The sequence below is a fragment of the Callorhinus ursinus genome, unplaced genomic scaffold (genome assembly GCF_003265705.2).
Source record: "Callorhinus ursinus isolate GAN/ISIS: 27379988/994484 unplaced genomic scaffold, GSC_fseal_2.0 scaffold1, whole genome shotgun sequence".
Taxonomy (NCBI): Eukaryota; Metazoa; Chordata; class Mammalia; order Carnivora; family Otariidae; genus Callorhinus; species Callorhinus ursinus.
Window position 1 is genome coordinate 52,405,675 of NW_027397063.1, and position 144,179 is coordinate 52,549,853.

A 144,179-nucleotide genomic window follows, 5' to 3' on the forward strand; every position below is an offset into this window, starting at 1 on the left:
AATCCTCTCCGATTCATACTAAGGGACACACCAATTTAACAAATGAAAAGAGTTTGGGGGTATTGAACCAAATCTTCTGTCTTTAGTCCCCAATTGCTGATGCCTTGCCTCTACCCACTGCCTCTCAACCAAAACACGATTTTATTTTATTTTTTTAAAAGATTTTATTTATATATTTGCCAGAGAGAGAGAGAGAGAGCGAGAGTGCACGCACAAGCAGGGGGAGCAACAGGCAGAGGGAGAAGCAGGTTCCCCGCTGAACAGGGAGACCCATGTGGGGCTCGATCCCAGGACTCTGGGATCATGACCTGAGCCAAAGGCAGACTCTTAGCCAATGGAGCCAGGCCCAAACTGGCCACTTCTACTACTGACACCTCAAGGTTTCTTTCATTATCATCATTGTTACACGCGCTCCTGATCATCCACTATATGGTACTTGGGATATTTTCCCCAGGTGATCTAGTTAGCATTGATTCAACCTGAAACTCATTTTCCTCCTATTTTCACAGATCCTGTTTTGTACTGCAGGACAATTTCTTTGTATCTTTTTATTTTGTGTGTTAGAGAAGCCTACTGAATTGTGTGCTTAAAGGTTTTGGCCCTAGCTTTGTCCTGACAGCTTTTCAGTTATAATCTGGACCAGTTTTGAAACTGGTTGTGGTAGTAATTCTCCTTTATTGGGTGATTCCATTGAAGAAATCTCATTTGATAGCAAACATTATTCTAACATACACTATGTTTAGAACTTCCTTTTAAAAATCACTTATAGGCGTGCCTGGGTGGCTCATTCATTAAGCATCTCCCTTTGGTTCAGGTCATGACCCCAGGGTCCTGGAATCAAGTCCCGCATGGGGCTCCCTGCTCAGCGGGGAGTCTGCTTCTCCCTTTCCCTCTGTCTGCTACTCCCCCTGCTTGTGCACTCTCTCTCTCTCTGTCAAATAAATAAATAAAATCTTTAAAACAATTTTAAAAAATAAAAATCACTTATATATTTGTTAATTCCAGTTTTATTTTTATCTTTCTCTTCCAAATAGGTCTTTCGAGTCTATAAAAATCCTATTAAGGATTTCCGTTATGATTCTACCTCTTATTCTCCTTTGGGGCTGTTTCTGACCCTCATAGATCCTGACCCTTGCCAATTGGTCTAGAGTTGATATGCCTTTCTTAAATACTTCTCTTTGGCTCCCTGGACTTAGGAACCTATCTTCTTAGTCCTATGGTACCCTTCTCTTTATCCTCTTTCTGCTTCCTCCTAATCATCCTGTTCTTGAACTTCCCAAAACTTCGTTATGCTGAATTCTTTCTGAAAAATAGTCATATAACATGCAGATTAGTAGCGTCTAAGCAGACTTTTTTTCCCCCTAGTCTTCTGGAAGCCAAATTTCAAATTTGTGACCTTATTCCCTTTGCCATAGCTGGACAATCAATCCAAGCTTAACCACTTATCTTTGTTCTTTTGGGAATTTGAACTGAGGGATACAAGAATTGGAGCATCATCTTTATTTGGCTATGGGAACAATTCAACAGAGAGCAAATATTTGATGAATTAGGAGAGAAAAGAGGACTTGCTAGGTCAATGTCCTTGAGTAGACAAGAATGAATAGAATCCGGTCCACAAAAAAGGAGAAATTAGCTTTGTATAAGTGTATGGACCTGCCATCCATTGTAACAGGAAGGGAAGTGGTGTATGTAGGAACAGATGCTGGTAGATGGATGTATGTGATAGTGTGATGGGAATCTTTGGATATTTCTCTGTTGATTCAACTTTTTAAGGAAAATGGGAAATTAAGTAATCAGCTGAAGGTAAGAATGGGTAATGTTGAAAGTTAGAGAAGAAAAAATTGGAATAGTTGTACATGCATTGGGAGAGGGAAGTGAATCATACAGTTTGACTGCCTACCAGTAATAGGGATTCACTTGGGATTCAAGATCATAAATTTCAAGTGAGTGAGGTTGTGTATTTTTCTCCAATTAAGTTCAAGGGCACAGGTGCAGTTTGGAGTAGGCAAAGAGTTAGAATCCAGCATGGAATTTAACTAAGCATGTACAAGGAAGCAAAAAAGTAAGATTAAGGGAGTGATTTTAGTGACTGACTACAGAATTTAACTGGGTAAGGAGAAGAGTAAAGATATCAAGGGAGCAAGAAACAATAGCGGGGTGGTAGGATCAAAGTTCAGAGATACCCCTAGAGAGGAAGCATAGTGCAGATTGGGATACTAGAGAGAATGAGGCAGAAATTAAAAAATTATAGAGCATAAGAGGCAAGGAGATAAGATTATAGAGGGTCTGCTGTTATTGGTAATGAAAGATAATGTAGGAGTAAGTGACTGAGGTTGGGGAAGAACAAGATGTTCTTGAAAGGAGTTAAAAAAAACTGAGAGGTGAGGGTATTGGAAGGATCATCTAGTGTGTATAGAAATCATAAAAAGAATAAAGGCAATCAGAGAGAATTACAATGAGTCAAAAGTGCAAATCATTGAGAAATGAAGGGAAATGGATTAGGTGTTGGTAAGGGGGATATAACCTAGTGTCATGCAATTCAAAGTTGGTGGGGTTTCAGGGAGAAGAAAGAAAGAATGGTCTATAAGTGGCATTGGGGAACAGCTACTCAGACTTGGCTCAGTGGTACCAGCTTTGTGGGAGAACTCCAGAATGTAGCAGACAAAGCAGAATCTTCAAGAATGAGGAAGGTTTACATCAGAGGAAAAAGGGAAGGGGACATTCACAGAACAGGTTTATGGTAAGGGGACTTCTGTTAACAATAACCATCAATTCCAGAAGACCTGTGAAGGGATTTTAGAAGTTGGAGGAGTGGTGTAGTGATTAATTTTGTGTCAATTTGGAGGGTGTTTTGGATGAGATTTACATTTATGTTAGTGAACTTTAAGTAGATTGCCCTCCATGATATGGGTGGGCCTCATCCAATCAGCTGATGGCCTGAATAAAACAAAAAGACTGACTTTCTCCAACAAGTGGGAATTATCTGGCAGACTGCCTTCAGTGTTCATTTGCCCTATTGGCACTTTTGGGTCTCTCGTCTGGGGGCCTACACGGCAGATTATGGATTTCCCAGCCTCCATAATTGCATGAGCCACTTCCTTAAAATAAATTTCTTTATGTATGTATATCTCCTAGTAGTTTTGTTTTTCTGAAGAAACCTGACTAATACGCATGGGGAGTCAGGGGGAAAGGGGACTAAGTAGGGTATGTACAGAGTCTAATATGGATTAGTGTTCAAGAGATGAGGAATGACCTGGATGTCTGGAAATTTCCTGTTCTCACAGACATAAAAAGACATGAAAGTCCTGCTAAGATTAATCCCAGGGGTGACAAGGCTCTCTGTGTGTGGAGTAGGGAAGAAAACATTTCTAGGGTCCACTCTTCCCCTGTGATGATGGGATTAGAAGACCTATAGGTGTCATGAGTTTGGTCTCAATTCACATTTCTCTTGACTCTAGATGCTGGGATGGAAGGCTTAGTAAAGTTTTGATTGTAGACCTACTGTTTAGATTCACTTTTGATCCCTTTTGGTAGAAAGATTATTTTTCTCTGAGTGCACATGGCCAATCGTGAACACTGTTGATAGACTGAAGGAGTACTGTGGAAGGTGAGTGCAATATCAAGAGCGTGAGACTCTCCTCCCCCTTTAATGATGTAGGGAAAAGTGCCAGGGAAGACTTGGTCTCAGACCTGGTGCACAGCTTCTGTTCCAAGGTCCCAGAGGAGAATATGGTAGGCAAGATATTTGCCCTCAGAGAGCTTACATTTTAGTGGAGGGAAATTGGAAATAAATAAGCATACCAAATTTTAACATTTTCAGATAATATTAAAAGCAATGAAGTAAATAAAATAGGTTGATTTGCTAGTCAAAGAATAGTCAAGAAAAGACTCTTTGAAGATCCAATATTTGATCTTTCTCTTTGCAGAGAAGTGTAAATGTTAAGTAGAAGAAAAATGTAATGAAGTTGAGAATTTTATTCACTGGATATTTCTTGTAAAATATCACCCAGAGAAACTAAATGTATCAAAGGTACTAGTTGCCTTTCTTGTCAGGAAGCAAGGGAGAAGTGTGTCCTCCAGATTCTCTAGGCTGGCTTGGTACAGGTCAGGGTGGAAGGCCCAGGGGGCGACTTCCCAAAGGGAGCTGGGGCAGCAGGGAGCAGGGAACAAAGAAAGAGGGTAAAAAAAGGAGCGTAGAGAGAGGCAGTTGGACCGGAGTAAGAGGGAGTGATGTAGAGGCTGCTGTGAGTTTGCAGATGTGGAGAAAGAAAAATATAACTAAATGGAATATTTGAGAATGGTGTCTGTGTTAGATGGCATAATGCTAGGATGACTATCTATCTAGGTTTGCTTGAGTTAGTCTTGGTTTAGGTCTGTTGACCCAGCATGATTTTTTTATTTTTTATTTATTTAATTTAATTGAATTTTATTATGTTATGTGAGCACTGGGTGTTATATGAAAACAATGACTTGTGGATCACTACATCAAAAACTAATGATGTATTGTATGGTGACTGACCCAGCATGATTTTTAAGAGAAATTTCTCTCTTTCAAAAGCATCCCAGTTTGGAGAGTAGTTTACATGAAACCCCTTTACTGGGCCCTATATGAAAACCCACAACAAAAATCTACATCATTTTTCAAGATTTGTAGAGTTAGATTTATGTTTCCTTTGAATACCACTCCACATAAGGCTGGACTATTTGGTACCCTGATTCATATGTGGATTATAAAAGCATTTACTGTGACATTTTAAAATTGGAATTTGTCAATCTTATATGATTTTTATAGAAATAGGTTATGATCTTCCTGCAATGGAGTAAAGGTGAAACAGGTCTAGAAATAAGTAAATGCATTTTTATACCAAACTGAAAGTTGGATATTTAGGGAAAGCTATTACTTTTGCTTTTATCTCAGTCTGGGATATTATGTTAGAAAGAATTGAAGCTCACTCAAACTAGCTTAGGCAAAAGGAGAGAATGTACTGGATTTCCTTATATGTCCCCATATCCTAACAAGGGCAGGATGTGCAACCAGGATTTTCCATGGATATGTAGCAAGAACTATAAACTCTTAGGGACCAAAAAAGGTATTTTTTCTCTCTCTTTCTCTCTCTCATTCTCCTTTCTTTCTCTTTCTTTTTCTTTCTAGGGACTCAGTCTCTCACTTCTATTGCACTCCTCTGTTCCCTGCAGACTGGCTCTTCTCATAATTTATAGTCACTGTTCTAAAATGGGGCTCTCAGTCTGAGTAACAATATACTCCCAATCCAGCTCCTAGAGTTAATTGACCCAATCTCTCTGTTTCCATATTGTAAATTATTTCAGGAGCTTGTCTGATGGCCCCATCTTAGCCCTGGCATTGCCTTGCTGTCTATTAATGTAGAACCATTATTTGGAGGGAAGTAGAAATCATATTGTCAGTAGGGCTGAAACCTCTGGCACTAAATGTGGGCCACATTTCTAGGAAAAAAAAAGAGCGTAGGGTTAGGGAGCAAATCCAACTCCTGGTATACTTATTCACTTTAAGCAGCATGGATTTAGCATTTACTATGTGCATACTGTTGTGCTAGTCAGTGTGTGGGGGTGTCTGTGTGTGTCTTATTTACGTGATGTGTGTATGCTATGTTTGTGTGTTTCTGTGTGTATCAGAAAGTGAAGGTTCTAGGGTCAGTGAAGCCTGTCAAGATGAATAAGATATATTTATCGTTTATTAGAAGGAGGGAAAATGGAAACAGCTAATGTGTATCAAATGCCTTCTATGAGTCAGTGGGCTTTGCTAGACACTTCACATACATTATATCACAATCTCACAAAACCCTATGGACATTATATTCATATCCATTTTTATATGTAACTTGCCTAAACTCACGTTCAAGCATAAATCTGAACTCAGGTAAGCTTGTTTCTAAAAACTAGGAATGGGGGGGCGGAGCAAGATGGCGGAGGAGTAGGAGACCTGGGTTTTGTCTGGTCTCAGGAATTCAGTTGAATAGGGATCAAACCATTCTGAACACCTACGAACTCAGCAGGAGATCGAAGAGAAGAATAGCAACAGAGAAGCGACCACTTACTGTAAGGTAGAAGGTGCGGAGAAGTGAATTCAAGGTGACATTCGGGAGGAGAGATGGCGGGGGGAGGGGCCTCCGTTGGCCGCTTCTGGCAAGTGATAGAGCCTCGGAGCACAAAATCGGAACTTTTAGATGTCGGCTCCGCTGAGGGACGTCACTCCAGTGGCTAAGCGGGAGGTGGAACCCTCGCAGGACAGTGTGGTCTCAGGACCCTCGGGGTCACAGAAAGACCGGGGGTGCCTGAGTGCGGCAGAGCTCCCAGGTATCAGAGCGGGGAAGCCGGCTGCAGAGACAGAGCCGAGGCGCGGGGTCTCAGCTTGGGGTGGCCATAAACTGTGATCCGCGGCCCAGTCAGGCCACTGCTCCTCCAGCAGGGACCCAACAAGCGGCAGAGCCGGGGAGACTCCCCTTCCTTCCCTGGGAGGAGTGGCGCGGGAGTGCACCACAGGGATCTGCTGGGTTGGAGACTCCACGCGGGGTCGGGTGTCAGAGATAGAAATGCTCGGTCACAGCCCAGGGGAGCACCGAGTGCGGCCGAGACCAGGGAGACGGGAGTGACTGCTTTTCTCTGGGGGCGCATGGAGGAGCGGGGCCCCAAGTTCTCAGCTCCTCCGGGTGGAGATTGGGAGGCCACCATTTTCACTCTGGTCCTCCAAAGCTGTACGGAGAGCTTGGAGGGAACAAAAGCTCCTGAGAGCAAACCCGAGCAGATTGCTTAGCCCGGACTGACAAGGGCGGGGCAATTACGCCTCCGGCAAAGACATTTGGGAACCATGGCAACAGGACCCTCCCCCAGAAGATCCACACGAACAGCCAGCAAGCCAAGATCAAGTTTACCGATCAAGGAGAACGGGAGAACTCCAGTGCTAGGGGAATACTGCACATAGAATTCATGGCTTTTTTACCATGATTCATTAGTTTTTCAAAGTTGATTTTTTTTAACTGTTTTTTTCTTTTTTTGAATTTTTCTTTTTCCCTTTTTCAACCAACATCTTATCAATCCCTTTTTTTTTTAAAAATTATTTTTCATTTTTTAGAGTCATATTTTATCCCTTCATAGTAGTTACCCTTATTTTTGGCATATATATATAAGTTGTTCTCTCTTTAAAATTTTGAGATACAGTTTCTTCTAACAGATCAAAATATACTCTAAATCACTAGTGTATGGCATTGTCCTAGTCTCCTGCCTGATCACATTCTCTCCCTTCTCTTTTTTTCTTTTCTTCTTTGTTTTTTAATTTTCTTTCTTTTTTCAAACAACTTCTTATCTTATCAATTCCTTTTATAAACTCTTTTATAATTTTCATCTTTACAGTCATCTTCCATCCCTTCATTGTATCAGCCCTTATTTTGTACATATATAAGTCTTTCTTCCTTTAAAATATTAAGAGGCACTTTCTTCTAACAGACCAAAATACGCCCCAAATCTAGTGTGTGGCATTGATCTATACACTAGTCTGATCATATTTTTTGTTTTGTTTTGTTCTGTTTTTGTTTATATCTTTTTCTTTCTTTTTCCTCTTTCTTTTTTCTTTCTTTCCCTTTCTTTTCCCCTGGTTTCAGGTCTTTTCTGATTTGTATAGAGTATATTTGCTGGGGACGTTGTTAACATGTTAGCATTTTGTTCTCTCATTCATCTATTCTCCTCTGGACAAAATGACAAGACGAAAAAAATCACCTCAGCAAAAAGAACAAGAGATAGTACCGTCAGCCAGGGACCTACTCAATACGGACATTAGTATGATGTCGGACCTAGAGTTCAGAATCATGACTTTAAAGATATTAGCTGGGCTTGAAAAAAGCATGGAAGTTATTAGAGAAACCCTTTCTGGAGAAATAAAAGAACTAAAATCTAACCAAGTCGAAATCAAAAAGGCTATTAATGAGGTGCAATCAAAAACGGGGGCACTAACTGCTAGGATAAATGAGGCAGAAGAGAGAATCAGCGATATAGAAGACCAAATGATGGAAAATAAAGAGGCTGAGAAAAAGAGAGAGAAACAACTACAGGATCACGAGGGCAGAATTCAAGAGATAAGTGATACAATAAGACGAAACAACATTAGAATAATTGGGATCCCAGAAGAAGAAGAAAGAGAGAGGGGGACAGAAGGTATATTGGAGCAAATTATAGCAGTGAAGTTCCCTAATGTGGGGAAGGAAACAGGCATCAAAATCCAGGAGGCACAGAGAACCCCTCTCAAAATCAATAAAAATAGGTCAACACCCCGACTTCTAATAGTAAAACTTACGAGTCTCAGAGACAAAGAGAAAATCTTGAAAGCAGATCGGGAGAAGATATATGTAACCTACAATGGTAGAAACATTAGATTGGCAACAGACCTATCCACAGAGACCTGGCAGGCCAGAAAGGACTGGAATGATATCTTCAGAGCACTAAACGAGAAAAATATGCAGCCAAGAATACTATATCCAGCTAGGCTGTCATTGAAAATAGAAGGAGAGATAAAAACTTCAAGGACAAACAAAACCTAAAGGAATTTGCAAACACGAAACCAGCCCTACAAGAAATATTGAAAGGGGTCCTCTAAGCAAAGAGAGAGCCTAAAAGCAGCATAGATCAGAAAGGAACACAGACAATATACAGTAACAGTCATCTTACAGGCAATACAATGGCACTAAATTCATATCTTTCAATAGTTACCCTGAATGTAAGTGGGCTAAATGCCCCAATCAAAAGACACAGGCTATCAGATTGGATTAAAAAACAAGACTCATCAATATGCTGTCTGCAAGAGACTCATTTTAGACCCAAAGACACCCCCAGATTGAAAGTGAGGGGGTGGAAAACCATTTACCATGTTAATGGACACCAAAAGAAAGCTGGGGTGGCAATCCTTATATCAGACAAATTAGATTTTAAAACAAAGACTGTAATAAGAGATGAAGAAGGACACTATATCCTACTTAAAGGGTCTATCCAACAAGAAGATCTAACAATTGTAAATATCTATGCCCCTAACATGGGAGCAGCCAATTATATAAGGCAATTAATAACAAAAGCAAAGAAACACATTGACAACAATACAATAATAGTGGGGGACTTTAACACCCCCCTCACTGAAATGGACAGATCATCTAAGCAAAAGATCAACAAGGAAATAAAGACTTGAAATGACACACTGGACCAAATGGACTTCACAGACATATTCAGAACATTCCATCCCAAAGCAACAGAATACACATCCTTCTCTAGTGCCCATGGAACATTCTCCAGAATTGATCACATCCTAGGTCACAAATCGGGTCTCAACCGGTACCAAAAGATTGGGATTATTCCCTGCATATTTTCAGACCACAATGCTTTGAAACTAGAACTCAATCACAAGAGGAAAGTCGGAAAAAACTCAAATACATGGAGGCTAAAGAGCATCCTACTAAAGAATGAATAGGTCAACCAGGAAATTAAAGAAGAATTAAAAAAATTCATGGACACCAATGAAAATGAAAACACAACTGTTCAAAATTTTTGGGATGCAGCAAAGGCAGTCCTAAGAGGAAAGTATATAGCAATACAAGCCTTTCTCAAGAAACAAGAAAGGTCTCAAAAACACAACCTAACCCTACACCTAAAGGAGCTGGAGAACGAACAGCAAATAAAGCCTAAACTCAGCAGGAGAAGAGAAATAGTAAAGATCAGAGCAGAAATCAATGAAATAGAAACCAAAAGAAGAGTAGAACAGATCAACGAAACTAGGAGCTGGTTCATTTAAAGAAAGAATTAATAAGATTGATAAACCCCTGGCCAGACTTATCAAAAAGAAAAGAGAAATGACCCAAATCAACAAAATCATGAACGAAAGAGGAGAGATCACAACCAACACCAAAGAAATACTAACAATTATAAGAACATATTATGAGCAACTCTATGCCAGCAAATTAGATAACCTGGAAGAAATGGGTGCATTCCTAGAGATGTATCAACTACCAAAATTGAACCAGGACGAAATAGAAAACCCGAACAGACCTATAACCACTAAGGAAATTGAAGCAGTCATCAACAATCTCCCAACAAACAAAAGCCCAGGGCCAGATGGCTTCCCAGGGGAATTCTACCAAACATTTCAAGAAGAATTAATGCCTATTCTTCTGAAACTGTTCCAAAAAATAGAAATGGAAGGAAAACTTCCAAACTCATTTTATGAGGCCACCATTACCTTGATCTCAAAACCAGACAAAGACCCCATCAAAAAGGAGAATTACAGACCAATATCCTTGATGAACATGGATGCAAAAATTCTCACCAAAATACTAGCCAATAGGATCCAACAGTACAGTAAAAGGATTATTCACCACGACCAAGTGGGATTTATCCCTGGGCTGCAAGGTTGGTTCAACATCCACAAATCAATCAATGTGATACAACATATTAACAAAAGAAAGAACAAGAATCATATGATCCTCTCAGTAGATGCAGAAAAAGCATTTGACAAAGTACTGCATCCTCTCTTGATCAAAACTCTTCAGAGTATAGGGATAGAGGGTACATACCTCAATATCATAAAAGCCATCTATGAAAAACCTACAGCGAATATCATTCTCAATGGGGAAAAGCTAAGAGCTTTTCCCCTAAGGTCAGGAATGAGGCAAGGATGTCCACTCTCACCACTGCTATTCAACATAGTATTAGAAGTCCTAGCCACAGCAATCAGACAACAAAAAGAAATCAAAGGCATCCAAATCGGCAAAGAGGAAGTCAAACTCTCACTCTTTGCAGATGATATGATACTTTATGTGGAAAACCCAAAAGACTCCACCCCAAAACTGCTAGAACTCATACAGGAATTCAGTAAAGTAGCAGGCTATAAAATCAATGCACAGAAATCAGTGGCATTCCTATACACCAACAACAAGACAGAAGAGAGACAAATCAAGAAGTGGATCCCATTTACAATTGCACCCAAAACCATAAGATACCTGGGAATAAATTTAACCAAAGAGGCAAAGGATCTGTACTCAGAAAACTATAAAATACTCACGAAGGAAATTGAAGAAGACACAAAGAAATGGGAAAATGTTCCATTCTCATGGATTGGAAGAACAAACACTGTGAAGATGTCAATGCTACCTAGAGCAATCTACACATTCAATGCAATCCCCATCAAAATACCATCCACTTTTTTCAAAGAAATGGAACAATAATCCTAAAATTTGTATGGAACCAGAAAAGACCCTGAATAGCCAGAGGAATATTGAAAAAGAAAAGCAAAGCTGGTGTCATCACAATTCCGGATTTCCAGCTCTATTACAAAGCTGTCATCATCAAGGCAGTATGGTACTGGCACAAAAACAGACACATAGATCAATGGAACAGAATAGAGAGCCCAGAAATGGACCCTCAACTCTATGGTCAACTAATCTTTGACAAAGCAGGAAAGAATGTCCAATGGAAAAAAGACAGTCTCTTCAACAAATGGTGTTGGAAAAATTGGACAGCCACATGCAGAAGAATGAAACTGGACCATTTCCTTACACCACACACAAAAATAGACTCCAGATGGTTGAACGACCTAAATGTGAGACAGGAGTCCATCAAAATCCTAAAGGAGAACACAGGTAGCAACCTCTTCGACCTCAGCAGCAGCAACTTCTTCCTAGAAACATCACCAAAGGCAAGGGAAGCAAGGGCAAAAATGAACTATTGAGACTTCATCAAGATAAAAAGCTTTTGCACAGCAAAAGAAACAGTCCACGAAACCAAAAGACAACTGACAGAATGGGAGAAAATATTTGCAAATGACATATCAGATAAAGGGCTAGTATTCAAAATCTATAAAGAACTTATCAAACTCAACACCCAAAGAACAAATAATCCAATCAAGAAATGGGCAGAAGAGATGAACAGACATTTTTCCAAAGAAGACATCCAAATGTCCAACAGACACATGAAAAAGTGCTCAACATCGCTCGGCATCAGGGAAATCCAAATCAAAACCTCAATGAGATACCACCTCACACCAGTCAGAATGGCTAAAATTAACAAGTCAGGAAATGGCAGATGTTGGCGGGGATGCGGAGAAAGGGGAACCCTCCTACATTTTTGGTGGGAATGCAAACTGGTGCAACCACTCTGGAAAACAGTATGGAGGTTCCTCAAACAGTTGAAAATAGAGCCACCCTACGACCCAGCAATTGCACTACTGGGCATTTACCCCAAAGATACAAATGTAGGGATCCAAAGGGGTACGTGCACCCCAATGTCTATAGCAGCAATGTCCACAATAGCCAAACTGTGGAAAGAGCCAAGATGTCCATCAACAGATGAATGGATAAAAAAGAGGTGGTATATATACACAATGGAATATTATGCAGCCATCAAAAGGAATGAGATCTTGCCATTTGCAACGACGTTGGTGGAACTGGAGGGTGTTATGCTAAGTGAAATAAGTCAATCAGAGAAAGACATATATCATATGATCTCAGTGATATGAGGAATTCTTAATCTCAGGAAACAAACTGAGGGTTGCTGGAGTGTTGGGGGATGGGAGGGATGGGGTGGCTGGGTGATAGACATTGGGGAAGGTATGTGCTATGGTGAGCACTGTGAATTGTGCAAGACTGTTGAATCATAGATCTGTACTTCTGAAACAAATAATGCAATATATGTTAAGAAAAAAAAAAAGAAGATAGCAGAAGGGGAAGAATGAAGGGGAGTAAGTCAGAGGGGGAGTCGAACCATGAGAGACAATGGACTCTGAAAAACAAACTGAGGGTTCTAGAGGGGAGGCGGTTGGGGGGATGGGTTAGCCTGGTGATGGGTATTAAAGAGGGCACATTCTGCGTGGAACCCTGGGTGTTATGCACAAACAATGAATCATGGAACACTACATCAAAAACTAATGATGTAATGTATGGTGATTAACATAACAATAAAAAAGATGAAAAAAAAGACAAAAAAATAAAAACTAGGAATAGTCTGCAATGGAAGGCCAACTATGTGCTAAATGATCTGATAATGAGAGAAAGTATTATGGGAACATGGAGGAAAGCAGATATAATAAAGGGAAAATGAGTTTATTAAATGCCAGGCACTGTCTTAAGGCACTAATATGTTTTAACTCATTTAATCCTCATAGCCAATCAATAAAGTAAATACTATTATTACTTTTGTTTTAAGGGTGAGAAAATCAAGACATTAAAGTATAACTTGCCCAAAGTCATACAACTAATACATGGTAAACCAGGATTTAGGTCCAGGCAGACTGGCTTTAGGGGATGTGCTTTTTTAAAAAAACCTTTTCATTTATAAATAATTTTAGACTTACAGAAAAGATGCAAAAATAGTACAAAGAGTCCCCATATTCACCTCACTTGGCTTACTCTGATGTTAACGTCTTGCATAACCACAGTCCCCTTAGGAGAAACCAGGACATGAGTGTTGGTGCAATATTATTAACTGACCTACAGACATTATTAGAATTTCTCCAGTTTTAACCCAATGTCCTTTTTCTGGTCCAGGATTGAGTCTAGGATCACATATTGCATTTAGTTTTTGTGTTTCGTTAGTCTCCCCCAGTTTGTGACAGATCCTCATTCTTTTCTTTCATTAACTTGACACTTTTGAAGAGCATTGGTCAGTCGTTTTGTAAAAGGCCTCTCGATTTTGGCCTGGCTGATGTTTTCTCACAATTAGATGGAAGTTATGCATTTTGGACATGAATATCATGTAAGTGATGGTGTGTCCTTCTCAGAGCCTCATTTCAGGGAGTACATGATGCCAATATATCTTATTACTTGTGAACACTTGCATTTTGAACACTTAATTAAGGTGGTGTCTGCTAAATTTCTCTATCATAAAATTACTATTTTTTTTTCCTTCACAATTAATTAGTATCCTCGGACATATACTTTGAGACTGTACAAATATCCTGTTTCTTCTCAACAAAGGATCTGCTCTTAACTACCATTCTATATTTTTCCTAAGCAGAATAATCTTACTGGGGAATCAAGGACATGTTCATAGAAAAAAAGGCATTTCATTTGAATCAAAAGCTAGATTTTAATAGGCAGGAATGAAGGGGAAGAATGTTCCCAGTTGAAGGAACAGAATCAGCAAAGCCTCAGAAGATGGGGTATGCATGATGCATTCCGTGAGACTGTGTGTGGAGAAAGTGAGAAATGAGTCTTAAAAGATATAGGGGCATAGATCACCCAAGCCCTGAATTCTCTGCTCAAGGGCTTGGACCTTTGCCCACATGGCTCATATTCCTCATTTCCAACAAACTGCCATGGAGGGAGGGATTGTCATACTTCTTAGAGTCTGTATTTCTATCCCTAAAAGGACTCTTAGGTAGACTCTAATGTCCCTCTCCCTCAGGAAGCTTTACAATTCTGTGCATTGGTAACATATAGATTCTTTCCATGCCCTGTACATAGAAGACTCCGTTCACAGTTTAGTGGTTTTAAAAAATCTATCCCATGAGGCCACTTTCTCTTTTCCTCTTGTGAAATCATACTCATAATCTGAATTTCCTCCACTGAAGAAGATGCAGGAACTTACTAGCCAAACTCTCCCTCCCCCCACCCCATTGGCCCAGATCGAAAATAGGGGAAGAGAAGGAAGGGGGTTGGTATATCGGGGAAAATTATGGGCTTAAATTTGGACATAGCTACATTGAAAGGATAACAGGGTTTGTTCTTTAATCAGATGCAAAATATAGGATTAGTCAGGATCCACCACTTTACTGTACGGTCTGCCCTGGGTAGGTGGAACAGCTTCCTTTCCTTGTACCATGAACTGAAGATAGTTGTAGACAGAAAAAGGAAAAAATCAGAGGGGAAAATTGGCAAAGCATAGAAGAATTTTAGCAAATTAATAGGAAATATAAAAAGCATTGGTTCTGCCATGAATTTACAGAGCCTTCAGAAGGGTCACCTTGATCCTTCCCTTAGAAAAACAAAAGGGTACTCACATTAGCAGTTAGCAAGGCTTCCTAAATTCACTCAATTGTATCATCAAACATAGCTTTGTAGCAGACCATATTGATAAAGATAATTTTACACTGTCTTCTTTTTATTACTGAAGGCCACTACGCTTTTTAAGGGAGTCCCAGACCAAGGTTAAAATTGCAGATCAATGAGACACCAACTATGATGGATTGTCACTGGTTTCTTGATGTTCTCCATAAGCTTATTCTGTAATGACTCTCTGTGTACTGGATGGTGCATTTGATAGCTCCCTGATGTAGAAATATAAAATTTTGAAACGTAGCGCACTCAGGGGACTTGTTACCTTAGAATGCTCATCTCATATTAAGAATTATTTAACAGTTTGTGTGATGTTAACCATTCTAATTTTTTTCAAGTGCATTGTCATAAATAATATCACAGGTTTTGCTTTCTGGGTTATCGGTATTGGGAATATTTTATTTTATATATGCATTACTCCAAAAAAGATTTAAGATGGCTTCATGGATACATGCCATACATCAAGATAACATAAATTAGAAGCAAATGAGAAAGAAAAAAGTGAAGCAGTGGGTCAAGACATAAATTAGAATCAGAAATGAAACTAATGCAAAAATAGATTCCTATTCCAAGCTTTCCAGCATCAATTTATATAAATTGTAAGACTATAAGCTCTTAGCAAGTTTTTTCTCAGCAAGAAACAGGTTTACTTCCTAAACTATAAAGACATTTTTCCTGAGGGTTTTTGTGAAAAAGATACACAATCATGAACAAATTCCTCAACAACATTCTTATGTTTGAAGTAAAGCATATCATAGGGCTGCTTCTTGTTTTTTTTTTTGTTTGTCTGTTTGTTATTTTATTTTATTTTTTTAAATTTTTTTATTGTTATGTTAATCACCATATATTACATCATTTGTTTTTGATGTAGTGTTCCATGATTCATTGTTTGTTCATAACACCCAGTGCTCCATGCAGAATGTGCCCTCTTTAATACCCATCACCAGGCTACCCCATCCCCCTACCCTCCTCCCCTCTAGAAACCTCAGTTTGTTTTTCAGAGTCCATCATCTCTCCTGGTTCATCTCCCCCTCTGACTTACTCCCCTTCATTCTTCCTCTCCTGCTATCTTCTTCTTTTTCTTTTTTTTTTTTCTCAAAATATGTTGCGTTATTTGTTTCAGAAGTACAGATCTGTGATTCAACAGTCTTACACAATTCACAGCGCTCACCGTAGCACATATCTTCCCCAATGTCTATCACCCAGCCACCCCATCCCTCCCACCCCCGACCACTCCAGCAACCCTCAGTTTGTTCCTGAGATTAAGAATTCCTCATATCAGTGAGATCATATGATACATGTCTTTCTCTGATTGACTTGTTTCACTCAGCATAACACCCTCCAGTTCCATCCACGTCGTTGCAAATGGCAAGATCTCATTCCTTTTGATGGCTGCATAATATTCCATTGTGTATATATACCACATCTTCTTTATCCATTCATCTGTCGATGGACATCTTGGCTCTTTCCACAGTTTGGCTATTGTGGACATTGCTGCTATAAACATTGGGGTGCACGTACCCCTTCGGGTCCCTACATTTGTATCTTTGGGGTAAATACCCAGTAGTGCAATTGCTGGATCGAATGGTAGCTCTAATTTCAACTGTTTGAGGAACCTCCATACTGTTTTCCAGAGGGGTTGCACCAGCTTGCATTCCCACCAACAGTGTAGGAGGGTTCCATAGGGCTGCTTCTTGAAGAGCCCCTCAAAAAAAGACTGGTGGCATCACACACTAGACATAATTCAGAAAACCCTATCCCATGGGGCTTGGATAGGGTTTGGCAATACAAAATTCATCTAGTTAGCAGCTCTCTGCTAGCTTGACTGAATCCAGAGGCAGATTTTTATAGTATCTGGAGAAATGGATGTATTGCGACCTATCAGGCTTCACTCCCTCTCTGAGCTAAGCTTATGACAGATACTGTGTAGAAGTCATGCTTTAGTGGGGGATATTGTTCATTGGAGGGAACAGAGAACCACATATATCGGTACAAGGAAAAGATGTACAGAGAGGACTCCCATAATTTAAACACGAGAAATAAAGAATAGCTGGGCTTTGGGGGAAATGTGTCCGGGAACTGCAAAGAGGCAAAAGCAGCTGATTTATCTGTCTCTCTCTGGACTCACTCTGGCATCTCTATACCTCTGTCACTTTGTGTCTGCTATTTTCTTCCCACTAGGGAGGCTTTGCCACCATGACATCCACTTTAGCCCTCAGGACTAACAACTTAGCACCACAGATAATAAACATTATTCACTTGAATTGCCCAAACCTGAATTATCAGGAAAGGAACCTGACCCAGCTTTTCTTTTTGACCTACCATAGGCAGCTACCTGTCCAGCGTTGGAGAAAGAATCAAAAGTGTCCTGGGGGGGGGGGCGCACCTGGGTGGCTCAGTTAGTTGAATGCCCAACTCTTGGTTTCGGCAGGGGTCACAATCTCAGGGTCATGAAATCGGGCCTGCCTGTGTCAGGCTCCGTAATCAGGAGGGAGAATGCTTGAGAGATTCTCTCTCTCCCTCTCCCTCTCCTTCTGCCCCTCCCCTGCTCATGCTCTCTGTCTCTCTCTTTCTAAAATAAATAAATAAATGAAATCTTTTTTTAAAAAACAGTGTCCTTTGGTCCAAAGAATATGGCTAAAGTTGTGGGGACACTTGATACAAATCTTAGGTGGAATACTTTAGCATAAGAGCTCTAAGTGAGGGGAAGTTCCAAATGTGACCAGATCAGGGATGTCTTCTTGACAGGGCATCTTGGTCCAAACTAATTCAGAATAGCCTCTTGGGGGTAAGAAGAGAGACTTATCTACTGGCACCTTCCATCTTCTGTCTGTCCTTGGTCAAAATTAGCCTCATAGAGTATTAATGACTCCACACTTCCAGTGCATGCTACCCAGGTGCTTAGCGGCTGCTAGAGGCCAGACCCCATACTCTGTAGCTTCAGGTTAAGTCCAAAGCAGTGGGAGAAGCCACAGTCCTAATTGATATAGACTTCATCATAACTTAGTCCTTAGCCCATTTTTCCAAACTTGGAATCCCTTTTCATTGTCTAGTTATATAAAGAGGAAGTGCCTTATATCCAAAGGGAATTTATGTGCCGTCTTTGCTTATCTTGCCTTTTTGCAGGACTTCCCCCCGCCCCAGCCCCCATTAACTGGGGTGGGTAATAGGGGTGGGGATGGGGTGAAAGGGCACATATCCACTGTTCCTTTCTCATCCTTCCTCCTAGTCATACCAAAATCCAAGATAATTTACTTGTTTGATTGCATATTTTGTAACATTTGGGATTAACATTTTTATCCGTTAAAATATTTGAAAAATAAATAGGTCTGTTCATTTAATCAGTGGTCTCTAGAGTAAGCCATGATCCAATAGAGGGCAAAAAGAAAATATTAGATTTCTATTTATATGTTTTTATTTCACCCTCTAAAAATATTTATTATTTGTGTATGGTTTTAATTATATGTAACACATTCATACAGAAATGCAGGTACATACTTTATAAATAAATATACACATCTGAGGGCACATGCTCAAATGATTTTTTTCAAGATTGGGTACATGATCTAAAGTTTGGAGCCCACTGGTATTGAAGTCTTAATGAATGGGCATTATAGTTTTTATATCTATATAGATGAGCAGTTCCCATTTTGGGTCTGTGGCCAATTCTGACTAACTTCCTCATGAGGACCTGGTTCCCTAAACGCATTACATTATTCAGCATGTTATGCTTTCAAACCACTCACTCGTTATTTTATTATTTATTTAGTATGAAACCTAGGAGACAGATTGGATTATGGTATTTTATTTATGTGTTTAATTTTGAATCAGCAAGTTTGAAACAGCAGGTCTGTGATCACCACAGGGTGAGCATCAGCTTATATCAGCTTATATCAGCTTAGAGTTCTCTGGGATCCTTGTCGAAACAGTAAAGTTTGAACCAGGGAACCAGAAATGCGAGCATCTGTTCCTTGGGACTGCTCCGTTAGAAAAATGTATCACATGCCCTGTAGCATATAGGTCCTCCATGTGTACTGCAATTTCTAATATGTAGTTGGTCAGTGATTGTTGAACTGGATGGGGCTGGAGATCAAGGATGACTCTTCCCGTGGTTAGTGAGGGGCTAGAAGGTAGAGAACGATGGGTCTGGGAAGGGAAGGGCACTGATATTTAAGTGAGCACTCTCTGTATTTGCTACTTATGCCAGACAGATAGGAATAAGCAGTTTTTCTTCATGCCTTATTTTTCTTTGTAACTCCTGAAGCTGCTTTTCTATTTATCCTGTAGGACCTTGCTGAATCCCCCTATGTCTTAATTTCTGCCCAAAGGCCTGGACTATGTGGCTCTATCCAAAGTGGCCTATCATCTCCCCTGGAGTCCATGTTAGAATCACCCACAGCACTTTCCTCCTTCCTGATCATGATCCCATTGAATTTCCATGGCCCCCCAATTGGGAAAGTTGATAAGTATCTAAAAGGAGACTATTGGGTTCTATAGAGCTATAATTTATTTTTTTAATACTCAAAATACTCTGCTTTCTCTTACATAATACAGAGACCTTTATGCTACATTCATATAGAGATTCCTGTGTACATGTAGTGGCTTTGTGCTATGCCTACTTGGCTGAGCTGGAGCCATATTCCAAGAATTCCCTTTGTTTCCTGGCTAGGGCTGGTCACCAGAGAGACATATATGAGATTTGGAAAGCAGAAGAGAAGCACCAGCCATCTTTACGCTTTGAAGTTGGGTATGGAACCAAATGTGGCTGCAACTTACTCAGGTTGTTGCTGATCTGCTGGCTCACCTCGCTGGCCTAGGGCTCCACCAGCTCCTGCCAGCTTCTCTGAAGCTCAATATGTGGGCAGCTCTGGGGTGAACCGATCAGCTTATCCTGTAAGTCACTCCCATGGAGGCCATAAGAAAGAGGCAAGGGTCCCAGTTTGTTCTTGTTCTACCCATTTCACAACCTCTACCCATTTCATCATCCCTTCTTGACTACTGGCCCTGCTGACTCAGGCCCAAGAGCACATGCAGAGGCAGTGGCCTTATGTAGACTGCTTAACCCATTCCCATAATTGCATATATGGGAGAAATAACAATCACTCCTAAAATAACTTCCTGATTCTGTATTATTCACAGTGGCTCTGCTTCTCCGATAAAACCGTAACATAAATATGCAATGCAGTATGGCCTAGCTAGGGTTTCTATACAGTATAGAAGAATATTAATTTTTTTCACTACGATTTTGATTTCTATATCCGATCACATCTCTTTTAGTTCCATGGTTAGGCCTAATATTTTCTATGGATCAAAATAATTATAAAAAGGGAGTTTCAGTTACTTTTTAGTATTTCTCAGATTATTACTATGTCTGATTACAAAGGAGCAAAATATTTATTTTATAATTAAGTGCACATACATTAATTTTGTTGTATGTTTTATTTGCTTTCATCATCAGATTCTGTAATACATGCATGCATGTATGAGATGCATGCAGAGATGGTATGCCTTGTATCAATGTTCTCCTAGATTTTAAAAAAATCATAGAGACAATCTTTGTGGTAGTCCGACACTTGAAGTATTATCCCATTGCCCATTTCACTCAATAAGCTTCCATTCAACAGTATCTATCGAATACCTACATATGTCTGGATCTATGAATTTCTATGAGGGATTCAAAAGAAATATAAGGCATGATTCCTGTTCTTATGAAATTTATAATCTATTACTTTTCTTTTTATGCATGTTCAATTTTTAAATAATTTTAAGCTTCCAGAAAATTTCAGTTTAGTATAGAGATATTTTTTTTTCCCCTGAGCCATTTGAGAATAAGTTACCAACACAATGCTTCATCATCTCTGAGTGCTTTATTATGTACTGTATTCCCCCCCAAAAAAATCACAGCAATTATCAAAATCAGGAATTCACATTGATAATTTACTCCTATTCTGTTTCCCGACTTCTATCATTTCACCAATTATCCCAATAATGGTTTTTATAGCAAAAAGATTTAGTTCAGGACATGAGTTGCATTTAGTGATCATGTCCCTTCAAGTTTCCTTCAATCTGGAATAGTTCATTACAGAAGTAATGCTGTGCTTTCCTCTCTGCATCCTATCAGGTGCCCATGATTTTGATTTGCGCCATTTCTTACAATGTTCACTTTGATCCCTTGATTAAAATAGTGTCTCCCAGACTTCTCCACTGCATATTCCTCTGTTCCCTCTGTATCTAATGGGTATTCACAGTGTGTGTGTGTGTGTGTGTGTGTGTGTGTGTGTGTGTGTGTGTGTGTTAGGGGTGGGATGAGGATTATTCTGAAACTATGTAAATATCGCTTTCTTCATTAACCATTCATTCATTTGTATCAGTATGGACTTAACTGTTTTATTCAACAAGTGGTATTCTATTGCTATTATGATTTAGCTTAATGTTCAAATTATCCCAGATTTGGCCAGTGAAAGCCCTTTTAAGTTGGCTAAGAGACAGGTGTCTCTCTCATTCTCTGAGCTTTCTCTTTTTTCTTTTTTTACTTTTTGGCACAATAAAATGTTCCAGGTTTATTTATACTTTCTTTTTTCCAGCCCTGGAATCAGCCATTTGTCCAAGGATGTTGGTTCCTTTTTTTTAGAGGAAATAAAACAAGTTAGGTATTTAGAAAACAAGGTCTGGGAACTAAGTGAGCTCATTACTTGTGGGTTGTTGCTGCTCTTAGTGGATAGTGCTGGGTTATGTATGTGTGCACACATATGTATGTGCATATATTGATATCTACATATACCCACTATTATCTATCATCTTTATTTGCATCTGTATTGAAAATTAACAGTTCACACCAATACCTCTGATTTTATCCCAACACTATAGAGTTTATTCTATTTTCAATATTTCTACCTCCCTTCTCTGATAATGAGAAACTTAGCTTCCATTTTCTTTAATATGTGTATTTATTTGATCAATTCCCCTCCGTGTTACCACCTTCTCACTGTTGCTACCACAGCATTACACTAAGCTTCAGGGCCCTGATTTGCATGGACCCCTATGAATGCTGTGCTTTGCTGGGGCTTCTAGCATGTCCTTGATGAGGACAATGGTCATAAACAGGACAATTCTGCATGTAAGCATTTTTGGTAAATTGCCTGGAGAAATATCATAAGAAAACTACCTGCATCTCCAAGACTCCAGTATTTGTTAGGATTTTTTTCTCATTTTAAATAAATATTTACTTTTAGCAGTTAGTTCTTTAATAAAAATTTTATATTCTTTTTCTTAGGCAAAGTCCCCCAAGTTGAATAAAGTTTAAGCATCTCAAATTCTGAACTTGCCTGTCTATACTATATAGTTTATGTGCTCTGTCTGATCTAATGTCATAGTTAACTTTTAAGGTAAGCATTGTGATTGATAAATGAAGACACCGAACCTCTGACAACCTGGGTCATTTGCTCAAAGTTACGCAGTTTGGAATTTGAAGCCACTTTTTCTAATGTCAAGCCCACCACGCTTTCCAATATGTCATACTCCCTCATGGAATATAACCTTGATGTAATCGTGGCTTGGTGTTGAAGAGCTACTTCTTTGGAAGTGGATAGTTTTTAAAGCTCTTAAAATGTGAGTAGGCAAAATGTCTTTGATTTTTCTCTACTAGGGCTGGCTCGTTTAGGTCCAGAGGCAGAATGTACCTACAAACTATACAGATTAGTGTAGACACTGGAGCAGGAGTTGACAAACTATAGCCTACAAGTCAAATCTGGTCCTCCACATGTCGTGTTTTTTTTTTTCTGCCTGTTTTTGTACAGTCCGAAAACCAAGTTAAGAATGGTATTTACATTTTTTAATTGTTGAAAAAAATTTAAAGAATAATACTTTGTGACAAGTAGAAATTACAAAAATTTCACCTTCTGGTGTTCATAAAGTTTTATTTGGACACAGATACACTCATTTATTTATGTATCATTTTATACAATAACACAGAGTTGAGTGGGTGCAACAGAGACTATATGGCCAACAAAGCTGAAAACAGATTTACTGTTTGGCCCTTTCCAGAAAAAATTTGCTGATCCCTGAACTGGAGTCACACACATACTTGCGTTTGAGACTTGGCTCCACCATTTGCTAGTTGTATAATTATGAGTATTTATCTAAGTCTTACTTTCCTCAGATATAGAGTGTAGATAACAATGGTGTCCACTTCTTAGCTTGAGAAATTCTCTATAAATGTGTTACAAATACCAAAAAAAAAATTGCATTTCTTTATCTAAGGCAAAGTGAATGATGGTCTAGCTCCCACATATCAGGATTGGCAGGTAAACTTACCTCAGTCACGATAAGGTGTGGGGTGGGGGGGGTCCCTTCCACCTCCCTTGGGATCATGCAAGAACCCCAAGGACTCAGGAGCATCCCTAAAGAAGTTCTTGTAGGTGATCCCTGTTTGTCCCAAGGCAGGAAGTTTGCTGGTGTTCCCCTTTCAGTGCTATCACAAGAGGCCACGGGATCTTCACCATAGCTCCCATTCCTGGGGCTCCAGATATCACAACACCCTTTTCTCTCAAGGTTTGGCCACCCCCCACCTGAGGGCACTGTGTGTAAGCAGAGACCAGGTCTGTTGGTGACACTCTTATTCAGGCTATTCTTGCCAGGCTCCTGAATTCAACTCTTTGCTTAGATCAGCCAGTCCCTTCCTCTTCAACCCATGGAGAATCCTTCTCTGGTAGTTACTCCTCCATCTCCACAAGCCCCTAGTACCCAGGAATCCCAGGCTCAGGTGCCTCCCAGGGGCATACAGTAGAAAGAGCTGAGAGTAAGACAATAAAGTGAAGTGGGTACTGGGGCAAACTCCTCCCTTCTAAGGGTAGGAACAGCTCCTCAGCTCCTACGGATGGTTGCCTTTTAGGTCCAGTGTCTCCAGATGTTCTGCTTGTTCAAGGGAAGTTATATGTCTGAACAGTTACAAGACAATTCCCATAAAAAAGACATTGTGGGGGAAAACAATCTGGAGGCTGAATCCTGTCTAAAGGTAGCCAAATAATCCTACCTTTTCTAAAAATAAAGAAATGAATAAGGTTTCTTGCCCATCTGAATGTAGAGGGACCCCCAGACCTAGCTACTTTCTTGGAAAGGAAAAAATACCTCTCATGCTCTCAACCTGAAACCAAGGAAATAAGATACAGTTAATTTCTTAAGCAACGTTACTTTGGCATATTGCTATTAATTATAATTATTTTATTACTGATCATGTAAAAACAGTACATGCCTAGCATAGTTAGCACTCAATAAACGTTTATTATTACTATTTTATTAATATTATTACCCCTCTCCACCCTATTTCGGAATATGTTAGAGTGGAACCCTAGAGGGGTACCAGGACCCCGTGTGTGCGCGCACACGGTGTATAAATGTGTGTTGGGGCCTCAAGGGGACTGACCGATGACAAACACATTCGTAGAGCTCCGATTCCAGCTACGGAGAGGTTGCAGGTTGACAGGTCGCGTTACCGCCACCTGCCGCCCAGTGCGCCAAACTGGCACTGCTCACAGTCGCTCCCGCCGGAGAGGGCGGCTCTCCCGGCTCCCCGTTCTGGGCTGCAAATCAACCTTCTCCTCCCAACGCGCACACACTCTGCGGGCCGGCTGCACAGCTGCCGGTCCCCCAAGTGGCCAAACAACGTTGTCTTTTAGATTCCTCCTGACCTGGTGACAGGCTGACCGGTCCAACTCCCAGGGGAGAGGGAAGACGCTGAGCTCGAGCGGGTGCGGGGTCCGGTGCCGCACCGCGCTGTGCAGACCACGGGGGTGAAGACTGGGGACAGCGAGCAGGAGCGTCGGGAAGACGCACGGCTGCGGGGGACCCGGGGGGCTCGCCCAGCTTTGCCTCTTTTCCTTCCCTAATCAGAGGCGGCATGACTCACTCCTTTGTTTCTGGAAAAGATGTATCTGTACTAGCCCGAGGCGGAATTCACCCTCCCGCACTCATCAGGAATCGCTTGCTTATTCGCTGCGCGCCTCCGCGCCCGCCCGGGACGCGGGCAGAATCCTTACTCGGGCTGTCAGCCGCTGTGATGGGTGACACCCAACCAGCAACCTGGCGAGCCCGCCTTCCCAGCGCTTCGGGGTGCGCTTCGCAGGGGCGGGAGCCCGCCAACACTCACCTCTGCCCCCTCGCGGCGGGTGCGGGCATCGCAGCAGCTCCCACGCCACCGCCCACCCTCAGCCTTCGCGGCGTCACTTCTGGGTGTTTTTCAAACAGCATTTTTACAGCTTCATTCAACTGTTGGGGGTAGATGTGGTTCTCAGGTTAATTACTAATGAATGAGGGGTGTGTGTGTGTGTGTGTGTGTGTGTGTGTGCGCGCGCCTGTGCGTGTGCGCTGTGTGTGTGTGAGGGAGAGGGAGAGAGAGAAAGGGGGGAGAACAGCTATAAGAGCATGTTTGTGACAGGATAATGGAGAGGAGAGAAAGGAATAGGAAAAAATGAAGGAAATTAAGAAGCAAGAGAGGCAAAATGACAGTGATGAGGGAATAGAGTGACAGCAAAGGATGCAGAAAGAAGGCAGGGAGCAACAGTTTGATGGAAAATGGGAGGGGACTTATGCATGAAAGAGAAGGGAGGATTTGACATCCGTGAGAGGTAAAGTTTCATTTTGGTGAAGTGAACCTTGTGAACATTTCAGCATACCTCTCTCCTATTTTACATCCCATTTTGTTTGGCAGCTGCTAGAAATGAGTTTCCATTCTTCTGTCTTGTTTTAATATGCTCGTGTCTCCCACATCACTAGATCATTAGAGGCAGAAACAATTATGCCGCACATTCCGTGTGTCTGAAAGAACCCTGGGTGCGCGCGGGCTTATTCCCTCCCCGTCGCCCGGCGCCATCACCCGCATCTGCTTTCCTTATCTGATCCGGGTTTTACACGGTGTCTCTCTCCACTGACCTCTATGGGCTGACATGTCCTTTGGGAAACAGACCAGTAGCTGCTCAGAATCCAAATGTGTGTGACAGACACTCTCACAAAGGCTTCTGCTACCTACCTATCAACAAACAAACAAAGCAAAGCCCAGCGGCAACATAGAGCCTCAAAAGTGGGTTCTTTTGAATCACATTTGTAGCTTCCGACCTAATCGCTTTTATCTCTGGAAGAACAAAAGACGGAGATTTTGCAAGGTCTGTGCTAGCTATAGCTGGGTACAAGCGGTAAAAAGGTTGAAAGGGATTTTCCATATCTCAGTCTCAGTTACTATTTTGTCAACATTACCCAATCTTGTTCCAAATTTGAGGGAGGGGGGTCACATTTAGAAAGCCTGGACAAGATGATAAAAACTGTTTTGGCAGGAGATGAATCAATGCATATGGGCGTGGGCAGTAATGCCCAAACTCACTTATCACAACAAATGGTTTTATGAAAATGTTTTGGCCAATACAGTTTATTTTGCCATATGAGAAGTGGTTGCCTATCTGTATGATTGAATGGAGGGGATGGGCATCCGATGGGTCACTCAGAGGGAGCTTTCCGGAGAGTGGACATCCTCGGTGTTCGACCCTTATTCTGGCACCTGCCAGGAACATTCAAGGAATGCAGTTTGGAGAGATCATTTCTTATTGTGATTAACGGACTGTGATGCAGATAAGTAATAGGAAGAGAAAAAAGGTGTTGGTCCCTCAAAATGCAAAACCTTTCTGTAACATGGTTATTATCAAATAGGGAGAGTTACATTATTCTTGTCTCAGCGAGTTGTTGTGAGGTTAAAAAGATAATGGTTGTGTACATGCTTTGCCAAGTCCGAAGATGCTCCCCAGAGCCAGGGCGAAACAATGCTTGGGGGAAAAGCATGGCTGCCACCGTTTTTCCAAAACCAATTAACGCTAGATCTCCAAATCATTAAATAATTGTTTAATGCCCTAACAGTCAAACATTTACATTTTATTTCTTGTTTTCTTTTCACTCTTCCTTGATATCTCTTTCTGCTTGAATCTGTTTAGTATATTTTCTTATGATCCTCATCAGGGTTTAGCCAAAGAACCCATACTTTCATTGGGCTTTACCAAAGCTGTGGCAAGGTTAGTCTCCCATAGTGATCAGTGAGTTTCTCAGTTCCATGCTCGGGTTCTGTACTGCAAAGAGAGCTCATGGCAAAGAATTCAGATGAATCTGTGAATCTATACTACAGAGTGGGGTGGGAACCTCTCTAAATGTCTTTTCTGTTGGTAGAAATCAAGTGAAATGCATCCCTCTGGTGTGTGTGTATATATACATATATATAATCTAGTATTTTATACACAGTACCCTCCTCCCACACACAGACACACATCTAACTTTTGTTTTTTACCCCTATCTACACGATTAACTACTTTATGGGACTCAGTGGTTTGCCTTTAGATTTGGAGTGAGAGCAGAAATACATGTCCCTGCATAGTAACTTCAGCCTAAGGTTGAAAAGTAAAAACGTTTAGCAAAACTGCACATGGACCAATGAATTCGCTCTCTGTATTGGATTTCCGGGACTGCGTAAAACAGCACGTACTGATGGTTCATTTAATAGAAATTTATTTTCTCACAGTTCTGGAGGCTGGAGGTGCAAGATCAAGATGGGGGCAGGGTTGGTTTCTCCGGAGCGCTCTCTCTCTTTGTCTTGCAAATGACCACTAAATGGAATTCTGAGACCCGATTGCCAATGGGTGTGTGTGTGTGTGTGTGTGTGTGTGTGTGTGTGTAGGGGCCCCCCACACTAACAAGTAATTCTCCCACACCAGCTGGGTGTCCTACAATTCAATTCAGTTCCCACACCAGCTACCTGGAGATAGTATCAGATCCCACCGGTTAAAGGCACAGGTCCACACGACCGCCCCTCCCCTTCAGATGCCAATCACAAGCCCGGGTGTTGCACCTGCTTCTGAGCAAAAAGCTACAGATTGGAAGCTCTTCGGAGGAATCCCTGTCCTTGGGTTCAATTAATTTGCTAGAGCAGCTCACAGAACTCAGAGAAACATCTTACTTACAAGATCACCAGTTTATTATAAAAGGACATAACTCAGGAACAGCCCGAACGGAAGAGGTGCACAGGGCAAGGTGTGGTGGAAAGGACATAGAGCTTCCACATGCTCTCCGAGAACACAGACCTCCCTATGGTCACCAACCCAAAAGCTCTCTGAACCCAGTCCTTTAGGGTTTTTGTGGAGGCCTCATTACATAGGCATAATTGATTAAATCATTGGCTATCGGTGATCAATTCAACCTCCAGCCCCTCTCCCATGCCCAGAAATGGGGGGATGTGAATGAAAGTTCCAACCCTCTATTCATGGTTGATCCCCTCCTGGCAGCCAGCCCCCATCCTTAGGTGCTTCCCAAAAGTTACCTTATTCAAATAGACCCAGTTGTGGTGTAAAGGGACTTGTTATAAATAACAAGACACCCATTTCACCTTTATGGCCCTGAAGCCATTTTAGGAACTGAGGACAAGAAACCAAATGTCATGACAAAAGATGTGGCTATTTCTCATATCATTCAGTAAATTCCAACAGTTTTTGAGAGCTGTGAAACAAGAACCATGAATTTAGACCAAATATGTATAGATAAGAAATATATTTTAGTCATCTGAGTGAGCAAATACATATTTCTAATAAGTCACCGTATCACAGTGGCCTTCTCGCTGTGTCCTCACAGGGCCTTTTCTCTGTGCAAGAGCCTCCCTGGTGTCTCTTCCCCCTTCTTACAATGATGCCAGTCATATTGGATTAGGGCCCCACCTTTATGACTTCATTTAACCTTAATTATCTCTTTATAGGCTCCATCTCCAAATTCGGTCACATTCTAAGGTACTAGGGGCTTAGAGCTTCAAGTGTGAATTTTGAGCGAACACAATTCAGCCCATTACCCTTTCAGCATATTCACATGGGCTACTGAAGCTGACAACTGGGAGTCCTTTTTTGGGTTTCACAGAGAAAGAGGTCTGTGGTAGAAACCACCCTAACATTATTAGACCCACACAGCCCAGAGATGGGGTGCTGGGGTCCCACTATTCAACTCGCTGTGTGACTGGGACAGCGATCAGTTAATTTTCTGAGCCTCAGTCTCCTTATCTATGAAACATGGCCTGCTAGTTCTCCATCATTATTCATGCATGATGCTTTAAATCTTTAAAGTATTTTTATGGTGCATCTTCGGACTGGTAATTCTTTGTGCTAGAAGATAGTGCCGGGGTTAAGAGCAAGGCCTGTGGAAGTATATAGATCCGAATTTGGATTCCAGTCTGTTGATTTCCTTTGGGCCATCATTTAACTTTGGAAAAATTCAGTTTCTTCCTATGTAAAATAGGACTGATAATATTAGCGACCACCCAAATTCATGTGAAGCTTAACAAAAATAATACATAAAAATTTGAGGACATGAAAATAGTTTATCATCATCATCCATAGTTTATTTCTGTAAAGTCTTTCCCTTGCCCTTTTCCACAGGACCTTAACCTCCAAATGGAGCTCAGGCCTACTCCCGATTTGCGTTCCCTGCCGAATCTTTGTGATATTCTTTTGTGCTCACGACCATTTATTCTTCAGGAGGTTCTCTCTCCTCTTCCTCCTCTCCCCAAGCCAGTGGTGTGCACCTCCACACAACATTCACATATTCTCGTTGCCTCCTCTCCAGACAGCAAGCCCTCAACAGTCCCCCATAAACATCACAGCCATTTCTTTCCATGTGCAATGCTGATTTGCTGCCACAGTTTCACCTCACTTAACGCTCTTTCAAAATGTTCTTCTCAACCAGAAGCTTGAGTAAGCAGGTAGAGATAAGGATCAAAAAACAGCATTCACCTTTACTTGCAAGGCATCCCAGGTCCTAGCACAGAACCCGGCAAAGAGTAAGGACCCACAAATAACTGGGTAATGAACAAAGAAATGAATGGTGTGTTGACAAGGGTGTAGCCAAAACACTAAACCTGTTTTCAGTGACAGATCATAAATGGGGGAAATTCCAGGGGGGATAATGATGCAGGACAGCTGTGAGGAAACATTGCTATGGACGCAGGTGTGTGTGTGACATTCTGAGAGAACAGCAGAAATACCTTTCAGAGCAGGTGTGTGTGTGTGTGTGAGACATATTCTGAGAGAATATCAGAAATACCTTTCAGAATCAAATAGTTTAAAGGAGAAAGGAGGAATTAGGACACTGCATGTGGTAAAGAGTTCTGAAAAGTTGCCCCCTCCATTCATAAAAGGTGTTCACGACCCCATTTTTAGTGATCCCAATTTCACCTACACACAGCTGTAGGCATAGACCAAATGGCAGGACTCTAAAAGGGTTGTTAAAATACCTCATTTGCATCATGAAATGATTGACTTATAAATCTTTGTTAAACGTCCGTCTTCCTGGGGCGCCTGGCTTGCTCAGTCGGTACGTGTGCGATTCCTGATCTTGGGGTTGTGCGTTCAAGCCCCACATTGGATGTAGAGATTACTTAAAAATAAGATCTGAAAAACCCCTCAAAACAGGGCGCATGGGTGGCTCAGTCAGCCAAGCAGCCGACTCTTGATTTCGGCTCAGTCATGATCTCAGGGTCCTGGGATTGAGCCCTGCGTTGAGCTCCAAGTCGGGCTCCGCGCTTAGCGGGGAGCCTGCTGGGGGATTCTCTCTCTCCCTTTCCCTCTGCATCTCCCCCCACCTCTCTCTCTCTCTTTCTTGCTCTCTCTAAAATAGATAAATCAATCTTTAAAACAAAAGCAAAGTCTCTCTCCCCAGATAGACAAAGTCTGGAGGACAAGAGCTTGTCCTTGGGGAGCAGGTGAGTAATTAGGCATGGTGCCTGGCCCACACTAGTCTCTTAATGGAGACTTGTGAGTGAACAAGGGAATGAATGAATGCACAGTAATTGGCATCTGTGTATTCACACCTTCCCAGAGGTTTTTCCCACCACTCCTACTGGTCAACTTGTTAAACAGTGAGAAGTGACCTTTCGTTTGCAGCGCCACACCCCTCTATGTGAACCCTTTCAGGTGGACATGTCAGGCCGTGTAATCACTGTCAGGCCACGGAGGCAGCATTCTCTCTCTTTTCTTTTCATGTCTCCCATGCCGATCTTGGATTAGTTCCGTTGTTATTGGTGTGATAATATTTTAGGGTGTATTTATTTCGAAAACAATAAGGCATTTAGCAAATGTTATATATACAGGAGGTTTTAAGTGAGACAAAATGCAGCGATTAATGCTAATGAGGCTGCTGTTAGCTTATAATATTCTTGGTGTTATAATCATGCATCACTGAACATGGGCCTCAGTTTTTTCAACAGATGCCGATCTTAATGGCCACATTCTCTTCCCATGGATAAGTTAGCTTTAGTTAAATGTACCATTAAAAATAACCATTTAAAATGTTAATGACAACAGTGACTCTATCCACCAGGAATTTTTGTTTTAACCTCTGCTTTATTACTTCTTTATTTTCAAAGGGACTTTGGAAAGATGAAAACCTTCGTGCCTATTTAGGGTACTTTAAACAGAAGAGAGAGAGGGAGGGAGAAAGAAAAGCTCATTCCAATTAAGATCTGGTGTGACAATTCACTGTGGCCTGGGGCTGCAGGCCTGTGTCGTTAACACTAACCACTGGGAAACTAACTCTCCTGTGTTTTTATCTCTTGTTTCTTCTCAGTATTAATTTACAATGTGAATCAATGCAAAACAGTAATCTGAACAGTGACTACAAACATATTATACATAAATATTGCATAATTATATTATCAAAAAAGTGGAGAGACATAATACCAAGACTATATGGGTGTTATTTTCACAAGAAAAATGCAGGTGTATATTACTACATTTCATAAATATTAATTTAAAAGAGTTCATAAAAAAAGAAAAAAATTAGAATGTGAGGCAGAATTAGGTAATTGGGGTCCTTGCTAGTCCAACTACTTAATATCCAAATATCTTGTCATCCTGAAAGTACCATTACTTTATCACAAATTAGGATTAAAGAGGGAAAAACACCAGAATGTTGTTACTTAGGGATAAGGATATGATTCTTCTAGAACAAGAGAAAGTCTGAGCCAGGCTTTTTTCGCTGAAAGATGGAGTTTGTAAAACAAGGACTAATAGATGCAGAGGGAGAGCTGTGTATCTTCTCACGTTTTACCACTGGTCATGCATGCCCTGAGACAGATTCTCCAAGTCCTAGAACGTGGCTGCATGTTGAGTGAGTGTAGGGGCAGGGGAATGTGTGTGTCTTGGGAAAGCCCATGTGTATTTAATGGCCATGACTCAGGCCTTCTCCTGGCTCATTTCTTTCTTGGTCCGGCTACATAACTCTCCAGGCCAGGTGAAATCAGTTCAGGGCAGTGTATTGTAGCTGGTCTGGGCTGGTGAGAGGCGAAGCAGGGAAGGGTTGGCCAGACTTGGGGGCCATGTTTATGGGGAGCTTTTTCAAGTGCACACCCCAAATGTCCAGCAAGTGGGAAATGTCTCCATTCTGGAGGGGTTCTCAATCCTTTCCTTGGTGAATCCTCTTGGTTCTGGGAGGTTTTGTTTTGTTTTGTTTTGTTTTGTTTCAGAATTTGCTGAAATATTAACGTATCTGGGTGAATCGGTGCTACTTGAAAGCTATTGCATCTCATGACTGCTGGTATAGAGCCTGGGAATTTACGTATGAAGAATAAGGCAAAGGGCGCTTGCCTTCGGCTCAGGTCATGATCCCAGGGTCCTGGGATCGAGCCCCGCATCAGGCTCCCTGCTCCACGGGAAGCCTGTTTCTCCCTCTCTCACTCCCCCTGCTTGTGTTCCTGCTCTCCCTCTCTCTCTCTCTGTCAATTAAGTAAATAAATAAAACCTTAAAAAAAAAAAGAATAAGGAAAAAACTCAACAGTACAGGTTACGCTAATAATCTAGGAGCCAGGAAAGAATAAAAGGACAGAGAAGTATGTTCAGAGTCCAGGGATTTGGAGTCAAAATGTTAATGCAGTAGAGGTCTGTGGATGGAGCCTGTGGCTGCTGTAGTAAAAACCGTAATACAGGTCCTTTTTCATTGACAACTGCCTGGGAGCTTCTAGACTCTTCAGCTGGAGCTGCTTGGGACCATAACCACACCATTTCTCTTGACCTAACCAGTGTCCTTCCCCATCCCTGAGGTTTTGATCAGGGTCTGTAACCCTCCTAGAGTTAACAGGTAGAGACTAACGGGGGGGGCGGGTCAGGGGTTGTCACACAAAATAATCTTTATTTGCAGCAAATAAGGAGATCGTGGAGAATAACTTTCAAACAGTGGTTCCCTGAGCAGGGTTGAGCAGGTTCTTTTTATTTAGGGTTTAGGACAGATAGTCACAAAGGGGAGTTTTGTCACAGCCCATAAAGGCAGGCATAAAGTTGCGCGGGCATATTTAGAAAGCCTGCCTGTACAGGCATCCTATGTTATGTTAATGAAGCTTGTGCCCCTCCTAGGGCGGAGACTTTGACATTATAATGAAGCAGAGGCGACTGGGAATAGGAGCTCTGGGGCATGCTCCGAGAGCCCGGTATAAACTGGATAGGGTCTTGGGCTTATTATCTCCGGGTAAGGAATGCAGGGTTTTGCTTGTTCAGAGGCTGGAATTTCAGTTGACCTTGAGTCCAGGCTTCTGTAAAAACAGCTAATGGATTTGTGAGTAGGGTCTGAAAAGATACAATAGCTGATTAGGAGAGAAACAGTTCTCTGAAAAAAATAAGGTTTAAGTTTTCTGCTAGTTTTAACTTAATTAACCCTATGGGGCACGGTTTCGATCCTGCAAAAACAATTCAGGAATGTACGTTGGATCAGTCTTTACTTTTGAAACAGCACTGGGAGTTTTACCATTGATTTATTGTCTCTGGTATGGTTAGGCTATTTCCTGGCCTGATAGAGACTGTTAGTTTTTGCATTCCATTTGTTCCCTTGAATCCTCAACTACTGAGGTTTTTGCATTTGTAATTCTAACACTTACTCTGCTGGAAGTGTGCTTGGGCAAGAAGAGCTGGTAGGGCATAGATCACAAAAATAGCTGGGGGAGGGGCACCTGGGTGGCTCAGTCATTAAACGTCTGCCTTCGGCTCAGGTCATGATCTCAGGGTCGTGGGATCGAGTCCCACATCGGGCTCCCTCCTCGGCGGGAAGCCTGCTCTCCCTCTCCCACTCCCTCTGCTTGTGTTCCTTCTCTCTCTGTCTCTGTGAAATAAATAAAATCTTTTAAAAAAAAAATAGCTGGGGGACTAAAATGACTTGTGTCCTGAAAGTTGTCTTTGTTTTTCCGGGGACCCCTAACTTTTTCTGTTTTGAGGTCCACCTCTGGTGCCTGTGCCCACTGTCTTCTCCATGCAGACAGACCTGAGGTAGAAGTTCTTTGTACCAATAGATCTCGAATTTGATCTGGGAGGCCAGACAGGGGCAGGATGAGCAAGTAGAATGACACAAAGTAGAGATAACATGGCCAGTCCCAATTTCACATGACCTTATGTAGTAAAAATTGTCTTGTTTTAAAAGCACATGACAAGTTAGCCCGCACCTTTTCATTGAGAGTGGTTGGGTCTGTAAGAGGTGATTAAGTTAGAAGACCTCCCCTTCTCTGTTCTCAAACACAGTTCCCGGGGTTTTCTAAAGAGCCTCAACAGTTTGAGATTTGTGGGCCAGGAAGTAGCTTTGACTAATGAAAGTCTACGCCAGTGGGCCAGTCTAGGGAGTAGAAGAGAATGAACTTGGCGGGGAGAGTGGAGAAAGGGCCTTTTCCTCTTCACACCACATGGCAGTAAGTCTCCACTCTTGGGCTTACAGGCAGCCAAGTGTTCCATGTTTAACAATTTTGTGTGTGTGTGAGGGAGGGATCTGCCTTTTGTTCCACAGACTTGAATTTAGAAGTCTTCTGCCACTGTGGTGAGGTTACAGTGATTGGTAGAAAATAATTCCACATGAAGTACATTTGTTGGTTGCATTGAACACAACTCAATTCTATTTTGACAAAAGTTTGCTGAATTATTAGCCATTCACCGTGCTAGGTCTGAAAGGATCACAAAGGTGAAAAAGACATGGCCCTTTCATTAAGAGGTTAGATTCACAGACACCTTCTTCCCAGCTCTCAGTTGCTGCTTTGAACATACTTTTAAATACATGGGTATAAAGGGAGTAGAAAGTGGGATATACAACAAGGAATTTCTTCTGGGGCACTCAGAAGGCAAAGCCCAAGGTGGTGTTAACTTTCTAACCCTGTAGCTTTTGTGGCTAAAAGGAAAAAAAATCTCAAGCCACTTGGGGACAATGCTATTAGAGACTCCCAAGTGTTTTTTTGTTTTGTTTTGTTTTTTATATTAAGATTGGAAATGGGAGGTATATGGCTACCCTTTGCCCCAGGTTCTTGGGAGGTAACCTTTAGGTCCTTGGAATTTTCCAAGTAGTAGGAGTTTCTTTGTTATTCATGTTGGGCCCTTGGGTCACACCTGATAGTTCATGCTAATGAGGTAACTTCTGGTGGGCCCCTAGAGAGTTTATGACAAGATGATTCAGGATGGGGGCTGGCATGCCAGAAAGACCAACCAGGTGGTTAGAGTAGTGGGGCTTTGGGTCTTGTGGTAGTGACATCAGTCTGACCTGGAGAAGGAGTTCAGCTGTTCTGCCAATGATTCAATCAGTCATGCCTAAGTGACGAAACTCTAATAAAAACTCTGTGCACCAAAGATTGGGCATTATCACACATCAATGTGCTGGGAGAGTAGCGTGTCCTGACTCCATGGGATGAGGACAAAGGAACTTTCATGTTTGGGATTCTCTCAGACTTTGCCCTATGTGTCTCTCTTTAACTGTTCTGATTTGCATCTTTTTTGCTATAATAAAACTGTATCATAAGGATAACACTTTCCTGCGTTCTGTGACATTCTAGAAATTATTACCCTGAGAGGATAGTGGGAACCCTGAAACTGTGGCTCAGACACGAGTCACAAAATCAGGGACCTCAAGCCACCCTCATTTCTGACGCGAGGGCTATTTTGTTTGAGAACTATCTCTTTAACTTTGAGTTTGGTAAACTCATTGAAGAAAGGCATTTTCAGAATTTTATATAAAATTCAAACTTGGGAAGATTAGGGCCTTAAACGGTCTCTTTAAACCAGAGGGGACCAGGGGTTTGCTTCTGTCTGAGACCTTCTGCCGATTATTGGATTTGATCACGAGTGCTTACTTCCTCACCCTCTCCCTCAGCCACACTCTGATTCAGGATCAGTTCTCTTGTTTTTTCCTGACCTAAGTTGGCTACTAAGAGTCAAACTTCATACCCTCCCAGTCACTTCTCGTGTACAACGAACCAACCTCACCTCTTCAGATTGTGAATTGCTTATTTCTCATTTTCTTTTGCTATCTTCTGTCTGTCCTGTGCAATGCTATAGGAATTCTATAGAGATTCTGGACGCATTTTGTGAAGGTAATGGCTCTCAGTAAGAATAGACAACAAACTTTCTTTTTCACAAGTAGAAAAAAAAATAGGTGGCTTTAGAAAGTAATTTTGTTCCTTCTATTGCTATCAAGTAGGATCTTATTAAAACTAATCCTTAAAGATACCCCTACTATGGAGACTTTAATGAAAGAGTATACTCCCTAATGTTTTTTGGGGGATTATGTCCTAAGGTCTCACTCAAATCCAACAATCTGGAACTTCTTAATGCTTTACCTGTGGCTTCCCAATGGTAATTAATGCTCTTTCTTATGATCCCTTAAGGGAGAAAAAAACTTGCAGAGAACCTCTTTGCTTAGTTGAAGACAATTACTGTAAATGCCACATTCCCTTCTGTGATAGGAGAGATACTGATAGAGCCTGCAAGAGATTCTCTGGTATTCTGTCCACCCCTTCTTCACATTATTTTCATCATTGGCTTCGTTTCCTATCTTATTCATGAAAACCAACCTCCGAGAGGCAGTGCAGTCAACCACAAGATCACTGACTCAGGTCAATGAAGACATGTCTCCTTTTCACATTTATTTCATTTTGTTTTAAGATCACAGAAGAGCAGAGCATTCATACGTGTAAAGTAACAGAAGAGAGAAACAGAATTTAAATACATTTTAAAAGAAAAGAAAAAAAGCTTTTAATTTTAATTTTTTTTTTTAACACACATTGCGCTTTTTATTTTCCTTCACAGAGCTAGTATCCAGGGAAAAAAATCCATCCAATAAACTTTGAACAACAACAACAACAACAAAAAAAAAACAAATAAAAAATGGCCATGTGTTTGTATCATCAAGGAAAAGTTTTGTTTATGTCTACAGGGCTGAAAAAAAGGAATATATATATATATATTTATATGTATATAACACTGTTAATAAGGAGAATTCTAACCAAGAGCAGGATTTATACACCCTTCAGTAGAGCAGTGATAAGGAAGGGGTGAGGCAAGGTTGGGGGAAAGAAGGCGGAGGTTTTGTCCCATGCTTCTCTCCCCCTGCATCTTTTTCCCTTTAACCTTCCCTCAAACCCAGTGAACACTTAGGGAGCAGGACTTGGCCATAATCACCAGAATGAACCATTTACATTCTCTGGTGAAGAGCAAAGACTTAGGGAAGTGGGTCCAGAAAAGGCCACAGATATCTTAGAATTACTGCCACATTCCACGAAGCTCGTAGCTCCATGTTTTTTCTTCATTTGCAAGAAGCAGATGTTTACTCTGTGCCTGGCTTTACATAGAGAAGGCTTGTGCAGAGGAAAATGTAACTGTAGGAATAGATCCAGGAGCACCCCTCAAAGAGACACCTCTGAAATAACCACGAAAATGGGGAGTTGTCCTATGGGCAGGTCATTCTCCCACTTAAAGAGAGATTGGTAAGTGCTCAAAGCACATCCCGCATCCTTATCTACGTCAAGTGATACTAATGCTGGGAAGTTATGGATAATCCCTGCTCTACAGTACACAGGAGACTCAGATTGTTTCTGTTCTCTTAGGCAATGAATGAAAAGATAATTTGAGCCTCCAGGATAGTGTGGGGCTACACTTTGATAGGTTAAAACAAGTGGGCCTGTGCTCAATCCCTTCAGAACATGGCACAAGAAAGTAATTCCTCATTAACTGCCTGAGAAGCATCATTTCTGTGTCCCCTCTTCTCAGAGAACTGAACTTCCACATTTGATCTTGGCCTTCACAACAACTCTTACTGTATTCGACTCTGTCACCTCCTGAAATGTGTTTCTTTTTGTCCTATTTTTAACTTGTCTTCTTTAAATGATATCGACCTGTACTTTTTTGAAAATGAGGCTTGTTTTCTCTCTGTTCATTTGCTTGACTTCACAGCCTCTAAGTCAAGTTTAGGGAAACTCATGCCATGAGAAATTCCTTACAAAACAAAATGTATTGTCTTGCCTTTTTCTCACAGAACAGCCTTTTGAAACTGCCTGGGACCACAAGCCTACTGCCATCAGCTCAAGCAGAGTTTTCAAGGACACACATTTACTGAAATGAGGCCCTTGGCCCAGGATGAGGAAAACAAAAACGAAAACAAAAAAAACCCCTGATGTTTCCTTTCATATGCACAGCATGCATAATACTCAATCTGGCTACTTTCCTTTCTATGAAAAATTATTAGAATACAGTGCAATAGTTGGATTTTTTATTATAAGGAAACAACTCCAGCTATTTCAATGCCTTCAGTATCATCTGAATGTGTCCCTTCTCTACATTACTAAGAAGTTTTGATCAGAAGAGAATTTTAGAACCAGTCCAGGGACCCTGTATTCTAGACGTTTTGGCTTTTGAAATGGAGATGATGGAATGATGGTACCGAGAAACGAAGGTGGTACAGAGGCCAAACCGAAGGTGACAAACAGCTGCTTGGAATGACCAGCTGGCCACATGCTACATGAGTGTAAAATTCTTATTCAGAATCAGAGTTTAGAGCTGACAGAGGTCTTAGAGATGTGATCCAAATTCCTTACTTTCAGTATGAGAAAACCAGGTCTCAGGAAGGTTAAATGACTTGCTTAAGGTCACCTAGCTTGTTTGTGGCCAGACCCTAGCCAGAATCCAGTTCTCTTGACTTTCTGCTTCACCTTAAAGTTGCCATTTATCTTGGGTGGAGGAGTGTACTTTAATTAAGTGTAATGTCAATTTGACCTAAATTTCTTTCTGTAACAATCCATGCAGAAAGTTCATGTGATTCCCAAAGTCATCTCTTTGATGGCTCTTTGTGGCTGTTCAGATTGTAGAAAATACATATATGTCACTCTTTTAAACACATCAGACCTTTCAAAAAGACTCCAAGAGAAGGTGCCTGAGAGAGATAGTCCCAATTAAAGTAATTATGTCCTCATTTGCAATATTCAGGATAGATATGTAGAAATATAGGTCTATCAGATTAAGTAAAAGTAATCATTTCCTAAGGTAACTTGGCAAGATTTTTCTCAAGGATATAGCCTATTTCTTATATCCTACAATTTCTTAGAATCAAGATGAAAAGGAAGCTTTCCCAATGTCTTTGTCTGATGGAAAATAAAAACTGAGTAATATTTTGCTCACCAAGCTGTAGGTGACTTTCTTGGATCCATTTAAATAAGCCATCCTAGATGGTGGGTAAGAAGTAACAAGACACTGGGAGTTGACGCAACAGATACATGAGACCTTAAAACTCCTTCCTCCCTGTCTTCTCATTTCCCTTGCTCTGGGGTCAGGTGAGACGACTGTGGCAACAGTTGGAAGAAATTCCACTTAGGTCCCTCAGGAACAAAGAGGTGGCCTCTTTGTGACTTGAGCAGGATGTCACCTTTAATAGTTCCTGTGGTTCTGCTTTTGCTGAGGCAACCTTCTTGTTTGGGACATTAGTCATACTCCTTCCCATTCTGATCTGTGAAATGCTTTAGTTTTTATTTGATTTTTTTTTCTTTAAGATTCATAGAATTAGCTGAACCTGGGCACTGCATGAAAAATGAAGTTTACATAGTTTATATTATGTACATAAACTAGTGATTTACATTGATTTACACATGATTGGTGCCTAATTTATTAATCAGCACACAGTATGTAAATGCACTGAAAGGAAATCAAGATTTTAAAATAAGTTTTCCATAATATCCATAAACATTTGCACTGGTGTAAATGTTAAACCTAAACCTAACGTTAACACCAGCTTCCTTGCCAAGAGGAAAGTGATGTACATTGCTGGGTGAAAACAAATTCTCTCTTGAATTTCAGTTGGCCGCATTTGACAACACAGCTACATGCAAATGAAAATAGTTTACTTCTCTTCCACTAGTATGCACATAAATGTAAACTCCATTTTGCATTTAGTGAGATGTTTACAGATATTATGCCAAACATGATGGAAAATTTACATCAGTGGGGCAAATGTAGTCTTTGGAAGAGAAATATTTTAAGTACGGAAGAAAGAAGAAGGCTTCCTGAACTGAATTTGAGTTTCTTAATTTAGGGTCCAATCTCACCATTTTTGTGGTATGTTTAACATTTGTCTTCAAAATATTAATAGTTTTTATAGGTCAGATATAGCACTGCACTTATATTTCTATAAAAAACATGAGAGTTACCGGTAACCAAGACTAAATTCAGGCTAAAAAGTTAATGAAGATGAAGAGAAAAATAAGGCCATGGCTAATCCCATGGAACTTGGTCCACAAAAAATTCCTCTTAAACAAGTAATTACGAAGTGGAAAAAATGGGGCTCCGTATCTTTCTAAATGAAGCATAGCTCTTTTTTTTAACCAAATTCAGTATTTTTTCTTCCTTTTAACCATTATTCTAGATTTGTCTTATAATACATACAATATTGTAAATATAGCATCTGTAAAGATAAGATTAAAAAAAATACATACACATATATATTATTTTTCCACAAATAATTCAAGGCCTGCAAAAAGCAAAAGGAGAGATTCTGGGAGACAAGCCAATAGAAACAGTCAAACCACAACCAACCTGGGGATGGAAACTGTGACTCTGGAGTAGTTAAGAAGCTAACAACTTGGTAGGTAATAACTCAGAAATAATTTCATGCTGAGGAGTTTAGTTTTTGTGTGCAAAGGAGGTAAGTCCATTTTTGGAGGAGAAACAGATTTGTGTTTCTGTCTCCAAGAACATGAAAATCACGAGTACTTTTACAAGGTCTCTATGAATAGCCCCAGTTGACTGAATATGTAGTAAAAAAATGCCCATGGCAAGGGAGAAGTCTGTCTGACTTGGAAGAGAAGGCAAAGGTCAATAGGACAATTCTTCCCCAACAGAAAACACAATTTTTCCCTAAGCCTTAGTTCTTTCAGGGCAGAGGGATATTATGTCTCAAAACAAGTAAGATTGTTCCTCCAACAAGGCAACACCTTCTGATGAACAGTTAATTGCACAGAAGATATAATTCTGCAGTTGTAAAACCTAGGATAGTTCTCATTCTTCAGGAAGTGCCCTTGGTCAAGGTCATTTCTGCTTTTGTTAACTGAAGGTCGGTTCTAAGGATTTTGTTTTATGAGTGGTGGAGTTTCGTTTTGCATACAGAGGACATTAAATATATTAGCCATTCAGATTAATTGATGAATTTCACTCCTCTCAGGGTATTACTTCCAACCAGTTTGTTCTTTTCAGTGCAGGGTTTCAAGTTTTGATTACCAATGGACAAGATTCTTGAAGGGATTTATAGCAATATGATGAACTAAATTCCAAGAAGTCCCATGTTCAGACTCAATTTCTTGGTGTCAGTCCTCCGGCTGCTACCTTTTTCCTGACCTTTCTCCAAATTATGTTCTCCTCCATTCTTCACATTGCTTAGAGACATTCTCAAACCTAGGAGATTTCTGGGGCCAATGTTTGCTCTGAAACAGGAGCCAGGACAAATTTTTTTTTTTTTTTAATTCCCAGATCCTGCCAGAGATATATGCAAACACCACAATATTCAATATATGTTTAATTATGTTTAATATATGGTCCATTATATTAAAACTCAGGGAACAAATGGTGCTGACAAGGCAGACATTCCTTTCTGTGGAGAATCTCCTATAAAATCAAGACCTTGTCATTATGATAGGGTGGAGACAATACGAATGTAGGAGTATGATTAAAATATGTCACATGCCACAAGGATCTGTTCCTGAAACTGATACTAAACCAAATTAACTCCTCCTACTTTTCTTTTCTTATATATCTTTAAATTAGCATGCATTCCTCTAAAGCTTCCACCTAAGGATGTAACTGGCTCTTCAATATGTGGGGAATATTTATCATCAATGATGATAAACTTTTATTCCTGTACTAAGACCAAAATGTTAGAGAAACCCCGATTGTCAATAAACTGATGCTGGATAGGAATATGGCTCACCTTCCCTATATTTTAGTAGCTACTTTCTGGGATAAGAATTTCTGTACTATGCGAGGATCTGCCACAAATACTCTTATCCATCCCTAAGCCCAATTTGCCCTTCAGTTTCATGTCTAAACTGCAATCACAAAAGAAGGCTGGTAATAAGTTTTCTAAAACAAACAATAGAATCCCCTAGAACAGATTTAAAATGTTGCTTATCAAAGAGATCATTACCTTCAAAGACAAGGCTCATTGCAAAGAGACTGCAATTAATGAAATCTATCAGTAGAAATTTTAGGTCTGTCTTCTCTTCTTCCCTCCCTCCCTCCCTTCCTTCCTTCTTCCCTACCTTCCCTCTTTTCCACTTTTTCCCTCGCTTCTTCTCTTCCTTCCTTTTTCTATTTGCAGTTAGGAAATTTCCTGTTTTATATTCTGTGACACTATTTTTCAGGTTCCAAAACTAAAGGAGGTACCATATTTGGCTCTTCTGAAATACATTCAATTGTGACCTCAATAATAATCCTCTGTCTTTTCATAAACTGAGTTACTTCCAATGCCTCCTATAGTTCAAGTGAAAGCAATGGTTGGTTTCCTGACAAAGACATCTACAGACAGAGAGCCAGCTCTCTCTGCAAGACCTTTCCTAAGAAAATCCTGGTGTTGCGGTGATACCAAGCTTTGTTGGTGTGTGTACAACTTCGACCTAAATTATTACAAGTTTCCCAGTTCTTTTGATTAAGGAACTAACTCACATTTCAGATGACTCTTGTTGATGTAAACTTAGACATCATATCCCCCACAGTATCTTTTTCAGGAACCAGAAGCCAAAAGTGAGCAGGGAAGGTGGAATATATTCCAGCGGCCTGGCCTAGGATAATGATGGACTACTGCGAACAATGGTGCTGCAAACATTGCCAGTGGAGCAAAAAAGGAGATTGTGCAGGCCACCAAATAGAGTATTAGCTTACAACACCAGGACAAAAATCTGCAAAGGAGCACAAGGAATGGATTCCTTCTTGTTATGGTCAATGCTTTGTATAGAGCTCTGCCAACATCTCTACAAAACGAGTAGGGTCCTGCACATCTGGTCTACTTTTCCTGCTTTGCTCACTCTCACTATATTTTATCTGAAATAGGAAACAATCTCTGCTCAAGGGAATCCATGGGCCAAATGCAGTGTTACTTGAAGATCAGGGAAGGGGCACAACAGGGCTGCTTAGGATCTCCATGTGGCTCATCATCCTTTCATTGAGAGTTAACACTTGGAGACCTTCCTGGTTCTTGGGATTTACTCAACACATGCTACTCACTCCTGCAGCAGAGCAGGTCCAAGCCTGCAAAAAGCCAGGAAATACATGAATTCCTCAGACTCATGAAACAAGAGTGAAGTCAGAAACCTTCTCTCCTAGGTCACCTCATTGACGTCACTGATTCTTTCTACTGTTTGCTCACCCCATCAATAGTAGGCACTTTCATTTACAGTGATATTCTGAGTGACTCTCGACTGGGTTCTGATGATTGGACTAGGAGGAATATGAGGTTCTGCCCTTAGAAGGGGCACAGCTTGGTGTGGGTACACACTGATGTCATGCGACAGCCATGGGGGAGGTTGGGGGACTCTGCTCCATGCCTCCTTCCCCACCATGTCCCACAGCAACTTGTCACAGCCGCATCTCACAATTACAATGCGGGACAGTATCTACAGCACAATGAGTCTATGTACACATGGACCATTCCCTTGGCATGCTTTAGAGAGAGACACACACACGCTCACACACATGTACACCCACGTGAGAGCGAGAGACTTGAGCACGCACGCACAGTGGAGAAAATTAAAATGGCACTTCCTAGAGTTTGCGGCATGACTAGTGCTGGGGGGTGTGGTAGGGGGTGAGGAGAAGCAACAGCTATGGGGATGGGGGGTATAAAGGGAGTCTCTGGGATGGATGTGGGGGAGATAGAACACACTGGAGGGGGAGGAGATGGTCTTAAAAGTTGGAGAGATAGTGGAGGCAGGAAAGCCAGGTAAAGGCTCAACACAGGATTCCAGCGCGGATTCCACTGATAGTCTGAAATGGCTATGAGTCAGCTCAAATGAAGAACAAAATTAAAAGATGATGGAAATATAAACACCAAAGGCAAGACCTTATTTTTTCTTTCCCCACAGATGAAAAAGAATGAAGGAAGGATAAAGTGTGTATGTGGGGGTTAATATCCATCTGACACTTCTTCACTTGTCTTATTTTTACAACATCCGGGTGTCCTTAGCATGATGTAGTCTTTATATAGTATATATTTGCTTCGATATACACATATCCTTGTAGAACTTTTCCCACCCTGATTTATAGTTAAGTTTTTATTGATGGACTTTAAAATGGTTTTAAGTGTATTTTCTTCTTGGTTTTCTTATTTCCCCCTTCATTTATAAACACACAAAGTTGTAAAATAAACAGTCTCCCCCCATCTCGCTCTCTCTGTCTCTCTCTCTCTGTATCCTGTGTGACGCATTTTTGTGTGTTTTTTAAATTATTTTTAAATTTTTATTCTATTAACATTTGCTGAGAAGGCAGAGCAGAGATGCTGCCAGCAGCCACAGTGGTACGGCCAGACTGATGGATCCATTTATTCCTCTCACCGACCCAGGCCCTGCAATGCAAAAGAGAAAGAAAAGAGAATAGTTACATCCAGCCTCACTCTCTGTTATAGCTGACAGCTGACAGTATCAGAGGTAAGAATGGGCCAGGTACCAGCACTTCAAAGTCAGTGCGCTTATGTACAGCCCAAGAAGCACTCCCCATCTTTCCTAAGTCCTTCTCCTTGAGTTGTAAGTATCTCAAGGGGTATCAGTGGTCGAACACTTCAGAATATAAAATGCTCTTGGAGAAGGCTATCACTGATGTGTCTGCTGGTGCAGCGGGGTCCTCTTCACCCAGCCTCCTCTCCCACGCTCTGCTCTGCATAGCACTGTGATACCAGCCCTTGTTAAGATTCCAAGCATTGGTGAGGGTCCTTCAGCAGCCAGACACGGGCTCCTCTAGCTGATTCATCACAGTGTCTCCATCAATAAAACATGGGACCAGTCTGAAACTCTCATTTCTCAGGGGAAGTGGTAATTATTTATTTGTTAATGGGAAGGGGAATTGCTTCCAAGGAACACTTATGACTGAATGGCCCCTGAGCTGCAAGGTAGAAAATAAGTCAACTCCTTGTAGAGTCTTAAGAGGCAGGAGGGGATCATCTGGTCCCAACTCTTCATGTGACAACTTTAAAGATCAAAAGCAAAGGCAGCAGGAACAACAACAACGAGGACAACCAAACCCAGGGAGGTTAGGAGGCAGGTCCAGACCAGAAGCAGGACTGAGGCTGGAACTTGCCCGGAACTCCCCCGGGAGTGGCAGCCTCTATGTTTCCCACTGCCACCTTAGTTTTCCCAACACGGACACAATCTGGGGCGTGTGGGTGTGGATCTAAGAGGGAGATTGGAATGGAGAAGGAAGTGGAGAAGGCATATGTGTGTTGACAGAAAGGAGAGAATTGGGGCAGAAAGTGCAGGCCCCAAGAGCTTGTCTCCTATGCTTTGCTTGCTCCATTTTCTCCTTCTGTATAGTTCTGTTCATATAGATCCATTACAAGAAGAAAATGTTAGTATTTTTCACAACAAAGATTTTTAGATTTAAGACTGTATGCTTAGACAATGATGTTCGAAAGAGAAATCAATGTGACTAATTATGGGTCACTTTGCAGTTTGGAGGGCACATATGCTGATCAATGTGTGTCAACGAATGTGCATGTGAGTGTGTGTGCGTGTGTGTGTGCGAGTGTGTGTTTAAACCTATGATGGTTTGCATGTGCAATGGAAGCGTCCTCTGGTAGGCGAATGTTTCCAAAAGTGTCTACGAACATATCAGATCAGAGGTCAAATAACAGGGAAAATGTTGAATTCAAGAATGTCCTCCTAATCTGTGTTTTATATAAATAATGGCAACAACACCCAAATAAAATCGACACTTACACAGCACTTACTAGAAGGTACTGTCACAGATGCTTTATGCATGTAAGCATATAACCATCCTATGAGACGGGTATTATAATGAACCCTATTTTACACTGAGATAGTAAGAGGCAATGCATACATCTACACAGCTAGTATGCAGAGGAGCTGGGGTTTTGGCCCAGGTGGCTGGCTCCAGTCTTTGCCTGTCACCACTATGCAGTGAAGTTCCACGGTGAAGGAGTGAAACGTTCAGCAAATGAATTTTCGGTACGTTTAAAACAATAGCCAGAATGAACAAAACACGACATGGAGGCAACCATTTTCTTTGAAAACAATTTTCAATAGAATATGTTTTACTAGAATGTCTTCTTGAGAATATTAAAAATATTATTTACTCTAAAAATATGAATATATGCCAACTTTGAAATGGTAGAAAATGAGCTTTATTATCTGGAAAGCTACGGAGATACAGAGTAAACAATTTAAATATTCAATCAGTCAATTCTTTAAGTTTCTGAATGGCTATAGGATTTTATTAATAAAAGACACTTCCACTACCTTCGGGTTCATGCCTTTCATGAGGAATTTAGGTTCAAGAAGATCATGTATCCTGCATAAAGCACCTGATGGGAATTGTCGACTGAGCACTAGAATACAGGTGTTCAGAGTCTCAGCTCCATGCCTTTCAAAGCCCACCCTCCACACCCTTCACCACCATCCTTTTTGGCCTTTGTGACCTTTAAGTTCTCTCAGTGGCAACTCCCCAGGGCTTCTGGCCAGACGCTAATGCATTTCCCTATCATTTTAATTCCTCTATATGCTTTAAATGGCATTTACTTGGATTAGTGGGTCAGGACAGCTTCCAAAACAGAGAAAGACTACACACAAATTGAGGCCTCACAGGACCAAGCAAAAATGATTTTTGTTTTGCCCTAGGGATAGTGTGAAACAGAACGTTTTTAGAAAAAGTCTAATTTTGCCTATGTCCTTAACCTCCCTTTTAGTGCTGGGACAGGCTAGATTATCTTTCAGACATCCTGGAGTTGAGTGGTACCTGGGGAAGTCTAAAAAGCCTAGTCTTATCATTTTATTTGAAGGGCAGTAAGTATTTGAGAAAGCAAAAATTCCATCATTGAAAAATACAATATATACATATAGGAACCTAAATAAATATGTTCACATATAACATTCTTGCTAATGTATGTACACACATATATTCGCAGATAGAAAGAGAAGTATATATTATATGCATACTCATATATACAAATATGATATATGTACACACATATTATTGGCCTTTTAATAGATACAATTGAGAATTAACTGTTATTTTCACATGCTAGCCTATGATATGTGTCGGGAATCCCAGTATGACTCTGCTAATAATCTTAATTTTATCCTTAGTAGAATTATTATTATATATTTGAAATGCATTTCATGGATCTGTTAAGGATATCTTCACTTCTATCAATTATTATTTATTAAGTGCTCTCATATAGCTATTTGATGTGCTTATATGACTTGCTCTTTTCATAATTGGTTTTGAGAGTAAATAAATAGCTTGAAAAAAATGCAAGGGTAAATGAATGATAGTTGGAGCATCATCACAAGTGTGTATGCAATTATAGATATATATGACTGCATAGGAGACTACTTCAGTTAATGGCTATTTCAGGGAAGAATAATCAGCAAAATCATTAATTATGTTTTAGTTCATAGTTATGAAATTTCTGCTTATTTGTGGAAATGCAAATGATAAATCTTATTTCCCACACCAGATGGCCAGGCTCAGCAAGTGCTTTTATATACTGACAGATATAATGAAAGCAAGAGTCTGTAAACATAAATTAGCCTTAAGAATAGATGGGCAAATAGAACCACAATTCAAAAATTGCTACAAGTTTTTCATACAACAGACAAAAATCATATCTTGGCATTTAGCCACATTCTATATGTGTTTATGTGTGTGTGTGCACACTTATATGTGTGGTATCTAGTAAACATTCAAAAAATGGTAGCATCATCATCATTGCTATTAACTATAGAAGCTTGGATTACAGGAAGACATGAAATACCCCTGAATCAAAGGCATCAGCTTGTGAATTGGGTCAAGGCTTTTTAAAGTTTGACCCGAAGGGGCAAAATTCAGCTGTAGCAAGATTGAGAATCTTGACTCAACATACCAGGTCAAGGTTCTCAACCTCAGCACAGGATGATAAGTGAGACTCTGTATCAAGGTGAATGCTGGATTGCACTTTGCCACAATAATGCTTTTACAAGGGAATCTGTGATTAAGGACAAGGTTGATAAAGCATCCTGAAATTGTGGGATATGAGAATTTTCGGCAAGTCTCTACAAGAATTTGATGCAAGATGCGCAGCACAGACAATTGATTGTCTTTCAGTAAAATCTCAAAAGAAAGTACAACGTGATTTTCCAACACCTGCTTTAGAGAGCATGTACTTGGAGACACTTTGTGATTCATTCCAATCTAGCCAATGCATTTCTGTTGCTTCTCCTGAGTACTTAGGACTCATTCCTAGATTTAGGACTAGATTTATTCAAAATAATCATTCTTAAAACAAAACAAAACATTAATCACAGCTTCAGGGATCCTCAGGCATTCCTTTCAGCCACTAAGGAATCAAAGTCAATAATAATTTTTATTCCTGTACGTAGTTGAGCCATGCAAGAAAAGAAGAAAGACCAGTTAAGTTTAAGTTTTAATTCTTCTTAGAACTATTAAGGACGGGGCGCCTGGGTAGCTCAGTCGGTTAAGCGACTGCTTTCGGCTCAGGTCATGATCCTGGAGTCCCGGGATCGAGTCCCACATCAGGCTCCCTGCTCAGGAGGGAGTCTGCTTCTCCCTCTGACCCTCCCCCCTTTCATGTGCTCTCTCTGTCCATCTCTCATTCTCGCTCTCTCAAATAAATAAATAAATAAATCTTAAAAAAAAAAAACTATTAAGGACTGACCGAGTGACTGAAAATAAAACAAAAACTCGAATACAAAACAATTGTTAAGCAAAGGAGAAAAACAATCTTCTAAGATCTCTCTTAGATAATATCTAAATGTGCAGGCAAATGCCCTTCCCTGTCCTGGAAAGCCACGTTTAAAGGGAAGCCTGGTAAGATTGACTTTGGCGCCACCTGCTCTCTATGTTCAGCCAGTACAGCTTCCTCTGCAGGACGGAATTGGGGGTTAAAGCCTATATTCTCCAGGCTGGAGCATAGAAGAGGGGATAAATTGATGTTTAATTTGAGCCATGTCTTAGACTTCAATTTGGGTTCCTCCTACATAATTTTTTATGTATTATCTCTCCTCTGTATAAGGGGAGTCTTGAATAAGCTTAAAGTATTCTTACCGTAAAGTCCATCACATCTTCTCCAACAAAACAGCATCCAATATTTGGCATACAAAATTTTGAAATTGTAGGCCAATACTAAGAATTCCTTTGGTTGACACCAGGAATTTATCTTGGTGGTCTTTGAAATAAAACCCTATGCCCTATTTCTCCAACACCTAAGATATCATATGTTCCACCAACACTAGAAACTTAAAATTCACATGTAATTGATAATCATGGCATTGGGGAGAAAAGAAGGGCCGAAAGGGACACGAGTTTACACCTTCTTGCCCCAAATGATCTTGGTTCATGTATGTATTTCTGGTGGCTTCGTCTCTGCTGCCTTATGTGAAGACTTGCTAGAGCTGGCCATAAACAAGGTGCTGACCCTTTCCTGGGAGTAAGCAACGAAGTGTACATAGTCTCTGTGGATGCTGGTCACTGGTAGGGTCTAAGTCCCACAAGAATAGATTTTCAAAATTGAGAATGACCTGGGTTGTCTCATTCTCTTTGAGGCCCAGAGAAGAAAACATCTTCATACGAGACAATTACCAATCCAGGTGAGTGGCCATGAGGACTTAAGGAGGCTGCTGTCTGGCCATGCAGGTTCCTCCGTAGCTTTTGTCTGGGGACAGATACTGTTAAGGATTTATGTTGGACTTGTAAAGAGGGCACCTCAGAATTGGTCATTGTTTGCATCGTAGGTTTCAGTTCATGAAGTTTTCACCTGATTGCATTGCCTTTGTAGGGAGAGGTGGGTGATTACTGTGTCACGTGGCTGATGGAGGCATGTGGTGCTGTCCCTGGGAGACCCCAGCAGCTGGGTGTACTGCAGAAGGGGGAGGTTACAGGAAGACCTGTGAGAACACCGAGGCAGGGAGAATATTAACTGTTCAATGCTTCATTTTAGGAGATGCTACTCTATTTCCTTTAGCAATGTATCTATTTTAATAGCCAACAAGGGACAGTAAGTAGGCTCTCTGTCTCTTATGAGAGCCCAGTCACTGGGCAGGGAACATTGCCAAAAGTGCAGATCTGCAAGGGTTAACCATGGCCACCTAGGATATGGAAAGTGGGAGGGGGATAACTTGTTCAGTTCTAGAGATTTAAAAAAGAATAGCTGTCAAAAGTGATATAGGGGTCATGGGTTGGATCAGGGCTTTTTGTGACTGAGAAAGTTCACAATCTGGGAAACATAGTGGCAAATATGTTATGGAAATTATTATCACAAATTATTGAGATGAAATAAACTCAAGAGTATAAGACTCCAATATATGGCTAAGAAATCTTAATTTTAACATACAGTAGGTAATCAGAAATAAGAACCATACCTTTTTGCTTGAAGTGCACGGTGGTGCCAATTTCTAAAAAAAGAAACATTTAGCAAAACAAAAAAACAGATAAATTTTTTTTTTTATCAATTGAGAATAAGCACAAAGGTAATCTGGTACTCTCCACTGAAAGGGGAATGGGACAAAAGGTGGAAAGAACATTCTAATAGGAACACGTACTGGTAGAGATCGAAAGAAAGGCACATGGAAAGAGATTGTTTGTTGGAACAAATGTTGTTCAGTTGGAGGTGGCAAAAATAATTTCCAACTACAAATACTTGATGCTACATGTTATGTGTATAGACAAGTACAAGAACTCTGAGAATGGCATGTAGAAGTACTCTTGACTGCAATTTAATGGGATGATAGAAGGTGTCTGGCCTCTAACCCCCTCCTGCCATTTTGCCCCTGGTTTACTCCACTCAAGCCAGTTGACCTTGCTTTTCTCCTAACACACTAAATCCTTTCCAGCTTTACAAGTGGTGCACCTGTTGTTTTATGCGCTTGCAATGTTTCTTCCCCAGATCCCTGCATGGCCCACACAGTCATTTCATTCAGATTTCTACTGAAAGGACACCAACTCAGGAAGAACTTCTCCCATCACCTTATCAAAATGGTACCCTAGGTCACTTTCTATTCCTTTACCCTGTTTTATTAATGTTCTTAGCATTTATCACTAGTTGGTATCATTTTATAAATTTACTTATTTGCTTGGTTAAAGTTTATCTCCTCCATTAGAATAAATGTTCTGTGAGGGCAGCAATGAAGTCTGTCTTGTCAACCATTGTATTTCTGCGCCTAGATTAGAGTCTGACATGCAGTATGTGTTCAATAAATACTTGTTAAGTGTATAAATCTCAGGGTTGGAAGAGCTCATAGTGGTCAAACACATGAATTCCCTTTTGAGTAACTTTATCAACTAAACAACAATACTGTTAGATTTTTAGAAGTAAATGTGGAAAATTTCCATAGGCTACCACTTTGATCTTTAGGACCAACTGAATGGTAAGTTAGACATAGGAGCCCAAACCATGGCTGTGGGGTATGGATTGTCTTCTCTGTGATCAGGACATGACCTTGCACCCCCCAATAACACACTTTCACTAAGGAAGTAAAGTGACTGAACTTTGAAGCTAAAGAGAGCTCTTTGAATGGGACATCTGGTTTACCTCATTGTCTTGCTTGAAACTTGTTCATGCTTTCTTGCGTCTTCCAGGATATGGACCCAAATCCTTAGCATTGCATCCATGGCTCTCCTCCCTCATCTCTCCAGACTCATCATGTCTGCATCCCAGCCCACAAGCCTTCCTTCATTCTCCATGGGATCATGTTTTTTGTTGTTGTAGTTGTAGGGCCGATGGCCCAATGTTATCACTACTAGAAATCCCACTCATCCTTCAGAAGTCAGGGAAGTCTTCCTTAGTCTCCCTAGTAAAATTAAGTCCCTTTAATATAAGCTCTGCTCTCCTTCATGACACTCATCTCAGTTTTAATTTTAAATACCTTTGTCTGATGTTTGATTAATACTTGTCTTCGCTACTGGACTATGAGTTCCAGGGAAGCAGGGCTGTCTCTGCTCCTGTTCCCTCTTGTAGTATGGCCAATGCATGAAGGCACTCTGAATGCACAATGGGCCAGAGCAGATTTAGAATCACTGAAATATGAGAAAAATAAATGTAGGCCAAGCATCCTCTTAACAGAGCCTGAGACTGTTAAAACAAGAGAGAGCCTGAGTAGCTAACTTATGATCTGATTTAGCACAAAGGGTTCAGACCTTCAGAATCAGGTATGCAAAATTTCTGAGGTTCGGTGCAGTCTATTTCCTTCACAAATTTTCCATTTGTCTATCCAAAGGAGGTCACAGGAAGAAGCCCTCAAACAGCATGCCGTTTTCTGGTATTCTTATGATGGCTATAAGAAGGGCACAGTTTTTCTAGTGTCTGAAGTTTTGAAAATGTTTGGCTACAATTCAGCATTAGCAAAACTAGTGTAAGCCAGGCTGCTCCTAACGGCAAGCTGTATCTACACATAAGGACAGCCTGCCTAAACCGGTTAGATGAGGGACGGGGGATCCTAGTGTGAATGTTCTTTTGTATGATGACTGCTGGTGGGCCTCTACATGCACTTCTGAAGATGCTCAAAGCCACTGGCACCTGTCCTTCTGTCTTTGAAGAGTTAGTCTGTTCCTTGCACAATCTTCTGTGTGGAAGCCTGTATAGAAGGATGTAGTGAGAATTTTGTTCCTCTTCTAGCAGAAGCCAGAAACCAATGTCACTCTTACTCCAGAAGTGAAGCCAGATTCCATCAAGATAAAAAAAAAAAAATCACTGTTTTGTTTATAAAACAACTCTACCTATTGACTATCTTGATCATCAGACTACTGATGTTTCAATTGTATATTAAACACACTGCCACTTATTTTCTTTCATAATACCTACTCTGACTACTTTTCTTTGAAATAAATATGTTGCCTTAAAAATTGTTGAAAAGGCACTGTAGAGAACGTACTTAGAATAGTATGATCAGTTACCCGGGGTCACACAGAGTAAAGCTGAGACTGAAATTTAGGGCTCTCTCTTCTCCAACTAGAACCTTTCCACTATCCTACAATGCCCCTCTGGTGTTTTTATGAAAGCAAGGCTATGTAACTATAGCTTATATAACTCTAGGGTTCTCGCTGGGATATTTCAATGATTCAGTATCAACTGGGGACAGTTTGGCTCTGCTCTTGTGCAAAGGGCAACTTCCCTTCTTTCTTTGGTCAAACCTTTCAATTTATCATTCTTTGGAATTTATAAGGGTGCTACAAGGTCACGGAATGATTGTTTTTCACCCAAAGAGGCCTAGATCCCTAACGGGACCATCTTTATGTCAAGAATACTTGGTTTCCCCTGCTCCATCCCTGATCCACAGGCCTCATGGGAATAATTCCAAGGAAGTGTTCAGGAACCTGGGCAGGCAGGAAGACCAATGGTTCTGCTTAAGCTAGAAAGTATCACTCAACCTCTCTTTGCCTAAGTTTCATTATCTGTAAAATAAATTTAATCAATGTGCTCCTTATAAGTTTGTGCTACCGGTTAGAAAAACTAATTACCATACTGTACTCAGAATGCTGCTAGATACATAGTTAATGCTCAATGAATGAGAGTTAATGTTATCAGATTTGTGGTAAAATCCCCTTTGGAGAGGACTGTCAGTTTGGTGGAAAAGAGAAAAATATATCTTAACAAGTAAGCTATGGCAGTGTAGATCTAAAGAATAATAATAACAAAAAAAATTTACTGCAGCAATAAGGATGAACGAAACATCAAGAGATGTTAGCGCACTGAAGTGATAGGGAGGCAGACTGACCAGGCAGCATTTTGGTCGGGAGAAAACCAGCAATATGCCTGGGTTAACCAGTCAGTGACACAGGCCTGGATAAGAGTCTACATGTCTAAATATTTCTCTTAGGGAACAGAAACTCCCCTGCTAATTAATTAAAAAGAGTTCACTAAAAGAAGGATTTTAAAACATTGTCCAAATATTATACTCTATGAAGAAAATAGCACAAAAAATCAGAAAAAATATGCATTTGCTTGAAATAACTTTAAAAGCAAACTAGGTTACCAGTTAAATTTTAGGAAGCCCTCCCTATTGCAATAAAGAAACCGGTTTGTGATGATGATGATGATTATTTTTTTAATTCAGGTTATTTAACATACAGTGCAGCACTGGGGTTTCAGGAGCAGAACCAGTGATTCATCACCCACGTACAACACCCAGTGCTCATCCCAACAAGTGCGCTCCTTAATGTCCATCACCCCTCTAGCCTGTCCCCCTACCCCCTTCTCCGCTAGCAACCCTCAGTTTGTTCTCTACAGTTAAGAGTCTCTTAAGGTTTGCCTCCCTTCTCTGTTTTTATCTTATTTTATTTTTCCTTCCCTTCCCCTATGATCATCAGTTTTGTTTCTTAAATTCCACATATGAGTGAAATCATGATATTTGTCTTTCTCTGACTGACTTACTACGCTTAGCTTAATACCCTCTAGTTCCATCCACGTTGTTGAAAATGGCAAGATTTCATTCTTTTTGATTGAAACAATAATTAATGATCTCAAGACTTGGAATTCCATTTATCTTTAGGAAAGCAAAACAGGGTGCTTATTTTGTACTATTATTTCCTATTCATCCTCTTCTGTTGGAATAGAACATTCTGTTTTGAGAAGCAAAACCCTGAATGTTTTGAGCCTGGCATTTTGAAAGCTTGGTTGTGTGCTGCCATCTTGTGGTAATACAAAGATATGTTCCTATGTGCTCTCTAAAGAAATTGCCTTTGTCCACCAGGTGGCAATAGTGGGAAAAATAAAAACTTTTTTCAGTCAGAGCCAGCACGAAACGCTACATTTCCAGAAGGAGTCTTTCCTATTCTTACAGAAAAGAAAAAAAAAATTGTTGTCCTGAAGCAACTGAGAATTATTCTTCCTTTTGTAGTGCTAAGGTGATTCCAAATTCTTGAGTAAAACTGACTTGCCAAGGATATTATTTCTGTAGGGATTTCCTGGACACACTCATTAGAATACAGTTGAAACCTATGATTTTTATACCTCTTAGGTATAAAGGTACAAAAACTATACGCTTTAGCAAATACATTTAACAAGTAAGCATGGCAGTGCAAGTTCAAAGAATAAAAAGATAAATCTACTGTAGCAATACAATGAACAAAACTTTGTGGGTGAGTTTAGTACAGAGAAAGTTCTAGAATTCTCTAGAAGCATTATTGCCAAATGCTTAGACTTTAGTTCCTGCTGATGGGGTACAAGGAGGCAATGGGGGAAAGAACTTAGTACTAGAAAAGGCAAGTGTCATGACACATTTATTCAAACTGTCTTTGACTTTTAACTTTCAGATTCTTTATACCCATCCATGTTAGACAAACATGCAGCATCGGAAAGAGCTGATTCAGTCTCTCAGTTGGCATAGAGCATGTCTTCCTTGTTCACTAGTGTAGTCTCAGCTCACTATTTCTCTAGCATGAAGTAGGTGTCCAATAGATTTGCTGAATAAATGCCCATGCATAGATGAGTGGATGAAGGAATGAGCAAATGAAAGAGCAATTGAATCATTTCGTACCTCAAGATCTAGCCTAGCTAGGATTCTAGGTAGAGGAAGATTCTGTTCTTCTTTTGGAATCATCATGCCCTAGTGGAAAGGCAAAATTTTTGCTGGGAAATCAGGCAATTGGAGAGCCAAATGGGATGAGGAAGTCCTTTCATCAGTCCCCAAATTCGGTCAGATAGAAAATTTTCTGGGTGGTTGAGGTTTACTTAAGAATATCCTCTGGACTGGGGTCACCTGGGTGTCTCAGTTGGTTAAGTGTCTGACTCTTGATTTCAGCTCAGGTCATGATCTCAGGGTCGTGAGATTGAGGCCTAAGTTGGGTTCCGCACTGGGCGTAGGACCTGCTTAAGATTCTCTCCCTCTCCCTCTGCCCCTCATCCCCGTCTCTCCCTCTCTAAAAAAAGAAAAAAGAAAAAAAAGAAATAAGAAATAAAAAAGAGAATATCCTCTTGACTAATGAAAATTGAAACCTTAGAAGATAGAAACCCTAGCTTCTTTTATTGTTCAAAGACCAGAAGACCTTACCTCTCATCTTCCACGAGGTGGTGTGATTCATTCTCTCTGCCTCTCTCTCTGCCCAGAAATTGAAGTGAGTGATATGAAAGTGAGAGAGATGCGTCCCTGGAAACTCTACAGAGTTTACAGTTTGGAAAATCCCTTATTGCCCTAGGGAATGTTCAAGTCTGTGTTTCTGAACAATTTTGGCATTTTGTCTTCTTTGAGTTCTATCTGGTAGAGCCAAGATGAGGGTACAACAAATCCATAGAGAGAAGAATTGATTTTCAGTGCTTTGACTCTTGACTCTTAACCACTTACCTCGAACTCCCTGCTTCTAAGCACTCATTCCCCGCCCCAGGTAAGATGTACAGAGCTTTGGGGTCTATATCATTTGTGTATGGTTGTTCTAGTTCCATGTTTACTTGAACATGAATGGCTCACTTTATAATCTGCCACTGCCATCTGGACAAGGGAATATTCCCTCTTCCATTGTGTAGGGCACAATTCTTTGTATAAGGCTAGTCATCTGATGCACTTTAGGTTTTGAAAATGACTCAGATGACTTGCGACTTTTAAAAAATTAATTGTTGCTTTTTTTTTTTTTTTTTTTTTTGCCTTTTGGGAGATCTAGTAAGACTGTATGTTCAGAAGAGAGGGAAGGTCCACATTCAATGGGGATTTTACCCTCCAGTTGCCTGCAACAAGGAAGAGAAGCATGGGGTTAAAATCCTTAAAAAATTTAATAAAGGAAATGAAGAAGATTCGACGTGCTGCCTCTTCCTCTTTCATTGATTATGAAGACCTGAAGCATAACATTTATAAGATTCTTCGATGGGAATTTATGTTTTATGTGCTCTGACTTTTATTTTCTTTTGGTCACAGTTTTGAAAAACAAAACCCTTATTTTTATAGTGGCTTAAAAGCAGGACATTAATTAATTCAATTTTCAAAGCCACTTTCAAGCTTAGAAAGTTATTAATTTCTTTCTTGCAGGTTTCTCCACTCAGAGACTTTAGGCAACTTTTACTTACAAGTATTATTATTATTGTTTTTTTGACGTACAAAAAAGATATGGCTGTGATTTCTGTTTAAATTGTTAGAGTTTTGGGCGCCTAGGTGGCTCAGTCGGTTAAACGACTGCCTTCGGCTCAGGTCATGATCCTGGAGTCCTGGGATCGAGTCCTGCATCGGGTTCCCTGCTCAGCAGGGAGTCTGCTTCTCCCTCTGACCCTCTTCCCTCTTGTGCTCTCTATCTCTCATTCTCTCTCTCTCAAATAAATAAATAAAATCTTTAAAAAAATAAAAAAAATAAATTGTTAGAGTTTTTTTTTTTTTTATTTTCTCCTACTTACTGTATTCATGTTGTACAAACCCTAATGCCTAATACCTCTGGAGTAATGTTCTCTGAGAATCACAGTAACCATCCTGGGCGTAGTTCAGGGGGAAAAAGCCAAAAGAGAGAAATAGGTCTAAACCTTAACCTTAAGGCTATTCCTGTTTGTTTTGTGTTGTGTTTTTTTTTTCTATTATTGCTGTGTTTTTTGTTTGTTTGTTTTTAAAGTAACCTCTACACCCATCATGGGGCTTAAACTCACGTCCCTGAGATCAAGAGTCACATACTTTGCAGACAGAGCCAGTCAGGTACCCTGATTTCTATTTTCTTAGTTAATTTATAGGTGGACTAATATCCTAACTACTAAGAGAATATTTAAAACTGGCTGGGGGAGACTAAGAAGTCTTAGTATGTCATCAGTATTTGAGAAGGGATGTTGGCTTCCCTTAGCTAACTTTAGGTCATGAAAGGAATCTTACGCTTTACTTTCAAACACTTCTGAGGGTTTTTCCCCTTAAAAGTTGGCCTAAAATGGACTTCATGTGTTTGATGTTATTTAGGAGTGAGTTGGAGCCATGAAAGATTTAGCCAAATATTTGTCACTCTGGGCATATGGTGATAACTTCTAGTTGAAAGAAAGAATAAGCCCAAACAAGATTAATGCTGACATAATTTCTTACTGTATAATGTGAATAAAATATCTGAGACTCACAGGGACGCTTGGGTGGCTGAGTCAGTTAAGTGTCTGCCTTTGGTTCAGGTCCTGATCCCAGGAATGATCTGAGGGTCCTGGGATCAAGCCCCACATCGGGCTCCCTGCTCAGCTTCTCCCTCTGCCCCTCCCCCTACTTGTGCGCGCTTTCTCTCTCTCAAATAAATAAAGTCTTCTAAGAAAATATTTGAGACTCACTGTTTATTCTCATGAATTTATGGACCAATCCCCTGGAAACCAAGTGTTCTACAGTAAAAAGCATCAGGAAAAAAATGTTTTAAATGCTCATTTCATTAAAAAGAGACAAACTTATAAAAGGGGAGCTCTCACTGGAAATCCTGGAAGGGACACAAGGGAAACCTCTGGTAGGAAGAGTCAGGTTTGACTGGGATCTGGAAGAGCTGCAAGTGTGTCTGTCGCTGTGGAGAGAGCCCTAATCCGGGGCAGGAGGGCTACTCCGGGGCCTGCCTGGGCTGTGAGCTTGGGCAAGTCACAGACACATGCCCAGCCTCAGAAAGGGCAGAAAACAGAATGGCTTAGGTATTTTAACTTAACTCTTTTAAGCTCAGACCTTCAGATGAAACATTTGTTTATGTCATATTAATGATGTTATCTCTGAGGAGAGAGATTGTATCTGATCTTTATTTTCTTCTTTATAGTTTCACGTATTTTCAAGTTCTTCCATAATGAGAATGCATAACATTCATTATCAGAATAGAAAAGTATTTATAAAAACAAATCAATGCATTTTTAAAAACCCTAGGGAAAAGAAAATAATATTTGGCTTTGGGTTGACATCGTTACAAGGAGATTGAAATTTTTTTTTTTCTCACTCTTTTAGTTGGCTGGTATCATAGAGCAAAACCAAACAGAAGCAAAGATAGTAAGGCTGAGTTTCTATAGGGAACATAGTCTTAACCACATGAAATGACAATGCAATAAAAAATGTATTATAGGGGTTTATGAGGTCCTTCTGACTGTAGGCTTGATATAATTGCACTTTATGAGTGTGTGTGATGTAACTTTAGCCTCTATGGGCTCTGCTCAATGGTGAGATGGGTTGTTACAGAAAGTGGGGATTTGCTGAGCACTCCCACCATAACGAGAGGGCTTCATTAAGTCTCTTACAGCAAGGCAACTTCCTCAAATCCTATGGGCTTCTTATTTAGCCTGAGAAATTTAATTTTTAATAATCAATGAATTAAAATGTTAGAGAATGCCCAAGGGTCTAAGTTTAATAAAGGGGTTTCCCTGGGCCATTCTACCTAAAAATACATATAAGATTAGACAAACTCCAGAAGTAAATTTATTTGAATCAGCTGTCAGTCAGTAAGGTATTAGGGCCAGGCGTGCAGTTTCTGTCTTACGGAAGAAACAAAGTGCTTCTGCCCTTGTATCTAGAATGTGCCCTTTGCACCTGTGGGTACTGTCCTGGCCTTTTGCCCTTGTGGAATTAAAGACAAGTCTTCTCATTTAATAAAGAACTACGTCCCAGCCCCAAATCTACATAGCTGTTGGTGCAAAGCAGATTATATTTTCCATGTTTAAAAGCATACATTTTATGTATATTTTAAAGCCTTTTGTGCCTTCATTTATTTAACTTGCTAAAAAGGATTAAAAGCACAGGTGTGGGTAAGTCTCTAGAGATTTTCATCCTTTCTGGTTTTCTTCCTCTCTTTTCATTTCCCAGCCCTAAATTGTGAATTGCAGATCTGTTTTAGAATACATTTTAGTTTTAAATTCTAAGGTATTCAAGACTGTCTTTAATCCATGTAATGTGTGTTTTCATTTTGTATGTTTCAAAAAAAAAATTCAAGTACCATAAAACAAGGTAACTGGCCTGCAGAATTTGGATGCAGAGATAACAAATGAATTTGTGAGATTTCCTAGGGCTTCTAAGGCTCTTGAAAATTAGAAGATAATGGATTAAAAATGGTGGTATGCTCTGAGTTACCCTATGTCTATGGCACTAACCACCACAGTCCAGAACTTGGTAAAGGCGGTTCTGCTTTGGACCTTTCCCAAGTGACTTTATTACTCAGAATGCCAGGAAGCCTCAGTGATTCATACTCCTGCTGTGTCATTGACTCAAAATATAACATCACCACCAGGTTCTGGAGCAGCTCCTTGAAAATACTGATGGCTCCTTACAACTTGACCATTCCTACAACTAAAATTAAAATTTACCAGCCAACCTCCCTGTTGAGAGGCTGAACGTTTTCTCTAGATGTTCTGCCAGATAATAGGCACTCAGCATTTTTTCCAGAAAACTTATCCAGCATAGTGCTACCTACCACATGGTATGCAGGATCACTACATGTCTGCACAATGAAGCCAACAGATGCTTTCTTGTCCTAAGAGGGTAACAGAGGTGGGAATGCAGATTCTCTTACCTTTAACCCCACTGGTTTATTGCATGTCTTTTCTTTTTAAAAAACAAGGCAGATGCAAAATAGGAGAAATAAGAAACTATTTGGGAAAAGTTATATTTTTTCAAATTTTGAAAATTAATTAGGCTTAATATTGTTCAACTCTCTCTGAATTCTACACTTTGGTATGTGCTGGAATGTTTGCTCCTCTCTTTTCTCCTTTCCGCCTTCTAAACTTCCCTTTCACCTGGAAGCCTTCCCTGATCAGCCCAGGCTAGCAAAGGTGTCTGTATCCTGTGCTCCCCAAATACTACACAGGTACCCTAAACTTAGCAAACTTTTTTATGACTGCTTAACACATCATCCACTGCCCCATCTTGTCTGTAAGCTCTATTGGTGCCGAGGCTGTGTCTGCCTTGCTCTCCACAGGCATTCCCAAGACGACGCTCAGAGTCTGGCACAGAGAAGGTACGAGGATAGTTATTTTTTTTGAGTGAATGAATGGTGTGGTTAACATATTGTGCATTGTCAGGTAAGCTGGGCCAGAAATTACCTGCACTGCCCATCAAGAAGGAAGTCTCTTTCTTGTGTTCCTAATGGTTAGAAATCTCAAGAAAAAGAAAACGTGGACTCTAAGAGAAACTCTACAAAGCAAAAGCAGGTGGAGAGTACATGTAAATACAGAACAAGAAGTCACACTCTTAATTGAACCGATTTAGCACAGGAGGGTTGATTCTCTAAGGGAAAACCAACCGCCAACGAATGAGATTGCTCTTTTTCAGCATTGCAACAATGAGCAGCTTTCAGTGATGAACTTACCTGTGTTCTGGAACTCCAGGGAGGAAAATAGAACAAATCTCCCCGTTTACTTTCTAACTTACAATTCAACACACAAGATACCGTTTGATTTTTTCCTTCCATCCCTCCTTCCTTCCTTTTTCTTTTTTCCTCTTTCTCTTTCTTTCTTTCTTTCTTTCTTCCTCCCTCCCTCCCTTCCTCTCTTTCTCTTTCTTTACACAGTTGTTTCTGTTCTCCAAACATTCCCTGCTTCCAAGTCATAAAAACTCTACGTGTATAATCGAGAAAACATTTTAGAATGGCCAAGCAGCTTTCCAACATAGAACATGGCTGGGAATGCTTGGTGCTTTGTAGGCTAAGGAGGATGGGACAGTGCAGAGAATGGACAGTCAGCCAAGACACAGCTATTTCGTTTTTTTGTTCCTAACCCACACGATGCTACAGTTGCCCGCAAACAATGTCTCTTAGGCAGTTTAAAAAGTCATACTGAAACTGCAAGGTTTGCAAGGTGAGTGGTTAATTTAGAACCATTGTTACAAGTATGGGACAGTTAAGGTAGAATGGACTGACAGTTATAATTTATAGTAAAGATACTCTGTTAGTAGTAACGTCTAGGGGTTAAAACATACATATGTGTTACAGAGATGTGGGAAGCGTTTTCTTCTACAGTCAGCATAGTAATAAGCAAAACAGTGTAGTAAACTATGGCGATGCTTGGCTCCCCAGGGTCCAATTAGGAAGCATGATAAATGACTTGTGAAGTCTCTCCCCCCACTGATTTGTGGTGGGTATAAGCTGACAATTCTCAGTGGCTTCCTACTGAGTGGTCTGCCTACTCCCATCATACATCTGGGTACATATGAACACCTTAAAATGGAATTCCAAACTCATTATGTCATGCTGTGTTCTTACTTGGCAGGTGTGTTTCTTCGCAGCAGTATACAAGGGGAGATGTAAGGTGGGACCACTTAAGCTGATTTTTCCCCCCTGACGGAGGTGCTCGTTTAATTTAATACCTACAAATGACTTGTGATGATGAAAGACCACTGTGAGGATAGAGCGACTGTATAAGGGAAGTTGTTACTAAGGTTAATTTGTATCTTGCCTCTTCAGAAGTAGATGTGTCCTCCAGATAGATGGGATAATGGCTTTGCTTGCATGGCTCCTAACCAGTGTTTGGAAGTGAATGCTATTACTATCAAAACTTTTTCTTTGGTTTTATTTGAAGGATGTCAAAGAAAAAGTATACATGTAATGTGAGGTGAATATAGTATAAAATATAGAGAAAAAGAAAATCAAGAAGTACAGAGAGCAGGAATACAAATTTCAGGTAAAAAAGAAAGAGAGCCAAGGGGCAGACTAAAATTCAAGTTTATACTTTGGGGGGCTCTTCTAGGACATTAGTCAGGAGGTGACACTGTCAATGTTTGAATTCCTGGAAGAGTATGTATTCTTTCTTTTTGACTCTAAGTAGTGCCACTTTGTTCAAGGCCTCTTGCTCCATACAATGTCTCTGAACATAGAACAAAGCCCCTAAAGAAAGGACCTCCTTCCTGGCTACACCCAGCAAGGCTCCTCACAACACCATGCTTCCCTCCTGCTAAATGGCACACGGATACAAACACCAGGGCCAGCTCTGCTGGGGGTGCACTGGAGAGACCTGAGAGACCTGCATCAGCATTTTCTGTCCATTCCAGATCCTGGTCTTCTTACCCTTTGGGGCATCATGCCAACATTTTCTGCTGCAAATCTCACTGAGCTCTTCTTAGGCAGCTTTATTCCTTTTAATTAAAAAGACAAGACTGTCAATTACTTAAACTTAATCCCCAAATGTAATTGTTACTTTGAAAGATTTTTTCCCATAAAGCTCATAGAAGAGAAATATTTCCATCAAATTAAAATTTAGTGGGAGCTAGGATTTTCAAAAAAATATTCATCTTCAAATCCCTGCTGGCTCTCGAAATCTACATAGCACAGCAGAGCCTAAGTACAGGAAGATCACCAGGAAAGTCTGACTGGTGTAGGCAGAAACAGACTAGGAAAATAGGAAAAGGCATTAGAGAAGAGTCTCTGTACGAAAAATTCTCCTACCTTTAAATTGACGCTGTAGGATTTTTAGCCATTTAGCTTGAAGCTAAATGTAAATTCTGAGAGAGGTAACACTTCCAAGCAGCTGTTGGACATTTAAATAACAGTGTGAATACATTTCAGGTTTATTCTTCCTGGCAAATTTGAGCAAGGAGAGGACCAGAATTGTTTAGGGAACACAGCAGAAAGAAGAACACAGAGCTGAGAAGAGTAAGGCACAGAAACGGATTCAACAGCGAGAAGTGGGTCGGAATCACTGTGTTGGCAGGTGAAGTATGGATTCTAGGTGAAGTACTGGCACAGCTATCTCACTTGGTTCCCAGTCTCTGAAGAAAATCAGGAGGAAGTCAGCCTGTTGCTCCCACTAAGGGAATCAGAGATGGTCATCAGGTACTAATGTCAGCTCTTAATGATCTTCATGTGTACTGGTCTGGGCCCATGATTTTGCTGTAAATTTGTGTTAACACTACTTTCCAAGTACTATCAGTAAAAAAGCAAGGCCCTCTTTTTCCCCACCAGCTAGTGGGAAAAGAGAAATGTATTTGAAAACTAAAACCTTCCCTGGGATGTACTTTACGCTTTTGACCAGAAAAAAGGGCGGGTTCTGTAAAGTGATGACGTTGGATCGGTCTGACAGGTGGTAACGTGCATGATAAGCACTCACTGAAAGTATGAGTGTGTGTGCGCGCGCGCACGCCACACAATAGAGAACAGTGCAATGTGAAGCTTCTCTAAGTGTAATATGAGGATATTGGTGAAAAATAATAAACAATGTTTTTTATTTGGCCTTGGGATACTTCCGTAGTTAAACCTGTTAGCAGTGGGCATTTCAGACATTCCTAGAATCCGTAATACATCAAACTATAATGAAGCCACACTGAACTTGTAGCTAGCTAATACGCAGGCAATCTGATACAAGTGTGTCTTTAAATATCAGTACTTTTAAAAATTATAAGAAGTATGTGTATCTGAGCATGATTATTTTATATTCAATGTGCTTTCTTTCTAGGAACTTGAAGCTCTCTTTTGTATATTGTTTAAAAAACACTCTGAGCTTGTAGGCATGAAAAATATAATTTCTTTCCCATTTCACAGTTGGAAAAACTGAATTAAAGAGAACAATGCTAGTAATTATCCATGATTAACAGAGGTGTGTATGTAAATCAGCCTGGGTAAGTGTGTGAAATTAGATGTGCTGATGCCAGATAGCTCTGCTCATGTTTTTTAAAGATGAATGCTTTCATATAAATCTCTGTGTGAGTCGGGCATACGTCTCTGTGTTGAGTATATCTGGAAATAGACTTTGTAAGAGTGTATGGATATTAAGGTAAAAGTATTGTGTATTACAAGCATTATAATACACAAAATAAATTAGATGAGTGTTTAAAATTCATTAGACAGATACATATCTAATGAACGCAAATGCATACATAATCATTATTTATAATGCACTATAGATTTATGGATGTGCCTGGATGCCGCGAGGTGTAGATTGGAATTTGGGTGTACTTTGATCATTAAAAAGTGTGGGAGAAGGTGCATGTTAGTTTCTTAAGATTGTGGGGATTAATTGAGTTAATACATGCAAAAACCCTCAGAACTCTATTGGTACATGAGACGCCCACTGTCTATGTTAGCTATTGTTATTATTATCGTTATTATTATAGGAGATGGCACTGCTGTTATAATAAGGAGCTGAAAAGAGGTATTTTCTCACTGATACCTGGGATAACATCCTACAGAAAATAAATGAAGCTGTAGGGATTGTCTAGTTATCTTTATAGCACGCATTGATTTTTAGGATTTTTCTCCCAGTTTCCTTCCATCCCAGTGGAGTCTGGTCTGGGAGTGCCAGGTGGGGGCAGGTATATGGCCTCCTCCTACTGGAGATGGAATCTGGCTGTTCTGAAGCCAGGCCCACCCATAACAACACCAGGCTGCCTTTGGAAGGAAACGTGCCAGGTGGACCTCAGATTTCTGCACGCCTGATTTGTTTGTGGGTTGGGTTTTAATTTTTTTAACTTTAATTTTGGGGGGTTTGTTTTGTTTTCTGAGAAAGCTTTAGACAGCTGTATTAGTCATGCAAACCCAGCCATGTGCAATGTGTTTTATCAATGGAAAAACAGGAACTGAATGGCAAGCAGCTGTGAACAAACCCAGTGCAAAGCCTGAGCCTGGAAGATAATCTCAGCATTTCCCAAACCCACTCGCCACTCGAGGTTAGTGAATAGAAAGGCTGTTCACTTGGGATAAGTAATCAGATGGGAGGCAAGCAAGTGAGACACATTCCAGGGTTATTAATTTTTTTTTTAAAGTTGCAGTGGTGGAAGAAAGATGGGCTGATTGCATCCAGAGAGTCCCACACTCAAGGGGATTCCTCACCTGAGGGTGATAAAAACAACACAGTGGTAATTTGTCTTTGTCCCGTCTCTCCTGTTACTTCATTTTAAATCTCCGCCATGGTTTTGTCACCTCATTTTGAACCTGCGGTTCTTCTAAATGTGAAGGCATCTCTAGCGGCTTTCCCTCATGAAAGGCTATGCACAAGTGAGATTATGGGGAGGAGACAAGAGCAGTAGCATCACTTCCCAGGATTCAGAGGCCTCAGGAAATGATTTGAGCCAAACAAAGTGAGAAAAGTTCCCTCAGTCACTTAGAGCTGACTCTTTCTTCATTTTACAATTCAGTGGATTTTCTGCAGCGATGTCGTCAGAGGTAGTTATGCAAATATATGCAATTCAGGACTCATTTCAGAATAAATAAACCTAAATTAAAATTAATGGGGAAAAAACACCTATCAGAAACAGATCAAGGATGGAACCCTATTTTATTTATCTATGTATATCTTTTAAATTAAGAAGCAGGGAAGCACACTGATTTTTTTTTTTTTTTGGTCTTGTTTTTGGCCGAATAGGAAAGGACATTTGAAAATTTCTGATTGGCCACAGACAATACAAATTATCCTTTGGTGTAATTCCAGTATTATTATTATCACTGCAGAAAATCAAGCAATATGATGAAGGAAACCCAGGAGAAATACATTTGATTTATTGAGCCTTGTTTTTGTTTAATCACAGCTTGAAGGGGTTTAGGACTGTGTTCTTGCTGCGACTCTGATGTTTATCCTCCGTCAGCTTGATGAGCCATGTAGAGTGGGGCTGGGGGTGGGGAGACCCTCCAATGAAAGATATTAACAATGAAACAGCTGAAATTAAACATGCATTTCTGTTACTGGGAAGGGAAAGTTCTCTTTTTATGGTGGGTGGATGGAAAAGGACCTTTGCATCAACCAAGTGCTAATAGACACCTTAAGCACTTCAGGGTTGAGACGTAGGATTCTACCTAGATGATGACAATATACAGTATTTAATTAAATGAAGGTGTTTTGTGCTATAAATATGACCAGAGTGAGGTAGGCATACTTTTCATAGATATTTTGGTACTCCAGTGGCACTATGAAAAGAATTAAGGATCCTATATGTTAATTTTTGTTCACGGAAAACTGCATTTCACACGGGTTGCCATCTTGATTGAACAGAAGAGAAAAAAAAGGATTTGATCTCTAAAAATTAAAGTCCTTGTAAGAAACAGGGAACTTAAGAGGGCATTATCTTTCTCTACCAGCCTCACACATCAGCTATCCCAAGTCTCCATGAACAGCTTTTCAATTTCTACCAGCAGAAGCCCAAAGTATTAGTAGTGAGATATACTATATTCTCTAGAACTATTGGATCTAGAGAAGCTATCTACAGTCTATCTACAACGTCAAATCAAACTAGGGTCATTCTCCAATCAACAATTCAGTTTGTGGGAAAATATCGAGTTCAACAAAATCCAACATGCTCCATTCCTGGTCCAGATTGTTTTTCAATATCCAACAGCTGTCCTTTGTGAATCGTGACTGACTTCATTTTGTTCCATGTTATATATACATCATAAAGCATGATCAGATAAATATTTGAGTTTGTGGCTGTAGAACTGCTCTTACAAAGGCATAGTGACAACGTTCAAACCTCATCCTGGATGGAGCATAACCTCTTTGGTGAAAATGTTATCCATTGGGACAAAAGTGTATGTATGTGTTTGTCACATCAAGAAATTTGCAAGATGGCAACATGATAAAATGGTGTCAATCTCTGCAGCAACACTAGAAGATAAATGTCTTAAAATAACTGTGGCATGTCAGGAATTCAAAATGGGATATTTTCCATGAACACTAAGTTTCATGTCAAGCCTAAAAAACAGGCACATTTTAGTCTTATTTTTAGTAGCTGGGATAAGAAACATTTCATTAATGTTTTAGGGAACAATTTTATTCAACAGAGTTCTTCTAAAAATAGTTTGGACCCTTCTTAAAGTTTAAGAATAACTTTTTTATTAAGCTGTCTAGTTGATCCTTGAAACCTTGCAATCCTCATTGCAAATATAATTAAAATAAGTTTGCATATATGTGAATACATACATATGTAAAACATAACATTATTGACACTCTGAATATCCTCACCCAATTCTGACCTAATTTTTAGTTTGGAGGAGTGTTAATGATACATGATCTGTCTTCAAACTTATAAAACAGCAGCTTTCTACCTTTAATTCTGAGCACACTTCTTTTATAGTGTATACAATAATCTTGTTTAATTAGATTTATTTTTTTCCACACTAGGCCCCGCATGGCCTACTCTCCATTTTTTCTCAGGTCTTTGAGTGTTATTTGCAAATCACTTTTCTGGAATTTAATTTCAATGGTAGATTGGTTTCATTTCAGATTTTTTGTATTGTTTTAATTTTATTTGCCAATTTGTCTTTAAATAGCCTTAAGCTAGAAGGCTGGGGCTGCAACTTGCATCTAAATGTGATGTAGGAGGCGAAATTTAATTTGAGTGTGTGGAAAGATTTATGAAAAGGAATACAGAATGATTACCTTATTTTTTCATTTGTGTTTTCTAAAAGAGTTATGCTTAAAAGGAAAAGCCCTCAAATTGGCCAAGATTTTAAGAAAAATGAATGTCCTTGTAATCTGGTTGAGTTCAAACTTTGACAGCACTAGATAAATTCATTTTTACAATACCAAGGACTTCAGATTCAGATTGTGTAAGCCTCCAAACATGAGGGTGGTTAGAGGATTCGTGTTTTTATGAGCTGCAGAACATAACGGGCTGTGTTCCAAACGTGTGAATTCACGGTTACCTGTCATACATATTAATTGAAGAGAAAATTGCTTTCTGAGCTTGGCATCATCTTGCCAACAACTGACCAACTTGAGTCAGATGACAGATCTGTTACAGGCCTATCAACTGTTGTGGAGACAATTGATTGACTTTCTTCTGAAGGTTTAAAGAAAAAAAAAGGATTTCTATTGTATGTGAATTTTGTGACTATGTATTCCCCGTTGTATGTTTTGCACACTATAGATGATGGAGAATGACCCAGCAACAGAACTACAGTCATAAAAATCATACTGACCTTGAATGGGAATAGGGATTGTGGGTGAAACACGCTCTAAAGGGGAAAAATAGTAAACATCATGGAGAGTTTATATAGATCTATATCTCTTTCTATATATGTGTATATCCAAATAGATATATATATCTTACTCATGTTTAGCTACTCAGATAATTATAAAACAGATGAATTTCCATGCTTATAGGAATATATCTCCCGTGAAGCATTTGTCTGTTCTTCTTACCAACACTAAAGTATCAGAGAACTATTAGTAAAATTTTAAATCTAAAGCCTTTAAAAAAATTTAGCTAGAGTAGGAAACAACATCTTATTGTGGCAACCCTACAAAGAGGATCCTATCCTACACTGAAAAAACTCACTACCAAAATTACAGATTTTTTTGGAGGGCCGGGTTGAGGGTATTTAAATTAGTAGTGATCACATTCAGTCATGCGACTTCCTCTTGGTTCTGGTCTCTTTAACTCATGACAGATGGACCCATGATAGCTAAAGACTCCTTTCCTCTCCCTGAGCCCTACAGCTCATATCAGCTTTAGCCAAGTATGTGGAAAATTTATTTTGGGAAATACTAATTCAACTTTTCCCTCAGGTTTTTACTTCCATATTACTAATACAAGTGCAAGAGTAAGCCCAGGAAATAAGTAAATTGGCATGCTTTAATTCTTTTTTGTCTTTTAATACCACCCTCTTGGGATAATACAATCTCACCTGAAATTTGATCAACCAATCAAATGTACTTGATGATACATCCTGTTGAGTAAGAAGAAGCATTCTTTTGAACACTTGAGTTTTAGCTTATGTGTCCCTTATGGTCCTAACCCCAAGCTACTGGTCATAAATTGAATGTGCAGGCAGGGCTCAGGCTTTAAGGTATCCTCTATTTATCTTATCAAAACCCCAGGTTTAACTCTAAATCCTCCTCTGAGGCTCTTTCAGAGAGGCAGAATGGTCTATTAGGGATAGGATACATTACTTACTGCCTGGAAACCCTATAGTGCAATATAATTAACCCGCACTTTAGATTTCTCCTAGCTGTTTGGTTAAATAAGTACTAACGATAAATTGAAATAAACAAAAATCAAGTTCATATTCAAATTTAATCTGCCTGCCATCTCGTACCATAAATTTAGGAAGAGTAGATTTGCCCGGAATTTGGGCACTCAGTACATCTGTGATGCCAAGAAAACCCAGTCTCCTTGCAGAGTGAACTTTTCTCTAGCTTGGCTGAAAGTTGTAGCTTAAATGCCAAAGTTTCCTAAGTGCATTAAGAGGGAACAGGTCAATAATAGCGCAGTGAACAATTGTGTCTTAGTTACACAACTGTCAAGTAGAAAAATGGTTTAAACCTCCGCTGGTTATTTGGTATTAAGTTTCCTCCTTTGACAATAAATAGCTAAACTACTTTCAGCATTTATGTAGCAGTTGGAGACTACTATCCCATATGATACTCTATCTACTGTATTTTATTTTTATTATTACTATTATTATTCAGACTGTTTAAATGACTCAGCTTAATATTTTCTCATCACACTGTTCACAGCTGGGTAAATGCACTCTGCCCTCATTTCCAAAAGACCATTTATATTGCTAAAATCTTTTCAGCCGCCCTCCTCTCATCGCCTTTTCAACCGCTTCCCACCCTGTTCTCATCATCTTAGCCCTATCATGCCCCACCAGTTACTCTCATTTTCCTAATTCCACCTTACTGACTTATTCCTTAGATGCTTCCCCATCCCAGCTTTTATCCTTATTTCTCCACCATTACTCTGTGGCATTTTATAATTTATGCCAGGGTTTGTGGGCTCTTGTAAGAGTGTCAAGTGAAGTGATAGCGCTTAAAATGAAAAAGAAATTCTTCAACGTTTGAAATTCAAAAGTAGGGGGTACAGGAACTTCGCTGCCATGCACTTTGTCTTTTGGCTGCTAACATTTGGGGAAGTCAGCGGAGCTTAGCAGCTGATTGGAAGGTTTTAGGAACAGAGCCCTAAGATTGACCCCAGAAATATATGCTGTGGCTCTAGCAAGATCCTTTGATCATTGGTTCCTAATTTGCTAAATGGGTGAGTGTGTGTGTTATTGGTTGATTCTGCTGGGACACCATGAGATAAATGGGGCATTAACACTTAACAAGAAAAACCTCTGAATTAAAAGCACTCAAATGACAAAGGCTAGAGTTGATGATAAGGTGTATATATGGAGGTAATTTATTAACTCAGATATGATTTTCTTTTATTTTTCAATGGGTATGCCCATGTTCTTTAAACTTTCTGGAAGTCAGCATATTTCACACCTTTTCTTGAAACTAAATCGAGTCCCAATGCCCATCTATTTCTTATTGTAGCCACAGAGAGCCCTTGTAAAAAGTTTGCAGCCAGTCTTTCAAACTACATGTGGATAGTGTTCCAATAGCTGCTGACACTGTTTTATTCTGTGGCAACCAGAAGTAACTGGTTAAGAGGCTTTGCCAAGTCTTAACTAGTATCGTCAAGTGGTATATATTTAAACCCTGAGCTGCCAAGGTAATAACTTAAAATGGTTTCTAAACAAGTGGGGGAGGCCCTCATTTTAAGGGCTCTCTCCAGTTGCTGGGTTGCTTAGGTAATACATGAAATTTAATCAAGTATAGGTTTACAAGTTAATGATCTTTTAAAATTAAAAAGGAAATTTGAAAACCTCCTAAACACTGAGGTGGTATGGCTGAGTGTAGACTTCTTTGCATTTTTATTTTTTTGTACTTAATAGCTTCAAAATGCCTTACCAACCCACACATTTCTCTAAAGTAGAAGGTAATTGATTAGTAGGAGTTTCCTTTAACATGTGGGAATATTCGCCTCCTGAGGTCAAGCACTGATCACTAGGCTGGAATATTAGTTAGGAATCTCCACGTGCCAAAGATAAATCAACCATCTAACTAATCCAGTGGACCCATGTTGGTGGGGGTTAATGGAAATGGAAATGGGGGGGGTGGCAGACACAGTGTCTCAGGTGGGAAGGGATATAGCAATATTTAGTCATGGACAGACCTCACTAAGTGAAAAAATGAGAAAGAAATTATATGTCTCTTCACTTCCAAACTACAAACGATACATTTCCTAACATTTCTCCACATATACAAACCTAGGTAACATTGATCTATAGCCTAGATTCTGGAAACAGATTACCCAAATTTAAATCCCAGCAGCTTTATTTGGTTGCTCTAGTTACTTAACCTCTTTATCTAATGGAGAAGTAGGAGTCCCTACTAGGGTTGTCTTGACAATGAAATGAGATCATGTATGTTAAGTGTTCAGTGCATGTGCAGAGTACCTTGTAAGAGTTCACTTGATCAGAAGTGACCACCTTAAAATCATCACCCTATTATTCTTCCTCCTATCCATTGTTTTAAAAGTAACTCAACATAAGCATGGAAACAAGATAGGTTTCCGTTGTGGGTGCATTATAGTCATCAGTGTGGGAACACAGAATCTGTGATGTTCCATATGCTGAGGATGGACCTTCTCTTGGCATCAACAGAAATCTTCCTCCATGTGGTGCATATCTCCACAGCTGACAAAGACTAAGGAGCTGAATCTTTGCCTGTACACGCTGTACCACTGGATTAATGCATTCAGAAAAATTGCACAATGTAATGCTTTCCCCAGGATGGAGAAAAATATATAAACTTGGATATAATATAGCCTGAGGTAGTACAGATTCTTGACAAACAATGCTGGAATGTGTGGAGAAGGAGACAAATGAGAAAGGAGTGCTTCCATTGGCCTAGGAAAAATTACTATCAATACATGGCATTCTTGCACTTTCATTCAATTACTTTGACCCCTTTGAAGATCAGTATTTGAATAGAGACAGGAGAAGTATATGTATGTATGTGGTGGAAGACAAGATGAATCAGTGACCACAAACTGGCACTGTGTAAAAAGTCAGCACATGTCACTGAGGTGGATGCTGAAAATGTGCTGACACCCCAGTGAAGATGGATAATCGTGAACTCTTCAGGGGCTCTGGCTCTCCAGTTCTCCTTGCTTCCTCTTTCTGGCTTGCAGCAGCTCACCAGCTGCCTCATCTGCTCTGGACCAGCTGGGTCAGCACAGCACCCCGCTGCCTGCACAGTGCTCTCTGTCAGGGCTGCTGTAGCCACCCCTCCCAAGCATCTCTCCCCTGCTGACCCTGTTCTGTGGAAAAGTACCGCTACCTGCAGTGTCTTCCTTCTTCCCATTCAACCCATCTACTTTGAGTCCAAGTAATGGGCAATCTGTTCACATAGGCACTTCCTTTTTTCCCCCTTCTCTTCCCTTTCTCTTTCCCCACCTTCTCCCTCCCTCTTTCTCTTTTGCCTGTGTGAAATAGGGTTTCACAGAGCTGTATTCCCAAGGATTCAGCTATCATGGCTGTAACAAGGGACCTCCTAACCCTAAATGGTCACCATGGGGTGGGCGTGGTGGAAGCGGCCTTCCTGTTAGGTAAGAAGCACAGCTTCCCCCTTAAAGTGTGCATACTTGGGTCTTGGGTCTAAGGTCTAAAGAGGGCAGTAGTTCCCCTAATTTTCATCATGCTTCCTCTAATTTTCATCATCCCCTCATAAGGTGGGAAACCAGTTACAAACCCAATGCTGATGCACATGCTGCCAAATGCAGAGCTGGTGCCTGGGAAGGCTGTTCTGCAGAGGGCAGTGTGGGCCCACGGGGGAAATAGCACACCATTAATCATGGCGCTGTGCACTTCTCAAGGGTAAAATTGCAGGTGACCTCAGTGAAGTCACAATATGATGATGATACACTTGTCCAAGTTTGTGATTCTCCGCTTACAAACAGAAATTCTGTGAGATTCTTGGCACTTCTTACTTTTACTGGGTGGGTCCTTTAAATGGACTTTTATGAATAGGGCGATGGTATTTACAGGGCTTGAGATCACCCTTCCTCACCACCAGCACACTCACGGGATCTCCATTATCTCTGACCTAGCCCACCCTTGCTTTCTCCTCCTCAAGTATTCCACCCTTCCCTCCTCCTTCACCTTCCTCTCTCAGTCTATAGGTGTTATTTTAGTTATTATTTGAAGTATATTAGCACACTTCTTCTGGGTGGGAAAAGTGGAAAAGATACTTTTCATATGATCTCACTGATATGCAGAATTTGAGAAACAAGACAGAGGATCATAGGGGAAGGGAGGGAAAAATGAAACAAGATGAAACCAGAGAGGGAGACAAACCATAAGAGACTCTTAATCTCAGGAAACAAACTGAGGGTTGCTGGAGTGGTGGGGGGTGGGAGGGATGGGGTGGCTGGGTGATGGACACTGGGGAGGGTATGTGCTATGGTGAGCGCTGTGAATTGTGTAAGACTGATGAATCACAGACCTGTACCCCTGAAACAAATAATACATTATATGTTAATAAAAAAATTAAAAAAAGGAAAAGATACTTTAATGCAAATTATAGTTGCTCACTTTTTCTAACCCAACTGTCCCACTTTCTCTATAAAACCTCTTATTGTCCCTATAGAACCTCTTATTAAGTGCATGTTGTTCTACTTAAGCAGGTTACCTTAGATATGTCAGAATCTCAAATTTAGAGTTGAGGCTGTTGGCCCCCATTTATGGAATCCCTGATGTCAAGAATGAAACAAGTAACTACATTTCTTAATAAATACCTTCTCAAGTGTCGAGATATTGGTGTCTCTAGCTGAAGTAAAGAACACTGATGTTTGGTCTTTGGAGACAAGTAAACAGGGATATGAATTTTAAACTTCATATTAAAATTCATGTGAATTTTAAACTTCAAGCATTTGTATGACTGTATCCCATCAAACTGTTGTAGGTTGAAGTCAATGGGAGTTATGGGGGAGAAACTGAAGCCCAAATTTAGAATAGTTTGTGGTTGTTGTTTTTTTATAAGCAGAGTTGGATCTTGAACAGTTATAAAATGGCTTTAATACTTCATCTCAAGAGAACTCTCACTGAGATTGATTTTTCTCCTAAAAATATATATTTTTTTCTTGTAGGCTCATCTAAATTGGGTAAAGCAAGATGGAGACATCTCTCCTGGTCATAGTGTTTCTAGCTTTTCCAACTGAACATGTGCAGAAAAAAATTCCTAGTAGCTTGTTATTCCAAAATAATAAATAGTAAAGGTTTTGGACTTTCTCTTTTATTCCAAATGAACTTTCTGGCCCAGCATGTGCCTACTCTTTTGTTTGTTTGACTTATTCTGATAAACATTTTCCCATTCCAAACATTTTCCTATTCTAAATTCCATTTTCTTATTCTGAGTTTTATGATCAGTTGAACAGGACTGATCACTAGAAAACTGCATAAAAGTAAGAGATGATTGATGAAACGCTAAACTTGTTTTCCTATTCTAAATGTACCATTTTCTCCTAATTTCACCCGTCATACTTCTGTTTCTCAGGGGGCATTTGTATCTGTGCTCATAGCCTCAGGGCCAGCAAGGCAGGGGGTCAGATAGCTGACCTTAATGGCTGCTACAGAGCCAGGCTCTGAAGTGGGCTCTCACTACTAACACCAGGAAGCTAAAACACCTGAGTCCTCCTCAGTCTGCCTTAGGATCTTCTCTGGTCTTTGGAAATGCTCCTCTCTCCTACCATTTTATCACTTCCAAAAATATGTCAGATAAGTAATGTTTCCTGCTGTCATATGGAAACCCTTCTGCAACCATTTTTCCTTTAGATTTTAGATCATGTTTTAATCATTCACTCCACCATTGCTCTTGTGTTGTTAAAAATACACTTTCTTTTCCCAGCCTCTCCCTTCTCCCAGCATCTTATCCATCCTCATGGAATTTTTCTTCCTCAATCACTCTCACTAGGGCCATTTTTATATTGCCATTCATTTTCCAGGATCTTACATCACCTCTGTTCCTTGAGATTTCTATTCTTTGAATATTCTTACAGTTAAATCAACCAGGAAACAAAACAAAACAAAACAAAAAAACAAAAAACAAAAAAAAAGAAAAAAACAACCTAGCAACAACAAAAAGTGACAACAAGGTAGTTATCATAAGTAAACCAGGAAATCGAGAGAGAAGTTATTTCATTTGTAAATCCTGCCTTATGCATAAGGATGGAGGGCCTGTGTTTCTGTTTCAGTGACTACATTCTTATTTTTGTATAAGTTTACCTTTAATAGGTAAGGTAAATGATAAGGTAAGGGGGTGATTTTCAGGTTTCCCACTGGAGAACTAGTTGACTTAGTTCTCCCACATCAGGCCCTGCTTTGGCATACTTACTGAAAAGGACTAGGCTGGCATTGGTGACCCCCAGATTGTTGGCAGCCACGCAGGTATAGTTGCCATAGTGCTCTTCAGTGACGTTGGTCACTGTCAGGGAGGATTGGCCCTCCGTGCTCTTAATCTCAAGGCCATTAGCACTGTTTATCCTAAGAGTTCAAAAACAGAAGAGTGAAAAAAAAAAAAAACAATGATTAAGACTTGGTGCAGTGATCCCTTTTTCATCATGATATTGGAGGACATGGAAAGAAATGTAGTAGTTAGAGCTTGTGGGTCCTGCTCAATTCCTTGTTTTAATCATGCAACCCCATATCATCAGAATCAATGTCCACTGATAGAGAAGACTCAGGAATGGATGAGTTTCATTGGGCTTTGGGGTAAGAGCTACAGGCCCCAAAGCACTCGGTAAAGAGATTTAGAAAATGAAGAGTTTAATAGCGTAAACCCACATCATGACAGTGGAGCTTGGTTCTGTCCTCAGGACCACATAGTGGAGCAAAGGGGGCCTGGCACATTTGGCACATACCTGGTGTCATCCCGGTACCACTCAAAGTCAGGCGCAGGCACTGCCGAGGCCTCACATTTGAGTGAAGCTTTCCGCCCTGTGGTGGCTTCATTGCTCTTAGATTCTGTGATAGTGGGAGGATCTGTAGGAAAGACAGGCACACCATTGACATGAGGGTCAGAGGGTGCTGCAGAATTTCCATGCAAGAAGGACTCAGAAAAGACCATCTGATCGGAGAGCTGCACGAAAGAAATAGTCTTCAAGCCTCATTTACATGAATTTTGTGATCAGCTGAATGGCACTGATCACTAGAAAATGAAATAAAAATAAGAGATGATTAATGAAACTGTAGACTTGCTTTACTTAAATGGGACAATTAACAGGGTTTTATGGCAATGGAATCTAGGATTTCTTTTTCCCTTCTCCAATAGACCATCAGTTATTTCAACCATAGATTATAATATTTACATAGTTTTTTCTTTTTATAAATTAAATGGTGATACCAAAGGACTTGGGATTTTAAATGTCTAATTTGAACATTTTTCTTTTTCATCATCATCATTATCATCTCTGTTGTTATAGTTTGAGATGGTAGTAAGAAGTCTGGTGGAAGTGATAGAGGGTTAAAGTTCTCCCAACATAAGCTCAGCCTGATATCGTTGCGGGAATTCAGAAAAACAAACAAACAAACAAACTAGTGTTAGATATTTACCTTTTTTTCTAAGTGTTTCCTTGTTGCTATGACCCAAGTAAATTGTGCTTTTGTGTGTGAGTGTACAATTGAAGTGTACTCTGCCGCAGAGAAGCCTGCCTGGTGTGTCAGTTTTCTGCGCTCACTGGCAGTTGGACACTTGATATGTTCTGCTTAGAATTGGGCTTGCAAAACTGTAGTGGGTTTGAAATGAGCTCAGAAACACATCTAATGTTCTAATTTGCTATGATTCTTTCAAGCAATCCTACAGAGGGTGGAACAAGCGTTTACAGGCCCACATGACTAAGCTGGGATGGTAGACTCAAGCTCCTGGCTTGACGATGCTGTATTTGTACAGGTTATGGACCTTCAAGGGGAAAAGGACTTTTCTGCCCAAAGGTCATTTGCCAGAAAATGGTAGGTTGGCTCTGTGCACAAGTCAAAAATAGACCCAAACAATCTGTTTAGATTTTGTAGAGGAGGAAGTTTATTTAGGGAAATTAGCAAAGTAAACTCTAGTACACAAAATTTATTTAAATCTCTGCTCTTCAGCACTTGGTTCGGCTCACTCATTTTTGCTTTTTGTCTTCATATTCAAAACTATTTTCCAAGTTTCCTGCCTATAGAAGACTCTGACCTTCTTAGTTTAAAAGGATGCACAAAACCATGAGGTTAGTCTGCAGTTTTCTCCCCCATTTCATTTTCACATCAGCATGGACATCTTGAAATCACTGACAGAGAGAGGAGGAGTTAAAGCACATTTGGATAAGCATCACCAGCCCTTGTGTAGACAGATGTGCCAAAGCGGGTGGTGGAGGTGGGTGTTTTATTTTAGACTTATCTACTCATTTTTGTATAGACACAAAAAAGCAGCCAGGTGAGTGGAAAGAACCCTGGATTGGAAACTAGGAGTCCTGGAATTTAATTTCATTTTGGTTGTGTGGACCTCCCATCACACAATTTATCTTACTGAGCCTTGGTTTTATTACCTATAAAGTGAGGGAACCACACTTTAATGACCTCTAGTAACCCTACCAGCTTAAAAAAAAAAATTCTAGTCAAAACTGCCTATCTTTCACAAATGGGCAGATGGTATCATTATGACCCAAGTGTATGTTCATACCCATAACTCATTTAACCCTTAAATTACTAACTTTCAAAATTACAGCTTATTTATCTGTTCTATGAGTTAGGAGTCAGGATTAACAATCAGAAACAGGAAACCTACGGTCAGATTTTGACTCTTCTCTTAACCAGAACTATGGCCTGCCCAAGTGTCTGCACCAGTTTGAGCTTTTTCTTTCTCTTCTTTTAAAAGAAGGAGTTGGGGCGCTTGGGTGGCTCAGTCATTAAGCGTCTGCCTTCGGCTCAGGTCATGATCCCAGGGTCCTGGGATCAAGCCCCACATCAGGCTCCCTGCTCCGCGGGAAGCCTGTTTCTCCCTCTCCCACTCCCCCTGCTTATGTTCCCTCTCTTGCTGTCTCTCTGTCAATTAAATACATACATAAAATCTTAAAAAAAAAAAGGAGTTAACCTAAAATGATCACCAAGGTTCCACATAAAATTCTTTCATTTGGTGATTTGCTATGTGGATCATTAGAGCACATTAGTTCAAAGGATAATGGGATAATTGGTGGTAGTGGTGTTGGTGGGGGAGGTATTTGTATAGAGATGGGGCACTGAACAGAGGTTAAGAGTTTGGATTTAAAGTTTGTTAGACATGAGCTCAAATACAGACTCTATACTTCACTGTCCTTCCTCATTACAGAAGATAGTGCTTTGTCTAGAGTCATATTGCCTCACCCTCCTCATTTATAAAAAGCTGGAACCAGAGGCAGGGAGGTCCACTTTGAGAGTACTGAAGGAACCCGCTAGCCTGCACTAGGTTTGTGATAAAGAAAATGGAAGGGAAGGGACAGAATTGAAATTGAGAGATATGAAGGCTCAGAATTGACAAGAATAGATGTAAAGGATGAGGGAAAAGAGGAAGAGTGTCAGAGGTAACACTCAAGTTTCTGGGTTGGGCATCTAAGTGACGCCATCCTCTGCAAAAAGATACGTAAGAAGAGAAATAGATGACCATGAACAAATACTAGTTTCCCATCCTCACCTATTCACTGTAGTAGGTTCTGAAGCTGTCAGTGACTCCACAATTTGTAGCATGCTGGCCAGAGAGAGAATCTTGCTTGTGATTCTATTGACTTCTTTAATTTCTCAGTTTGTAAAATGAGTTTTAACCAGTGTTTGTGAATTTCTGGAGCCACATGGTTATGGGTGACAAACCCTTAATGATGACTACCTTATTGCTGAGCCAGCCCTAACCTGATCCAATTCCACACTTTCTATCACCTCCACCTCTCACACTCAGGGCTGCGGCACCTCAACATAATAATACCATGGTACATGGCTTCCAGCCCCTCCACCATGGGACCAGGAATGCAGGTCCCAGCTGTACAGTTTTGTGGGAGAGTTCTTCCTTACTCTGGATGTTTCCTTCTATGCGGTGGGAGCTTATTTAGTACACGTCCTTGCTCTGAGACCCACAAGGAAGGAATAATTTTGACTGAAAAGTCTGGAAAGAATAAATGAGGTTTCTTTGGCTCATCTTTTTCCTTGCTTCCTTTTTTGGGACCAACCTTCTGGCAGGGAATGAGGGTTTGCCTCTGTTTCTTCACACTAAAGTCTTACTCAGGCTCTCTCCTTCCTGCTCTTAGGTGAGTAGGCCTGCCCCATTCCAGGGCTGCCATGTTTGGAGAGATAAGTCCCCCACACTAAGTACTACCTCTATCCATCTTAATCTCTAATAATGGGGGCAGTTGGGCCTCTCATATATCTCCTTTACCTATTTCTCCATTTGTTTAGAACCTGAATAACTATGTAGTAAGTTATTTATTAGCTCCTCAGAGATGCCAGTATGGGAAAGGTGACAGCAAATTAAGGTTGAATACTTTTAGGTGCATTAATTTTGGGATAGGATGACACTGGTCAGTTACAAAGACCAAACACTTGCTTCTCTCCTTGAAAATCTAGGAAGTTTCTCCTACCAAGGTAAATTCACAGATAATGATAAATGTACAAAGAAGTCATTGTTCCTAATATTTCTCAGATGACACGATGGTGCAAGTCTGTTCACTCATGGCTTATTGGAATGAACATTTCAAAATTCATTTGTAACGAATTCTGTATAGGTGAGGCTAAGAAAAATTATTACAAATCACATTGCAGCATGCCTAGTAGAGTTAAAATAATAGATGTCCATGCTCAAAATATTGTTATAATAAAAATGTGGCTTAATAATAATGCTGCACAGAGTTCATTGTTATTCTTTATGTGACTTTGGAATAGCCTAAATTTTCAAAGGACTCTTCCAGTCTTTATTACTTCAAAACTCTGGGTTCTGAAAATATTAATAAGGACTTTCTTCATCTTATATCACCAATAACAAGAATTTTTCAAGTAGAATGAATAGGATAACAGTGACAGTGGTCTAGCAAACAAAGTATCATTCACTTAATCATCCTAATTTTTTTGAATAATAATATAAAAAGAACAAAATTCTTAATAAAGGTCTCAATTTGTGGGCATTTACCATGTGTCAGCACTCTACTAGGCTTTAGGTATTCTTTTCACCCAAATAATAGCTATCAGAGATAAGACTTATTAACCCTAGCTTATGAAAGAGAAGACAGATCTACAGAGGGTTAATAACTTGTCCAAATTCATATAGCCAACATTTGATGGAGTCTAGCTCTGAACCCATGTTTTGAAGCCCATGCTCTGAACTTCTCTGGGCTTCCATCTGAATGAGTTCCTTTAAAGAGAAATGAATTCCTAATAGGGAAAAATACCATTTAGGGGAACATGTTGGTAGCTTAAAAGGTAAATGTTCTATTTCTGCTATTAAAGGGTACCAAAATGGCACAGCATGCAGTGACCTAGGGGGTATAAACCTGCATTAGAAATCAGGAGTTGTGAGTTCAATTTCTGCCTGCGCCACTTAGATTATCATCTCCTATGGGTGACGTGTTGACTTCCTGGGGCCCCCCCACCTATAAATGGAGATGATGACCCCTGTGATCTGTCTCACAGGTTTGATGTAAAGATCAAATGAAATCATGTATATAAGAGCACATTTAACACCGGAGGTGATTACTTTTATTATTATTATTATTATTGTTATTTTACATTTACTATTTGTATTACTATTATTCACGTGGTGGTTTGGAAGGAAAGAGGGCTGTGGAGTTAGAACTCGGTTAGAATCCCAACTCTACCTACCACTCACAAGTTCTTTGATTTTATGGCCAACAATGCTTATATTCTCTAAGCTCTGTTTTTGTCCTCTCTGTAGACGGATGATTTGATTATCTTTCAGGGTTAGTGTGCAATGGTGGACCAGCGGAGGAGGGGCAGAGAATAGAGGCAATAAGAAAGGTACTATCTTTAGAGAATTTAAAGATAATAGAACTAACTTAATCTTTTTTTTTAAACACTATGTCCCAGAAATACTAAACTTAACATACTAAATAATGTCAGTGATAAAGTAAATATCTCCTTGCTCGGGCAGTTCAGGCCCAATACACCTCCCTCCTTGGTTAGCCACTGTCAATGTGATGACTACAGTGAATCATACAAAACCTCTAGCGGAGTCTTGGTACTCTAGGAATTCAGGAAATTATGGTTCTTGTTCACACTGCAAAGTTATGGTAGAAGATCGCAATACTCTGGATTCATACTGAATATCTCCTCTGAAGGTCCCATAATAGAGTCATAAGCATTAGGACATGTCTTTACTGAAACCATGCCAAATATAAGAATAAACTAAAGGTTGGCATGGAGAATGCGTAGCTGTAGCTATGAATATCCAGAGAAAGTAGCCACTCTGGTTCCATTATGAGCAGTCATTTTCTTGAAGTCTCATCATTAGGTGATTTTTGAATCAAAGCACTGAAGAGTTCAGTTAAAATGCATATATATTATCTGGAGACAGTGGATGTCTCCAGTCCCAGTTGTAGAATCTATGGTAAGTAACCTCTACCTCCTCTAGTAAATGGCTATCAAATGTAAGCATGAGCCTTAGAAATGCCAGCGTCCATGTCCCCCCCATCTGTGTTGAGTTAGTTCTGGACATCAACGTGGAGGCAGAGCTGAGTTCAAAGGGAGACGAATGGAGGAGAAAGAAGTTATAGCTTGGTAGTGTGAACCTAGTTGGAGACATCGTTGTGGGAAGGTGGAGGAATATTAGCTGGTTAATGGGATGGAGGGAAGCCTTGAGAGTTCGGGGCAGCTTTGGAGAAGTATTTCTACAGAAATAGGAAAAGAGTTCAGTTTAACGAGAATCCAGATAAACTTAACGGTCTGCATTTATTGAATGTTGACTATGCACTAGATATTATCCTCAGGATACGGGGCACTAGGATGAGGTAAACCCAAGTAGCTACTTTTAATACACTGTGAGAACCGAAATTGAGGGAATCTGTAAGGAAAGGACAGTTGTCCCTAGGGATGGTATCTGGAAGAAATGAGCAGCTGTACTGTAAGTAAGATACAAGAAACCAGAAGTCCTGTCTATTGTACTAGTAATAAGCTTATTTAGTTGAAGAGATTTCAGGTCAGTAATTTAGCTTCTGTAAACTCCTCTCACTACTTAGAAAATAGATTTTGCTTGTCAAATGTCTATATGCAATGCTATAAACCAACTGTGGAGAAGGATTATCCAAGAGAAGTAAAAAGGAGAGACCGTAGAATCCAGTTTATGACGTAAACAGGAGAAACTGTTGTGTCTACATCTTTTATTTACTACTCTAGCTTCTCAGTGTCCTGCAACAAATATCTGTTGGCAACTGAGTAAATGAATCAATGAAATGCTTGTAGGAGCAAATTACCAGCATTGGGATTTTTTTTTTCCAGTGGTACTCAGGGTCTGTTTCATTACAATAAGCTATTTAGTCATTATTTATCTTAGCCATCCTGATCCCCTGAACTAATTCCAAACCCTGTGTTTTGAAAAGGAAGAGGAATCAGTTTAAATAATGGGACACTTTCACAGTACAAAGGCTTAGATGAAGTGATGCAGGTAATACTGGATATTTCTCTGTAGGACCAAGTTTTGCAAGCCAGACCTGGTTCTGTAATTCAATCCTGGAGACTTCATCTACTTAATACAACTACACGTAAATAGGACATATCGTATGAACAGTACAACAGGTACAATGGCTAGTTGTTTTGATGTAATATAAACACAGCTTATGCAGTGTTGGTGAAAAAGGTGATTACAAAAGAAATTGATATCAGAATATATTTCCTGATTTGTGACTGAGTTTGAAGAAATGTTAAGAGGGCAGACTTTACCTGTGAGTTTTTACCTACTCATTCAGTCAACATTCACTGAGCAATTTTTATAAGGTCAGATATGTGCTAGGTGCTGCTGGTTAGGACATACATTCTGTATGTTTAACTAAGCTCATTATAAAACTCCATGTAATTTGTTATTAGATATCTTTTCAGAATCTTGAGGTTCTGTCTATATTCTTCCATGGTTCACTCATCACTAGGAAAAGCTCACATCTTCTTAAAAGCCTTTTCTTAAAAATTATCAGTATTTTCTTCTGCTCTAAGTTACACTATGGGGACAGTCAAGAAGGAGCAATGTCAGACTAATTGAGCTAATAATAATAGGGCCCAGGCGGCTGGCTTTGATCTTGGGAACCATCTGCAATGCGGGCCACTTTGATGTTTCACACAATGGAAGCATAAATATTTTCTATGTACTCCATGATTGGACTTTCAGAAATCTAATTAAGATGAAGGTCAATTAAGAGAAAATGAAATCTTAACTCTAAAAGTCAGAGAAGAGGTGGAAGATGATGGCATGGCTGTGTGTACATAAAAGAACCTAACTAACCTAATTATAAACTTATATAAACACCCAGAGAAATTGCCTTTCATGTGAAAAAAAGGTCCTAAAGCATTTTATAACATTAAGATCATTAATGTGTCTTTGAAACACACCCAGCACTGAAAAAGAATAGTAATACTGGCATTTCAAAACTCTATTACAAAAAAAAAAAAAAAAGTCGCAGACAGCTCCAGGACAAAAGCACTTCAGAGCTCATCAAATGTACCCCTCGCTTCTTGGAAATGATTGCCATAAGTGTCTATGGCAGAGTCCTATGTATTGGATTCTTCTAGATATTGGCGTGAAGGGGGTTTCACTGTCCAGGAAAGCTGCAAGGCTAAAGCGGGGTAAGGGGAAATAGTGCAGCCCGGCGTAGACCAGGTCACCTCAGACAAGTCTCCTCAGCTCTCTGTGCCTCAGTTTCCAGATTTTTAAAGTATAACTAATGATGTTTATCTCATGAGTTTACTGTGAGAATTAAATGTAATTCCATTAGTCCAGTACTGCCCATGGTGGCTACTAAGGATTGAAAAATGCCTTCTCTTCTTCTTCATCCTGAGAACATGGGCTTTAGAGTCAAATGGGCCAGAGTCTGAATCCCTTTTCTTACACTTGCTTCTGCATTGGAAAAGCAACTTTACTTCCTTGGGCTTCAGAGTCTCAAACCCTAAAATGGAGTCAGTTCTATCTACCATGACAAGGAATTTATATAGAATTTATATAGAATTGCTGGTACATAGGTAACTTCATGGAAGGCTTAAGATAATGAAAAGTAATTTACAATGGTCTAGAGTATATTTTCAAATATGGGTTAACATGTTTGTGCATCTGTCTCTGTGTGCCTATGTACATGCATGTATGTGTGTTATATATGCATATGTATATATGGGTGTGTAGGGGATGTATTTGTATGTGTGTGTGCTCTAAATGCATAGGAAGGGAGAACTGTCAGGATGTCCCTTTGTCCCTGTCACTAGCCACAATTGTTTGATGTGGGAACTTGAATTTGAATGATGTGAAAGGTCACTCCTAACTGAACAGGGTAAACGAATTCTCTTTATTCCTTTGCTGGGTGACATACATCATATGGATCCACCCCTGCTCCCTGTCTTTTGAACTACATCTAAGGATCTTTTCATCTGCGAAGTTCAAAGTATGACCATTACCTATGCATCTTAGTGAAATCTTTGTTTCTAATGCCCATACTTTGGGACAAATAGCCAAACTAATTTATCAAGTATCCCTGGTAGCCATCGGGGACACATGATAACCTGACCACAGTGACTTGAATTTGTTCTCAAGGCCAATCAGTTAAATAGCAGAGGAAGGGTTATTGCCTTCTGATAAACAATGCAATAAGAGAAATTCCAGTTGAAGCAGATATGAATTGTTTCTTTTTCCAAAGTGGTGTGAACTTATTCTCCACAAAGACCAAAATAGTGATTGCCAGAAATGCTAGGGCTGTCTGATCATGTTTTCTTAATTCTGTAGTCTGAGTAAAAGACAGACTGTATTGTTAAATGCATTATGGGTTATATTTAGAGTTGGTAGAGTTGATTTATCTAATTCAAAGGCCAAGTCCTGCCCTTAGATGTGTCCAATGTATAAATGTGCATCCCTGACCAGAGGAGCATCTGCTTGAAATGCAATGTTCTTTTGTTAATGGGATCTTTAGAGCTTGCTCGTGGTAGAGGTGGGCCCTGGGCACACAGCGCCTGCTGGCTTTTGCTATACTCACAGTTCACAGTGACCTTCACTTGTCTCACATCCGCTGAGGAGACTTCATTGGCAGCTTTGCACTCATATTTGCCTGACTGCTCCCTGGTGATGCCAAGGATCTCCAGATATTCTTCTTCTCCTTCAAACTCTCTCCCTGAAAAACAGAAATTTGCATGATTGTTTTTTAGGTTTAAAATATGCAGTAGAACACCTATGTTTTCTTTTCAGAAGCAGTAAATACACATGTTTTTTTTAATAATTTGACAATGCATTTGTCTGAGGTCAGGTCCCACAGAAGCAGACCCCAAGACAAAAATCAGGTGAACGTGATTACGGAAGGAGCGTTCTCAGGAAAAACCAGTAGGTGAGTAGGAAAGTGGGACCTGGAAGAGAAAGAAGCCAAGAGAGGGTACAGGTCTCATCCCACACAAGGTAACTTGGTTTAATCCATGAGGGAGCTCTGGGGAAAGCACATGTCCCACTCAAAGTTGTCCTGACTGAGGGTCAAGAAGCTAGAGTGTTTATGCATCTACACCCATTGATCACTGGTTGAGGGCTCAGAACACAGTGGGAATTGGGCACAGAGTTGTAAGGGCTCAGACGGACTACTGTCGAAGCCCTGTTACCATCAATTACACCATGTGGCAAAACACGCTTCTGACCGAAGTTGTTATTAGGAAAAGCGGTTTCCTTTTGAGAAACTCATTCTTCTCCCTCAGATTATGTGGAATTCTGTTTACAAAGGTCATGTTTAAAACCCTGTCATGTAGTTATGGTTTCCTTGCTTAGTGTCAAGCTGTAAACTGCTTCATCATTGAGGCTTTCAGACCAGGAACCAGATAAATGAGGATGTGCTGCTGATGCTGTGCTTTGTGACAGACTGTGTCACATGGGGGTGGGTGGTAGGGAGCTCAATATCATTGGCTTAATCAGTTAGAGTTAGGGCTCTGGAGGTCCTTTTTGGAAAGTTCCGCAAAGTTGGATGTGTCCATTTAGTAATGAAATTTCAAGACAGGCAGGCTTGTTTAATTCCCCTCCTGTGGAGTATAATTGATTAAATGACTTTCTTCCAGGAGAAGGTGGGGGTAGTGAGAGAAGGACTAGGAAGTGGGAGGGGAGGAAAAGGAACTGAGGGAAAAGAAGATGAAGAGGGAAGGGGATTGAGCAGGGGAAGAGCTTGGTCAAAAAGGCCTATGGACTTTAACTCTAGCTAAATTGAACCCTCTAAATTGAACAAATTATAAAACCCCGTTGCTGTTGGGTTAGGATAAAGCAGTTGGGGAGGGTGCAAGAGGACACAATCCTGCCCCGCGAAGAAATCTTGCTCTTGGTCATCCTACACTAAATGGTACCAATTAATAGCTTTGCTCAAATGCCACAAGCTGTTTTCCTTTTCTGGAAATTCCCCAATGGCCAAATCAACATAACAGACAGCTAGCACAGAGACAAATTCACTGTCTAAATATGTCAGCCAAGCCTGTTAACTAGGCTCCCAGTAGAACACAGGGCCTCTTTGATAACATCCTGTAACACAACTGTCAGGACTATTCTAAGCTTCAAGTCTTCTGTCAATTGTCACTATCACTAGTGTTGAGGAGGAGACTACACAATCCCAACAACAAAAGGCAGTAGTTACATAGAATTATCTGGTTCTGGAGTCCTGCACATTATCTAGCACATGTTTCTACTAAAAATGTTTTAGAATTAGTGTGTTAAGTAAATAGCTGCATATTATCTATAAAAGATTAATTTTTTTCCCTGTGTTTTCACCTTGTTCCTTCTCCACATTCAGGGAAGCAGTCAGACCTGACTTCACATGCTGCAGAAGTAGAATGTGGTAGGAAAGAAAACAGAAATCTTAGGAAGGGTAATAGTCCGCTGTATTGGATGAGCTGGGAAGAATTTGGGCTTGGAGGAAAAAAACAATCTTTCCTACATACTTGCAACTGTGGACTGAGAGTCATGTCAACTAATTGATGCTAAAATCTTGTAGCTAAATGCAAATACCCTGAAGACAAACGGCAATGTTGACAACTCCAGGCCAAAATAGGTGTAAACTCATTAAAAAATCTGGAGTGAACGGGCGCCTGGGTGGCTCAGATGGTTAAGCATCTGCCTTCGGCTCAGGTCATGATCCCGGGGTCCTGGGGTTGAGCCCCGCATCAGGGTCCCTGCTCAGCGGGGAACCTGCTTCTCCCTCTGCACCCCCCCCATGTGCCCGCTCTCTCTTTCTCTCTCTCTCTCACAAAAATAAATAAATAAATTCTTTAACAAAATCTGGAGAGCAGCGGTGGAATTGACAGTAAGACAGCATTACTGATTTTGAGAATAATGGTGTATTGTAATAAAAGAAGAGTTTGGGGCACCTGCATGGCTCAGGAGGCTCAGTTAAGTGTCTGACTCTTGGTTTCTGCTCAGGTCACCATCTCAGGGTCGTGAGATGGAGCCCAACATCAGGTTCCATGCTGAGCACACCTGTGCCCCTTCCCCAACCCCTCCCCCTGTTTGTGCACTCTCTATCTCTAAAATAAATAAATAAAATCTTTAAATCGGCCTCCCCCTGCTCTGCGGGGAGCCTGCTTCTTCCTCTCCCTCCGCCTGCCACTCCCCCTGCTTGTGCTCTCTCTCATTGTCAAATAAATAAATAAAAAATAAACAAAAAGAAGAAAAGAAAGAAAGAAGGGTTCCAAATGATTTCTGAATGGTGTAGGATTTCTTCCCTGCCAGCCCCCCCCAACTCCATCAACCTCATTCCTGGGTGGGTACTGAGCTGTCAGTGAAAGAACAAGTGCGGTCTTCTTAGAGATGGCCAACAACACTGTATTCTTTTCGATTCACTGGGGGAGAAAGGGTATGCTGAGTCCTCTGCTGTTGAAAAGCTGGACAGGGCATCTCTGGCTGTGTCCTGAGGAGGGATTTGCTGGGTGGAGTTGTTGGTTCAAAAAAAGGTGTGTCAAAGGCACCTGGGTGGCTCAGTTGGTTAAGCGTCTGCCTTCGGCTCAGGTCATGATCCCAGGGTCCTGGAATCGAGTCCCGCATCGGGCTCCCTGCTCGGCAGAGAGTCTGCTTCTCCCTCTGCCCCTCCTCCCCCACTCGTGCTCTCTCTCCCTCAGGCGCTCTCTCTCTCAAATAAATAAATAAAATCTTAAAAAAAAAAAAAAGGTGTGGCGATACCAATAGAGCCCCCAGGTGGAAACAGCCACCATGACATACCTTTTATCTGGTCAAGTGCAATTTTTTGTTCAAAGCATGGACACCTGCTTTTGTTCACCTTGAGTCAGAATTCTAAAATGCGCTCAGAGTCTCTTGCTCCTCTCCCTTTGCCCCAGTATATCTGTCCGCCTCAGGGCACTTTTCCCCTCCATTCTTTCAGTTCACTCTGACTAGCTGCTCTCAACCCAAGGGTCCTGTCCCCATTTCCCTCTACTCTCTCAACCTCAAGAAGGCTCTCAGGCCAGAGTGTGACACTTAACCTGTTGTGACATTCTCCGGTGGAATAAAGCCCCCTGGCTACAATGTGGGTCTTTCTCTTGTTCCTATCTATTATTTTCTGCCCTGGCATAAATGTTCACTTGAAATGCAAATTTCAATATTTTGGTATTTTAAACATCTCAACCTATTTCCACAAGCCTGCTCACGTCGCTGAGTGTTATATTTATTCTGGGATCTGATGTTTAGTTTAAATCTCCCTTTGCTTAATGTGCTTTTGCGTCTCCTGGCAATTTTCAGCTACCAGGCTAAATAATTTCTCGTCCTCCTCAGTGGATGCACCTTTCAAACTCCTGCACATAATTAGCATATCCCCTCGTAGTCACTGTTTACTCAAATGGTACATATTAGTTCTTTTAAAATTTCTTCATAAGTCAGAAAGAAGGGCCTGGAGCTAACAGCAAGAGGAAAGTGTTCTCTTCTGTGTTCCCTAACGTAGAGGCAAATCAGCCAGGAATCACGCCAGTTAAAGTATGCCAGGTGCCACCATCTTAGCAGCTTCAGAATATTGTGCTTTGGTGAAACTTGTGGATTCACATCTGAAATGTTGATTGATTCAGATTTCCAAAGTCAACCAGGCATTTGGAAGCAAGCAGCCGCTTGAAATTAAGTACGTTCCCGTGGCACTGGTCTCTCTCCTTCCTCTCCCTTGCCCCCATCCCCCTCCTTCCCCTTCCCACATACACACGTGCATACAGACAAATAGCAATTTATTTATATTTAACCATTCACTTGAACTTTTAGGAAACAGCATACAAATTCACTAAAACCCAAATATTTGCTTACTAAACAGAACAGGCCTATTCTTAAAAATTCCCCAGAGATGACAACAAGTGCCCTATTTGAGATTTAAAAAAAAAAGGCTACTATCCTAATAATCATTATGATATCTTTCGTTTTTTTTTATTTGAGGTACAGGAAATAGCATTTAGAAAACTTGTTAAAATTTGAGCGTTTTATGACTTTAAAAATGTAGAATTCCAAGGATTCATACATGTTAGGACAGGGAGAAATCATTTTTTCCCCTATTCTGAGAAGAGTCTTAGTATATCTCTGCAGATCATTTTCTCACAGAAGGGAAGGTGGGTTTGAAATGGGATTGACATTCTCTTTACTCTCCTAAATTTGAATATTTACTAGTGGATGTAAACAGATTAGCTTTAACACAAACACACATTAATGAAAAGCAAAGGAATGGAGCTTGTCTTGCAAGGTGCGTGTGCTCGTATGCGTGTTGGGCCTGTGGTTGGAAAGAGTGAACAGGGTGTGCAAAAGCAAGCTATGAACTTCTACCTCTCAAAATAAAAGAAAAAAGGATTGCAAATCAATGATGCCATTTGAAGTTTTCTGTGCTAACTTCAAATACTGTAACAAGTTTCTGTTCTTACAGTACGTTTCATGTTTTCTTTTTTTTCCTAAGGACATACTCACCTGTTCCTGTCTTTGCTTCATTCCCTACTTTTTTTTTTTTTTTTTTTGGCACATCATGTTCCACACAAACATGCAAAAAAAAAAAAAAAAGGAATGGAAGAGAGAAAAAAACCCAAGAAATCTAAAAAGAAATATGCCTGTGATGGGGTTCTGTTTGTATTTCCAGCCACGTCTCTCTCTAGATCTTTGAAGTTTTGTTTCTCAGCTTCACATCCCAGCTGAGAGATCCTTTAGCATTTGACAGTGTTTCTGTCCAAAGGTTGAAACCACTTCTCATCCCCACCTCTCACCACCCATCATGAGAGAGTTGAGGGGGGTGGTAAATGATCCATGACTGAAAGACAGGGGTGGGGGCAGACACAATCGTCATTAGTAGCAATCAGAAGAGAATTAAGGAGACACAGGGAGGAACACTGCATTGAAGACATACAATGGTGATACAATAGGGATGATTTTAAGGAAGAGTTCGAGGGATGGAAATGAAAGAAGAGAGAGTTCTCTAGAGAATGAGGCATTTGACTATTGAGATATTTGAGCTACATGGGAGGGAAGGGCTTGGTTACTCTGCTGTAGAAAAGTACCCCATTTGAATAGGAAGACACAACAGGGTGTGGATTATGCGAATTGGTCCCATGCCTTCTGCAGCCCCAAACGGTGTAGTTAGTACCCAGAAACCAGAGGCAAGCACAATGACAGGAAAGATTCACAACTGGCTTTGGCTCTATGAATGAGCATGAGCCAAATGAAGAAGAACGGCCTGGCGTTATTTTTCTTGGCATCCAGAGAGATCCAATTCATTACGGTTTGCATTTTTTGCTTTCACATACAAAAAATCAGCTAGTTCACAGTTTGAGCTCAGCATGCAACCGGAAGCTGCCATCTACACATCCTTTTTATTCCTGGGGCATGACATTCTGTTATTGTACTCATACTTAACCATTACCTCCTGTCTAGTGTCAGTTTTTAGAAACTGTTCCACCCTTCTAAATGCTAGGCTTGAAATCAGGATTCCCTATGTTCTGTTTTTTTTTTTTAAAGACTTTATTTATTTGACAGAGAGAGACACAGCAAGGGAGGGAACACAAGCAGGGGGAGTGGGAGAGGGAGAAGCAGGGCTTCCCGCTGAGCAGGGACCCTGATGTGGGGCTCGATCCCAGGACACTGGGATCCTGACCTGAGCTGAAGGCAGACGCTTAACCAACTGAGCCACCCAGGCACCCCTGTGTTCCGTTTTTTACAAGGGGAATTGTATCGATAATAGCGAATCTTCCATTGTAGGGACCATATCTGGTTTTGCTCATCATTGGACCCCTCCCTTCCGCACCAGGGTGTGCAGCACGATGCTGGATGCTGGGGTGCTCCAGAAATATTGCCGAGGGACTGCTGATGGAGCTACCACTTAATAAACACATACTAGGCACTGTGCTAGGTGACTCAGATGTTATCTCATTTAATGCACAATACTGCGTTTGAGTGCTTACAGATGAGGAAACATGGGAATCCAGGTTTAGAGAAGACCCTAAAGGAACTTGCCCAGGTATATAAGGTTGTTAAGGAGAACTGAGGTTTGAACCAGTCTGTGGGCTTCTGGAGCCCAGGTTCCCAATGAAGCATGTCTGCTTTTATCACTACAGTGCCCTGAGATGCTATCGTTAGCTGGTCTCTTAGCTCTCAGAATCTGCTCTATTTCTGTCTACTGAGTAGAAGATGGGAGTTTGAGAATGGGAAATGGGGAATGTCCAAAACAATGTGGCTCAGTTATAGATAAAAGAAGTAAGAGACAGCCTTCAGTTTTTATAAGGTTTGTCCACTTAACTTCCTTATTGAAAGAACCAAATGAAGCAATATATAAGAAGAAAAAGCTGATAGTTTAGAAGTTTAGCACCACATACTTATTTATAGAAGCCCCACTGAAGACACTGGTGCACACAGATGCCAACAGGCAGCGAAGGAGTGACAGGAACAGTGTAGAATGGACTTCTTATATTAAGAAAGAGTTACTAGGAAGAGTGAGTTTTGAGGAAGTTGAAAAACACAAGTGCAGAAAAGCAGAGCTGGCAAACTGGTGAAAGGGTGTGGCAATCTGGTTAACCTATTTGAAACAAAGTTTTCCATGTAGGAGAAATGAGCAGCATGATGTGAGGGGTGGTGTGAAGACTCTGAATTTACTGTGTTTAGTACCTCTGCATCTCAATGAAGGTACAAATGGAGCCTTCCAGCACCCACAAGGTACGGAGTAAAATGGCATTTTTTATAATGTTTTTTCCTTCCTTCCTTCCTTCCTTCCTTCCTTCCTTCCTTCCTTCCTTCCTTCCTTCCTTCCTTCCTTCCCCTCTCTCTTCTTCCCTCTCTCTTTTTCCCTCCCTCCCTTTTTTCCTTCCTTCTCTACCTCCCACTCCGTCTTTCATTTCTGGAGAAAACACAGTGTATAAGCATGGAATTCCTTGTTTAAAATCCTTTTTGGGCACCTGGGTGGTTCAGTTGGTTAAGCGTCCAACTTCTGATTTCGGCTCAGGGTCATGAGATCAAGCTCCACATAGGGCTCTGCTCTGAGCGTGGAGTCTGCTTGAGATTCTTTTTCTCCCTCTCCCCCTCCCCCTGCTCCAGCTCTCTAAATAAACAAATAAATAAATCTAAAAAACCACAAATTTTTATTTAAAAAAATAAAGTCCTTTTTATATCAATACCACTTACACTCAGTACCAGCTTCTTGGTGCTAAATCCTACATTCTATTATGCTAAGCTGCCCTGTGAACTGCTGTTGAAAGTGGTGATGGTTCTTCAAGGATGTCAAATAGTGATCATCAATCCTGACTAATTGGCAATGGCTGCCGGGAGGATGATATTGAGAAGGAATCTGAGGCAGAGTCTGGGCTCAGTGGAAAAGAGTGGCAATGTCTGTGAGGGCAAAGAAGGGAATGTGTGCCACATACTGGGGACTTTCACTTGCCCTGGGTCCTCCTGTAGTCCATTTGAGTTTTCTTCAGTATGAACTGTATTCTAATGCAGCGCGTATGTTGAAAGCTAAGGACCTCCTGGGTTTGAATGCAATTGGCACCACTCGGGAAATTAGGAAGGAGTGCTTAATCTGGAGTGAAGATAATGAGTTCCATTCTTCACATGGTTGGTGTCAGGTTTTCTTGGAACATCCTGGAGAGTACGTTCCTCAAGCACCCAGAAATACAGAGTTGTTAAGAGACTGGGGCTACATGTGGATTAAATGTGTAATAATAGATATCGGTGGGAATTCAAACCATTGTAGTAGAGACTGCAGAACATTTGTATGACATAGCATGATGTCCTAAAGCAGGAACTCACTGTCTTACTTCATTTTTGTTTTCCTAAAGGTGTGGGGAAGAAGAGGCAGGGAGGTAAAACCAGAAACAAAAACAAAAACAAAAAAACAAAAAACCAAACCAAAAACCTTGGAAAAGTCCTTTGGAATAAAATAAAAATAAAAATTCCAGCAGGTGTCTGTTTTCTGGATGATTTCATAAGAAGGGGGTGACGTAGAGATTAGAACTGGTGGTCAGAGGTAGCAACAACCATGAGCTCTCACCATTGCCATCAGATCTGTCGGGGTGTCACGTGACCTGCCATTAACGTCTGCCATGGCAGAGGATGAAATATCCAGAGAGGTGAGGAACAGAGCTTGCTGTTTTCAAGAGTCACATAAATTAATTGGCATTTTGTAAGTGAATGTGTTAAACTCAGCAGGGCAATTGCACTGTGGAAGAATCGCTAGGTGTAGTTTTGTGACTGCCACAGAAGCCTTTGAAAGGTAATTAAAACAAAGCAGGCAATAACCCCATCTGGCCCTCTGCCCTTTCATTCTAGGCCCCCATGTTGCAATGACCTCATTTGGGCTCACCCCCAAATCTTTGCCTCACTTCTCCCGCTAGCCTCACCGCTGAGTGAGCGGTTCGATCCAATTTAGAGAACTGTTCTTGCTTAAAGTCAATAAATAAGTAATGAAGAGAAAAGAGGAGTAAGGAGTGGGGGTAGGTCAGAAAAGGAAATGGTTTAAGTATGAACTAAATTGATGTTCTTAGAATGTTCCCATTTAACATAAGGCGGGCAGCTCCCCGCTCCATGCGAATAATCCTGAGTATGGCAATTTGCTTCTTGCTTTGGGCCCAAAACACAGGAACTAGGAATTACCCCTATCAACACTTGGCTTGGGTTGCAGTCCTGTGTGTACCAGCACCCCTCCATCCTGGCCCCGGGTTTTTTTGGCCTTTCTGGGAAGCAGATGGATGGAAGCGGGAGTGTTGGGAGTGCTGGCGTCGAGGCCAAGGGGGGTCCAGGAGCGAGCTGCGCCTGCTCTGGAAAACGGTGGCTGTCGCCGGCCCGGCCCACACGCTCCTGGAAGTCTACGAGGCTAGTGGGCCAAAGCTTAATAGGAAAACAGCAACGATTTGTCTCCACTGCTATTTATGTTTCAAGCGCGTGACAGGCTGTCAGTGCAAGTGAGGGTCGCTAAATTTACTGCCTTTCAGATTACTGCCACAGTCTCTGACTTGACAAGTCACTTCATTTAAAAAGCACCGCATGAGGATGTTTCCTCCACTTCTTTTTAAATAAAAACAAAGGCAGAGAAAAAGGCCATCACAGAGGTTTAGAGGGATGAAATGAAGAAAGCCCACCAGACTGGCCCAGCCCGATGGGCAGGGAATTTCACAAATTCCCCTTAATTAAAGTGGCGAGGGAAGGAAAGGGATGACCCGGAATTTCTTGGTTTGACTGATTTGTGGACTGGATGACATTTTAAGTTGGGGAGAAATAGGTAATAAAATTTAGTTTTTATATCTGTTGAATTTGAAACCTGAAAGGGTATTCAAGTGGAGATCCCTTCAAAACAACTGGATATAAATGAAGAATAAAACCAGCTTATTTTTTTACTCTTCATTTCCTTATTCATTCATTTTCTGAAATCTTTATAAACCAAGGAAGATAACTATAGACAAAAATAAGGAACTAACCATCTAGGGGGGAAAGGGGATACAGATGGGTGCCTCCACATGCTGAAGAAGATTAATAATTCAAAACACAATTTTTTAGTATAAAAGGCCTAAATACTTAAAAACATATATGCAAGTGGGGTGTGGTCTGAATAGCAGAGCATGGCTTCTGAAGTACAATTATAAACAGTAATTATAAGAGATAGGAAGTAGAAGAAAGATATTATTCTTACTCTTACGGAACTTATATTCTCATCAGGGATAAATACAATTAAACAGTTCTGGAGGCCTTGACTTTACTTCACATGAGTGGAAAATGGATTAAAGGTTTTGGAAATTATATGTGAACCAGTTTCTGTTAAAAACTATTAATCATATTTTTGTCAATGGTTTTAAATGCTACTCCTATTTACAATTTGGTTTATTTCTTGATTCTGTTGTCTTTTGACTCTTTTTGTCTATTCTTGGCCTAGTTGCCTACTATTTTATTCTTTAATTTTTAATCTATGTTGGGGGAGAGTGGGTAATAAAAATGAGTTTTTATACCTGTTAAATTTATACCTGTTGAATTACCATAGCTTTTTTTTTTTTTTTTAAGTAAACTCTATGTCCAACCTGGGACTCGAACTCACAACCCTGAGATCAAGAATTGCATGCTCTCCCAACTGAACCCTGACTACCCCCACCATAGCTTTTAATACATTTTAATTAAAGATATGGATAGTCATTTCTTAGAATTTTCATGATTGGTTCCATATATCTTTTTCAGATGAACTTTAGAATTATTTTCTAAATCAAACCAAAAATAAATATTCAGCTTTTTGATTAGTTTTGTATCAGATTTATAGGTTTATTTACAGAGATATAGGTTTATAATCTTGATTCTGTCTAAGAATAAGGTATCACATTTAAGTCTTTTTTAATTCATCCATCAATTTTTTTTCTTCTTAAGTCATGAGAATTTTGCATTAAGCTTATTCTATTTTATATTTTCTTATTTCTAGTGAATAGGGTTCTTTTTTGCTATTCTCTAACTGGTATTAGCCATATTAAAGAAAACATAGTTTTATATATCAATACTATAAACAACTCCCTAATGAATGATCTTTCTCTTTTATTGTTGCTAAATGGTGTCGAAACAACAGGCTATCCCTTGTTGAGGGAAAAAAAAAAAAGCTTCCTTATATTATTCACCAAAACAAATTCAGATGTGTCAAATAATTCAAAATTTAAAATTAAACTATATGAATACAAAAAGAATAGACAAGAATTTGATAATATTGAAGGAGGGAAAACCATCTAAGCAAGTCATGAAACACAGAGCCATAAAAAAAAAAGAGATGAGTCTGACCACATAGAAAGTATTTTTCTGTAGTACAAAAAGTATTTTCTGTAGTTCAAAACCTTCATCAACAAAATAAATACATAAAGGAAAACATAAAAAATGTATTTAAATAAAAAGGACATAAAAGGGCCACATTTCTTCCAAAGTTGAACGTTTGAAGTCAGTAGGCTGGTTTGACTGGGGAATCAGTGTGACAGTATCTCCTGAAGCTGAGCACATGCATATGATCCAGCAATTCCACTACCATGTTCAGCAGTGTTCCAAGCAGCATTGGAAACACCCACATTGTGTAAAAAGTAAATAAATTGTTGCATATTCATAAAATAAAATACCATACAACAAAGAAAATGAATAGATGACAGCTGTAAGTGGCAATATGGGTAATCTCCCAAACATAATGTTATGTGAAATAAATAAAACAGAATAAATACAGCATAAATCTCCTCATATGAAAATGGCAGACAAGCAAAACTGATCTATGGTTTTCTGAAATGCTGTATAGTTGTAAAATTATAAAATGAAGTGAGGAAAGGATTATCCCAAAATATTTGAATTATTTATTAGTATTTATTAAATGCTTACTGTGTCATGCTTTTTATATAAATGTATTCACTTAATTAAGAAAACTTAATTCATGTAATGCTATTTAAGATATATTGATTACAGAATACTAGTTATAGTTTATCTTGTCTGTGTTAGAAAAGTTGTATTCACATTCATATATATGCTTTTTAACACATTTGCTTGTATACATACAATGTCTACATAATACTGGTGGTGGTCTTCTGGATTATGGAGTCCAGAGGGCCAGAAGTGTGTAGTCAGGGAATTTCCCTTCATTTTATGCCCTCCTATATTGCTTGAATTTTGACATGAAGCATATGTTACTTTTATATTAAAAGTTTTTTAAAAATGGAATTGGTTTTAATAATTCCAGTATAGGGGAAAGATATATTCACCCTTTCGGCTGTCTCCTCAGGGTAGGTTTCTCATAATGAAAAAGAAAATCTCTGAGATTTTTCTATTTCTGGCATAAAAACAGAAGAATTAATATGGAAGTGAGACACCAATACCAAATGACAGGAGGAATACCAGCAAGGAAGTCGATTTGTAGAAAAACAGAACAATTCCCTAATTAGCTGGACAATAAAGAGTTTTAGTGACCATACGCACCCATTGTCGGTTCTCCCCTACCCTCTGTACTGTCTGACTGTTGCTAGTAAGAAACTGTGACCTGCAGGGCCGGCCCACTCTGCCCTGAAGCACTGAGATGCAAGCCTGGTCTTCCTTAGAAGTTTTTCCCTCACTACTGAGAGGGCTTTGGACAGCAGTGCTGACACTGAAGGCGGCTGGTACCTATATGCACACTCATACCTTTTCCCTACCAATTCTCTACTCTGCGTGCCAGTTTGCTTGAGTCTTCTGTCCTTGTCACTGGTGCTCCGATCTCATTCCAGTCCCCAGCTGGGGCTAATGTGGGGCCAAACCATGAACTTGGCCCATCATAATCTAGTTGTTGATGTCTCCTTTCTTCCAAGACTGGATGCTTCTTATTTTATTTCTGTCACTGACTAATAGCCTGCTAGCCTAGATGCGGTACCATTACCCATAAATCTCTGTGCCCCACTATGGTCATAGACCTTGGACCTGAATATTATAAGAATGATCCCAAGCTGTTTCCTTAATGATATGAATGTAAGTTTTCCAGGAAAGGAAAAGAGGTCTGAGATGTGGGTAGAAAGAACCCATCCTTTGTCCTAGTTTGCTTCTTCTTTTACAATTCCTCAGCAAGCAAAACTCAGCTACCTCTCTTTCTCACTGGGAACTTTAACGTTTGCTAGTGGTTTAGGTCCTGCAGCAGCTAACAGGCAAAAAATATACAATTATTTCCTTAAAAAATACCATTTATAGGGTCCACATGGAGACCTTTTTGGATGGAGAGAGCACATTATAACAAATACCTGCCATACAAAAATATCAGGCTCAGTCCTTTTTTCCACATCATACAGCACAGACTTTCTATCTCAACCAAGCACTGAAATGTACTCAAGCATTTGTTCATAACTGACAACTTTCCAGTCTTGTGTTGAAGTCATTTCGTCAACACTCTGTTTAAAAGTTTGTCCCCCTCACTTCTCACACCTACCTTATAAGGATCTCACTGCAACCACCAGAATAACTATTCAGAGATTCAGTTGCTTTAATGGATTTCAACCTAGGATCTGTCAAATGCTTGTTTTAGACCCGTGATAACCACAAAGCGTATTGAAATCCCACTCCCAAAGTGGTAGTATTAAGATGTGGGGCCTTTGGGAAGTGACTAAGTCATGAGGGTGGAATTCTCATGAATGGGAGTAGTGCCCTTTAAGAAAGGACTCCAGAAAGCTCTCTTGGCCCTTCTTCTGTGTGAGGACAGGAAGAAGACACCCATCTATGAACCAAGAAGTGAGCTCTCACTAGATACTGAACCTGCCGGCGCTTTGATCTTGGACTTCTCAGCCTCCAGAACTATGAGAAATAAATGTCTGTTGTGTAAGCCACCCACTCTATGGTACTTCATTATAGCAGCCCAAACTGACGGAGACAGCATATCTACTCAGCATGCTACCATCCATTTATTTAAGAGCCTCTGGAGTCTATCAAAGGATCACGTATTTAGAAAGCAAACCAGTTGGACCATGATTATTTCTGCACTTCCTAGAAATGGCTTCACTGAAGTGAGACCACAGGCTTTTCTATAAAGACTATAAAAAATTACCCTTTTGAACACATTTTCTATGTATTTCATAAACTTCAGTCAAATATATTGTCTAATACATTACTCTATATTGTTCATAAACTTCAGTCAAATATATTGTCTAATACAATGTCCTCCATGCATCAGATATTTGCAGAAAATATTTCCTCAGATAGATTTTTAAACTCTTGCCACTGTTTTTAAAATAAAATGTAGCTATGTGAATCAATGTATTTTTTTTCTTTTGCTTTCACTTTAGAAAAATTATGCTAATACCATGCCCAGCTGTAGTAATCAGCTTATCTCAGGTTCCTGTCAGCATCTACTCTATTGTTTCTCAAAGTGTGATCCATGGACCACCTATATAAGAATCCCACTGGGAACTTATTATATATGTGGATCACTGGGTCATTTCAAAGACTTATGTAGTCAGAACCAGCAGAGGTGAGGCCCAGGAATCCATGTGTTTATAAAGCTCCCTAAGTGATCCCTGGGCACACTTACATTTGGGAACCAGCCACCTGATTTTAGTAGTCTGTCATTCAGGGGCACAACCCTTTTCTTATCTCAAGGGACTTCAATTAACTTTAGATGATAAGTTTAACCTTGGCCCATGATCAGGGATCAATCCAATTTTTAGGTCAGGGAAGACTGAAGGAGAAAAGTTAAGTATTCATCAGAAGAATCAACATTCTGCATTGAATGTGGCACTCGATTCCCTGTCTTGAGCTAACAATTCAAACCTCCATTTGTTGTTACCATTTTGTGTCACACAGAGATGCTTACATATGCTAGTTCATTTATCTATATAGGCATATTCTTTTCTCTTTCTTTACAACTGATGTTGCTTAGGATTAGCAAAGTGAAAGAACTTTCCCAACATCACATAGATAGTAAAGGGCAAAGCCACGATGTCTGTGTGACTCTGGTGTTTTAACCATTATACCATATCTTAAAAGTTTTAGCTCTCTTCCTGGTACTAATCTCCATCTTGCCTACCAGTTCGAGACACTAGCTTCCTGACAAAAGCCAACGCTGACTACCTGCTGGCCTGCCTAGAACTCTAAACAAAGCCTGGGTCCCAATTCCCAATTGTCTGTTGTCCTATCCTCTTTCTGTCCTGCAATTCACTGTGTTTTGCTGGGCATGGCCACTAGATTTTCAAATTGTCAAAGTAACAAAAGAATAGGTCATTTATATGCAAAGTTGGGCAACAAATCGCAAATTGCCTTTCTTACCTCCATTATGCACAAACTTTGTTACGAAATCTTCTTTGATCAGTCGATAAACTAACTGTGAACTTGCAGAAATGACAGACAGATGGCTACTGACCTTCTCAAGTACTGGAAGATCCTCTAGGAGTAAATTAATTTATAAACAGATGAGAGATTTAATGTCTTTGGATCATGTTACATAGGATTCCAAGCTATCCCCCTCCACACTCTAATAGTCTGGTTGCAGAGTCACACTGAAATTATATGTGGCCAGCATGAGGTGCAGGCAGATTAGGTGATGCAAAGTGGGGGCTGCCTGCCTGGAGAGATCTGACACGTTGCCAGGCAGGATAAATTGCCTCAAAGAAATCAAACTTTAAAGCTTAATTATTTTCCCATTAAGACTCTTTGTGCAATGCAAATATTAATGCAAGTGGTTATACCTTTTATCAGTTAACGTCTTAATTCGCAATTAACACCTAAGGGACTTGTCAGCCTGCAGGCAATGAGGAGAGGGACTTGCGGGAATGGGTTCTGGGGAACTCACAAGGACTAGAATGGAAGAAGGGGACACTATTAGGGATGGGGTCACAGTTCGGAGAGCACATTTTACACGATTCTGGCTTCGCACGTCTAAATCGTTCAGGTACCTAAGGAAGAAGCAGTAAATACTGGGGCAGAAAATCATTCTTATTAATATCTAAGTCTTGATACGAAATCAGGTGCAGATATGGATAAAGAGGGCGTGTCTATACATGTCGTATATACCCCCAAGTAAGTCAGTCCTGGAATAGGTATAAAACATACTGGAAGTCTTCAGGTCCATTTGAGGTCATGCTAGGTGGTTTTTTAAAATTGCCAATTCATATCTTGATGAGAACAATTAATAGCCAGTTCTTCAGAAGATAGTTGGGTAAATTCTCAGCAGAAGGTCTTGGAATACCTTCAATAAATCCTAGGCTTTCAAATTTCCTCAGTATTTTCTTCCTTGTATACTATTCTAAAATACTGTTGGTTTCCTAAAGGCTAAACCCGACTATATCAATATCTCAATGCAACATTTACTGATGAAATTTTAGGTTCCTGGCCTAAAAACAAAAACTTGCAATTTCAAGGTGAAATAAGTGAAGCACCTCAAATCACCCTCTTTGGACAAATGGTTTTTCCTGAACACAAACTTAGCGACTGACTGGCTGTGGTCAGCCACAAAGGAGATCACAGGGAAGATGCAAAGGCAGAAAAGTGAGAGGGGAAGTTCCTTCAGCAAACAAGAAGGTACAAGGAGGTCATAGAAAGAAATCAAGCAAAGCAGACAGTGGGGAAGCATAAGAGCAGGGAGAAAATAGTACTGGACTGTTGCAGCCTAGAGTAGACTTATTAGATACCAACAAAATCAGCCTGTTGGCAGTCAGGGCAGACAGAGGTTGGTTGAGCCTAGGCCTGCTCACAGAAAGACTTCATTTGGATATGACATAAAAATAACCATGCTAAGAAGTGATTACCTGTCATTCTACACATCTGAGAGTAAGTGAATACATGAGCACATGATTGCAAAGGTGGCTGGGTTAGGAAAGCTTAAGAGTCGCCAAAGTTTGGAGTGGTCATTCCTGACAACATAGTGATAACCTTCAGTTCTCTTTACAGGACTGGAGGCCCAAATAATTTTTTAAAAACAATATCCCTGGTCCTGATATCATTCCAGGTGGTCCAAGGACTTTAGGTTTAGGCTTGGGTAGGTTACCAAGGCTTTCTCTGCACAACAGAGATAATGAAAGATTTGTTCCTATATTCAAATCTTATCTAATGGAATGTTTACCCAGAGAGCTGTCAAGTGCTGTCATGGATGAGAATTATCGGCCATTGCCATGAACTGCATGGGCTCCAGTGAGGCTAGTTAAACCTTAGGTAGAGCATGTTTAGGTTGCATCCACATTAATCAAAAGAAGATGCAATTCCAAAATAGTCAGATGCTTGACCTCCTCCTTCCCCTATCCAAGCACTGTCCATTGAGTAATCTGTTCTTCTCTCCATTAAGAAGTCAAAGTTGGAATATCATAAAGCAACTTAAGGATGAAAGATATTTGGAAGAAAATGAGAAGAAAGAGAGAGAGAAAGAGAGAAAGAGAGAGAGAGAGAGAGTAAAATACATTCAAGGAAAGCTGGAGAATGGTAAGTGACTGAATTTGGGTTAGCAGGAATGTGGAATTATTCTCCAAATTAGCAAGAATATGGTCTTTACTAAAGGGTCAAAAATAAGAAACTTGAGGCATATTTAAAATGAAGTTTGATAGAAAGAAAGTTTCAAAGTAATTTCACAAAATTTAATCTTATAGATTTAATCTCCATTTGCTGGAAGAGATAGTTTTTTTGTAACTTTTCCAAATTACAATTCAGGATACAGGTTCTCAAATTTTTCAGGTAGCAGAGCACTCCAAAAATCATAGTACTCTTTGTCTAACAACAAATCCAAATACAAAAAGCTAAATATTTGATTATGTTATTTCTTGTTTATCCAAATTGGACACCACTAAATTTTAATTCAGAAAAAAAATGTTGTAAACATCAAAAAATTTAAGAATGTTTCTTGGGACAACCTTCAATCAATTAAAATTCTGTTCAGCAGAATTCTATGAATTTTATGTATCAGTAAAAGAATGCCAATATTCCATTTTAGCAGCAGAACCACTAAGTATAGTTTCTGGAACACCGGTGTTCCTTAGCCAATAGTTTGAAAACCATTGAAACAGTTTCCAAAGGACACATCAGTGCAATTATGCTCAAGGAATAAACTAAAATCAAGCAATGATAGGGATGGTAGATCAACTCCTGATGGTCCAAACTTTGATAGCCATTAATGAAAAACCAAATATGGTCAGGAGATTATTTGACATCCTTGGGTTCCTCATAAAGATGAACCCTCTCTCTCATGCTAGAGAGAGAGAGAGAGAGAGAGGGAGAGAGAGAGAATGAGAGAGACTGAGAGAGAAATACAAGAAGTGTAGCTCTCCCTTTGTAATCTTTGCGGAGTACCAGCGCCTCAGAAAAGAAAGCATATTAGAGAATTTAATTTGACAATTATTACACACCCAGCACTGTGCTGGGAAGATACAACAAAGCATAATAAGACAACACTAAAACGGAAAGGGGACATAACTATTTAGGGAACCATTTTATTGATAACATGTCATCAATAATTTGAACTTGCTTTTCCTGTGAATATTCATTAATTTGGATGGTATAAAGCAATAGATTCTAACGTGCAAGTCTGAAGAACCGCATTTTTCATTGGGCTGTTGTGTTTAAATCAGGTAATATAGTAAGTAACAACAAAAATGTATGTCAGAGAGATCATTCTATGATCTAGGATCTAAGCAATTATTTTCAATTAAGTATAGTGTCAACACCCAAGAGTCAACTTTCATTTTAGGTCACCCTAAATATCGATCGAAAGCAGTGGCTCACAAACTAGGAAAAATCATCAGGGGAATGTCTTTTAAAAAGGAAGACTCTTAGGCTCAGCTCCAGAAGTTCTAGTCTAGTAGGTTTATGGGGAGCCCTAGGGATCTGCATTTTAACGCCGTGGGGATGATGCTGATGTACATTTTGAGTACAGAAGCTTCACAAAGGCACCCCGACTCACCAGTTCCTCTGCCCCGGCTTCAGTAAACTAGCCACCACGTAAAGAAAGCTTTCAAAGCTCTGACTGTGGGTATGAGATGAACTATTTTCTAGGGAAGAGATTGCAGCACTTGCTGTGGAGTTGCTCCCAAGAGAAATGCCATAAAAGTTAGAATCAGACTAACAGCCTTATACTTGTTTCTTTCTAAAAAAGCTGAAAAGGCCCCAGGCATTTCTTTTGCCTGCTGGAAAGATGATGATCACAAACCTGTATGGTGCACAGCATTTGGTACCCACAGCAGAGAAAAACCATTATATGAAATCACATGCAAACAAGATGGGAGAGAAATGCACAAGAATCAGTCATGGAGCTTTCAAATTATGAAACTAAAAATCATATTTCCAAGAGTTGAAAAGTTTTCCCCTCTGAGAGTAGTAGTATCCCAAACTGACATTAAAACATTTTCTTATTTTATGCTGCCTGGGAGTTCTTAAAATTGATGGACCACAGAAAAAAATGGCATGATATTCTCATAGTGACTGGCAGCTTGGAATGGCCACAGGTTTAGACCCTGAAATATAGAGATACCCCCGCCCCCCACCAACAAACTTATTTTACATTTTCCTCTTTGCCCTGGGTCAATGCTCAAGACTGAGAGTAAGTCCATTCAGCAGGGTCAGAGAAAAAATGGCTATAGGGAATCGGAAGACAATCATCCTTAGAAAGGTGTAGCTCTGGGAAATCAACCTTACTATTGAAGATTCCAAAGCCCTAGAAGGTCTCAGGAAAGGCAGAGACTTAAAGGAAAACAATATTAACTGTTCAGTGCTGGAATAAAAGAGATACCAAACACAACATACCCCTGCTTAAATGATTCCAGTGTAGAAAGAGCAACTCCACCCAAAGAAAACCAACATGAAAGTAATGTGTATGTATGTGTGTGTGTGAGAGAGAAAGAGATTGAGAAAGGCGGGAGAGGAAGAAAGAAAAGAAAAGAGAGAGAGAGAGAGAGACGGAGAGAGAAAGTATCTCCAAGCTCCTACTCCCCTACATTTTTTTTTCTATATCTCAGATGAAGTTGCCCTATTGCCTGACTTTCCAGGGGTACTGTTGAAGTTTTGTAAGGGTCTAGGAAAATTTAAACATCTATGTGAATGAGCAGAGCAGGGATAGCATCTGCTTTATACAAGCTAGAAAAAGTATGGCACATACCACCAATCATTTTGCCTCAGGACATAATGTGATCACCAGCTGGACTCAGAAACATCCTTATACCATGTAGCAGAGTGCCTTGTGAGAAAGAAGAAAGTTACAAGCTGCTCAGAACAAGTGTACAGCTTGTCTAGTAGTGTTAAGAGGATGCTGCTTGTTCTAAAAGAATTAAAACGTCCATGCCAAGTTGTCATTCATGTCTCAGCATCTCCCTTTTATGTCCTTTTTTCTTTCTTCTTAGATTTTTATTGATTTACATAATCTGTTATTTCTGAAGCTCTGAAAATGAGTGAAGAAAAGTAAATATAAATACAAAGATAAAAGGACTCACAAGAATGAGTGAGGAAGTGATCACATGCATAATTTTTGGGCAAGCTTATGTGTGTGTGTATATGCGTGTGTGTGTGTGTGTGTGTGTGTGTGTACATGCACATAGGGAAGGCAGGAGTCAAGAGGATCTCTATTGTTCAATACATTTTGTTGTCTCTATGCTCCCAAATCAAAGACATCTAAATCATTTATCCTTCAGTGTTTGGAACAGCTTGAAAAGTTCTCTGGGCAGGTGGGATTTCTCCATCTGTCACCTTTAGACATTACCTGATTTCTACTTTAGCTCTTGAAAGTTGGCACAGACAAGAGGGAAGGCATCAGGGATGAAGAAAGGGTACTAGTGAGGGGAGTACAAGAGAAAATCAGAAGTAGAATCTGGAAAAGAGAAGAAGTATGAGTGCCAGGAGAAGGCTAGCAATAGGAGGTGGGGAAGAAAATAGACCTGAGATTCTTAAAGATGAAACATGGAGAGAAGAGTTTAAATGGAGTGCAGAACAAAAATAAGGAAGAGAAAGACCCATAAGCATTTATTGAGTGAAAACTATGTGCTAAGAATGCCACATGAATTATATTACTTAACCTTCTTGAAAGCTCTGTAATAAAAGCATTATTACCTCTAAAGATGAGGAAACTGAAGTTCAGGGTTATTAAGTATCTGGCCTAAGATTGCACAGATAGTAGGGAAGGAGAAAAGAACCGAACACTGCTTCACCAAATAAATATTTATTGAGAGCTTACTGTAAATCAGGCATGTGCTAAGCAATTCCACACAAACTTGTTAATCCAGGGACTATAACATCACAATATAGTTATAGTGTGGGTGAGGACCAAGGATCTGAATTCGTTTTTCAAGATTATAAAGCTAGTAAGAGGTAGGGGTGCCTGCGTGGCTCAGTCCGTTAAGTGTCTGCCTTCGGCTCAGGTCATGATCTCAGGGTCCTGAGATGGAGCCCCAGGTTGGACTCCCTGCTCAGCGGAGTCTGCTTCTCCCCAGGTTCCTGCCCTCCCTCTGCCCCTCCCCCTGCCCACAGGCTCCAGTGCTCCTGCTCTCTCTTTTTAGCTCTTCAGCTCACATGCACGTGCTGTCTCGCTCTCAAATAAATAAAATCTTTCTCTCTCTCTCAAATAAATAAAATCCTTAAGTAAATTAAAAAAAAATAAAGCTAGTAAGTGGCAGAATCAGGATTTGCATTCTGCTTGGTCTAGCTCTAAAGTCCATGCTTTTTAAACTATAGCAGGAGTTCTATTTCAGAAATATGGAAAAGGGACTAGAATGAAAGGAGATATATAGCTCGAGATGGAAGAAATTGAGAAAAAAAAAGAGGTATGTATCCTAAAATATGAGATATTTGGTGATTAAAGTCTAATTAGATTAGATTTGAAAACTTTTTGATATAGCAAAAGATTCAGAAAATTTACTCTAGCATTTACATTTGATTTTCCTGATCATTCTACCTTACTTTACTGTTTCATTTTATTTTACAAAATAAGTAAGGTTGAATAGTATAACAGCCTTGAAACTGGATTTAGGGAACCTGAGTTTACAGTTTTGCCATTAACTTTAGGCAAGTCATTAAAAATCTCCAAAATTCACTTTCCTCATCTGTAAAAGAGAGGTCAGTGCCTTTCTTGATGGCCTTATAAGACGGTTAAGAAGTTCAAAATAGGTAATGTGCGCCAATTAGCAAACATTACATATATGTAAATAAATGCTCACGGTTAAACTTCACAGAACTTTTGCCTTAGAATGCTAGAGAACCTCAGGCATTCTTTCCAAATCCTCCTTTGCCCCCTCTGCAGACCACTCCAGGATTTGATCCTCCCCTAGGAGTCAGTCCATGAAAGTGCATACCGAAAGGAACCGACCACTACCCATTTGCTGGATGCCAGAGTTCCCAAGCACTTAGGAGTATTTTACACGCTGAGCTTCTGCCATCTCATAAGTTTATTCTTCCCTCTTGGAGCATTTGCAGAATTTGTATTGCATATTTAAATCTAATCAAGCCTTGAATATTGCCTGTGACTATTGCAAAACATCAATTTGTTTTGTTTGACATAATGTATTTGGAGCTTTTAGATTTCAGTGTACAGATTAATGCAAACAATACTTGCTGTCCATTTTCCTCCAGAAAGACATTCTTCTCCTTTCTAGGCTTTTTCTACTCAACCTTCAAAAACGAGTCCAAGTGACATCTCTTAATGAAGTCTTTCTCAGCATGTTCCCTTCTGCTCCTCCTCCTAATCCCTGCTTGAAACTACCCCTATTGTTAACCTCCAGTTTTTTTTTTTTAATTCTCCCTATGCACCATTAATTTTGTTCATACAATTATGGTGACCTAGGTTGGGTTGCACTGACATCATTTGTATACATTTCTGTCTCCGCAACCAGACTATGAAATTCACAAAGTTAGGTCCCCAGGCCTATTTATCTTTATATTCCCCTCTTCATTTATTGATGTGTTATTTATTTATAATTACATTCAACTAAATATATGATTGATTGTCCACTACATGCCAGACACTGTGCTAGGTGCTGAAGACACAGCAGTAAACAAAATCAACCCATTTTCACTTTTATGAAGCTTGCCATTTCAAATGTGTATGTGTGTGAGGAGGGTAGAGGTTGTGGTGTGTGTGTCTCTTTGTGTGTGTGTTTGTGTGTGTGTGTGAGAGAGAGAGAGAGAGAGAGAGAGAAATAATTTAGTTAAGTCTAAGTTACAACCCTGTTTGATGCTAAGAAGGCAAAATCACCTAAGAAAAAAACATGTAAATGGAGATCTCAAGGGTAAGTATTTTATTAACAAGGAAGGAGTTCACAGAACATAGTAGGTGCTTAAACAAAACAAAATAAAACACAATAAATGAAGGGTTTCTTCAAATAAAAGAGAAAAATGTTAACAGAAATAGCTATTATTTATAGGGGGTTTTCTATACACATCTATATTATTTCAGGTAATTCTCACAACAACTATATGAGAGAATATTGTTTGTCTTATTTTTTATAACAACTTCAAAAAACAGATTAGAAATTAGACAGTGAGCGAAATATAACACAAACTGTTTACTTTCAGTCCAAGTCACAAATTATTCTAGAGATCCTCATCCAAATATTTTTCTCAGAAGAGATATCTTTTTTTTCTATCAGAGGAAGCAAACCAAGTAACCTTAATCTATTGTTTGAATTGATTTGTTTCAATTGTATTTTTTATCTTCATTTCTCAAATAAGATTTTTTTAATACCCTCACTCATTTCTGCACTGAAATATTTAATTGAGTGAGAGATTAGAGTAGGGGTTTTATAAGTGGTTACTGCATTTCATTTTAACAAATGTGATGGGTTATCAAATTTGCTGCACTGTAGCCATATCTCTATAAATAGAAACCTATTACTAAAGGGTACAGAATAATTATATTATCCCAAATACCACTATGCACTGTGCCTGTCACATAGTAGATACTCAATAAATGATGACTTCTTAATGATGAATCTGAAATTATTTTTTTGACAAGCCACTGCTATTGTGACTGAATATTCATTTGAGGGGTCACTGCCAGGGTTAAAGACTGTGGTCAAAGGACAAAGTGAAGCTCGCTAGATTATGGAGACTGTCCTTGTTTTTCTGACCTCATTAGCATCACTCCCAGGGTTCTTGAACTCAATACCAAAAACAGACATTATGACTGCATTAAGGAAAATCACAGTTCCTCTCTACAGGAGCATAATCACAGAAGAGCGCAAATAGGCATATATTTTGAAGTAACTTTACAAAATGTGACCATGGATGAGCTTCTACACAATGTTTTCCTTCTGAAGTGTAGGAACAAAATTCCTAATTCTGTAAGTAACATTGTTAATGCTACTTACACCAGGTTGATGGTGTATTTCTATAAAGGTAAAATCCTCTCCTAACTTCCACAAACAGGGAATTGATTTTTTTTCTCCTCTCATTTTAATTCTTAGATCACTGAGGAATTCCTTTCTGTTCCAAACTATAATGAGGGCTCTGTTCGGGAGATTTGTCTCTGTAGCTAATTTTTTATGCTAATCAGTCATATGGTTATCTCCACTTTAATGCCCCTACTGATCCAGATATTCTGCATCAATTATCTGCATTAGACCTGTAGAGGATTTCAAACTTACTCAGTAATTCTTCGAGTTCTGCATTCATTTGCTAAAAGAAATGGTTCTGATAAAGAAAACAAATTTGTTTTTTGGAGCAACAAATCATACCCATAGTTTGTATAGCACTCATTAACTTAACCTTGATGAAGTTTTAATTTCCGTCAAGTATTTCACACAGACCGACCAATGATGTACTTGGACTCACCAATCAGGACTGTGAAGGAATGAGAGTGTTTCTGTAGCGTTTATCTGTAAGGGGAACCAAGATGCCAAGTGCTTTCTGCCACAGAGTATGAAGGTACTATTGATTTCCCCTTACTCTTTACTCTGTTGATTTATTTCTGTTGTAATCCTGCCACACGTTCATTCTTTGGACCAAGACTCCTACTTAACCACGTGCAGAGTAACTCCGCCTAGATTGCTGTCATCACGATCTCACTTTGAAGATCTCACTCAGGACTTCCCAGTTACCCCGTGCTGCTCATTTCAACCACAAGCTAGCAGTTTTATCCCCTTTCCAGTCCATTTTTTTCTTCCCCTATTCTTTTTTCTCCCACTGTGATCATAAGCATGTGAAGAACAACATGTTGGGATTCCATAACACCATATAAGTCCTTGAGTTATGATTCCAACAAGACATGGCTAATTCTCCATTAGCAGGAGAGCGGTTTTAATTAGCTTTTTCTTCTTACGGTTTTCCTCATTCTGTCCATACTCTCTCCCCTCTCTAACTCAACCCTTCCTTTTTGGAGGCCTGCCAGCAATAAAGCAGAAGGAGGCAGTCTGAGAAAGGTTAGGCAAACACAACAATATTACCGGAATAAGTAACATATTGCTCATTAAACATTTAAAATCAACAGTTGCTCGCTTGATCTGCCAATATTTTGAGAAATGCCAGTTTTACTGCTAGGTGCCACTTGGCTTGAACTGCTTAATTCATGATTTGTGAACTGACATCCGGGATAACAAAACCATATTCCGGTTAGGATTTTGCCATCAAGAGAAAAGCTGAAATATCAAAACACAAAGCTCCCTGTTTCCCTCTCGCCCTCCCTTCCTCCCAGCCTCATGCCTCTGCCTTCATTCCAGAAAACAAATGGATGTGTTAAAACACTGAAATGTGTTTGTGGAAGATAAATAGTTTATCTTAAATATACTGTTGTAGTGTCAAACCGAGTCTCAAATACATGTACATATTTTATTCACAGACATAACATTTCAAAATGAGTAGTTTTTTCAAACATTTATACATGAATGCAATGTCTATAAAAAATAAGAAATGAATGACAATGTAGCTCAGGTCTTATCAGTATTATGTGCCGATCCCATCAAGAACACAGGCCCAGGGTGTAGTATTTCATTCCATAAAAGCTATCAATTCCTGACTGGCAGAGGAAAGTCTAGATTTTTAACACATCCTTCTCCTTTCTCTCATTTTGAAGTTTTGTTTTATTTTCACTTTGCTGCCACAAATGCGTGACTTTGTGGTTGAGGCTCCCAATCATATGGTCATCTCTGTGCGTACTTCAGCAAGGGAATTCTTTGGTCAGTTGAAACATCACTATTACCAGGCACTGTGCTATTTTGAGGAGGGGGCTACAAACATAAATAAAATGTGGCTCCCACTCTTAGGCAGATCACAGGCGACTGGAGAGATAGCTAAGCAAACAAATGATGATGACATGCAGTAATAAGTGCTGAAAAAGATGTTTTGATCTTTTGCTACAATTCAGGTATTTAAACACAATGGGGTAGGGGGACACTCAGGTGGCTCCATCGGTTAAGCGTCTGCCTTCAGCTCAGGTGATGATCTCAGGGTCCTGGGATTGAGTCCCACATTGGGCTCCTTCTTCAGCAGGGAGCCTGCTTCTCCCTCTCCCTCTGCCTGTTGCTCCCCTGGCTTGTGTGTTCTCTCTCTCTCTCTCTCTCTCTCACTCACTCTCTCTGACAAATAAATAAATACATAAATAAATAGAATCTTTAAACACATGGAGTAGGATGCATGCCATCAGAGCAACGAGCCCCACCTCCCTGAGCCATACCCAGAGGCACAACTGCTCTATAACACTTCTGACGCGGGTGGCTGCCAGTGACTAAAATGATGGTTCTCAACATCCACAGAGTCATGGAGAGTTAATCATGACTTAGAAGGGAGACTTTCACAGGGAAGTGAGACTCTTCATCGGTGTCCTCTCCAAACAAGTAGTGGGTTTCAGCATGAGACAATCTAGGTGGAAGAGGAGTAAGGGAAAGGTGATGGAGGGTACTTTGCGCCAAGCCTATTACCACTGGTTATAAGATATAACTTTGTATTAAAAAAAAAAGGATGAAGCATTTTTGTGCCAGTTATAAAGAGTGACAAAATAAAAGGATGCATCCACCTTAGATATTAACCAATGAAAAATTTATTTGGTATTTTAAGGAGGTACTATTCTATAATAGAAGTGTAATAATAATAACAATGATATCACATGTAAACAACTCCAGAAATAAGTGAGAATTACTTGGGAATGGATCCCCATATGTGGCAGCTGAAAAGGATTTGGTGAATCTAATTAGTTTTGGTGAAATATGGGGTTAAATTGAGTAGTTGATCCTGATGCTTCTGAAGCCCTGTTATTTGCACCATCTGCAAATTGAATACATTACTCCAATCTGTAGTATCTACATCTCAAAATTTTGACAAAAGCTACATGACAGTGAATTTATGATAGGTCCTAAATAACCACTTTCATGCCTTTGGGGATGCAAGTTCAGTCAAGTTTGTATCATTATTACCATTTCTTGGGCTTACAAAGGACAAATTTTATGATCTAAGAAGTACAAGTCCAGCCAAGCAAGTAAATGGGTTCAGATTTATTGTGGAGACACACTATTCTACCCAGGACACAGGTCCATAAGTGTGTGGGTTTAATAAAATTAATGGAAATTGTCAATTTTAAATTACCTAAGCCATTGGATACTTACTCATAAATGAGTAAATGGAACCCAAAGCTAAAGCTCAAAGTTTATACTGCTAAAGAATTTCAAATTCCACCTTCATCACTGAAGCATTTATTAGTTAGTATTGGGTGTAAACTCTGACCAATCTGGGTTTTATGTGTCTCTTCAGAGTTTGTATACACTAGTTTATATTGTTAATAATAAATAAAAAGCTGATGTTAGAAGGTAGGAAGAAGAGATGTAGTCATTTGTTTTCTCACCCATTCAACAAACATGTCATTAGTGCCTGTAATATACTCCACTAAGCATGGGACTATATAGTTGGAAGGCTCTTCAGGGGCTCACACTTGAGTGACAATTTTAAAATTAGACAGCAAGCCTTGAACATTTGAGAATTGGCTGATTGGGTAAGCCAATGTGTAGATGAGAAATAATGGCATCTCATTAAGATTTTCAAAAAGGAAGCCCAGGTAAAACTAAAAGCCATGCCTATGAGCACTGAGTACCACAAATACAGCCTTTTTTCTCCCAATCCTTCACTTAAAAAAAGTTTTCATGGCAACCCTTGATTCACAGATCAAATGCTTATTTGATTTTGAAATGCCAGCATTAAATATAATCTTGGTACCTATGAATCTAAATTCATTTAATTCCACATGAAAAATGTTCTAATTATGTGTAAACATTAAGACCCATTAAAGAAACACATAAATAAAAATAAATTTTAAAACTCTCACAGATTTGAACACACTGAATGATCATAGACATCAAGGGACAAACTCTAGAATGCTTAAGCCAACATAAAATGAATGGATGCTTGGGCATCAGTGATTTCTCTGGTGACCATTTCTGTGTTACTTTCCTCTGGACAGGCTAGCTGATTCCAGGGGAAAAACAACTTAAGCCATACTAATAAAACTCTCTCTTGAAATGTGAAACTTAAATGGAAAGTCTCACATTATGAGTTTCATTAATAGCATCATGCTACAGAAAAAGACCCCAAACATCTCCTGCTTAAGAGTTGTCTTATTTTTGCCTTAACAAAGACATGCTTGCTGTTCAGCTTTTCCTTCAAGTCTATGATTTATTCCTGCAAATTTCTAATACATTCTCTGCTTTTCCCTATGCTAGGTCAGTTAGTTTCTGTTCCTTATCACCAAAGGATATCATTAACAGAGATAAATACTTGACAACCAACTTTTTCCCCTTGAGATACCCAAAGTCTCTACGAAATAAAGGGCCGCACTGAAAATTCTGTTTACTTACCAACACTTCCAAATCGTTCAGAAAAATCTAAATTCAGGATTATGAGTAAAATTTATGTAATCACTTAGTAGCAAATGGAGAATATTTTTAATGAGTTAGAAAATCAGACTAAAAGACCATGGTTAGATTGAAGCCTAAATATTCAAAATCTGCTGTGTCAAAATAATGTACACAGTCTTTAAGTGCCATTTCCAGGGAGATTATCTTATCCTTACACCTAAAGTTATTAATGTTCTAAATGAACAAGTAACATTTTAATAGTCTCACCATTTGCATTCACAGATGTTGCTACTCAAAGTGGCGATATACCTGTGTTCAGGTAAAGAGTTAACACATAACCATGGCTCTTTGTTAGCCTGTGCACTTGAAAAGTTCCCCAGGATCAGTAAAATAAGTTATCCCTGTGCCTTCTACCATTTGAGGACCTATGTTAGACCTATTTAGAAAGAGCAATTCATGTTTGGGTGTCACTTTCCTACCCTGTATTTCCAATTATTCTTTTTGCCCAGGATTATAGAGCCATTCCGCTTTGTTTGGGTCCTTGCTTTGATGTGCTCTTTTAGTGTATAGTCTGCTCACCTTACTTATGGTCTCATGCATCCAGCTGCTTATGAACCTTGACCGGTTGTGTTTCTGGACTTGGTTGTTGTTTATATTCACTTGCTATTTAAATGTAAGTTCCAAAATGACACTGATTAAGCCAGCTAGGACATGTGTAGTATGCTAAATAAAATTCATGGTCATAACAAAAAATCAGAAAATAGGGGCGCCTGGGTGGCTCAGTTGTTTAAGCAGCAGACTCTTGATTTCGGCTCAGGTCATGATCTCAGGGTCTTGCGATTGGGCCCTGCCTTGGGCTCGCCACTTGGTAGGGAGTCTGCTCAAGGATTCTTCCTATCTCTCTGTCCTTCCCCACTCTCCCATGCTATTTCTCTCTATCTTTCTAAAATAAATACATAAATATTAAAAAAAATCAGAAAATACCCAAGTCCTATAAAATGTGACGTTGGTTTAGAGTCAGATTAAGATATACTTACCTCTTCACTCATCTAATAAATATTTGTGCGTAACTGCAGTTGATGCTTTATGTAGCCAGTTTGGATTCCCTTTCCAGAAGGTACACCTATTTCCTGGCTTACATGAAAACTACAGTTAGTAGTTCATACCTGTGGCCTTCTTTGGAGAATTTTTGGTGAATGGGAGCAAAGATGTCCATGAATTCCTAGGTTACAACTTACCTGTTCCCAAGTGAATAATAATGGACTGATTCAGGTTCCAAAAAGCCCACAGCCCTTCTGTCTCATGGTGGAATAATGTTGCAGCGCTATGTATAAATGAGAGCCTTACCATGGACCAAGACAAGGTGAGAATTTTCTTGAGGTACTATTTCTTTAAGCCCTTTCCCCTTCCCTATTCCACTTCTCTCTCACTTACAAGTTTTTCCTGAGGAGCACTTCTCAATAAATTACAAACCCCTATATCCCTGTCTCAGGCTCTTTGTCTAAGGAACCTGCCCTAAAACAATCATCTACTTTATTCCAGGTACTAGGAATAAAAATTTAAGTAAGATATTAGCTCTTCCCCCCAAATTCTTGGGGTTTATTTTTATTTTTTTCTAGATTTCTCCAGACATATTCTGGTCCAATAATTGCTGGCCCAATAAATGATTTTCTTGATTCACAATTCCCTATTTTTTCCCCTAAATCCATACATGCTTGATATACTTTATTTTATTCAAGAGCCATGTTCTTAAAAAGTTATGTAATAAAGTTTCTGTAAATGGAGTCATATTTGAAATAGCATAGAGGAGTATGCTATTAAAAATATTGTTAATCCTTTCATGAATTGAATAATCATGAAGTTACTCTACTTTGAAATTTTAATTTCTGTATATCACATTAATATAAAGTAAGTACTGATTTACTGGGGAGTATTAATACCAAAGGAATTTGCTGGTGGCTTCTCCCCAACCCCCTACCCTCCCTCACTCGCCATTCTTACTTTTGTACTCCCATTTCTGTTTTTACGGTTGTGATATTCTGGCCCCAGTGCTCTCATCCTGCTGAGTTTACCTTATGCTGATCAAATCCAGCTCTGTTTCCTTTCTTTCTCATGCTGGGCATGTGGGTGGATGGCTATATGCAAGAATTTTTATGTGATATAGGGATAATAAGGTAGATAAGACTGAATGAGAAAAAGAAATAGAGGTGAACTCCTATTATACTAAATTCCAAAGGATTATTTACTTTTTTTTTTTCAGTTTCTAAAGTCTTCTTTCATCAATTGCTTCTGGAAAAAGTAGACCACTGACTACAGTTTGGGAATATCTTGAATAAACAGAAGATTTTGTTACATTATAGTCTATTAGAACATATTTGGGTAAGAGGAAAGAGAAATGATTTAAAAAGATGAGAAATTTGAAGGTCAGGAGGCAAGAAGGTAAGTAGAAAGGTAAATAGAAGAAAAAGTGGTTGGGGTAAGAGATTCCTGGTATGCCTGTACTTTGGTGGAACGACAGCTGGGAAATACTCAACAAGACTATGGGGGCAGGGGGTGACCCAGTCGCCTGGCTGGCCCAGTCGGTTAAGCATCCCACTCTTGATTTTGGCCCAGGTCATGATCTCAGGGTCATGGGATCAAGTTCCGAATCAGGCTCTGTACTCAGAGTGGACTCTGCTTGAGTTTCTCTCTCCTTCTCCCTATGCACCTCCCTCTCCTACTATGTTCTCCCTCTCTAGCTTTCTAAAATAAAAAAATAAATAAATCTTTAAAAAAAAGACTGTGTGGGTACTCCATGGACTGGAGGGGGTGGGTATATAATTGGGCCTATGGTGTGCATCACATAGAGAGTGTACACAGACAGTGAGTGCATAGAAATTGACCCCAAATGTAGCTGATGGGGTTCCTGAGCAAGCATTGAGTCTTTATTTGGGGTTCTGTAGGAATCTTGGATCTGAATAAAGTGTGGGGTAGTAATTCTGGCTATTTTCTATTTATTCACTATAAAGCCACAGGTTCCATAAAGAAATGGTAGGGTATTTTAACTTAGAAGTGAAAAAAAAAAGTCTACAAAAGAAGAATGAGTTAGGGTTGGCACAAATGATTAAAACTAGAAAAGAAGTATTTTTTTTAAACGTTATGAAGTTTTATGAGGAGAACATAACTGAGTGAATGGAGTCAAAAATAAACAAGGGACGTGACATTAATGATAAGTCCAAATGGCTGAGAGACTCAACTAATTTCTTAAATCTTGTTTTAATAAGAAAACAATTACTGTGTATAATTAGGATATAATTAAGTTTCTGCAAAAATGGCTCCTAAAAGCAGAGAATGGAGTAATTGGAAAATTTGGACATTAACAAATCAGTGATTCTGAGTATGTGTTGCCTACAATTGACTTGATAGTTGGATGTCACAGTGATTGAATTTGATTTTTGCAAAGTTATGAACAAAAGAGAGAGCTCTATGTATATCTAAAAATGTAGCAATAATAGGTGAATGGAAATAATTTTCATATTAGGTAAAGAGAATTATTTTGGAGACTGACTAAAGCTGTTTTAAAAAGGAACAGATGTTCATACAGAACAATCTTAAATATCAAGGTGATGAGTAAATAATATTATCTCAAGAAGAACAAATGGTGGACATCATTTCTGATAGCTTTATGATGGACATAATTATAAACAAGTAATAAAAGTCAATACAGGATAACTCATATAGTCAAGTTTCAGTAAGTTTGAAATAGATAATAAATATTCTAGTTAGATTCAAATTCAACCTGAAATTAATCCTATTAGGTTGTTAACTAGTAAGGATTTATCATGAATGACTAGAGAGCTAGTTCTGGTGATCTCTTTAGTTGGGAGTATTATAAGGTTCATCACTGCATACCAGAATGACTATGAAGAAGTTGCAGGTGGCACGTGACTTAAAGATATTGCAAATGTCAGAGAACAGATAATAATGAAGGAATCCCAACACATTTTCAAATATGAACCGAAAGCATCTAAAATAAGATTGAGCTTGAAAAAATAAATGCTGTAGCAGAGGAGAAAACAATCTAACAGATACACATATTCAACAAGAAGATGAACCTGGAAATCAACAACACTGAAAAAAGAACAAGCATGAATGATTATAAGAAACACAAGTATATTCTGAGTACAGCAAATATAAACAAAAGAACTGTTCCTTTAGATGCTGAGTGTAAAAAAGCACTCTTCAAAGGTCAGAAAGATGCCTGTAGATACAACAGAGACAAATTGAACAAAAAAAAATGTTATTTAACACCCAGTATGTGCAAAATACTAAGCAAGACTCTCACAGAAGAAAGTACATTAAACATGCAAAATTAAATTGATTATCTTTATGACCCAAATATAAAAATTGAGGAAGCTTACAGAAAAGAAGGCAAAAATTAATGAGATAGAGAAGCTGTAAGAATTCAACAAGTACTCAAATTTAACATCTATTATGTGCAATGTAATGTGCTTGGTGTTCTGGAAAAAAAAAAAGGCAGGATTTGCATTGGTCTATTCCTGCCCTGCAGGGTTTTATCCTTCTTTGGGAGAGAGCTTTATATACAATAGAACCAGACCTGTATTTAAGAATTTTGAGAGTTGTGTGGTGCCTGGGACTCAGTCAGTTAAGCATCTGCCTTTGGCTCAGGTCATGATCCCAGAGTCCTGGGATTGAGCCCTGCATCGGACTCCCTGCTCTGTGGGGAGCCTACTTCTTCCTCTGTCTGCTGCTTCCCCTGCTTGTGCTCTCTCTCTGTCAAATAAATCAATGAAAAAAATCTTTAAAAAAAAGAATTTTGAGAGTTGTAAGTGTGATACAGTGAACAGGAAAGTGGAGTGAGCAAAGATTCAAGATCCATTATGATTATGAGATTAAGTGGGTCAGTGAGATGTTTTCAATTCCCTTCTGTATGTTATAATTCTATAATTTTCAGTTCTGAAGAAAAGACTAGAAGACTAGAGGGAAAGTGAGGCTATATCAACCAAGAAAAGAATAAGGGTGAATTGACGGAGATAGGTTTAATATCAGCTATAGACATGAGCCCCTTGTCAAAATTAAGGGTGGACTCATAAAAGACACATGCTGTGACCAAAACAGGTCAAATTTGGAAAGCAAAACATTTTACTTTTAATTTTTTTTAAAGATTTTATTTATTTATTCATGAGAGAGAGAGAGAGAGAGAAAGAGAGAGAGAGAGAGAGAGAGAGAGAGAAGCAGGCTCCCAAGGAGAAGGGAGCCCGATGCGGGACTCAATCCCAGGACCCTGGGATCAAGAAGGCAGACGCTTAACCATCTGAGCCACCCAGAAGACAAAACATTTTAAGGGAAGGGCAACTATCTGCCACGTAATACATCTCACTTAGATACTTTTTATCAAACAGGATACTGGAAGCAACTTAGAAAAGCAAGACTGAAGTTAGAACCAAGAATCATGCAAGCTGATGCTGTTAGGATCTGAAGCAGTACCATGGAGAGCTCCCAGTATGCCAGAGGGTGGGAAGACAAGGTTGCCTTGTCATCCCCATGTAGTTCCCTATCAAGTATAAAGTAAGCACTTGAATTCTTAAAGCACCTAATAAAGAGTAACTTTGGAGTTTTCATCAGCAACAGAGCTTTTTCTATCCAAACATGGCTTTTAATGGAGGATTGGTTTCTTTAAATCTTTGTCAGAGATTTATTCTTTAAGTCTGCTAGTCTTTGGTGGAGATTTATTCTTTGAGAGAACAGATTCTCTCTAAATCTTCTTCTTTGACTCAGTCCCTCTTGGTAGAGGAACTATTTAAGAAGACTATGGAGTTACTGTTGAACATGAATAGCAGGGCATATATATAAGATCTGTTCATTCCTTCCTCATTTTTATTGCATATTTTATAATTTTACTATGTTCATATATAAAAATAACAAAATGAAAATGATAAAGTAATTTTTTAATTTCTACCCTATAAAACAAAATAAAAGTTAAAGGGGAGTCTTATTTTAACAAATTCTAGGCAAAATGTTGGTGATTCAGATGTTTGCTGTCTATGATATGATATTTTGCAATTTCTTGCAGGCATTAATTTTAAAAGTTAGTAAGGATAAATGAATGAGGAAAAGTTAAGGTGAAATATAACAAAAGTATATTCAAAAGTCAAAAGCATTTGTAATAGAATCATAGAATGTTAATTACGGAAGGAACCTTAGAGATTTAATTTAATTCCTCATTTTACATTTGAGGTAACTGAGATCAGAAAGGTGAAGTTAGTAGTTGACAGTGACTCCAGTTAAAATTTAAATCTTCTGACACCTATCGCTTTGCAGTTTTTTCTTACATTACATGCTATAAACACCACTACTATTCAAAATATGGTCTGTGAACTTTTTTTACTGGTTCATCAGGTAAGTATGCTTATCCAAACATTAACTATCAATTTCTATATTTATGTCATAAATATATACATATTTATATGTGTATAATACATATTCATAAACAGTTAACATTTTACCAACTAGTACCAGTCTGTAGACCATACTTTGAGTAGTAGTAATATAAAGGACAACATGCACCATTTGAAATGTGAACAGCCAGAGATAGTTACAGAATGGAAAAATGCTATGCCCAAGGAATAAAAGCCAAAAATTCAACTCTAAATTCTGTATTTTTTCCCTCTGACTTGAAATACTAGTGACATTTTGTTTCTGGATATTCCCTAAACAAATTTGTTAATGCTGCTTTCAGTTCCAACTTTTAGTGTCTCGAGGTAATCTATTCCTAATCCTTTCTTGAGTGGTTGTCAGAAACAAAGTGGGCAAATGGGGCTGGCTGAATAGGCTAGAGCTTCATCTCCACAAACTCACCTCACTTGTGACCCAAGATGAAATGGAGCGGTTGTCTCTGAGGATGGGATGTCATTTGCAGGTTAACAATGTGTTGTCCTTTCTTATGTATTTTGGAAATTGGAAACCACCTTTAGATAGTAAGTCAACTTTTCTGCTCAAACTGCTGAATGTTTCATTGCTGCCTATGTAAACAGAGTTCAGCAATAATGTTCCCTCGGATAAATATGCTCAACTTTAATCATTTTTTAAAAACCATTCTCCTGTGACAGAGGCTTAATACAAATGCCAAGCCAGCATCAGCAATAATTAACATACAAGAAATTTTATATGTTCTTGATATTAGAACAACAGATTTTCTTTGAACCATCTTGACCTTAAAACATGGGGCAAACTAATAGCCTACATAAACAGGAATGGCTTTCACAGGAATTCAAATAATGTTTTATAGAAGTTTCAGCAAATTCAATTAGTTTTTAAATGGTTGTTAATACTTTTCTAATATTAAATAAATACTCTAAGGTGGAGCTGATTATGCTTAGAGGAGTGGCTATATGAGAGCTGCCTTTCTCCTTACCTTTGTGTATATTATTTGTATAATTTTATTTTGTCCATATATTTACACAAGTATCAGAAACTAAGACCAGCTTGCTGATTTTTATCTTAGAATATAAATCAAAGTAATACAAATCAAGGCAAAGATGGATTTTATTTTAATAAATAGCAAAAAACAAAGTTCTGCCTATATTAAGACCACTTTCCTGCTCTTGACAAAATGAATGAGATGTTTTAACAAGTTTCTGCCATTTAATAATTTCATTTAACTCAGATGTTGCTGTTTTGGTTTTCCATCAGGTAGAACAATTATATTAAATGAATTCATGTAGGAAGATGAATATTTTAAATACATTTAACCCATTTCTCCAAATTGGAGTTAATTTTGGGCAACAAGGATAGGAGGGGTTGGGTTTTTTTGAGCCACAAGAAGAAGCTCGGATCACTTTGTCATTTAATGAATTATCAATTCAGCAGACATTTGATATCTACACATAGCCATGATATTTTAAGTGACAAAAGAGAGTGGGTAGGAGATAGGTAGGAATTTAGAGTAGTGACCTTAGGGAGATCAGTGAATTACATACTGTCTTTGTGAATCATTGGTAAACTGGGATCTGCTTCACCTGGCTACAGTAAACATAATCATGCTCAGAAGCCACACAGTGAAGTATCAGTGGCTATTTCAATTGATAATAAGTATCTTAAGATATGCTTTTGCCATGGAACTTAAAATCCTGACCTATATCATGGCCACTAAGGGAAGCCTCATCTCCTATGTCTCAAGGGTCTTCACTTTATGAGGGGAAAATACCTGAGGCCTCAAGGTCCCATGGATCAGAATTTTTCTGGAGTCCAGCTGAGGCCATCTGATACTAAAGGCTCTGTGATGAGGTAAAAGATACTGACCACTCTTCATTATTGCTGAAAATTTTATCTGAGATGAAAGGCCATGAATCCTGATGGTTTGTTAGCTGACTGTACCAAACTCAGAAAAAATCATTATAGCAGATTGGAAATCAGTATGGTGAATAGTAGTTAGTTTGATGGATCAAAGAAATTCTATACTCCTATATTCAGATTGAAAGTATAAATATGAAAAACATACAGTCAATCCTATTGAGAATTTAAAGTAAGTATCAAATATTATACTTATAAAGAGTCCTTGCTCTGCTTAATCTATGCTGTGCAGAACTCTAAGCACCTTTATTCATGTTGTCTTTACATATTTCAGCTGACTCTCCTGGGCTCTGTCATCTTGCCATGAGAATAACATGTATTGCTCTTGAAGTCTCGGCTCCAGCATGAACACATGTAAAGTCAACCTGAACCCAAAGTGCAGCCTGAAGCCAAGCCCAAATGACTTGCATCCTGAGGCATAATCACACAGCTGAGGCCAGCCTAGATAAGTTGAGACACAGTTAACTTGAAAATCTATGAATAGGAGGGTGAATGCTTATTTTTGAGAGTACTGTTTGAAGGTGATTTGTTACACAGCATTACCGTGACAAGAACTGACTGCTACAAGTATTAAGCCTGAAGAGCCTAAAGCAATCATTGGCTAAATAGACATTCTCTTAGGAAAGTACAGTGACATTCACTCTGTCATTTGATTGGGTTTAGATCAGGCAATGATGAATAAGAAAGGAAAAATTTATCCTTTCATATTCTCATTTAAAATACATATGTATGTAGGGTCTGTGTATGGCTATTTATACATACATTTCAGTTGATTTAGAAAGCAGCAAAAGAAGTTGCTATTTCATTTCCCCCCATAAACCATAAAAAAATCACAGCAAAATTTAAAAGAAGGAAAAGCTCTTAAGTGCCAGTTAATAATCTTGTCATTGACTTAGTTGTACTAAAATCTACTTCGAATACATTTGTGTTTATCTTCCTATTACCACCCCAGGCCTTTACTTCAGCTTCTAGTCCCATCTGTTCCCAAACCTAGCTTTTATTTAGAATGTAGTTGTTAATTACCTCTTTAATACCACTCTGCTACTCTACACTGCATCTGACCCTACATCACACTGTCTTCTGGTATAAATCATCCCTTCTGTTGTTCAGAGTTCCAAGTCTCCCTATTTTCTCTCTCAAATCAGTATCTTCCTAATACATTTAAATAGAAGAGGGGGAGATACCCAAACTGTCCCTAGTCCAATCCAATCCACGATCCATTGTTTCACTGAAACCTTACTCTCCTTGAGAACCAGACTTCCATGCTTACTGCCTGGTCTCTTGAAGCTCACAACCTTTCTTTTTAGTGTTTTGAAAAATTCAGACAAAGAATGCCTAGGTTGAACAGATTTCTATTTCTCTACAGTCCCTTCCCCCTCTACCACCCTTATCTCAGACTGTTTGGAGGTATGATATGTTTAGAAAAGACAGACATCTACTATGTGGCAAAATGGGATTGTTGAGAATATTTAGAATGGAAGCCCCATATACACTAAGTCTATGGCTGGAGGAAGTAAATTTGGAAGAATAAGACGGTTACCACATACCAGCCTTCTGAGCACTAACAATCTAGGTTTCTTAGAACTGAGTGTAAAATCTGAGCTTGAATATCTATATAATATAATTACTCTTAATGCCAGATGTTGTGTTGGTGAATTTTCAGAATCAGATGTACTACTAGGGGTGTGTGTGGCAGGGAGGTGGGGGGAATTAGTAAGGAATGAAACTTGGAGTTTGGTACTCAAACTGTGGTTATATGTAGATGAATTCTAGGAACTTTGGAGGAAGGCAAGCTATAAAGTCTGGGGGTAGATCCAACTCCAAACAAAACTGATATTTCTAATATGAACACATCATTGAATTAAGTCTTAGAAGGCCTAGTTTTCTGCTCTGATTTGACCTCCAATTAGGTGTAACTCATAAATGGAGAAGGTGGCATTCAAGTCTCAATGATTTGGCCTTAGGGGCATCTGGGTGGCTCAGTGGGTTAAGTTTCCAACTCTTGATCTCAGCTCAGGTCTTGATCTCAGGGTCGTGAGTTCAAGCCCAGTGTGGATCCTTAAAAAAAAAAAAAAGGCCTTAAAGAGTGAAACAAGAGTGAACACTGGCAATGGCTTTACAGATTAATATTGTATAATTCTATATGATAATCTTACAAAAATAATTTACTTCCTTATTATATCTGAACTGCTTACAAACAGTATCACCCTAGTAATTTGATTTAGGCATCTCTACTAGGCTATTGCCTATGACATGGAACCCTAAAATTTGAGTAGTATAAAGGAAACCCTGCCTGTGCTTCCATCACTTCTAAAACAATGTGAAAAACATATAAATCATATTAAAAGCATGTTATATTGCATTTAAATATAGTTACAGTGGAAGAGATAATTTTAAGTATTCCCTCAGAACTGGCAAGAACATCCTCTTTTTCATCTCTTCCATTTGTTATTGTTTTCAGACACAGTGCATACCTAACACTTGTTTTATGTAAACAAATAAAAAACTCAATAAACAGTATATCCCTTCTTACTTTGTAGCTGTAAACTTCCATTTTAATGAGATTTGGAATTAACACAGCAATTTTGATTTCCCTTCGAGTTGGTTAGAATAAGATTCTACCTGAATTCCTAAATCTCAAAAGCATCCACAGCTCTATAGACAAGTTCAAGACAGGAAATGTTAGTGTGCTGTCTCTGGGACATTTCACATTTCACCCACCCTGAACTTATAAGGTGGGTACTAGAGCAAAAGCCAACTAAAATTTTTAATGACTTTCCAGACTAACAGTCATATAATTCTACAGGGTTATCCAACAAGAACAATTTACTTCCCTACTATACCTAAACTCTCTATGAAACAATATGGCACTAGTAGTTTAGGTTAGGCTTCTCTTCCAGGACACATTAGGCATGAGGACATTCTTCACTTTTCCAGTCAAGGATAAGATATTTTCGCAGGTGGCGGAGGTTGAAGCTGGATTTTGAGGGAAGTTTGCATTCTTAGGCTTTCTGATTTACTATCTATGCTTTCTTTTCTACTTTCCCAAGGCCTACCTCCTGTTCTTTCCTGTGTAAAGCTTTCACATGTCTAGTTTTTCTCTTTTCCAGAAAACAAAACAACTGAAAGTGAAATCTCAGTAAAAGATGTAATGATTCAGCTTTTATGTACTCATGTGTAAATGACTGATGAGGCTTATTATATTATATCCTCCCAGAGGTGCTTCCATATGGAAACAGTTTCTCACAACAAAGGGATGGGTATCTAGTGGTGAAACCCTGAGCAGCCAGCCACAGTCCTCCCAATGAAGACCTTCCCAGCTAGCATGTTGGATCACACAGAAATGACAGGAATTGGTTCCATGTGTACAAAAATACTGAGCCCCTCAGTCAGTAGAGGCTTCAGTAATTTTCCCCTCATGATAAGCATCCCAGTCCATTATGCTGTAAAGATGTCATCATCTTTCCATGCATCCTTTAATGTGAAAAGTGTTTGTGGAAAGCTCAGTTAGGAAGAAGGTAGACTTTTTTTGGATGGGGAAGAGGGGTTTCCACTGTGGTGCAAACTATACCACAGGTGTGCCCTCTGTAGACTTTACTCAACCAAATTTAGCTTACTCCTAAAGATACTCCTAGTTGTATGTGTAGGGAAGTCTGGGAACCAGAGGTAGATTTATTAAATTCCACTTATGTAAAGTATAAAAGCAGGAAAATAGCAAATAGTGGCTACTCTTATGGGAGGTAGTGGTTGGAAGAAGGCCAGAGGGGGGCCACAGGTGGCTAACAGTGCTCTATTTCTTGATCTTAATACTATTTCATGGAAGCATATTTGTAAAAGTTCATTGAACCATACAAATACGAAATGTGCACTTTTCAATATGTATATCCTTCAATAAAATATTTGAAAAATTATAAACAGGATTCAGCTATTATCAAAATGGAAAAACATTTTCTTTCATGAATATATTTGATGACAGTGTATATAATTATAAAATTATATATAAATGTTATATACTATTTATATATTTATGTAAACTGTGTGAAATGACATTTATTGGCATTCCTCTTTTTAGGGAAGTAGTCTGTCACATTACTACAAATATCGGGTATGGCAGTATAGGAATTTGTAGGTAAAACTCTGCCATATCACTGAATCAAGAAATACTTAAATTTATTGTCAACTTTACACAAAATACTAAAACCAACAACGATGATATATAAAGCTTTTAGTTTGCCACTAGGAATGAAAACATTGGCAACATACTTGTTAAAGACTGTTGTCAACTCAGTATCACTGTATAAGAAAATTTGGAATGTCTTTGTATCTTTTTTTTAAAAAAAGATTTTATTTATTTATTTGACAGAGAGAGAGAGAGATAGCGAGAGAGGGAACACAAGCAGGGCGAGTGGGTGAGGGAGAAGCAGGCTTCCCACTGAGCAGGGAGCCTGATGTGGGGCTTGATCCCAGAACCCTGGGATCATGACCCGAGCTGAAGGCAGACACTTAACAACTAAGCCACCCAGGCACCCCTGGAATGTCCTTGTATCTTATAGTTCAAAGATGAAAGAATCCCAACAGAGATTTTTTTTTCCCCCAAAATGACAATATTCCTAAACATTTGCATGATATTGCCAATAACAGTTGTGAGCCTCAAAAAAGAAAACTTTTAAATTGTCAATAACATAATACAAACTAATCATCTGCAGTAGGTGAAAAATTGAACTCTTTCTATTTATTCTATGGAAAATATTACAAAAGTATACTCTTATAAAAAGAATCCAGCAAAATATATACAACCAAAAAAAGTAGGGATAAAGTATTAGATGTATATCAGAAGTGAATTCATAAATATTGATATTCTCTCAATTTTGTTGTTTATGGTATGTACCAGTTTTCACAGTTTATAATTTATTGTGACTTCTATTTTTACTTTAAAAAATTGACTTTTATAAGCAAATTATACCCAAATTATTTTTTTCAAGAGGACTCCCAAATTATAGAAGTTTCAGGCCCCAAAGAAAACATTTGCTGATACTGGGAATCACCATACATATATTCCACAGCTGGAATGTGCCCTAATTGCAGAGCTATCTCGTGTCAGGCAGGCTGTCATCCATTCAAAGGCCTTCCCACCTTCTGATTCTTCCTATGCTATACATCAGGCCTTCTTTTTTCCTATCTTACTTCCAATTTCTCCTTTTTATTCTTTCTTACTCTTAATTTTGACCGTCTCGTTCTACATTATAATCTGAATTAAAGAAGTATGAGTGGATACTTCTTCACTGCAACAGCCCTTGCCCAAGAATTCAGACATCTCTCTTTTAGTGTAACTGGACAAAGGTCTATGATGCACCTACTTCATCTAGGGCAATCTTGCCCAGATTTCTGATTCATCCCGCAGAGCTCTAACATTTTCCTCACTGTCTACAATTTTCTTGCCTCTGGACATTGTCTGTACTTTACTACCTCCTTCCATACTCCTACTTTGTCCCTATTTTCATGCAGCACTTAGGGACAGAGGTGAGAAGTGGAGAAATGAAGTGTGTGCTAACCGTACGTGAGCTTGTCCAAGACCCTCACTGTTCCCTGGATGAAGGAATATCCTCATATTGAAATTCTGTATGAGTAAGGAAAGAGAATGAGCTCATTCTAAGCTTTATACATTTGCCCTGGAAATTGGGGAGATAGAGAACACAATAAGGCAAAAATAAAAGACTTCTTTGACAGACCATCTTATTTAAAACTACCATATTCTGAGTTAAGACTACTAACTCAGCATTCAAATTTAAGTCAATGTTCATGAAAAATGAAAACCAGTGACACATATTTTTTCCTACAAGAGTTGAGGTAAAAGTCTCAGGCCACTGAAAGAAGGATTAATTTAGCCTGTAATGAAACTGACATGCAGGAAAAATTTAAAATCAATCTCGTGCTTAAAAGCAGAACATTGATGGTGCCTCCATATTTTCTCCCTCTTCCCACAGCTAGCTTGTTGCCAGTGAACACACATTATGCATATTACCCACAAATCTTTCCTCTATTTAAATTTTAAAAAGAAACACCATGTTTTTAATCAATCTATTTGCACTTGGCTGTCAAAATTCACAAAGGCACTTTGATTTCCTTTCATTATTCTCAAGAGAACTAAAAGCAGATGAATAAAAAAGAGAATGAAAAAGAGGGCAAATTAAGGGTTAATACACCTTGCTAAATTCAGTAAAAAACTGGAGAACTGTGTTTATTCATGGCCTTTAGGAAAAAAAATCTGTGCTATGCTTCCTTCCCAATGACAATTACCAGAATCATCAGGTATAAATACAGGCTTTTGTTCTTTAACTATCAGATTGTACTTCTATGTGCCTTTTTTTCTACTTCACAAACTACAGCTCTTGACATCAGAACAATTCAATCTCTTGACTGTGAATTACAAGGTCCTAAGGGCTGGGTAGACCATCCCTAAGAACATTAGGCAAGCATCATTTTCATGTTGTCAGTCAAATCTCTTCTACAAACAGCTGAGAGACCAAATGCTCATCAAGGGATCAGGCAGATGGTGTCAGGTTACTCCCAGCAAGTTCCAGTACTGGGTGTAAGGTGTCTCTGCAGAGATAGTAGAACCTTCATTGGTTGCACAAACTGGCTGATGATTAGAACTTCCTGAGCGCAGCTTCCAGATTTAGCAAATAAAAATACAGGATGCCCAGCTAAATTTGAATTACAGATAAACAACAGATTATTTTTAATATAAAACCCCTTTCCTGGGAATGCATCAAGAGGGAATGCATTTCTTTGAGTGGATCCCTGAAATATGAGAAGAGCAGAGAGCAGGTGAATGGAAGTAGTTTGAGGAGGGATGCATGTGTTTAACACATAAAAGGACATATGACAAAATTGTAATTCCCTTTGAGTATATTTTTTCCTAGCAGAATAAAAATATATCTGTAAGACCATATTTATCCAAGACTCTTTGGAAATGATTCATTCTGGTGAGCCAAGTTTTTTGTTTGTTTGTTTGTTTGCTTGTTTCTTAATAGCTGAGGGGTTCGTCTTTAAGCAGGAAAACATTTAACATTTTAACTTTTTTGAATGAAAATCTTTCTTAAATGTGTCACACATATATTCTTGCCATTTTAAACAGAAAACACTGCTATTAATTCAACTTCTCTCCATAAAGAGCCAAGGTTATAAGTATATGACCATCTATTATTGTAATAGATTTTGATGTCTTTGAAATTCATTGAGGGATCTGTTGGACTATATGCGCTTTCACTAAATATCTCTATTCTGCCCTGAGTTTTAAATTTTTACAACTGCTCTTGTTGTTTCTGTGTTCTTATGGTCAGGCTATTAACTGTTATTATTGCTCTTTTCTAATTTTTCCAAAATTCTTTCTCCCTTGAATTTATTTCTCCTTATCTCCTAAGGTTTAAATATAAGAGAACAAAGCATTAAATTCAGTTCTTAGGACTGTGAAATTTAAAAAGAGCCCCATATTAAGGTCCTAATGAGGTCTTCTCCTACTAAGAAAGTGCATTATAGCTTTAAAGAAAAATGACCATAAGCTATCAAAACAGTTGCCACATAGATGTTATACTCAAATCGACTGTTAGCTAGTTCCAGTAGGCATGGTTATAAAGTGGGTGCTTAATCTCTTCCAGGTAGATAAGTGAGATGTAATATACTCCTTCTGGATACATACAGTGGTGCCTGAGATAAAAATTACATGAAGGTAGAAAAAAATGGGAGCAGTAGCTGCAAGGCTGGTGGTGCTGGGTCCAAAAGTCACTGGACACTGACCATCCTGCCCCGTCAGAAACAGTATAAAGAGATTATCTAATCTGCCACTCACTGGTTTATGCAGCTTTGTACTATTCATTTAATCACCTTATGCCTTGGTTTTCTCATTTGTGAAATGATGTTGATAATGAATACCACTTTTGGAAAGTGAGGATTATTTCTGCTGTCCTCTTCATTTTTCTAAACTGGTCATATGGGATGCAGCATCCACTATTTTTCCAAGTAATCCACACCTCACTAGCCTCAATGGAAGAAACTTTCTAATTTGATGGAACAGAACCTCAATTCTTTATGGTCATGATTTATAAATGCAGTTTCCATGCCTTGAAGGTAGGTTTCTAAGTTCTATCTGCACTTCTCTGCTCATGCATGGGTGGTGGGGGTGTGCTTTGCATTCCCTGGAAACACATTCTGAGCAAGGCCTGTCCTTGGGGTTAGATCTCCATGTCTGCTTCTATTCCCACTCCTTGCTTCTGCCACTGGTTGGGTAAATGCAGACCTAGATTTTTAGATGTAGAAGGTGGGGGGGGGCGTAAATAAAAAGACTCATTTATGATTCTAAGCCTAAGTTTCCCACTGGGGCCTCTTGGCAGAGAAACCCTAAACTGAATAGGGTTGCACTATGGTATGTGTGGCAGGGACAAGGGGTGGTAGAGGGGTATTCCTCAGATGCTTGTCCAGCTATTATTAAAGCCAATAATTTGTCCCCTCATTTGGCCATTGTTATTGTGTATAATTTTCTTTACAGAAAACTTGGAGGGAGGAGGTAGAGCAGCAGCATGAATCTAATTAAATCCCATCTAGAAATCTTTTTACTCTTAGAGGATTATGGTAATTACATGATAAAAAAAAAAAGCTTGACACATAGTAGGCTCTGAGATATTTACCTTTCCCTTTTCTCCATGAAGAGAAGAGGGGAGGGACTGAGTAGAGGAAAATGAAATGTAAAAGTGGCAAATCATAGTGTTCTACCTAATAGGGAGGCTGTGAGGAATAACTAATGAATGATTGTAAAGTCTTTTGGAAAGATAAAGTCTATAGAAATGCAAAATAATAATATCAGGGAAGTAAAGATGTCAGATGAATATAAAGGAGACAGCTTTTATTCCCACACAAATATCTTGGTCACCATCAGCAGCAGTGGAGAAGAAAACAGAAAGAAGGGTATGTGACAGTTTAATAGTGTTTTGTTAAAAATAGAACACATTTTAAGAGTGTCTGGACTTTCTTTAAAATGAAAAGATGAGCACTGATTCACTGCCTGCTAGAATAGATTCTGAAGTGCCTCTGGCAAAAATCACCAGCTTTTCCACCTCCAATTTCTTATGTTAATTAAATTGGGAGGACAAATTTGGTTTATGAGAAGAATAATGTCAGGAAGCGATGCTGGTAGGCAAAATGCCACTTCACGTGGGAGCAGTTTGTGAGTGTCCAACTCTGATCAGCTTGACCTTCCACCCTAGATCGAAGCTCACTCCAGATATAAATTTCTGGTCCATCATATTCCTCCTGAGGATGTCCTAGGGGTTTAGATAAGTTTAAGGAAGACCACCAGCTTAAGGACTTACATTCAAGAACCTGGAACAAGGGGGAGCTCTTGACTCCTTCTGTGAGTGTTCAAGGTTGTTCAGAGGCAGCATTGCCCCAAATTTTGGATGATGATAAATGCTTTGCAAAAAAAAAAAAAAAGTTTCTAAATAAGAAAGTTTCCCAAAATCAGTTTGGGAAACATCGTATTAAAAAAATTAATAGGTTATTTTTAATTGTAGGAGTTCCTGAAATATTTTATGTCAACATGTGCTGTAAATTTCCAAAACATAAAAGGCACTGTGTTCCCCAAATTTATTTGACTATGTAACTGTTTTCCAGAGTATTTGCAGGACAAGCTTTTTTTTTTTTTTTAAAGATTTTATTTAGAGAGAAAGAGAACAGGAACACAAGCAGGGGGGAGTGGGAGAGGGAGAAGCAGGCTTCCCCCCAAGCAGGGAGCCCGATGTGGGGCTTGATCCCAGGACTCTTGGATCATGACCTGAGCCGAAGGCAGACGCTTAATGACTGAGCCACCCAGGCGCCCTGTAGGACAAGTTTTGAGACATAATTTGGGATATACTGTTCTGGGGCCACCCACAGAGTTTTGTTTTTGACTTGGGCTTCTTAAGGATTTTTTGAGGGAGCTGAATTCTCAGATGAGCCAAGAAAATAGAGTTGAAAATTCTGTCAAAGTTTGAATAAGTTATTTATTTATTTAAAGATTTTATTTATTTATTTGACAGAGAGAGAGACAGCGAGAGAGGGAACACGAGCAGGGGCGAGTGGGAGAGGGAGAAACAGGCTTCACGCTGAGCAGAGAGCTGGATGTGGGGCTCGATCCCAGGACCCTGGGATCATGACCTGAGCCGAAGGCAGATGTTTAATGAGTAATCTACCCAGGCACCCCTGAAGAAGCTATTTAGATTGCATCTCAGACCACTTTAGTACCAATATATGATTCTCCAAACATGTCCTAGAGTTAGCAGGTTGATGAATACATTCAGGCATCCAAAAGAGACTTCTTTGAGCTTACCAAGATACATTTAGATTGAGACCCACCTACTGACCAGACAATGATCCATCCTTCCCTGCTATGTCTGAATCAGGGGGACCTCACTTAGTAGAAAACTCTAAGGGCTTTTCCTCATTTGAAGATTGTGGGAAATCTGTAGTGGTGATCACCCTACTAAATAGCCACAAAAGAAGCTCGAGCAAGGCAAGAGAGGAACTAGTGTGTGTGAAGTTCCCTTTGGTCACTCTCAGTGTGGGCTGCAGATGCCAAGGGGTAAAGGTTACGTGAAGCCTCACATCAATGCAGATAGCCATGGGCATCTCAGATGGCACCACAGTATAGTATAGACAAATTAGTTCAGTATCTAGAACCCAAAGGAAAGAATTGTGCTGAAATCATAGAAAAAGATAGAAGAAGCCTCATTTTAATATGTTACACACACACACACACAACTAAGGCAGCCAATCTGAAGCAGAAGCAGATGTATTCAGGGTACAAAGAATAACATTTTTAGCTAGCTCGGCTTCCTTTCAAATGGTTTTTCTCAATAGTGAGAACTTTCTGAGAAATGCATTTATATAGGTACAAAGCATGTGTCTCTGTGACAGCAGGAGTCCTTATTTGCATCCGATTTACTTCAACACCTGTTTGTTTCAGAGGGCACTGCCTTCCTAGGAAGCACTCCAGAAAATGAATTACATAAAGGAAGGATGCCTCACTTTGGAAAGAACAGGCAGAGCATTTACAGTTCCTATAAATCACTAAGTCTACTTTCTTTGGTGAATAAGAGAGAGGTAATTTTTAAAGATTATTATTAGGAGAGCTGTGATTACCCTTGCATGCATAACTGTCTGATGTCTATTTTTAAACCATGTCCTTGGAACACAAAGAGTATTCAATAAAAGGTGTAGACTGAGCGATTTCAATAACTCTTTCCTGCACATCCACTAAATCTTATCTGTCAAATTACCATGAAATCTAAATGTTATACTGTTTTACTCTGTTGATTAGAATGATTTGGTGTCTATCTCTATACATAGTCCAAACATCAACTTTGTACAGTCAGCAACAATCTAGATTCTTAAAACATCCTGAAAAGGGGACATGGCATCTGGCTCCACTTGAAGTTACGCTTACTGTCGACAACAGAATTCTCTAAAAATGGCATCAGAGTCTATATTTATTCACATCTAATTTACTTCAGAGGGAGAGACCCAGCTGCCATACTGAAATATGGTCTTCTTGATGACCACTAGGAATGTCCTATTTTCTTAAGATGCGAAAGGTAGAAAGAAGATAAAGGACCTCTATAGATTACAGTTCTTTGTTTCCTCACAGTGGTGCTCTAAGCATGATAAATAATTTGGATGTAGAATTATACTTACCTATTCCTAGGATATCTGTTTCATTACTAGTCTTCCTTAAATTCAACGGATTAGAGAATTTCAGTGTGGGTTGTAACTTTAAGAGATGCCTCTTTCTAAGCCTGCATTCTACAGATGAGAAAACTGAGGCAGGACAAAAATAAGAGCTTCACCTAAACTCAAATTGCTACTTGATACAACAGCCAGATTGTCCCACAAACTCAGACTGTAAAGCTCAAAGATCAGGGGTTTGAGGATAATCTACATTTGCTGCTTTTCTGTATCATGATAGGATGGAAGGGTAAATGAGCAGGTACAAAACCAAAAGAAGAGGTTTGCTGCCCCCATTGATTTGATTCCTTTTCTTTGTGTTTGGCATAAAGGGAAAAGCTGGAAGTGAAATAACAATGGTGAATTGGAGAAAAATGCTATTCTCTTGTTGGGTGCCTTCCTGGGCCCATGACACTACTACAGTGGATTTTGCATCAAGATGAAAACAGTTGATTTTGGCTTATGGCTATAGATTCCTGAGTCAAAAATGTCTTCTGTAGTATAAACTATTTTCTTATTTATTTGGAATTCTTCTTTGATGGGATGTTTACCTTCTCCCTTCTCAATTTTGAAAAGGCAAAAAAAATTTTTTTTTTCTTAACCCATACATATTTTCTCCACCCCTCTGTGTTCAACTTCACTTTAGTTGTGACTAGCAGGCTTATCTATATAAGCTTAGTAAAAGAAGCTAAAGCAGCAGGAGTGCATTTATCTGATGCATTCACTGCTTTTAGCTACTCTGGACAAACCTTTGGCGGCTCTGCCACTAGAAACATTCCAGGTCTGGGTTTGAACTGTCAGTAATGGCAGCCAACAGCAACTTACATAATTGCTGCCTTTAGCCAATTTAGCTGCAAAATACTAGATAGGAAGGCATATGTATAATAATACATTTTTATGGGTTTCAAAGTGTATCCTTGGCTGCCTTCTCTTCTCGTTCTACTTACTTTACTTGGGCTACAATTACCCCCTTGATATGGATGTTTCCCAAAATAGTGTTTCAAGGCCAGGTCTTTCTGCTGAGCTATGCGTACCTATTTCCAAAACCTGAGTTTGAGTTCCACACACTGTTTGCAAAAAACCTGCAACACTCGGATCCCCTCACTCACCAGTCCATGGTGCAGAGAGGTTTTCTTGTGTGGACCCAACAGCATACTCTCTCAACCCCTCTCTTTTTTTCACTTTTCTCTCCCCGCAGAAAGGATTCCCTCCCCTCCGTGGCACAGGCTGTTTTTCTCTCCCCCAGTTTACTTCCATGCATCTTGCACCTGTCACACTGCCTCCCTCCAACTGTGGTGGAGATCCTTCTCCCAGTACTCAGATCGATGTCCTGGGTGCTTCAAGTGATCCGACCTCAATACAGCTATGTTCAAGGGACAAGGAAAGTCTAGGGTCCCCCTACTTCTCCACCATCTTAACTCCTCCCATGGATACCTATTTCCAACTATCTCCTACACATATTTACTGGATGTCATGCCAGCATTTCAAAAGCAACACATCAAAACCCAACTTTTCATCCCATTCCTACAAAACCAGCTTATCCCCCTGTATTTCCTATTTCTATGTACAGCATCTATATTCACTCAATAACATAAGTCAAAATATTGTTTAATCATCTTAGATTTTCAATTTCTATATCAACATCCCATTAATTACAAAAATCAAATAAAATTTATCAAATACATCCTCTCCCTCCTCCATTATCATGGCCTTAGTTCAACACATTGCATTATATCAAAGAGGCAACTAAAATTAATTTCTGGGCATATACAGAATATCCTACTTAACAAGTAGAGAATACAAATTCTCCTAAAAGCATAAAATTATAACAAAAATTGAACACATTCAAGAATGTAAAAGCAAATCTCAGTAAATGGCACTGGTATCTACAGATCAATCACAATCTCTGGTCAAAATGCAATTAAATTAGAAATTAGTAATAAAATTTAACTATTTAGAAATTCTAAATAAATCTCCATTTAGAAATTCTAAATAAATCAAGAACAACACTATAAATCACAATAAAATAAGAATGAACAATAATAAATAATACCACAAAGCATTTCCAGTGAGTTTCATTTAAAGCAATTCTTAAAAGGCAACCTGTAACATTGTTTATGTTATAAAGAAATAAACTATGAAAATGGACTCCCAGCATGTATTTTTAGAAGTTACAAAAACAAAACAAAACAAAACATAATAATCTTGGAAAGTAGGAAGGAAATAAGAGCCCAAACTATTGGAAAAGGAAAAAATAGGAAACAAATAATAGAAAATATCAACAGAACTAAAATTTGTTCTTTAAAAAGATTAAAAATTAGCTGTCAAGCAAGAGTGATCAAAAAAGAAAAAAAAAGAGAAACAAATATTAGGAATAAAAAAGTGGCTATTTCTATAGATGCTAGTCAAAAATTGGATGTCATTAAAATTAAAAAATGAGGCACTATTATACTTATTTTAGGAATTATCTATTGGAAAATTAGAAAACATGTCAAACACTTAAAAATTTTAGATATTAAAACAACATAAATTTGCAAAACTGATTCAAGAAGAAATAGAAAATATAGTTTGTAACCATTTTAGAAATTTATTTGGTAGATTTCAGTCTTTCCATAAAGAAAACACTGGACTCAGATAAAATTGTAGGAGAGTTCCACTCAACATTTAAGAATAAAATAAAAACAATTCAAATTTACCATATTATTCCTGCATTCATATTTTTATTATGTATATTTATATTATTTCCTGCGCAGGAAATACTTCACAATTCATTTTATTAGGCTAGCAAAACTTTGAAACACTTCCTAATCTGTGTCCTAGTCTCCTCTCTCACTTCATTATCAGTGTGATCTTTCTAAAACAAATATCTGATCATTCCAGTTCACTGGGGACACTGTTTCAGTGGTCCCTCATTACCACTAGGATAAACCTTTCCTCGACAATCTCATCTGTGCCCTGCCTACCTTGCCATCCTCATCATTCACCATTCCCAAGTGTTACTATTGCAGTTTTCCAAAGATGCCATGCTACTTCACTTCTCTGCTTCTTCACTCACATATGCTTTGACTTCATATTCTTGTCTTTCAAAACTAGATTTAGTTGGTCCCTCCTTTGGACTCCCAGAGCATGTTTGCAAATCTTCACAGCACCTATCCCACCATACTGAATTCTACTTACTACCACAGTGTGTCTTTCTCACATTAATGTGAATTCCTTGAGGAAATTTATTTGTAGGTCTTCAGGGCCCAGAATATGCCTGGCACATGGTGGATACATATCATGGCATATTCAGGCATATCATGGAAGAAGTGTTTTTTTGTTTTGTTTTGTTTTGTTTTGTTTTTAGAGCTTTTCTGGTAACTTAATCATCAAGTAGAATCTTACTTTTGTGAGAAAATACATTGCAGGGTACAAAGAACAACCAAAAATGCACTTTTGGAATACAATCCATTTCTAGGTTGGGATATATCTTTATTACCTTTAAAAAGTTTCTCAAAATAGGGAGACAATAAAAGCATCATCTTTCTCTCCTAGGTACTTCAAAAGACAGGAAACTCACAGTTGCTCTAATATAAGATAGTGATGATATTGGGAAGCATCCTTTAGTGCACGGACACATGGCATCCTGAAAAAAATCAATGTTTTACTTTCCTCCCTGCTGGGTTTCATTTCACAATACAGAGCTATCATTACAAGCCTCAAAATATACCTGTTCGGTTTTTCATCTGTGAACAACATTACACTGATTTCAATTAAATTCCAAAATAGATACCCCAGAGTCCTCCCTAGAATTTTTAATATTTGGTCTTTAATATAAATTGATCCTTTTCTATTGAGTCAGTAACACAAAACTAGGAAAAAGCTTTGAGAGTTATTAAATTCACAGGCTGTGCAGCTGTATAGAGCATACCTGGGAACATGTGCTATAGAAAATACAGCCTTCCACAGAGAAGTCACATATTTACAATACATCAGAGTCTCAGCACTGAGAACCCAGCAAAAGATGCCATTGCATTCACTTGAACTGGCACTTGCAGTTTCCAAGGAAATAGGTCTCATTCTGGTGGTCCCTCATCTCAGGAGCATCTTCCATTTTAGGGTGTCAAGAAGTCAAAAGCTTGAAGGATATTTTGTGAGGGAGCTCTGGGAGTGGGAAAATACTAGGCATTCTTGATTTACGGAATGCTGGGGAGGTAGAATAAGGTCAGGGACAGCCATAATGCCCAGGTCATGAGGCTATGGCAGAACTAGAAATAGCAAACACGACTTTTGGCATTCAGTCTGTTCATCTGACCACTGGACCCTGGAAACAGGTGCTGGAACCTTATGGCAAGCAGTTAGAGCTCCCATCCAGATTACAGGCTTTTGCCAATGCCAAAAGGAAGAAAGAACTGATGAGGTTACCAGCCCAGGGAATTTTGCTCTGTGGCTCTCTCCTTCAGTATTATGCCAGAAATGCATTCAATGATGGAGCTCTGCCATTTATAACACGTGTCACTTTGTCTTTGGGAGAACAGAGGCAACTAAATGAAGTTACTTTTATTTATTCTATTTCATCTATCTGAGACCAGCATTTATTAAGTATGGTACTGAGATTACGCTTGATTTCACCTCAGTTTTCTTTTGTTGTTTTGCATGTAAGTCTTGAGGAAAATAATATTGCTCTTGAGAGCAAATGACTTAAATGCATCAGATGTTGTCTGGGTGTAGGTATTGCTATGAGACCAACTTTAGTATTAGTTGTTATCATAGTTATTACAACATGTAGCTATCTAAAGAGTAAACTTCAAAGAGCAGGCAGTTCACCGCTCTGTAATCCAAAGAGGGGGAGCAGCATGGAAGAGCAGAAAGAGCATTAACTTTGGAATCCCATTTCTCTCCCGTACTAGCTGTATATCCAGGAGCAAGTTACTGCAACCATCAAAGCCTTAATTTATTCATCTGTAAAGTAAAGCTAATAGCTTTGTTTGCTGAAGGCTTTAAATAAATTACTATGTATAAAGAGTTTGGCACAGTTTTTGGCACACAGCAGGTGCTCATTGCATGTTAAGTTCTATTCCTTATTTTAGACACACTTTTCCAAGAGAGCTGAGATATAAGATGTGGTCCAATAATCAGGTATTACATATTAAACTGCATTAGAGGAAGCTAATTATGGCTTTGTTAGTTTGACTTCAAAGGGTGAGCAAAATAACTTTTGAGGCTTATTTAAATTCTTAGCTAGGTTCCACATAAAAAAAAAGAAAAACCAAGTAAAGAGGTAAACAATAATCCTAATAATTTCATATTAACACAATATCAGAATAATTTGAATATTAAAAACAAACTTCTTTTCCTACAGAGACTGCACCAGGGGTTGGTTTCCTATTTCAGCCCTATACCATTAAACTACTCCAACACCCAATGTTATTTGTTACAGTCACCCTCAGGTCTTATTGCTCCCAGCTGAATAGAGTTCCTTTTTAGTTTCTGACATCTGCTCCAGTTTCCATTCCTAATCTTCCTTATCCATCTTCTGACTTTCCGGTCTTCCTCAAGCTCACCACAGTCTACTTCCCCAGTCAGATCTGCTTGACCACATGAAAGAAAATTCACTTAGAAACAATAAAATAGCAAAAGGTACTTCCTCAGTACTTGGAAACTGGTTTGTGAGTACAGTATAAACTCAATAGTGAAGTTTTTTGATGAAATGATTTAGCTTGTAATCAAAGCAAAGTCATAGATTTGTATCTGAAGCATTTTGTCAAAGAAAAAGAAAGGTGTATGTCCCAGCTACTGCTGAATAAGATGTGACACCATTTGGGGACTACTCAAAGCCTTCTTATCCTGAAGATCACCATTGACACCTGCTGAGCAGTTTTGAATTGAACAACGTAGCCTCATCTCACGTCACTGCTGACTTCAACTATCTATCGTGGATCTTTAATGTTAGAAGTGTTAGCAATCTGCACTTAATTCATGAGATTTGAAGCCAGCGTATGTAACCATAAGAGGAAGATAAGAAAATATCCCTTATATTTTCTTAGGGAGAAGATCACCTAACTAGCACTATAAACCTATCCCCAACATCTGATTGAATGATTTTAGTTCACTCCATACCTTACAAGATCATGTTTCACCAAGCTTGTTCAAGTGTAAACTTATCATCACTTATGTTACTATTACTTTGCTAATATGAAATTACTAATATTTCTCTGTCTGTAAGGCTCAGAATAAAACAGTGCAGATGAGCAGATTGGCAAAAACCCAAATGCATGAGCCTATCTTGGTATTTAACAAAGTGAAATTTGGGGTAGACTCCTGTTTAGATCCTCCATAAGCCTGATTTTGAAGTTGCTCATAGCATGACCTTTTTTATATGATTTTTCCGATATGCAGCCTCTGGTATTTATATAGAACTTATTTCTAATATGACCATAGCGCAAAAAATAAATGTAAAAATAAAAGGACCAGAGTAGTGATTTTACTCTGATTACTGTTAATACTGTATCTCCTTTAAGAGTGCAAGAAGTATTATTTTTGAGTCATCTTAGACATGGAATTTGCAGGAAATAAATCTACATCAGAGCCTTTTCTGAAGTCCCCTCCACTTACGGCTTGCCTGTCTTCATGTCCAACCTACCTAGGTGATCAACCTTGCCCCAGGCACTGACTTCCTTCCTTCCATCTTAAGTCGAGTGACATAAGGTGCTCATTCATTCTTCAGGATTGCAAACCAAGTCATCCTTGCTGTTTGTTTCGTCTCCCATGACTTTGTAATTAAATTTAAATAGTATTACTTTTGCCTTTTTCTCAAAGTCTCACCTTAGACCCTAATTCTGGTAAAGGATTCCTGTGTTGTTCCTATATGTACTTTTCCTGTCCTAATGGCCTATCTAGGTTCAATATCTGTCTAGGACTAGGGAGTGATCTTTTTCTAGACATTCTTCTTCTCTCATCCTTCCTTAGTCTTCATCTCTTTCTTATCATCCTAATGACACAGATTTCTGATGCAAATGCCTTCTGGAATTCCAAGTTTTGGTTCTAGATTTCTGACTCTCTGCCTACCTCCCAGATCCCACATTTCTGCTAGTTCCCCATCTTGGCTTCTCTTAGTCTGCACAATCATGCAAATAATACTTTCTTGCTTGATTCTGTCATGACTTATGAGTATAAAGAAGCAGTTGAAAGCTCTCATTAAATGAATGATTCAAGTATCTAATGCCCAGGTGTTTATCCTTGCTCCTTTGGTATAGTTATTCACCTAGCTTACATTACTACTCGTCTTTTCTTTAGGAGCAATAGAAGATTCCCACCACTCCCACATCCCCCATAAATATACCTTGGATATTCCTATTCCTAGGTGTTGGCTCAGTCTGTAGGTTTCTATTTCCTAACTTTTTTTTTTTTAATCAAGAAGTGCATCACTTATTAGAATGAGCAGTATCAGTTCAATAGGAAGCAGGCCTCTTTTTATTTGATTTTTAGGAGATGGTGCCACAAAGGTAAAATTTAAAATGTTCTAAATCAATAAAGTGATCATCTACATTCCATCAGTTTTGGGGGAAAAGTAGTGAGACTAGTAAAGATAAATAGACTTTAATGAGATGTTTGCTTTATTAGAGAGTAGGTAATTTTGCTTTAGCCTAGCTCATTCTACATAAATTTACAGTACCTGTGTTTCCCTCTTCTAAAAAGCCAATGCAAATATACTTATCCTACTCTTTGCCCTAATATGTTTAGGTTAGTTATTTTTGCTTGTTAAAACATATCTAAATCCTTGATACATTGTTCATATCATTGTTTACCTTAATAATAATAACACTTTCTCAAGTTACAGACACATTTTCTCTCATTTGATCCTTATAATAACCCTGGGAAGGAAGGAAGAACACATTTTTAGTATTCCCAGCTTACAGAGGAGGGGACAGAAGCCCAGAGAAATTAAGTAAGATGTCCAAAGTCCCATGGTTAATAAAAAGAAGAATCCAGGTATTTCTCTAAATCCTCCCTTCTTTCCACCCAACACTCCTCAAGGCTTTTCACCCAGGTACACTGGGAAACAGAGTTATGCAAATGCTTGTTCCTAGGGGTCTGCAATACAGTCTCAAAATTCTATTTCAAATGTAAAATGTCTTTGATGTTTCATGTTTTATTAAAAAATCAAGGAAAATTTGTATTCTACCCTTATATTTAAGTGTATTTTAATGTAAGCAATGTCTCCTCTAACTTTCCTGATTTTTAAAATTATTCTTATTTTTTATTTTGAGTTCATTATAAATTCACAAGTAGCTGTAAGAAATAATACAGAAATCCTTGTGAATCTTCCACCCAGTTTCCTCCAGTAGTAAATCTATAGCATAATAGCACAATCAGGATATCAACATTGATATAGTTAAAATATGGAACATTTTCATCACCACAATTATCCCTCATGTTGCTCTTTTATAGCCACAATACTGCCTTCCCATCGCCACCCCTTCTTTAGCTCTGGGGACCACTAGTATGTTCATTTCTATAATTTTGTCCTTTAAAGAGTGTTATATAAACAGAATTACAGAGTACATAATTTCTGATATTGGTTTTTTTCACTCAGCATAAGTCATTGGAGAATCGTCCAGTTTACTGGGTGTATCAGTAGTTTATTCCTCTCTGCTGAGTAGTAGTCATGGAATGGATATACCACAGTTTACTCACCCATTGAATAGTTGTTTCTGGTTTTTGGCTACTATGAATGAAGCTGCTATAATCACTAGTGAACAGGTTTTTGTATGAACATAACTTTTCACTTCTCTGGGATAAATGCCCAGGAGTACAATCACTAGGGCATATGGTAGTTATATGTTTAATTTTTTTTTTAAGAAAATGCTGAACTTTTTCCTACAGTGGCTATACGATTTTACATTCCCACCAGCAATGCATGAGTAAATAGTTTCTTTACATTCTTGCCATCATTTGGTGTTGCAATATTTTTTATTTTAGCTGTTTTGATACATGTGTAGTGATACCTTATTGTGGCTTTAAATTGCATTTC

General features: G+C 39.3%; 1 protein-coding gene across 1 annotated transcript; it reads right to left on the bottom strand.

The window, feature by feature from the left end:
- Positions 1–36,974: 36,974 nt before the first annotated feature.
- Positions 36,975–102,403, bottom strand: LOC112826425 (limbic system-associated membrane protein-like). Its single transcript, XM_073897837.1, has 9 exons — positions 102,375–102,403; positions 102,115–102,217; positions 95,472–95,691; positions 86,410–86,544; positions 77,104–77,224; positions 76,578–76,726; positions 69,335–69,370; positions 50,974–51,006; positions 36,975–44,948 (listed from the first exon to the last, which is right to left on the bottom strand). Exons 1-9 carry the CDS (start codon positions 102,401–102,403, stop codon positions 44,851–44,853), a joined length of 924 nt encoding a protein of 307 aa, XP_073753938.1. The 3' UTR covers positions 36,975–44,850.
- Between the last annotated feature and the right edge of the window lie 41,776 nt (positions 102,404–144,179).

Coding starts and splice junctions, on each gene's coding strand:
- LOC112826425 (XM_073897837.1), bottom strand. CDS start 102,403: ATGACCTCAAATGGACCTGAAGACTTCCA. Junction 95,692..102,114: donor CTTCTTCCATTCTAGTCCTT/GTGAGTTCCCCA, acceptor TTGGCCCACTAG/CCTCGTAGACTTCCAGGAGC. Junction 86,545..95,471: donor CAAGCCAAGTGTTGATAGGG/GTAATTCCTAGT, acceptor TCTGTTTTTCAG/GGAGAGAGTTTGAAGGAGAA.